Source organism: Astatotilapia calliptera, chromosome 13 (genome assembly GCF_964374335.1).
Source record: "Astatotilapia calliptera chromosome 13, fAstCal68.1, whole genome shotgun sequence".
Taxonomy (NCBI): domain Eukaryota; kingdom Metazoa; phylum Chordata; class Actinopteri; order Cichliformes; family Cichlidae; genus Astatotilapia; species Astatotilapia calliptera.
This window is the reverse complement of record NC_137434.1, coordinates 13,154,009-13,298,187: the sequence shown is the minus strand read 5'-3', so window position 1 is coordinate 13,298,187 and position 144,179 is coordinate 13,154,009. Positions and strand designations below refer to the sequence as shown.

The 144,179-nt window shown below is 40.1% G+C and overlaps 5 protein-coding genes across 10 annotated transcripts; 2 read left to right on the top strand and 3 right to left on the bottom strand.

The window, feature by feature from the left end:
* Nucleotides 1–15,946: 15,946 nt before the first annotated feature.
* thbs2a (thrombospondin 2a) lies at nt 15,947–34,211 on the bottom strand. 3 transcript variants are annotated; one of them, XM_026190180.2, is made up of 23 exons: nt 33,840–34,211; nt 33,349–33,417; nt 32,608–33,161; nt 32,136–32,220; nt 29,861–30,060; nt 28,429–28,569; nt 28,250–28,343; nt 27,754–27,924; nt 26,708–26,884; nt 26,206–26,379; nt 24,995–25,122; nt 24,751–24,903; nt 23,463–23,681; nt 23,272–23,379; nt 21,613–21,772; nt 21,408–21,526; nt 21,084–21,318; nt 19,847–20,074; nt 19,473–19,744; nt 19,295–19,392; nt 19,016–19,155; nt 18,004–18,034; nt 17,224–17,668 (listed from the first exon to the last, which is right to left on the bottom strand). In XM_026190180.2, the coding sequence occupies exons 2-23, from the start codon at nt 33,413–33,415 to the stop codon at nt 17,665–17,667; spliced, it is 3,558 nt and encodes a 1,185-aa protein (XP_026045965.1). In that variant the 5' UTR covers nt 33,416–33,417; nt 33,840–34,211; the 3' UTR covers nt 17,224–17,664. The 3 variants fall into 3 exon arrangements, with proteins under 3 accessions (XP_080143934.1, XP_026045965.1, XP_026045962.1); XM_026190177.2 differs by having other exon boundaries at nt 33,349–33,420; nt 33,840–34,096; XM_080287808.1 differs by lacking the exon at nt 18,004–18,034 and having other exon boundaries at nt 15,947–17,668.
* A 9,481-nt stretch (nt 34,212–43,692) lies between these two features.
* On the bottom strand, nt 43,693–96,834 carry wdr27 (WD repeat domain 27). Its single transcript, XM_026191025.2, has 24 exons — nt 96,373–96,834; nt 95,410–95,551; nt 95,053–95,177; nt 94,514–94,627; nt 94,348–94,399; nt 93,944–94,014; nt 93,749–93,863; nt 93,557–93,659; nt 91,584–91,675; nt 91,357–91,421; nt 90,538–90,650; nt 89,551–89,624; nt 85,792–85,861; nt 85,511–85,582; nt 85,333–85,433; nt 84,829–84,918; nt 83,976–84,097; nt 82,699–82,832; nt 82,393–82,490; nt 80,478–80,599; nt 76,101–76,198; nt 68,140–68,242; nt 64,881–64,979; nt 43,693–46,442 (listed from the first exon to the last, which is right to left on the bottom strand). Exons 1-24 carry the CDS (start codon nt 96,517–96,519, stop codon nt 46,329–46,331), a joined length of 2,436 nt encoding a protein of 811 aa, XP_026046810.2. The 5' UTR covers nt 96,520–96,834; the 3' UTR covers nt 43,693–46,328.
* A 1,408-nt stretch (nt 96,835–98,242) lies between these two features.
* Nucleotides 98,243–125,837, top strand: psme4a (proteasome activator subunit 4a). The gene is made up of 47 exons (XM_026189313.2): nt 98,243–98,913; nt 100,039–100,179; nt 100,368–100,484; nt 103,055–103,099; nt 106,290–106,439; nt 108,789–108,852; nt 108,951–109,025; nt 109,316–109,438; nt 109,562–109,654; nt 111,142–111,407; nt 111,542–111,728; nt 111,806–111,895; nt 112,001–112,065; nt 112,377–112,527; nt 113,635–113,733; nt 113,809–113,878; nt 114,007–114,074; nt 114,185–114,400; nt 115,398–115,555; nt 115,671–115,766; nt 115,923–115,978; nt 116,096–116,152; nt 116,266–116,321; nt 116,495–116,593; nt 116,718–116,780; nt 116,861–116,956; nt 117,093–117,224; nt 117,312–117,521; nt 119,305–119,441; nt 119,644–119,697; nt 119,785–119,914; nt 120,034–120,115; nt 120,211–120,364; nt 120,512–120,581; nt 120,681–120,806; nt 120,890–121,042; nt 121,269–121,373; nt 121,460–121,551; nt 121,642–121,773; nt 121,886–122,094; nt 122,194–122,279; nt 122,395–122,523; nt 122,821–122,976; nt 124,005–124,167; nt 124,269–124,402; nt 124,484–124,624; nt 124,735–125,837. Exons 1-46 carry the CDS (start codon nt 98,717–98,719, stop codon nt 124,616–124,618), a joined length of 5,487 nt encoding a protein of 1,828 aa, XP_026045098.2. The 5' UTR covers nt 98,243–98,716; the 3' UTR covers nt 124,619–124,624; nt 124,735–125,837.
* Nucleotides 125,838–126,505: 668 nt separating this feature from the next.
* On the top strand, nt 126,506–129,155 carry gpr75 (G protein-coupled receptor 75). Of its 3 annotated transcripts, none has more exons than XM_026190574.2 (2): nt 126,506–126,702; nt 127,167–129,155. In XM_026190574.2, the coding sequence occupies exon 2, from the start codon at nt 127,260–127,262 to the stop codon at nt 128,901–128,903; it is 1,644 nt and encodes a 547-aa protein (XP_026046359.1). In that variant the 5' UTR covers nt 126,506–126,702; nt 127,167–127,259; the 3' UTR covers nt 128,904–129,155. The 3 variants fall into 3 exon arrangements, with proteins under 3 accessions (XP_026046359.1, XP_026046353.1, XP_026046355.1); XM_026190568.2 differs by having other exon boundaries at nt 126,506–126,827; nt 126,948–129,155; XM_026190570.2 differs by having other exon boundaries at nt 126,506–127,066.
* Nucleotides 129,156–129,930: 775 nt separating this feature from the next.
* On the bottom strand, nt 129,931–135,527 carry erlec1 (endoplasmic reticulum lectin 1). 2 transcript variants are annotated; one of them, XM_026190577.2, is made up of 14 exons: nt 135,220–135,527; nt 134,968–135,072; nt 133,872–133,952; nt 133,645–133,722; nt 133,509–133,569; nt 133,356–133,399; nt 133,038–133,261; nt 132,319–132,460; nt 132,081–132,242; nt 131,936–131,995; nt 131,672–131,796; nt 131,500–131,577; nt 131,292–131,367; nt 129,931–130,854 (listed from the first exon to the last, which is right to left on the bottom strand). In XM_026190577.2, exons 1-14 carry the CDS (start codon nt 135,358–135,360, stop codon nt 130,783–130,785), a joined length of 1,449 nt encoding a protein of 482 aa, XP_026046362.1. In that variant the 5' UTR covers nt 135,361–135,527; the 3' UTR covers nt 129,931–130,782. The 2 variants fall into 2 exon arrangements, with proteins under 2 accessions (XP_026046362.1, XP_026046361.1); XM_026190576.2 differs by having other exon boundaries at nt 133,509–133,572; nt 135,220–135,523.
* Between the last annotated feature and the right edge of the window lie 8,652 nt (nt 135,528–144,179).

The window sequence follows — 144,179 nt, the reverse complement described above, 5'->3', positions numbered from 1 at the left end:
AAAATATATATTTTTATGAACAAAACAAAACAACTGTTTAGAATGTATGTCAACAATGATGACAACATAATAAATACATTTTAATGACTTTAATTAAATATTATATTTTAGTAAATTTATTATCGTAAAGTAGCACATGTGGTTCTGGGTTTGCATTCAACTTTAACAGTTATTAAACTATATTGCAATTTATCTCCTTTTTTAAACTGCAAGTTATATCTGCAAAGTTAGACTTTGTCAGTGTCTGTTTTATCCAGTAAGATAAAGTTATCTCACTTTATTTTTCTGTTGCAAAATGAGACTGTCAGGCATACCAACATTGTACTTAAAACCTGCCATAAATTTTTCCTATCAGACGAAGTAAGTCTGCGATCAATCTGATATACATAGGCAGTTTAAGCTCAGGTTGGCTGCGACGGATTGGAGACCTGTCCATGGTGAACCTTGCCCTGTCACCTGTGGCAGCAGGGCTCCAGCCCCCTTCACTCTGCTTCTATTAGTTCTCCAAACTCTGGACTCTCTGCTCAGTTCACCTACAGTTCCCCTGTTGCTCTGCACAGCACATAAATTTTTAGATTAAACTCAAAGCACTATTTGAGAATAAAGTCAAAATGTAGCAATTAAAGTTGTCGTTTTAAGTGAAACAACTGCCTCCAACAACTGCCACAGCTCCTGCACCCTCTACAAAATCCTTTGTGTAGATGAGTTAGTGAAACATCTTGTGATACAGTGTACATCCTCCTTAAATGGGTGTAACCATCAGTATCCTTGCATCTGTTGATTAGCTGGAATGTGGAAACGGCAAAAAGAATATGTCATACACGTACATACGTAATACCACTTGCTGACACCAGAGGGTAATAAAGATTCACTAAACACGACTCCATTAGAAAAGAAAAGTGTCTCAGGATAGATAGTCCTGTCATTCCCTATGGTATAAATACCAAATCTGTGTTCTATTTAATCTGCAAAAGTGTGATATGCCATCCTTAATGGACCCATCAAGCCAACAAACATATATTTCTTTTTTCTACTTTTTCTTTTGTAACCCAAAGCTTTGGTAAGAAGACTGATGGTGTTTTATGACAGTCCAATCTAGTGGGTTGATGAGGTGTTTCTGGCTCTCATTTTAAGGTCGTATAAGTTTAAACAAATATTAAAGTGGCTCAGGTAGTCCCTTATCGTCAAATGCTAAACACAAGCAGAGCAAAGGGGCTGTAGGGAAGTCTAGGATACGCAGGCCACTTTGTAACCACAGAAATTACGAGGCAAAGCATCTCAGAATCTTTGTCTGCACTACTACATATTTAAAATACTCCTAGGCAACAATTTTGAGAGATTTTTCCCACTTTCTTGAAATGCTTTTCTCAGGTTTCAACATAAGCAGCACATTGGACTAATTTCCAGTCATTTTGTGTTTCCATAAAAATCCTTCTTCCATATGTGTGTTAAACTCGGGTTTAAGCTCTGCAGAGAGAGTTTGAGAAAAAATCATTATGTTCGGTGAAGGTGAAACATGGCAGCGAAGTAAAAATAAACAAAACATATTTCTGAGTTTATGGGGACTTAATAACAGCACACTTCAACTAGTTATTTCACAGTGACAGACATTTTGGATGCCTCGGTCGAATCAAAATAAACTAAAATAACGGTTCACCCGTCTTAGCAGAAACACTGCAGGATAAAGCCAAATCAGCTTGCAAGAGGTGAATACATGAGAATCACTCTGCATTGGGGTGAAAACGTGCCTTGAAATTTGCTGCTAAACCAAAAAACGCTATCTATCAGAGTGCATCTCATCCAAAGTAGGCAGCCAGGAAGTGTGTATCTGTGTGAGAGTGTTGGTGTGTGTGTCTTCCCATTTCTCAGAAGTGAACTGATATGTGGTTACTGGTTTTGAAGAAGTGATGCGGGGCTACCGAACCACAACAAGTTTGCCCATTCCAAGAGATGTCAGCTTTCATTCACTGAGTTATATGTTGCTGTAAAACGTTGCCCTCCTTTGGCCCCTTCTTGGTACATCAGGCAACTGGAGACCATACAAGAGCAATGTTGTGAGTTTGAGTGCAGCTCTTGACGTTTTTTGCATGACATCTCCTTTCTCTTATTTATTGCCCACTGTTAAATCAAGCAGAGAGGCTATAAAAATAATTTTTTAGGGGGAAAAAAAGCTTCCCTACAAGATTAAACCAAAGAGCAGATGTAATGAAGCTGGACTACATGCGTCTTTGACATGTGAGAAAGCTGGCCAACTTACCACAACACATCAACTTTAATCTTGAAAATCTCTGTTGTCACCCTATTAGGAATGCGGAATAATTTTTAAATAGCCTGCAACTTTATTTCCCCTTTTTATGTTTATTTGGGGAAACTAATTGATTACTCTCGAAAAAATCAGACGCAGCTGAAATATTTCAGTCAAGAGTGAATCAGGTTGATGCAGCTGGCCAAAGCCAAAAGTTTGTAGCCAGGACGATCTTTGCTTTTGGCAGCGTGGGGCGATTTGGATGCTGTATGCTGTATGAAGAATGCAGCGAGGATTAGGTGAAATCGCTGCGATTGTGTGATTTATGAACCGTTTTGCGTCAACAGGCTGTGACTGGCTTCGACAAATTGACGCTCATTCAACCACTTTGCGTAACTCTTTAAGGTAATAGTTCTATCAGCATATGTTTCTCATTCGTCCAGGGGTGTTGGGTCTTGGTATGAGAAACCGCTTCCTCCTTTTAATGCAGTGAATTTATTTATGATTGTGCGATGCGTGGCTTGGTAACTTGATGTGCACGTGATGGTACAAACTGCTTTGAAAGTCGAAGGAAAACAGTGTAGCGCTTTTCCGAGCACAGTAAACAGCTGCGTGACGAGTCAAAAGAGTTGCCCCGGCAAAACAATCATGAAAAACCTTGACTTGGAAAAAGCTGCGGACATTTAGTAAATAAGGTGCTAAATTTGATGAGCAGCTGTGGATGTCTACATGTTGGAATCTCATGAAAAAAGATAATGGGATCAGGTTTTCTAAATGAATGTTTTAAGCTCTTGAATATATAGAGGGGAAAGAATACAGTTCAGATAAAGTGACAACATAGCCTGATGTCTAAGCCCTATTTGACACAGCGTATATGCACAGTAAGCCAGTAATGAGATCCTGATGGATGCAGTGTCAGTTTCTCAAGGGGCTTGGCTTCTAGCATGGGTCAAAGTAACTGTGGGCCCCACCTGACACATCCACACATCTGACTGTCAGTGAAACACTGGGAGGTTTTCTGGAGTAGGGCTGAACGATATATCGCATTTGCGATAATATCGCGACATGATCAAGTGCAATTTTCTAACCGCAAAGGCTGCGATTATACTCTGGACATGTCCAAATTCATGGGTTGCATCCTCCTGAGGCCGCATTTGTAGACCGATTACGTCACAGCGACGCGCCGAAGGCTGTCCAAATTACTACCATATCCCAGAATTCATAGCGCGGCCCAGCCAAACTCCAGTTTCCAACAATGGCGGCCGCTACTAAGTTTTAAAATTACTCATACTAATCTTTCTGGGTCACAAAATAAACTTTTAAAATATTTTCAGGCGAGAAAGTAGTTGTGTAAACATCAAATATCTGCTCGGTTTATCAAGATATCCCATATTTGCAAAAGTGCTTCGACGTTTTCAGAGGCGTCTGCTACCCACCAGCTCGACAGCTAGCCGGGAGCTCGAGGGTTACTGATGCGGCCGAGAACGGCACAACTCCCGGCACATCATTTTCAGATCACCGCGGAGTTTCGCTGCTCGGGTTAAACGTAATATATAAGTCACTTAGACAACCTAAAAATGTTATTGTTGGGCTTTTTTCAGTGTTTTGTTTGTTCGTGAGTAAATCGGTTTGGCTGAGATTAAAGTTATTAGATTAGATAAAATAAAACTTTATTAATCCCCCGGGTGGGTTCCTCCTTGGTTTTCACACAGCTGACTAAACGTCAAACAGAAAACTTATTAAACAGAAGTATGAGACAGTCAAGAATTTACGCCAGTGTCTGGTTATATTTTAGATAGCAAGAAGCAGACGGCCGAGTTTATTAAGCTCCACCGAGACAGCGGTGACGCTAATCAGAACTAGCCTTCTGATTCAGAAGGCTAGACCGTCCAATTTCACGCCTTTAAATTTTAAAGGCGTGTTTGTGTGTGTGTTTATACAATTGCTATTATGTTTGCACTTTATGTGTAATGTTACTGACTGCAGAGATCAGTAAGATGTGTGTATTTTTTATTTATTAGTTTTATTTATTTAATATTATTTTTTAATTGAATGACTGTCTAGTAGTTCACAGATGTCGAAAAACTGAGTGTGGTAAAGCCACTGATTTTGTTTATGTATATTTCTGCAATCTGCACATTGTACTGACTTTCATTTTAATGTTTACACCAGGGTTCCTTGTCAGCACTTTATGCTCAGATGTTTGTAAGCTAAAAATAAACTATTGTGTATGTTCAAATATACTGTTGTGATTGAAGAAGTTAAATAAAAATGTCAGTCATCAATTCATGCATCACCTCATGTCATCATAACAGAGGTCTGTCTTCCAGGAAAGAACAGTTTAAAATTAATGTAATATAGTATTGGCCATACTATATGATGTATTGCTTGTCTTTGTTTAATAATACAGAAGACAAAGACCTTAAAAAATAATCGCATATCGCATCGCAATCGCAATATTGGGGCAAAAAAAAATCGCAATTAGATTATTTTCCATAATCGTTCAGCCCTATTCTGGAGACACCTGTTCTGGTTCTCTCAGGGGTCCTGAAAAGAGTGCCAAAAAGATCGGTCGGAGGGAAGTTATTTGATGTAACGCCACTGAAGAGGGCTAAAATGCTGCGTAGTTATACAATTACATATCCTCTTTTTCAACTTCTACTCTTGCTTCCTCTGGCAGATTTGGGATTTGAATGTGCAGGAATGAGAAAGTGATTGAACACAAAATCACACGTGCAGAACTCTGGATGCTGGTTGGAGCACATGTGCGAGAGCAACAGTAATGCGCCCAAATGGAAATATGTGTTTCTGCTTCAGTAAGCAGTCAAGGATTTCTCTTTGTTGAAGGGATCAATATTGTGCAGGAAAAAAAAGAGACAACATGGAGATGCAGTATGTGCTTGTGGAATAAAATGGATGTTTCCAGGATTTTCCTGTCTCCAGCTTCCGATGGGTTTGAAACTAGTTTGCTCCAGTTACATTCAGTGGAAAGAGAAGTGTAGAGCTCGTGCTGCACTTTCTAAATATCATCTGCCTTTAAAGTGACACGAGGTGCTGTTTCATTTTTCTTTACTAAATTGTGTATCCACTGTTAATGCTTACTTTGCAGAATCAACATTTATACAGCATTTTATCCATCTTACTTGCAAATATGAATTTTTATAGATGAAACTAAAACGGAGCATTACACTGCTGCCTACGTATGGATAATTTTATAAACAGATATAAGAATACAGACTGTATTTAAAAGCCAATTTGGCCACCATGAAGCTAAGTGAAGTCTTATCTGGAACCCCAAGCTGACCATACCCATCTTTATTGTTCTTTTGTTTACTGTAAAGGGAGCATAACTTAAAAATGAACATGGTCTACTCAGTAAGACATGAAAATATTGATTTATGCCATGAATTTAGTAAGAAAGTGCTAAATGAAGTCATAGATCAGGGCATCTGCAAGGTTGTTCACCTATAGACCTTTATACAGTCACACTGCTTTTTGCAACCAGAGGAGTTCACCTTTGCAACATAAAAGCTATGCTCACAGTTTGATGATATGAAAATGGGATGGGACCGTGGTGCAGTGATTAGTGCTTATTAGAGGGCTCTGGGTTTGACTCCACCATCTGGGACCTTTCTTTCTGTAGTGCACATGTTCTACCTGTGCTTGCATGTATGCATGTTAGATTAAATGGGAATTCTAAACTGGCCATAGTTGTGATTTGTGAACTTCTCTGTTGGCTCCATGACAGGCTTGTGTACCCTACCTCTTGGTTCTATGATGATATGACAGCTGGGATAGGCTCCAGCCTCCTCCCAGTAGGACATGCCCATAACATCTCACCTGGGAGGAGATACCCAGGAGCCACCCTAATTAAATGCCCCAACAATTTCAGTTTACTTCTTGGTGGAGGAGCTGCGGCAGTCCCTCCAAAATTGAGCTTCTCACCGAGTTTCTAAAGCTGAGTCCAGACACCTTTGTTTCTTTTTGGATATAGGGGTTTATCCAAAATCTAATTCGTTTGGTCATTACCCAAAGCTTGTGACTTTAGATGTTTTTATTCTCAGCTCTCTTTTCACCACATCAGAGTGGTAGAGTGTCAACATCAGATGCTGCACCAGTCTGTTGATCTAATCTCCCGCTCCCCTATACCCTCACTTGTGAACAAGTCCCCAAGGTACCTAAACTGCTCCACTTGACTCAAAGTGGGCATTCCACCCTTTTACTGCGGAGAACTTTGCCCTCTGACTTGAAGGCGCTAATACTCATTCTCACCAATTCTCACTTGGCTGCAAAACCCTGCAGTGCTGGAGGCCACCAGCTGATGAAGCCAATAGAACCACATTATCTGTAAAAGGCAGATATGAGATTCTGAGGCCACCAAAGTGGAAGCCTGGCAACAGAGGGCATTGCTGTCAAACATTGCTGTCAAACACAGAAACCGGGTATGAGTCCGACTTATTGCCAGCAATGCAGACAAAGCTGTTGTTGTGGTTGTACAGAGACCCAATGGCACATGACAACAACACACCCTGAAAGGCCAAATGCTTTTTTTAGTCCACAAAACATAAAAAAAAAAACAAACCATCTATTGTCCTCTCATATTATTAAAGTATTTTTTCACTTTATTCTTTGATGCCTTGTTATTGCAAAAATATCAGGATACACTATAAAGGGCACACTTCATAAAGGGCCTTTTCAAATAAGGGAACTACACTCAACAAAAATATAAATGCAACACCGTTGTTACTGCTCCCATTCCCCATGGGATGGACGTAGAAACCTAAAATTCATTCCAGATACACAATATAACCATCCCTCCCAAACAGTGGTCACAAATCAGTCCAAATGTGTGGTAGTGGGCACATCTGCTATATTGAGATAATCCATCCCACCTCACAGGTGTGCCACATCAGGATGCTGATCTGACATCATGAGTAGTGCACAGGTGTACATCAGACTGCCCACAACAAAAGGCCACCCTGGAATGTGCAGTTTTTTGCGCTATTGGGGGTCTGGGGACCCAGAACCGGTCAGTATCTGGTGTGACCACCATTTGCCTCATGCAGTGCAACACATCGTCGCATGGAGTCTATCAGATTGTCAATTGTGGCCTGTGGAATGTTGGTCCACTCCACTTCAATGGCTGTGCGAGGTTGTTGGATATTCGTGGGAACTGGTACACGCTGTCGTATACGCCGGTCAAGCACATCCCGAACATGCTCAATGGGTGACATGTCCGGTGAGTATGCTGGCCATGCAAGAACTGGGACATTCTCAGCTGCCATCTGCCCTGAACAATGTGAACCATGATTCATCCGTGAAGCGCACACCTCTCCAACGTGCCAGACGCCATCGAATGTGAGCATTTGCCCACACAAGTCTGTTACGGCGACGAGCTGGAGTCAGGTCAAGACCCCGATGAGGACGACGGGCATGCAGTTGAGCGTCCCTGAGACGGTTTCTGACAGTTTGTGCAGAAATTGTTTGGTTGTGCAAACCAATTGTTCCAGCAGCTATCTGGGTGGCTGGTCTCAGACGATCTTGGAGGTGAACCTGCTGGATGTGGAGGTCCTGGGCTGGTGTGGTTACACGAGGTCTGCGGTTGTGAGGCCGGTTGGATGTGCTGCCATATTCTCTGAAACGCCTGTGGAGACGGCTTATGGTTGAGAAATGAACATTCAATGCACGGGCGACAGATCTGGTTGACATTCCTGCTGTCAGCATGCCAATTGCACGCTCCCTCATTGCTTGTGGCATCTGTGGCATTTTGCTGTGAGACAAAACTGCACATTCCAGGGTGGCCTTTTGTTGTGGGCAGTCTGAGGTACACCTGTGCACTACTCATGATGTCAGATCAGCATCCTGATGTGGCACACCTGTGAGGTGGGATGGATTATCTCAATATAGCAGATGTGCCCACTACCACACATTTGGACTGATTTGTGACCACTGTTTGGGAGGGATGGTTATATTGTGTATCTGGAATGAATTTTAGGTCTCTACGTCCATCCCATGGGGAATGGGAGCAGTAACAACGGTGTTGCGTTTATATTTTTGTTGAGTGTATTTGGCAAAATCCACACATGCCAACAGTGTGAAGAAGTAAATATTTGTGAAGCACATAATTTTCCCCCTTCGAAATGCCTATAATATGATAAGAATTTATAATCCATCCATCAATTTTCTTAACAGCTTATCCAATTCAGGGTTGCAAAGGGGCTGGAGCCAGCTGTCAATTTGTATTCCATCTTGTGTATTTAATTGACACAATGCACTTTAAAAACTGAATTGTTTGCCGAGACAATAATAAGATGTGCCACTTGCATAATTAAACATTCCACACATGTTAGCATAATCGCTACGTGTGAGCTCATGTCTAGAAGTGAAACACAGAAGAAGAAATCTAACGAAGCAAAAGTTATCATACCTAAATAAACATGATGTGCGTTACAATGATGATAAGTTTACGAGGCAAAATCAAATAAAATAAAAAAATTAATAATAATAAATTTTACGTCTGCAGACACATGGGTGAGTTCACATATTTGTGTGTCAGCATTCTTACAAATGACTGAAGTTATCAGGAACATTTTTACTGCTCCAACAAGCATGAAAAGGCCATCATTTTTTCCAAACAGCTCGTGGATACTTTTCCAACTCTTCGGGAGAGAAAGGATAGCCTAGAAAGATTTTCATCTTACACACTCGCAGACGTTCTGACACCGCTTTCAGACAATGTCAGCAAAATCTGCTTCTCAATGTGTGGAGCCAGCCGGAAGGCAGTTAACATATAAAAACTTGACTCTGCTTTCCAGCCGCTCTACTCAGACTACATAGCAGAACCAGCTAAATCAGGAGCAACGGAGGTTGGACTTTTCCTAAGTATAGTTTTTTTTAAAAAAGTTTGTTATAGTAGGTAATTAAAACACATGGAACATGTTATTAATACAAATTAAATCTGTCTGTGTGTCAGAATTAATATCTCAGTATAAGCTGTTTTCTTTAAAGGGGTTGCAAAATAAGGGTTTGGCAAATCTTTTTAGTTTAAAAGTCCCCAGTTTGGTGAAAATGTGTCATACCTTCAAATATTATTAAAGTTGTTTGGTGTCGAGAGTGGAAAACTGACACTTTCAAGCAGTTGTGCAACAAGAACGTGACTTAACAAAAGAAAAAAAAGAAGATAGGAAGGAGAGAAGCGAGAACGGCTGATATCTTTAAACAGCTCGCCATGTGTATTTTCGCGAGTGGATGTTCCATTACAGCAGCACACAACATGGCTGAAAAAGCCATCAGAGATGTAAGAGGATATGGTGTGATCGCTTGTTTCCACTGCTGAAAAAGGGAGGGGAACTTGCGGCATTGTAGTGCTGTTAATAAAGAGCAGGCGAGGAATTGCTGTCGTCTCCTTCTGTGTTGAAGCATCGGTCTATGGGGCCTCTTCTCTCTGCGCACTTAACAGACAGCACAGTTGCCTCCGCACACGCAAAAAGGAAATGCAACTTTTTTTTTTAACTCTTGAAGCGTTAATGAGTTTTCCTTGTATTTTATTATTGTGTGAATTTTTCAGAGACAGAAAAACTCAAATTTGCAAGAAATATGATAAAATAAATACTAAGCATCCATAACTGGGGTAGGAACAGATAACCCTTGCGTGTCTAAACGATTATGGTTGTGCTTGAAACTTTGAGCAGTAAAAAAAGTCTCCGGACAAACAGACTTATTTGGCCTCACTGTTATTTCCTGTGCAGTGTGAGCGTAACATAATGTCTGGACTGGGTACACATGAACAATGTGTACTAAAATCTTTGACACCCCACTTCCACATGTCTCAAATGGACAGAGCTCTAATCATTCATATTTCCAGCTCAGGGTTTAAGCAGCGCTAGGACTACTCTAAAAAGTTATAGTTCATGTCATTCATCCGAGAGTGAAGTTCCTCTGGTGACAATGGCCACGATGGTGTGGATCTAGCATCGCCATACGCAGCCAACAGAGCTTTCTGATTATTTAAAGAATTTCACGGATATTTGCGCTTTTGGATAGTACCAATTGCAGAAAGATGATTTCTCTCAAAGCAAAGGAAGGGGATATCCAGACTGCCTGTTTTCCAAAAGATATGAGGCCTGTGTTTGATCAGAGTTTATTTGTGTAAGTCAGATAAATCAGACTTCAGAGGGCCTCCAGCTATCAGCACTGTCTGGTTTTGTTGTGCGTGAGATTACAGGCAGGCCAAGACTTCACAACGTGATTAAATTAGACCCAGTGCATCTGCTTCTGGTTTCACACCAGTGCCATCAAGAAACGAGTTAAAGGACATCTTGTTTGTCATCTTGGATGCTTGTTTGTTGATTTTGGGGCTCATCCATACTTTTTTTCAGCCTGGATTTGAGCAAATGTCCAAATATGTACTTAGACTTAAATGGAAAAAAGATCATTAATTTACCCATTTAAAAAAAAGATGGTGTCTATCATTTCAAATACCTATAGTGAAGCATCCTAGACCCACCACATGTATCAAAGAGCAGGGTTCAGGCAGACAGCTCGGAGCCCTTTGCTGCAGGACTTCAGCTTGCAGCCCAACACGTCTGGCACCTCTGTTTTCTGGGAGCAATGAGTGTGCGCCCCCATGCTTGGCAAAGAAAAGGAGTATGGATATTTTCCCAATGACGAGAGGAACTCGTGCCCTGAAATAAATGACTTACTTTATTTCAAGTGACAGACCCACTTCTTTGCTAGAACACTTGCCCTTGGCAAACCCTTAGTCACTTTGCTCAGCAACAACATAGGTTCACTCTTTAGACGAGCCAGTGGGAAAACTAAATGCTGACTTAACTTGGATTCTGGGGAATGGAAACAAATGCATGCTTCCCAGGAGTTAAATCGATTATTGCCCTTTGATGTTAAATGTGTTTTTATGGAGCACTGGACCGGAGGGTTGGGGTTAAAGTATAAGATGAGGTGAAAGGTTGAGGTGGGGTTTTTTTCCCTGATGAGAAAGTGACATATCAAAGTTAATTTATTTGTCTCAAGTAGTACTACGCTTGTAAAAGCAGTTGCAGCTGATATTATAGTGAAGATTCTTAGAAATGTTTCTACCTTCTTTAAAAGAATGCAAATCCGGAATAAATTCTCTGCTCTCTCAGTGAAGGTCTTAGGAAAGATATTACTAAGTTGCTATTAAGTATTTCAGGAAGTTCCACATTTGCTTCCTTGCTTAGATCAAAGCTAATGGGATAACCCTCCCATATCGGCTAAAGATTAGCATTTAGATTAAGGCAAGGTTTTTCCAAAGAGGTAAATAGCCCTGATAATTTTATTGCCATTGGATCTGTCCAGTGCTGACAAAATCTGCCTAGACATCTTGGTATCGTGTTTTGCACGTCATTTAACGCCACAATCTGACACGCTAACAGCATGAAGTACGTATGAATGACACTGAAGTGATGTGCTATTCATACCCAGTCTTATGACATGTTGTTGTACCCACTGTTTTTATTCGGTTTGTCAACTTTGAGCTATAACAGAGTGCAAAAAATAAATATGTAATGGTAATAAAATAAATTATGATGATGCTTTTCGGTGCTATATAGTGGAGTTAGCTTTGGACAAAGCAAAAGTCTCGCTGTACTAAGCTTTCCAATTTCTGTCTCTAGCTTCTTAGAGACATGAGTTACTCTTCTCATCTAATCATTAATTTAATACAGTGACTGTTTTCCATCCATCCATCCATTTTCTTTCCACTTATCCAATTCAGGTCGCTGAGGGGCTGGATCCTGTCCCAGCTGTCATGGGGCAAAAAGCAGGCTGCACCCCGGACAGGTCACCAGTGTACAGCATGGCTAACACATAACGACAGACAATCATTCACGCACATGTTCACACCTACAGCCAATTTAACATCACCAATTAACTTAACATGTATGTCTTTGGAGTGTGGGAGGAAGCCAGATTACCTGGAGAGAACTCACGCAAAGACAGGGAGAACAAGCAAACTCTACACAGAAAGAATAAACAATCTAACAAACAATAAATCTGCAGAAAAAGACATCTGTTTGCAATACAGATTTGCACAAGAAAACAGACAAAACTAGGACACTTGGAAAGTTCATCCTCTGCTAGTGCCAATGCTCACACAGACATTAGTGCCCTATTTTGAAATGTTAAAGAAAGGGATCCAGACGTGTGCCAGAAAAGTAATGCTCCTTTTCTCTGCCATGGTTCATGATATTTTTGTGTAATCTTACTAACAGACTGAGACAGGTCTTTGAAGAAAAGAAAAAAGAGAATATTTCTATCTGTCAGCAGTGAATGTTATCTATGAGTTCTCTGTTTGACTTAGACATGATTGTGTTCTAATTTCTTAAATTGCCGTAAGTTTCCAGGCCGGTCTCACTGAGAGTGGGAGGCAAGTAGAGCCAGCAGATTATGGAAAAATTCACTGAGATGAATGTTGTCTATATTTGCAGTAGCCAAGCATCAGACAGGGTGGTATTTAACACCAAAGTGACTGAAGTGGAGCATCACACGCAGAGAAGAGTTCTTCTTTTCATCCTGTGTTTGAATAAGAGGCTTCTCTCCCTCTTACTGTTAAAACTGGTAATCTGGTGATGAGCTGCACACCAACGCATCGATTATAAATACACATCAACACCAAACTGTCCAATGTCTAAATCACTCAGCAGTGACGGGATTACAAGCTCAGCATTTGAGACTCCTAATGGCCAGTGAAAGTGAACTTTCCTTGATGTTCTTTCAGTTAATTGCTAGCATTTATTCATCCTTTTAAAATGCCTGCTGGTTGCTAACTACTTGCCTCTGCAGAAACTGCTGGTTTACTGTGTCACACATTGACATCCTCTGGCAAAACTTTAAGAACCACCCTGGAACGTGCTCTGGACTTGAAACCAGCCACCAGTGCCAGACCCATATAGCAGTCTTTGGTGTGTGCCACGTGGACTATTCCAAGAACCTCAACCCAAATACCTCTGACACAGAGCTACAAGAGCAAGGTTTTGACTTCCCTATTTTCCCTAATAGCGCATTTCTTTCCTGGCCTCGCCATCATTTACTTAACCCCTTCCCTTCCTGGTTTCTGCACTGATAGACAGAGTTTTGGTACAAAACCACATAAAAAAAAAACCCTTCAATCGTGCTAACCAAAGGATTTTGCAAAGTCTGTGACTTTGCCTTTTCATTTTAAAGCACTATTAAACATTTGAAGCAGTGACAGTTAGGGATGGGTATCGTTTAGGTTTTATCCGATACCGGTGCCAAATCGGTACTTTTGAAACGGTGCCGGTGCTCAAACGGTGCTCAAACCGGTGCTTAAAGAATGGAGAACACAAAATTGGTCCAAAAACCTCTCATGTTCAGCTGGTTTTTGTAAAAAGATAACAATGTTAGCCTTTTCTGCAGCTATGGGGCATATATGGTATCACTCTTGGCTGGAAGCAGTGCTTAATCAATGGAAAAAAAACACAAACTTTGTCCTAAACCTCTCATGTTTAACTGTTTTCCACTTTTTCTTTGGTCATTTTAGCCTTTTTAGCCAGGGTGAAGGGAGTATCTGCCATCAAACAAGAGGACAGCCGCATGTAGCTATGATGATGTTTGCTAGTTCACCTTACATGCATTAATGTAATAACGTGGTTAGCCTACTCAACGTAAATTAGCTACTCACGCAGAGAAGAACGGCTGCTGCCACCATCATCCGTCATCATTTCTGCTACACTGGCAGGGCTAGGGGCCAGGACTCTCCTCTTCGTGTTTTTGGGGGATGTTGCATAACAGGCAACCCACCCGCAGTAGATGTGCTCGGTGTGAGGTCTCGCGGCAAGCTATCAAATACTGCGCATTTCTCGGCTTTTAAAAAAAACGCTATGCGTCGCCAGGTGTTTCATCGGATTTGAGGTGTTACCTCCTTTGACAGTATCACAGTATCAGCTTAAAGCACTTGTTGCAGGCTGCTGAGTTTGCATATTTTGCTATGAAGTACAGCCAGACTTTTGACCGCTTCGCCTTGGACATTTTTAATCTGTAGCTCTGCTCTAACAGAACGTACGTACCTGGCCCCGCCTACTATCCTCGGAAACGTAAAATGATTGGCTAGAATCTAAAGTGTATCACAGCTCAGGAAAAAAAAGCACCGAAATAAAGCACCGAAATGTGCGCTGCTTTTCGGTCTGGTTACTACCGTTTATGTCAGAACCGGTGCCATCATGGCACCGGACACCGGTACCCATCCCTAGTGACAGTAGACCATACTTTGTAACTGACACTCTAAATAGCACATGAATGTTGGAAACAGTGCCCATCCCACACACGTAACATACAGTTCTGGTATCTGTGATGGGCCCTTTTATATAACATACTAACAGAAGGCCTGTTTTTTTTCTTACAAATAATTTAGCGCTAAGATGAACAAAACAATGGACTTCAAAATTATGTCTTATGTGAGTTAATAAATCTGGTGATGTGTTTTATTTTTCCTGTTGTCAATAAGTTACATGAAAACACTAAAACTAGCCATGAATTCACTGTATTTACACCGTTTTACGCCTATCCAAGGATTGATATATTTTGGGGCAAAACTGGACAGGTAGCCAGGCTCGAGCTGATACCATCGTGTTGATGTTGTTACTGGATGAACAAAACTAATTTTTGTCCAGGTAAAGGCCTTAACCCTAACTATAGCCCCATAACCCTAACCCTGACCATAATCACATCCTAACCTCCAATCCTAACCGCCCACTTTTTTCCAGAGTGGACATTGACAGGTTTTTTTTTCCAAGTTACCAAGCTATGACATCATAACAACGTGATTGGTCAAATGCAATGTTGATCCGAGAACAACACCAATACAAGGATATTAGATAGACCAGGTACCAGGTTTTCCCATAAACAAATCCCATGTTTAAGAGCAAAAAAGGAGACAGGTAAAAATTTGAATTGACAATAATTCAAATGGATGTTTCTTTCTTTCTATTTTTATTTAGAAATATTATTCTTTATTTTTATTTAATTAGAAATAAAAATACAGTTCTGGAGAAAAAAACTCAACAGATCTCTCCCACAGGGTCTTCTTGTGGTCCTGGTATTCTGTTGGTTTTGTTGTGTCACTTTGACTTTTAGTTTCTTTATGTTTAGTGTTAGTTCTCATGTTTCAGTTTTACTTTGACGGTTTGTTTTTCTGGATTCCTGTTTGGTTTTTCCTTTTGGAAGAGCAAGGCTCACTTTTCATTATTTCATCTGCCTCCATTTACTACATTGGGGTCGTCCTCTCCCCACGACCCTAATACAGCTTTATAAACTGTTTTTTGCTTAGACTTCTTCTTGCAATAGGAAGAAAAAGTTCTTTCCTAACTACACTTATAGATACATGGTCAAAACGAGTTGGCATGACAACCGTGCCCTGCTCGGCCAGCTTCCAGATGTATTTCTTTCTGATTCTGATATTTTTCTTTGGTATGATTCAAAACCACATGAATAAACCACACTGTTGTACTGGGTAATATGTTTCTTCATTAACACACACACAGGCATCGGCAATGTCACAAACACCTGCTGCCATGAATTTCCACTAGAGCAACAAACGTCTTATTCTGTTGCACAAAAATAATTCCCAAGAAATGACCAATTCCTCACAACAATGCCCAGCTATGACAGTATTTCTAATCCTGTCAATTGTCATGATAAACAACATGGTGTAAAAGTGTTTTATTAAGAAACAGAACAATCTTACACTATTGTTTGTAGAAAACGTATATCTAACAACACAAGTATACAAAAAAAAAAACACATTTACAGTTTGTGCATTGCAAATAAAAAAAATGAACAGGATGGAAACCAAACATGGAGAACATGAATGCTGTTCAGACTGACGACAGCGAAGTTGTATGCAAACACATCCTTAATCCACACAATCACGCAGTCACACTTTTAGAGACCTTCATCTGGATTCCTTTTCAATCAACACTATGATGTTTCACAAGATCCATAAGCGATATTTATGACTAATGTAGAAATGAAAATGTAGTTTGTACAAAATGCTTTCACTGTAGTTGATCTTCACGAATCAACCGTTCAAAGTGGCTTATTTCCAGATCTCCAACTCTCAAATGTTAATGTTACACATTTGATTTAATATCAGTCATTTCATTACAATATTTTTGAGCAATGTCACTATTTCAGTCTACTTTCTTTGCTTTGTGTTGCGCATAAAAGTTTCCAAATTGAGTCAGAAAGGCGTTTCTGCGATGGTGCCAGTAGCCTAATTAGCAGCTGCTTAGTTAGTGTATTGTCTGTCGTGTCTTAATGTTGGTTTAAAATGGAGCACTGTAACAAAAAATAATTTCCCTCAGGGATCAATAAAGTATTCTGATTCTGATTCTGATGATTCTGATTTTTGGTGAGAGACTATTTAAAAGATAAAAAATTTGCAGTAATGTGTTAAATCCATTTGAGGACAGCGAGGCTGTCTGGACAGCTAAGTAAATAAACTACCAGAATTAACTCTCTTTGGCAGCTACCGTGACCTACATAAACATCTGCTTCGTGTTTATTTTCGTGATTATTGAAAAGCAGCTGGTGTTTATCTTTATGCTACAGTTACTTAACTGGCACACTTGAAAAAAAAAAAAATCAATGACTGACAAATTTGAAAAACTAACAAGTACAGGAAGTGCATGAAGACACTAAAAAAATCTGGCAACGCTAATATGTTTTATCTTGACGTCTGTGGTATTCAATTATACGTTTTGTCAGTGTAAACAAATAAATAATTATTTACAAAACTAGGAAAAAAAATGCCAACGAACAAAACAAGCAGAGCATAAATAATTTACAAAAGGAATTATAGTACAGACTTAGTATAAACATCTTTGGCACTTACTCGTCGTTCACTCAAGTTGTACATGAAAAGCACATTTAGGATGAAAAGAATAAGGAGAAGCTATAATGGAGTTAAGGCGGGTAAATGATTATGATTTGATTACAGTTTATGTTTGTCAAACACTGTATGATCAGTTCAGCAAAAAAAAAAGAAGAATAAAGGCAGAGAACAGCCGAGTCACTCACATCAAGCTGTAGGAAATCACAAACAGCATCTAAGAGGTTGTACAATGAATTTAAAGATGTAGAATAGGTACAATAGTTTTAATTAGATATTCGGTAGAGGCTTTTTTAAAAACAAATAAACAAAAAAAACACATGTTGATCAGTTTTTTTTCCTTTCTCAGCTTCGGCAAAACTGAAATGTGCCACTGTTTCTCCTCCAGTGGATGAATCAAGGCGAAAACATGGAAGTATGCGAAGTCTGATTTACATTGACATGGATTCAGCGATGACGTGATGTTTACTCGGAGAGATTCTTGTCTTTTGCCATCAGATGTTTTCTTTTTTTCTGTTTCTACTTGATTCAGTTATCTGTAGAAAGATGGAAAAATATCTTCCATTACTGCCACATTTACAATTAAAACTCAATGAGCCCCTGAGTCAAAGTGCCAGAGTGCAGCAACAACATTAGCATTGTGTGCGTCAAAAAAGCGTGCCTCCAGTAAATGTGGCTGTGATTGTGAGAAGAAGAAAAAAAGCTGCAGACTCATTTTCCACAGTTTAGCGCTAAGTAGAAGATCTGAAGTCCTTGGATGAACACACAAGGATTTTCACAATGCTTCTGGGGCATTGTTCATGGGCAGGGTGGCAAGCAGAAATATAGCGTGACAGCAAACAACACAGCACAGAAACCCTCTCACCATTACCTTGTGAGCACGGTTGGCAACTCCGGCTTATCTGAGGTTTGAAACAAGATGTGGTTGGTTGAAAGAGTTCTACATTTTTAACTCTTCAGTTGCATTTATGTTATTCAAATGACCACACTGCTATAATAAACTATGTAATTTTTATGTAGGCGTTTGGTGTTTAACACCTAAGCCAATGTTATTAATACAAAATTTCTACAATTGAGCATGATCTGTTAAATACGTTTTAGGGACAGAACACATTAAAGCTTAAAATCAGTGGCATCCTAGGACTGTCAAATAACACATTGTCATTGGCAATGGAGCACAAATTTCAAAATTTGTAAAAAACTCTTTTAGAAATTAAAATGATATTGTTTTTCATTAGGTAAATAACAAACTCATGTTTTTAGACCCAAATTGGACTTAAATCAGCCACCAAATAACAGTCATATTTGTAATCTTAATCAAAAAATGATAAAGTGCTTTACTATTTTTTTCTTTTTTGTAAAAAAAAAAAGAAAAAAAAAGGAAATGTAAAACTTCACGAACAAAAAACAATAATTATATTTTGGCTTTAAAAATATAATTTCGATTAAAGAGCTTGTACGTACTGGTGGATTACCAATATATTGAAAAAGTGATTTGGGTAATAACCAGTATTGTTAATTTAGGGCAGCTGTGGCATAAACTTTAGATAGAGTTGTGAGCTAATAAATAAATCTAATAAACAGATTCAGTTAGCTTAGCTTATTTTGTTTAAAACAAACTTAAAATATTACAAATTTTCTCCATTTAATGTTTGCTTACTTTAGTTTATGTAATTATTTACAGTGAAATGGGGAAGGGCCCCACTTCTGGCACCCTTGCTTTCCACTCTTAATATCAATATAGCTGCTATTTTCACTCAACTAGCATTCTTGATGAACTGATTTCAGCTTTATGCAACACTTGAGTTGCTCACACATATCCATGGGTAATTTATAACAAAACAGAAACATTTGTGGTTATAATTTTAAGTAATTGTGCTTACCTCTGCATTCATACTTGAGGTCAGAGAAGAACACCAGCTCTTGTGAGAAGACAAACAAGCCTAATCTTCCTCCGGCAAAGGTCTTATCATAAATCGGTCCCGAGTCAGCCATAATCTGTTTGCCTTCATAGACCACTACCCTGGAAAACACAAGAAAAACTTCCATGTTTTAATGTCTTGAGACTAAAAAGCTGCATGTCATCAAGTGACTTAAAGGAGGCCTGTAATCAGAGACAGAAAAACATGGGCTTTCCTGTTGTGATCAGCTGTACTTCATACCTTATAAACCCGGTCTTTGGTCTGTGGATGAGATGCCACCTGTAAGCTGTGTAATCCTTCCAACCAATGTTTTTGGGGTCATGCCACAGGGTCCGCACCTTAAAATAGTTAACAACACTAAAATCAATACTGATACAGGCATTGTAACACACCACTTTGCATTTAGATCGCAGCCCACCTGTCCTGGAGTGTTGCCCGTGTGCCACAAAGCATTCCTGAGGTATTCTCCAGTGCCAGTGGTCGAGTTCACAACTTTGAGTGAAACCCCAGAGATGCCAAACGCCTTGGATGGTTTGTCCTCCCAATAGGTCTGTGTGATCTGCTTCCACATCACAACGTAAAAGCGCCCACTCGACTGGTAACCAAAAACAAAGCCTGCATAGTCGTCATCTCTGTCGGTGTTCACGTACATCGTTCCACTGAAATCCACAGCGCTGAACTCATCAAAACCTGTGATGAGGTGAGCAAGTGTTACACTCACAGAGCTCTGCACACTTAAATGGAGTTTCAAATATTTTAAAAAGCAAAGGGAAACATATGTGCACTGCTCACCTACTGCAATGCCTGGGTCAGAGTTAGCAGTCTGAACTAACTCCTTGCCCTGATGTCTGACCACCCAGTTGGGATCAATTTGTGTGGTTCCTTTAGGATCCAGATGCACCATCTGGAATTTCCTGAAGTCTGTCACACTGATGGCATTGTTCTCAGGACACACATCGAGGATATCTGGGATACTGTCGTTGTCAAAGTCATCTTTGCATGCATCCCCTCTTCCATCACCTAATAAAGGAGAAGAATATAAAATTATATTAAAATCATTTTAAAATGTTTCACCTAATTTAAATCATATCTGAAACAAACTATTGAATAGGTTGGAAAAATATCTACGGCAGCTAATGCGAGGATCATAACACTCCCACTGCAGTGACTGTTGAGGAGGTCCTCCAACTAAATATTAAAAATGAATGGAAGTATAGCAGTTCTTCCCAGAAAACTGTCCCAAGTACCACTGCCAAGTCTGATGAAGCAAATCAGCCATCTTCTCATGCTGTGACAACTTCCACTGAAACTTCTTAGTATCTGAAGCCTGAAGTCTATTAGAGCCAGGCTGCAGGCTGGGAACTCATGAGGGAAAGGATGCCAGTGGCTAATGAGGGCCACTGCATGGAAGTAGCTTGCCGTCTTCTGTCATCATCTTTGCTATTGAGCAAGAAGCTCAAACGATTCTATCAAATAAACACTATTTGACAAACGGCAAAGGGTGTGAAAGCATCAGGGGCTTTCTCCTCTGCAGTCTGTTTTCAGTTACAGACAGCTGCACAAACTCCAGGTAACCCTGCTTAAATTGGGCACTGTGGACTAATCACAGGCTAAGGCTAAATGGAATAAAAACTTCACAGCCTGATGGTGCCCTCCAAGGCAGCTCACTGAAGTCATGGAGAATGACATCATCCGTGCCAAGCCGGTCACTGACTCTTTCCACAACCACCAAATTTCACACCTGCTGCAGTGAAAGTAACCGCTAACTCTAAAAGCAGCTGGTAGAGGGCATAGGGAAGAAGAAATGTGAAATAAGTCTGAGCGCATAGAGATACTATTTAAGCAAGTAGTCTCAAAATTTTAACAGACTTTTGTTAATATAAATCTTAAGAATGCTACTAAAAGAAGTACACCATTGAATATTTATGCTATAAATCCATGCTAAAAATAGTTGATATCACTCATGTTTCAACTTCTTGTATGGATGTGACACTGCTGCCTTTAAGACTAATACATGCACCATCCTCACCATCAGAGTCCTCCTGGTCTTCGTTGGGTGTTAGCCTGCAGTTGTCTCTGTCGTCAGGTATACCGTCGTTATCGTCATCGTAGTCGCATGCGTCTCCTTTGCCGTCCTTATCGTGGTCAGCCTGGTTTGAGTTGGCCACATAAGGACAGTTGTCTAGATTGTTCTGATGCCCGTCTTCGTCAATGTCCTGGCTGTTGTCGCACTGATCTCCAACCAGGTCATTGTCTAGGTCTGTCTGTTGGATGAATACAAGGATCAGAATGTTAATGCAACATCTATTGACTGTATTGGAAAAAGCCATAATTTACAGTGTGTATAGTTTACCTGGTCAGGATTGTGTAGCAAAGGGCAATTGTCACACTGGTCGCCGACACCATCCATATCAGTGTCCTTCTGGTCAGTGTTGTACACATAGGGGCAGTTATCATTCTCATTAAGAATTCCTGAGAAAAAAAACAAATTTAAAGTTGCTATAGTTAATTATAGTAGACTGAATACAACATGTCGTCTACATTTTTAGCTATTTTACCATCTCCATCGATGTCCACTGCACAGGCATCCCCTTCTCCATTGTGGTCGGTGTCAATTTGAGCAGGGTTGTGTTCATAGGGGCAGTTGTCACAGCGGTCACCAACTTCGTCCTTGTCAAAGTCAAACTGGCGAGGATTGTAAAGCAGGGGACAGTTGTCCTGTCGAAGAAAGCACATGCTAGCTAAGTAATGTTTTGACAGTCATGAGCCGAATCATAATGAGTGCACTGATGAGAACGTATTTGGATTTGCATAAAGTTCGTTTCTGATTTGGTCAGTAACATTAGTTCTCATCTCACTGCATCTCTGCTGGGTTGAGATGTCATAACATATGAATCACATCATTTTCACTTATTCATCAAGCCAGTAAGTAACCCTTTTTGGCTTATAGAAAATATTTCATCATGAGATAATGCTGACCACTCAAAAGGTTGCAGTGACAAACCCTTATGTTAGCAAAGTGGCTGAACTTTCAGGTGCTCCTTACTTCCACAGCAGATGGTTCTACATACTTTGGCACAGTTTTTTTTTTTTTACACCAAATGTCCTTCATGACACAAACCCCACACTTATCCAGCCTTGTGACCAGCAAAAGGAGCAGACAAGCTGCTCAAACTGGGTGTGTGTCTCCTCCTGGTCTCAAAGCCAGTTAACTATGCTACTAGCAAACTATGCTAGCAAAAGTCCCCTTGCTATAGGATTTGGTGGTTTGTAGCTTTTCTTTATGTTTTCAAATTTATCCGTAGAATATGTTTCCTATAATGTTTATGGATTTCTACAAAGGCTGTATATGTTGTTTGCGCAATGGAAATGGCGTAACACATTAATTAACTAGCAAACTGCACATTTATTAGGTAGAACTTGGCCATATTTTTATTTTCAGACTTTAATGAGACGTGTTGCCTTATGTCAAGGCCAACCAGACACTCACTATAAATCTGATTCATATTAAGTCTCATTTTTATTTGGAGAGGAAACAAAAAAGTGGTTTGACAATACTCTAATTAGTATTTGAGTTCAACTCAATATTGTATGTAACCTAGAGTTATTTAGTATTGCCCAAGGTTATTGGGTATTCTGACTGTTGCACTAATAGTATTTCAAAGTTTATTATTTTTAAATATTAAATTTTTTTATGTTTAGAATAGACGACTGTCTTTATATTGTTCTAGCCTCTAAAAGTATGCCTTAAAGATTTGCTTTGAAGAAATTTGTTACTTTAAAAATAGTGATATAAAACCTCTAGACTTTTCCTTTTTAATGCACTGATGAAAAAAATAACATTATAGGCTCTTCACTTATGTCCAGTTTAATTAGTCCAATAATTTCACTAAGGTTTACTTTGCTATTAAGCATCAAATCTCCAGTCTGTCCTGTAAGTTATATGCTTATTACTGAATTGTGTTCATCCTTATGTTTGAACATGATGTCCGTTGTGGGCTGCAGTTGGCACAAAGGTTCAATAACAGGATATCACTCGAGTGGTACGACATTCCCCCCAATCATGCTCTCCGTGGGTGGATGGATGGATTGGGTTTACCATGTCGAAAAAAATTTGTTTGTTTTAGACAAATCATATCCAATTATTGATTTTTTAAAGTCTCTCCACTTTTTTAGGATGCTGCTCACCAGTTTGTAAAAATGAAAAGATCTCATACCCTTTCATCCAGAATTCCATCATTATCATCATCCTTGTCACAAGCATCTCCTTGACCGTCTCTGTCAAAGTCTTCTTGTCCAGAGTTGGGGAGGCTAGGGCAGTTATCCTGAAATAGTGGCAGTAAACGGTTGACTTTTGCAGTTCAGTTTGGCATCACTGGATTGAATGTGGCAATATTCAGTGAAATACCTTCTTGCAATGGTAAGTGGCATTAGCACCACACACAAGGTTCTGATTGGGCCAGCCATCCAAATCAGAGTCTTCACCACAAATGAAGCCATCTCCAGCGTAACCCGTCCTACACTCACACTTGTACATTGGATCACTGAAGTGGCTGATGTAGATGCATTCGGCATATTTGTGACAGTTGTGCGTCCTGTCCTTACATGGGTTCTCAGGCTCACATACCTAGATTAAGAAAAACAGAGAAGTTAGATGGAATTTCTTACAAGACACAGTTTTCTTACATATTTTCCATTTTGCTGTTTTTTAAATGTGAAGAGTATTTATTTTACCACTATTCCTGGCAGCTTGTTTTGGGGACTAGCCCTCCAAACAGGGACACCTCAAACTGAGGTGACTGGTTAAAGAAAAACATTTTTCAAAAAAGTGTGGAGCACTTGTGATTTTATGACATGGGTACAGCATATATTCCAAAACAACCTACTGTTCTCCATTTTTTCTTCACAAACTATTCACAGCTGCCACTTATTACCAGATGATGAACCTAAAGTTTGAATGCCATTGCATGAGCTCATAGAGCCAAAAGAGACAGGGAGGCCTTTGATCAGAACTGTGAAATGGAGCCTCTTAATGCCAGCAATGAGACAATTCCCCTTTTCCCAAATCAATTACTGTCAATTGGGGCATCAAATCAAAGACAGGCAGCTACAGAGGCCAAGAAGTGACAAACTGCCCCATGAGGGATGTTATGCAAGTAGTGGTCAAAGTGACACGTTTTTCAGTTTTCCAGGGACTCATTGATCAGAAAAGAGATGAAAACCGTTGTGTTCCAATAAAGTAGTTAATGTGGCATATTTGACAAGTCATATTAAAACTTTTAGTAGTTTTGACAGGGTTGGAAAGAGAGAGATGTGGGCCACAGAGACAAAAGAAAAACATAGCTTTATGACAGTGAACTGATACAGTACAAGGAAGGAAAAATAACCATTCATATCCACCTCTCATTTTAAAAGTTTAAAGCTACTCACGCTGTCATTTTACTTACAAATAGTGGGTCAAGGTCAACCCCATTCATTCATTCCTATATACACAAACTCTCTCTAAAAATAAGGCTTTTAAATCCCCTGAAGTGCTGCTCCAGTCATTTATAAATGTGACATCCAGAAATCCACACATATGCTTATCCAAATCTCCCTGGAGCTAAATCCACATTATATGCTTTATTGTTGTTTGAGTGGTTTCATACCAGTGGTCTATTAAGAGCACTGAAAAAAAAAAGCTAACATCAACTCACTTGTTTGTTCTTCTTGGCAGCCTCCACACCCATACCAAAAGGCTGGGTGCCCTTGTAGCGCTTTGGACAGGGCAAGCAATGGAAACCTGGATCAGTGTTGACACAACGCTGCATTCCATTCACTTTGTAGCAAACATCAGACACCATGTCACACTAGAGGAGAGAAAAAAAATCATCAGCAAAATACAAGCAGGTCTTTTTATGAATAAAGTGCAGCTAGCTTATGAAAAATAGTAACTTTTACCTCATTAATGTCTTCACAGTGGGTACCATTTCCACGAAATCCAGCAGGGCACGGGCCACACTCCCACGAGCCATCGGCAGAGCTGCTGCAGTCCACTCCCGCAAAACATGGGTTGGACAGACAGCCATCTGCAAGAGGTTTAGATGATGAGAATGGATACATACAAGGGAAAACTTTAAATTTTTACTTTTAATTTGTAATGCTTATCTTAAGTTAATGCTTAATCACCTTTCCAAAATCTACAGTAGCAACACAGACAGTATAAAAATTGGAAGTAGCAACCGTGACATCATCCATTGGTTTCTGAAGGCATGGGCGTGTCTAACTATGATATAATAAGCCATTAACTAATCATCTATGGTTAATCATCATATTTGAACTATAATAATATCACGATTTACAAAATAAGAGTCAATTTTTTTTAATATGACCCAAAGTGAGACCATAAACTCACCAGGAAAGTTTTCACTGAGGTCAATCTTCCCATATACGTCTATTGGATCAGAAGTTTCTTTTGCAACCACAGCTACTGCCATCTGGTGGCTTAGAATGGAGGTTCAAAGCGCTTCCACATTGGCTTCATTTTTCTGAACTGGAAACTATATTCTGGTTTTATGCAGGTTTTGAAACCAACTCACAAAAACTTTCCTTTTATATTAAAATAAGGGAAAGGTTTTTGAGGTTTTTTTGCCAGATTTTTCACTTTAATGCAGCCGAGGTAATCAGCGTGGTGCTGGTTATTGTTAACACAGAATTATTACTAGTAAGGTAATCTTTTTTTTCCCCAGTGTAGCTGGCAGAACCCAGATTTCCTCTTCCATCTGCCAGTCATTGTTTACAGGTGAAGTCACATCGTTAAACAAGCTCAGAAAAAAAATCTATCTAATTATAAAGACACATATGGCAGCACAAGAAAATGGCTGTGCAAAACAGATGTTTGGATGTTTTTTCCATCATAAAGACTAAAACAATCAAGCTGATCATTACAGTCAACAGCTGACAGCAACTTGCACAGTACACATTAGTACACATTCCAAGTACCTCAGCTGACTGTTTGCATTACAGGAGAAATCCTAAAATCACTACAAATGCCAGAACATATGTCAGTGCAATCCCTCTGCTACATAAAAATGTTTCAGCGTGGGCCAGTGGATCTGTGAACCCAGTCACCTAAGTAGCTAAAACCATAATGCAGAGTGACTAATGCTCACCAATAGGGCAGTCATTCTTGTTACAGCTGTCTCTGTCGACCGCTTCTCCAAAACATTTCTTGCCGCCGTATTGAGGTTCAGGGCTGTTGCACTCACGGGAACGACTTTTGTGCCCCCCTCCGCAGGTCGCTGAACAGGTTGCCCATGGAGACCACGGTCCCCAGCCACCATCAACTAAAAAAACAGGGGAGACAGATGCATAGCAGCAAGTCACTTTGACATAAAGTGTTTTATTCATGCCACATTTTTATTCTGTTGTTTCTAAACAAGAAATAAAAAGTTCAGAAGCCTGGAACTTAATACTGCATGAGCGAACATACTGAACCGATCTGGACCAACGTTTGCACCAAGACTGACATGATGACAGTCTGAAACACATGGGGAATGTTGCCTTAGGGGAACCACAAGGCACGAGGGAAGTCCGGCTGCTGGGCACATATGCTAGCCACTGTAACGGAGATGCTGCTTTTGAGTGTTTCCCTTCACAAGATGAAATACTCACTGGGACATGGCTTGGCAGTGCAGCCCTGGGTCTCTCTTCCACTGCCCTCACAGTCTCTGCCTCCCAGCTGCGGCACAGGAGCATTGCAGTGTCGTATTCTCGTGATCTGCCCCTCGCCACAGGTCACCGAGCACGACGACCACGGGGACCACAAACTCCACCCTCCGTCCTGGCGAACTGGGCATCAACAATCAGACATGTCACGCAGCAGTCAAACACATATGTGTTGCGTTATCCTCCAGATTTCCATTATAGTACTTACAGACATGTATAATTTGCCAGAGTTAGGAAAAAAGGAGAGAAAAGAGCACCATATTTTCTACAAGTAAACATTATGCGATGCTGGCGATGATGGCTCACTTTCAAAGATGTTCTAAGACGCTTGAGCCAGTATTTTTGTCATTGTGGGTAAACTATCTTCCAGTGGTTAGGCTGATTCAGTCACTCACACAGATGGAGTGTACTGCTAGCTTCAAGCAATGACACATGCTGATTCTATAACTTCTCAAAAAAAAAACCCACAACACAAAAAAACCCATTCAGCAGTTTTTGTTTCCAGCACAAATCTACCAAAATCACCACACCTCACTTAATAGGACATTAATTATCAGATTCATTAATATTTTATAATATTGCATGGAAAGCTGCGGTGAGTCACTGCACTGTGGAACACCCTTTTAGCCAGTGATTTATTTGGAGTTAACTGTGACTGGGCACACCCTGCAGCCCAACCGTGAGATCCAGCTCTTCACTTAGATTCATCCACTCAAAGACGGATCCAGATTTATGAAGGAGAAAACTTTTGCAATTCTGAGGCTCTCATCTCATATTTAACTCACTGCTCGGTTTTTCCACAGTTTCATCATCTCCCCCCCCCCCACTCCTCCCACTTATCATAACGCTATTTGTTTTAGATTACTGCCAGTGGTGCATACTGTGGTTGAGATAATATCGGTGCAACAGTTACTACTGGATGCCACAGTTCAAATAAAAACTGAGTGAGTCAAGACAAAGCGTTGAAAAAAGAAGAAAGAGCAAATCCTCACCACGGCTGTCGCATTTGCCCAGACTGCACTTGCGGGTCTGGATAGAAGGTCCCGTGCAAGGATTGCTGGTTGCGTCGCAAGAACGGCCCCTCTGTTGAGTTCCTATCCCACAGGTCACTGTGCACTCTGTCCACTCTGACCACGGGGACCATCCATCGTCACTGTCCATAGCTGGAACATGTAAATGCAACATTTTTATGCTCCATCTTTTTGCACAGAACAGTAGAAAAGACTGTGAAAAGTTCATAACTGTAGCTTTTATTCTTTATATCAACTCGTTTATCACATGACATCATCTGAAGAACCCACACTAGACATTTTGAGTGTCTGCTAATAAATATGTGGTTCGCCTCCAAAGACATACTGGCTGCAATAGTCCTGTAGTATTAAACTTTAATATGCATGAAATGCTGTGTTTATAGCACATTGCACCATTAATTTAGAATAGCGTGTATAAAATTGCGTGTTTATGTTGTGAAAGGTCCTGCCTACTTACGCAAACAGGCGGGGCAACACTCGCCATCGATAAAGGACGGGCTGGCACAGGCCACCGGAGGACAGGTGATTTGGTGGCACACGATCTTGGATTCCTGCCACAATTGAACATTAATGATATGTCAGGCTCTTAAACATCCGCAGTAAATCTGCATATAATTCCAGATGACTTGGCACTACCTGACAGGTGCATTTGGTGCAGCTGTCTACAACCCAGTCTTCCTTATCGTCAAACAGGCGGCCATCCTGCCAGCACATGTTTTTCTCTGAGGAGTTCTTCATCCTCCCAAGGGCCTCTTTCATCACTGAGTTTTCTTCTGTCTGAACATACAACAAGTGAGAAAAGAACAGTCAGAAATCTTTAAGGCACACTCAAGATCAAAGGTGCAAAGCCACTGACTGGGGGAAAGATAGTCCTGCTGATGAGCTGATTCATTGAAAATAGCGTGTTTGAGGTTAGTTTCACCAGGTGGGAAGAAGAAACGCGTGTGTTGCTTTTGCAAATGTTATTCTAATAAAAAAAGACGACATTTGTTTAAAATCAAGCTTGATCAGAACCATTTCTTTTTGAGATAAAACAACACTGCGCTAATAAAAACTAAATCAGCACCAAATGTAGCAACCTTGTAACTTTTCTTGGAATCCTTTGTACCAAGCTATTTCCCCGTCCAGCTCAGCTCATGCTTAGATGCTTTACTTTACTTCAACTAGTCATTGAAAAAAAATCTGATAACTTAAATGGATGAGAAACAACAGAAAAAGACTAAAAAGTTACACCCACTTAAAGAATCTACTCAATTTTTCCCTTGTTGCTGCAGATTATAAAACTCTGAACTTCTTTACATGCTCACTACTTCTTTGAAAACAGCTTACTGAAAAGTGCTGCTTAGTTACGCACATTACCTCCTATCCAATTGGAGACCAGGCTGAGCTCCTCAACACTTGGGAACTATCAGTGGATAAAGTACTGCCAAAGATTTTCGGGGGGATATGAGTGCGTATGTGTGTGTTCATCCTCCTCTTGGAAAAGGGGAGTAAGCAGTGTGTAGCACTAGAATCTAAGACACCACTCGGTCTGGAAGAGCCTCGGGGACCCTTCTCATACCAGCCGTTTCTTTTTTCCCCCTCAAGGTTCATGCCCAGACTCTCTTATTGCTGGGAGGCTCCCAGAGGAAACACATGAGCTGTTTAAACAAAGCCAGACATTAGACCGGACCCCATCACTGCCAGGGGAACACTTCCTATATCCACATGTAACATGTCATAAAATCTGTCTGACTCACGCTGCCTCAGATAGGAGGAGTCATATGGGTTCAGCTGTCACAGGCGACTCTATAAACACTCCTGTGGCTACTCACTGTTTACTTTAAAACCAATGTGGGTTACCTAGTAACCTAATTCAGGCCTCTTTACCTTCAGGCTAACACGCGGAGGGCTGAGTCATCTGTTTTCCTAAAATGTTGTTTTTTTTAAAGAGTTAAATATTTCTTCCATCACACCAGAGCCACCAATTTTACATTTACTGGCCTGTAAAGTTCAACAAAACAGACAGTAACCCTCTCTAAGACAAATGAAAGTGTTGGCTAGGGTTGATTTATGTGATTTAACTCACCACTTTTTGCAATCCGTCAATAAGGTTGCTGACGACAATGCGCAGGCCTTTGAGCTCCTGGAACATGGTGCTGAGCTCCTCACAGGAGCGTTCACACATTTCTGCGCCCACATCATCCGTCTTCTGACCTATAACGTTTGTAGTGATGGAAGGACTCACGTCCACAATTTCCCCGCTCTCACTCACAATATTGGCATCATCTGGAAGAGCAAATAGCAGATACCAGGGCAAATGGAGGAAAAATAACGCAGGCTGTTGATGGAAAACATGTTTGAGAGATATCACGGTTGAAACGCAAGGACTCAAACGATTTCCTGTTTTTCTGTAGCTGGCCAAAAGATCACAACAATGGCGTAATTGAAATGTTTATTATGTTCCTAAAACCAGATGTCCAGTCAGTGTCGTTCAATTTGGAAAACAAAAAAAATAAAGTGTGTCTGTTTGAAATGGTGATGGTAAATCTGTCAGCCCGAGATGACGGCAGAGCTGGCTGTGGGAGAGCAGGACAGGATGGCACTGCAGAGCAGAAATCTCTGGAGTTCCCCGTGTGATGCAAAAACCATATTGTGGACCATAAACCTCGCTAACCTTTCAAATATGTAACCACTTGTGATATGTACTTAAGAGGCTGGGGGTGGCCACACAGATTTATACTTGTTATACTCTTGTCTTGATATCAGCACAAAAGAATTATGTGAAGAAGTATGTGGGCTGCAGCATTTATCAGTCATTATTAAGGCTGAGGACTTTGTAATAAAACCAAGTGTATGTTGAGATATTGAGAAAGGGACCTAACTTTAAACTGCAGTGCTATTAGAAGAACATAATGAGGCCAAATGTGAAGTTCTTTTGCAGTCTACATCTGACTGCTGTGATCTCGGTAGTCAGAAAACCCTACTGAACTTTAATCACATCACAGCTAGCTATACGAATATTCGATGCCCAAAACAAACACACGAGAGACAAATGGAAGTTCCACAGAACGCCTGTCCTTCAGCCAAGGCACAACGCGTATCTGCAACTGGTTTGGATCACGCTATGTAAATTGGCGAAGATTAATAGCAGAGCGGGGACTCTAAATCAAGAAGTCATCCAAATTACCCGGTGGTGTCCTACTGTAGCCAACGCAATGTTTTCTTTCCTCTTCAGTCTGCTGGATTCATTCAAATCTCAGGAGGGCTTCACACTGTGTGCGCGTGAGAATGCGTGAAAGCTCGTCTGTGAAAGCAGTTACACATTCTTCTCTCCCCGATGGACGCTCTCGATTTTGTCAGAGTAGAAAGAGGAAATCGGTTTAAAAAAAAACAAAAAACGAAGAGCAAAAACTGGGACAATTTTAATACTGTCCAAGTTATAGGGTTGCCTGGATTTATGGGTGACTTTCGGCATGAATTTTCCTAATGGTGCCGAACCCTCTCTGGTACCAGCCAACCAGCGGAAAACTTCCAGGCGCTGGTGACATTTGTTAAACAAATAAACTCATTCAGCTGGAATTCAACAGTGCATGTGGTGACAGAAAAGCATCAACTGCATACCGCATGGTGATTTTCTCTGTCACAGCAAAACCAAAAGGCTCAGTTTCCAGATCTAGTGGTTCTTCGGGATCTCTATCTTTTGAGCTGAAGCCAGTCTTTTGTGTGAGCCCCGCTGAGGATTGCGAGGTCCTTCAGCTGAGAAAAGCAACCCAATCAGCCAATTCGTGACTTCATCCTGTATGTTTGTGTGTACGTCTGTGTGTGTGCAGCTGGAGGTGGAAGCTCCCCACTTTGCAGTATAACATTCACTTTGTCTTTTCTGTTTTCTTTCCCAGGGTATTATCCCAAATCCACTGCCAATGGAAACAAATGTAAGCATCTGTATCTCCTTTTGTTCACCCTGCACGCTGCTCAACCTCAAGCCACTGCAGTGAAAAGCCTGTTGCTGTAAACATGAAGTAATACTGGGATATCTTGCCACATTTCGGATCTGTAAGCTTTTTGATCCATTAAAAAGGAGATGAATTCATGCAAATGGAGTTGACAGAGAATGCTAAACTGTTTGCCGTGGTCGAAGCTTAACAAAATACAGATACTGGGTGCAGGAGAGTTGCATGTGAAAGAGCTTTTAGATCACATCTGCTAGGTATCAGGCATCAAACACTTTGCAAATATAATTATTTTGACTCATCTGTTGGGTTATGAAAAAAAAAAATCACACAAAAGAGAAAGGGTTTGTCATTCATCCTGGATAGCAGGGCCTTTATAGACCTTAAAAACTAAAACAGACACATTCTTACCTTGCTTGGTAATCTCACAGTCTCTACTCAGCAGGATGTCTTCTATTGAGGTGTCAAAGATGAAGCGCACACTCTGGAGAAGGCCCTGTTTGGTGAGAAAATATGTGTCTCAATCACTTTGACATATTTCAGGCAGGACATTTTCTATACCTAGTGCAAGCATGAGATGGGAATTGGAGCAAACATTTCATGGAAACTCGCTTTTTACCTAATAACATACGTTCCCCCTCATTTCTACACACAAGGGGTAAATTTAAAGTCTAAATTTAGAGTCCTTTCCACACAGAGAAACCAGGGCAACACAGGGAATATGTCAGTCTGTATTTTTGGAAACAGTTGTTTAAACTTTTATTGCAGGGTTAGTGAAGACCACAATTTTGTTTCTTGGACACTGCGAGGGTTGACAAATGCTGGACAAGTAAGGAGTTCCTAGATCTTGGGAAATCGTTCGAATCCACATCCGCTGTCTTACCCTAAAGTGGTTCTCTCGAATGGATCCCTTTGCCACATACATGCGGCTCCCCTCGGCCTTCAGGTGCTCGTAAAATGGCTCATCCAGGATGAAGCTGTCTATGAGGCTGCAGCCGACAAACAGGTTGGCGTTCTCCCCATGAACGTGAAGGGTGATGTTCTTCCACTGCGAGTCGGACAGGTCCACGTCCTCGAATGAAACCACGTTCTGCGAGCCGTCTGCCCAGTAGACCAGGTCCAGAGTGTTGGCGCGTCCGTTGGACACGATCTCAAACTGGCGCCGGCCATCGGGACCCTCCAAACCAATCAGGGTGCCTCGTGAGGAACGGTCCTGGCGTATGCTGGCCACAAACACAAAGCCCTCATTGTTTTGGATCTGATGCAGCATTTGCTTCAGTATGGGTGGGCTAACTGGGGGCAGGTGGTCGAAGCGGATGAAGCGGTAGGCAGGGGCATCTAAGTTCTGGCCCCTGAACTGTTTGGCCCCCAGTGTCCTGCGTGTGATGTCGCTGATTTCAAACAAGTCGAATGATGTCTCATCCTCCTGCTCGCCATCTATACATCAGACAAGAGGAAATGTAACTGGAAAGCTAGAAGAAGAGTTCATGAACTTAAAAGCAGAATGGGAGCAACTGGCAGAGTTTTCGCTAAAACAAAAAACAAAACACTGGAATTGGTGACTCAAATGGAATAATAATAATTATTAGACAGCAATACCACAATCAATCCATTTACAACTCACCTTCAGTTAAAGCTTGAAGGTAATTAAATGACAACAGCAACAAGAAGAGACTTCTCCTGAGTATCATATCTGCTTCAAAAACAAAGACATAGTTTTTGTTAGATTTGTGCCTCTTTTGTCTTTTTTCCCCATCCTTGGTCTCAAATGCTGCACTCAAGTCTCTCAGTCACAGAATGACTGGAAAAAAAGAAGAGAAAAAGCCACATGCAAATACAGGAATAAAATGATAATAACAATAACTCCGGCCAACGAGTTGTTACACAGTTTACAGCTTATTAAACTTTGCAACATTGCACATCAAATTTTATACCCTGTTATGCAGGAAAGAGTCTTTCAGCAGTCCAGCAAGTTTTTCACATTTATTTATCTGTTTGCACTCTGCAGGTAATGAATCACTTACAGCAGCCCTGGTAAATTTGCCCTGTACTGATTTCTCCTCACATAACATTTCAACGATAAGCAGTATATGCATTCCTAACCTACTTACTTACCTGACGAATTCAGTATCTTAAAAAAAAGAAATCCGTCAGAGATCCAGCGACAAGAGTAAAAACAAAAAGAGCCGAGGGTAAAAATGAATGAGCAGTGGTATCTCCTGTAAATGCCCGTAAAGAAAAAAAAGAAAAAAAAGAAAACAAAAGTGTACAGTCCACTTTGGTTCACTACATCCACAGTCTGGAGGACCTGAGGCACAACAGTGACCGAGGCGCCCTCCTCCCTCCTCTTATATAGGGGCTCGCACAAAGTCTGTCAATCAAGTGTTTCGGGTCTGAGCAAGTTTGAGGTCGGCTGTTTAAGAGACACAATTACATAATTATCTTCCGATTGCGTAATTTTCTTAGCCGCGATCACACGCGGAGGCTGCTAGGGGGATTCGTGACCCCTCCCCTCCCGTTTTTCGCCGAGATGCCCGCGAGCCCCTCCCTCCCTAACAAACCCACCTTCCCACTGTGTCCGGTGCGGGCTTTCTCAGGGTAACACACGCAGGGATGTGGGCTGTTTTCCTCTAGAGGGACGAGACACCAAAGCTTCATTAAATGGCTGCACTAACAGCAGGTGGACTTGATAAGTGTATTAATGTGCAGTTAAGGAGAGCAGAATTGGAATTCAGTCGTGAGGTGGAAAGCCGTTGCGCACTTTCCTCAATAATACTGATCTGTGGTAGATTTTAAAACACCTTTTCATCCACACTCATAAACTTAAAGGTATGCCTCATTTCTGCCTTTCAAGTGTGAAAACCTCAACGCTTGCCAAATGTCAATAATTCAAATTGAGAATCCCAGCTATGTCTGCAATGTGAGACAAAAAGAAAATGAAAATGACCCTTTAATACAACAGATTCCCTGGAAGCTTCAATTTTAGCTGGCGAGCAATGGCTTGCGTCTGGAAATTATCTGGTATTGCCAAAGCTTCCCCCTCTGTGTCCGGGAGAGAAACGCTGATACAACGGCTCATTCCTGGAGGCTTTAGAGGGGTCTTGTGGGTAGACCTTTGTGTACCAAAAAGACACAACTGGGGCATTTGGTTTTGGAGTTGGAGACGCGCATTCCGTTCAGGGCTGAAGAACACAAAGTTTCATACCACATGGAATCACTGCCTTTCAACAACATGGATTCACTTGACCTGAAAGATATTAGAAACTGCAGCTCCGAGTCAGACACTCAAGAGCATGGTAAGGATGGTGGATGAAGTGACCAGAAGAAACCTCTTAGGAGCAGAAAATACACCACAGACTTATTAATTGTGGTTCAAAAAATGTTTTAGTGTCTTCTGTGGAGAAATATATAGTTAGTTCTACTGAAGCTGTATCTAAATTGCTAAACATTTTATTCCATTTACTTTTCTAAGTGATACCACCTTTAATTTCTAAAACCTGGATTCCCTCTTTTATTGGTAGTAGGCTTAAAAGTAATGAGGTTTTACTAGGGTGGTGGGAAATGGCACAAAAACAGTTTACTGGCATTCTAGGCATCTCTTTAATAAGTACGGAGCTACTGCAGGGCAGATTTAAACAGCGGAAATTAAATTTCAAAATTCTGTATTCACAAGGGAGAAGAGAAGAATAGGTAGCGTGTCTGTATCCATGCCATATTTGTTTGGACGAAATTGGCATGAAGAAAGAAACGAAGAAAAAGAAGGGTGAGAGGTTTTTCATCAGTGGTTCTTTTTTCAACATTTTTGCATCATTTTCTGGGTCAGTTGGACCGCATTAACATCCAGTGCTTACCTAGTAAACAACAGAGATCAAACGTTAATGCAGATTCGTCTATTAAGGCTATAAACACCAAAGATCTGGAAGGAAAGAAGAAATGAAGGTGATGGATGTCAGTTAGGCTGATAAACAACAATAGTTTCCAGTTCTCTTCTCCAAGCTGTGACTTCACCGTGGAGGTTTTAAAAAAAGAAAGAAAGAAAGAAAAAAGTTCAGTGTGACTCAGGATCGTAGTCTTAAAAGGAAATCTGGCACCCAAAATGTTTAAAGTACTGAGAACTGGAGAGAGTGACACATGTAACATGCAAATCTCAAAATTTCTGTAAAATACAACAGTTTTAGGAATGCTGAAGGTAGATTGCGCCCTTTTATTCTTCATAAGATTTACTTTAAATATCCCCTTTAGCACAATCGCGCCAAAAAGCTGAGTAATCCCAATGAAACACATTTGGCCGGAATGACTGGCATTGTAAAATAAGGTTGCATAATCTCCCAAATGCAATGAGGGCTCTGTTTGCATGACAGTTGCACTATAATGTATAGTGTGTCTTTCAATATCTGAGAGATGGGGGGGGGGGGGGGGTGAGATGCTACTATCATTATTATGCATTTAATGTGCACTTCACAGATTTCTATAGTTGGGGCTGCTCACATCTCCAGTAAGGTATGCCTGATCTAGAGCTGCATTTCAGCTGCAGACTCTTGAATGAAACTTTATACTTAAATATAGAATCAAACAGATTTAGTGCAGGACAGATAGCACACGCCCTTCTTAGTGAAACAAGCTGGAAAACCACATTTACCTTAAAATGAAGCGAGTTCAGGCAGAGCTTGGAAGTTGCGCTTTTATAGGCTAATTAGCTTTATCTGGCTCAGTCACAACTGAGTGGCAAGCATGATCCAGTCATAAATATGCAGGTGTACACAATTATACTGTCTGACTGCACTGTCTGACTACACTGTCTGCTGACTGCACTTCAGGAAGAGGCTGTAGTTTAAGATCAGGATATAAGTGGTGTGACTGGGAGGATGTTAGTATTTAGCCAAAAGCGCTAATATCGCTGCTCAAAGCAATTCAGCGGCACAGCGTAAATGTGCAGTTGCATTTGTTGTCTTCAAGTGTTCACACAATAGCAGTTTCCAGTCTTGCTTTCTGTGCCAAACACGGTTCAGTGACTGTCACTGACTTCATTTGTTTTTTGCTCGTATAAACATTTGTGAGCTCTGCTTTATTTTCTTTCCTTACACTTTAGACAAAACGTGTCTTCCTACTTGACCTGATGAAAAGCTTTACGGTTTACACCGTTGGCGACGTATAGGGCCACAACACAGCAACCCACCAATCAAACATCTGGGCAACAGAAAAGCTATGGAAAATGCAGGTCTTGTACAGAAATAGATCCTAACTCTTAAAAATGATAAACTTTTGGGTTTCTAAAAATGTCCTCGCTTCAGATCTCATCCCTAAAGGAAAAGAAAAAAGTTTTTTCTCACACTGAGATGAATTTTAACATGTAGTAATTTACAACGTTTGAGTTGCCCAACAGGGATTTGGGCAACAAAACAGAGCTCTATGAATTGTTCTCATAGGTTTTGTGAAGCAATTGAGAAGTCAACAGGAGAGTAAGAAGACTGTGGAAAACACTCAAAGACGTGTGTGCACACCATTAATCACTGTATTATAACGTCACAAGACTTCCAGTTTTGACTTTTGGGCTTTGAGGGAAATTCGAACTGTGCAGTGACATGCTAATGCTGCCTGCTGGTCACCCTGTATCTCTGAGCAAACAGGGACTGATACTATAACGAGCATGGCTTATGCAGTCATCGCTTGAAAGACCAGCAGCTGCAAAGAATCCAACATGACAAGACAAAAACAGAGTTGGTTTCATTACGTGACACTACAAGTTTGCTTTCAAAGCATTTTAATAGCCAGTTTTCAAGTAAGAATGGCTCACATACCTTGGCTTAGAGCAGACATTGCATCAAAGTGAGATAGCCAGTGTTTGACTTGTTCTCCTCCCAAAGGTTTACGTGTGACCTGTGTGGGTGGGATTTGTTGACACACGATTTGTAAATCCTGCACAACAGAATGTTTCCTGCATGATATTATGCTTGGGATCATAAGTGGATCCGGGCAACTTTTAAATTGTATTGAAACAATAAGAGCAAAATCAGATGGTTCTGGCCTTTGTTTGTGTGCTCAGCCAACATCCTAAGCAGAAGGATGAACAGAGGGAATCTTGTTTACTTCCTTTGTTGCCTGCAGGACCGTTGAAGGATGGCAGGCTGTGACGGCCCCATTAATCGCCCGTTGGTTGCTCATGTTTAGCGAGCGCCCAGCGCTGCCAGCTTTATGCAGCGTTGCTTGTCGCAGTGATGTAACCCGGCCTCGGTCAACTCAGCGGGTTAAGACTTATTCCCAGATGTGTATTTGAACCATTGGACTCGAACGCAGGCAAAACGTCCCCAAATTGCAGGTCTCAAATACAAGTTTGGCATTGAGTACTGAACTTCAAATAAACATGACATCCTTTCAAAGAATGAAAGAAAAAAGGGGGGGAAAAGAGAAAGTAATAGCAGTGTTTCCCTAAATTTACTTTGACTCACACTTCCCTACATTTAGGTTAATAATCGAGTGATTACAAGAACAATCCCCATTTTGCTTTCACTCTCTTTTCTCACAAATGCATTTTCATTACTTAGATGCAATCATTTGGTAATGACTTCCAGATTCCCATTTTCCTCTTTGAGCTGATGGGATGTGTGGAGTTATAGCAGAACAGTAAGATCTCTTACTGGAAATTTATGAGAGCCTAAGAACTGTGAGAATTATGAGTTCTTTTTACAGAAGACTTGTGCAAGAGTGACTAAGAAATCTACAGGGAGCAGCAATGTAAAACCTACAACAACAAAAAAGATTGTAGGTATGGACAGCTAATGCAAGAACTAAGAGGAGTTTTGTGTGAGAGAGTGAACAAAGTGAGAGTGAGATCTCTTCAGCGGAGAGGAAAGGAGGAGGAGCTTTGGCCTTGGGTCCCTGGGCACAGAAGGTGCTGCAGCATAGCTGAAGCTTCAGTGCCGATACAAACTCATCCTGCATTTTAGTTGCTCAGGGACGTAAAATGTAAGTAAAGGTTTGAGTTTTTGAGTACTGTAAAGTACATACATCACAACAAGGCATCCTGTAGAAGTGTTGGAGAGTAGATAGCACAATATTTCATGGCTTCCATTTTTCATTTATATCGCTCCATGGTTTTACTTCCTTACAGTTTAAAAGTTTCATATTATACTTTTCATTTTGATGCTTTGACAGTTACAGTTTCATGACACAAAAAAGAAACCTGCTTTTATGTACCCACGGAACATTTAATAACTACAATTTAAAAAAAATCCACCCCTTGACCAGTAATTTAAAAGTTTGAGTAATCAAAAACTGGACTACACGATATTTTTGCAAAGGAGGATGGTAAACATGCCACACAGAAAAACAGGAACATGAGCACCACGCAGGGTTTTATTGTCTTTTTTGGTTGTTACAGTACAGGTCACTGCTCACCACTGTTCTTCTTTCAGTAGCCATTTTCACACATGCACAGCAGCCTTGAACCTCTCTAGACTTCAGGCTATATCCAAAAAGATGCGTTCATCTTCCAGATCTGACAATTGAAGCCAACCGGAGACATTATAACCAGAATTCTGAATGTAAATCTACAGAAAAAAATCCCCAAATGCTAAAAACTGACGATTGTCACACTCCTGTCACCAAGGAGCAAATAAACTGCTGGAACAGGAAACTTATTAGTCGACCATGTTGTTTGCACTAATACGTGCATGCAGCAGAGATTTGCAGAGACTTCAGAAGTTGTAACTGTACTTCATACCTTCTCTTGGCATACCATATACATAGGGTGAATTAGGATGGCAGTCTTTAAGTGCTCTGCTGGAATGAGCCAAACATATTGATTGTGGTTGCACTCCTAACTGGCCTGTGTGTACCTTTGCGCATGTGTAGTAGAAGTAGTGTACTTGTGGAGGAAATATGAGCCTTTTAAAGCTTACTTTGGCCCACGTTGCCAAACTTGATGGATTTGAGAAGCAGTTCATGCAGTTTCTATCCATTTATTTAGATAGTGGTTTTATAATACAGACAACAAAGTGGTTCACAGGAGGCCTCCTTGTGACAGTCTTATGAGCATTAATTGTCCTTGGTTTTTCATCAAGAGGGCAGCACTGAAAATGCTCCAGTCAAGTCATCTTTTACAAACAGTCAGTTTTTTCGGACATTACGGGAACATGCTTTATGTGACCGGGCAAAATGTAGGAACATCAACAGCGCTGTGAGTCCTGACTCCTGCACGCTGTGATGAGGCAGCATCCTCACCTAAACCAGAGGGACTACTTCCAGGAATGAAACTGTATCTCATGCTATTACCTGTTGTGTGCTGCGTGTAAAAATGAGGAATTGCGAGCAATGTCAAGGCCCGAGTTCACCAACAAAGATGTTTGAAAGGTATGGAAAACTTGCATATATTGTGAATTGCTTTATGAGCCACAGGTAATAAATCTATTTGGTATTTGAGCGAAGAAACACGGAGATAAATTCGATTTATGAAAAAGGCAACAAACGTATGTGGTTTTAAACAATAACTTCATTGTTTTAACACCTAATTTGAAAGCAACAAATCCGTCAAGTGGAGGGGAGAATGTGCTGCATGCTGGTTTTTGATATAACAGAAAAAAAATAAATCACTGAATCATACACCGAGGGTCGGTGCAGCTAGAAGGAATGTTCCAGAAGAGAATTTCCTGCTCATTATTGACTCCAGGTTTCATCGCTGGCAACCTGACTCTGTCTGTACACCGAAAGCTTTAAACATTTGAGGTGAGTTAGTGTGACGCAGCTACAGTTTCCTTCAAAAACCATCTAAAATTCAGTTCTGAGATGTTTTCACTTCTGCTGAACCAGAGTTCATTCGAGGGTATGAAAACTTGCACCTTATGAAATGGAAATTCTGCCATATACTTACTTTCTTCCACAGATTTAAGTTACCCGGACAGGTGAAAGCCACGGCTAGTTGGCAACCACATAAGCTTAAAACTAGGCTCGCAAGGATGACACATGATGTATGTATGTATGTTTTTTAATATCTCTTACTTTGATGTGTTTTCAAACACTGCCGGCACATTAAATTGGAGCAGAAATATTGATCACATCTTCCTCTTCAAAGCTTTCCCATTGTTTGTTTTATGGCAAGAGTAAAACTCTAAGAACCAGAGCATAATGTTATGTAACAATAGTAATATTAAAAAAAATGACAGATTAACAGGCTACATAGAGACACATGCACTGAAATGGAGCTCAAGCACATGTGCTGGTAATTTCCCAGCTTACTTAAACATGATTAAAGAGGAAAACATAAAATTGCCTCTTTAAGGAAATAAATTCAGCCATAAAAACAAAGGAATTCACTAATGGTAGAGGTTAATGTTCAAATGCTATCTTTGTTCAGCGAAAGGTTAGAGTTTAGTTTGATGAACCTGAGAAATGGGCAGAGACTTGATGGTTTATACTTACTTGCCAAACTATCATCTTATCTCACCCTTGCGCCTCGGCTTAATGGAGCTGACGAAGTGCCTTAACCTTATAAATACTGTGCGCTCAGCGAGGAGGTTCTTGTTTTAAGGCCATTATGACACCTCTGGATTTCATGTTATGTTTACCTTTTTGAACGATCAACAGTATTTGAATGCATTTTACCTCAACAGGGTTTGTTCACGGATCTGGAATCCTGTGTTACGTGCTCCTGTTTTTCCCATTTATCCCGCTAACTCCGCAAGGGTCTCGTGTTGATTTATCAGAGTGTTAAGGGTTTCAATGTTTATGCCTCGCACCTTGGATGACACCATCTGGTAATAATCTGTATTTCCGTTGTTGTCTGCACAACGCAGCCCAGAGCTGCTCAGGACAGAGTCAAGTACAGTAAAGACGCTAATTGCTTGTCTGTCTTCCTGTGTGGCTCCATCGGGATATTTCACCAATATTTATTAGTGACTTTAAACCTTATCTTTCATGGTCGTTATTTACAGTTACCTTGAATGTTGCAGTCAGAAGGGGTTAGGCTGGGACATGCGCTGCACCGTTCAAAATAGAATCTGTAATTTGTGGACCACAAAAGAAGAAGCAGAGCGCAGCGACTACACAGCATGTTATATCTGATGCATGAACTAATGTATGTACTCAGGGCCTCATACTAGATGGTTTTCAGGAAGGGTGTTGTCAAAGTCAAAAATGTTCTTGACTTGGCTGAGTGACAGATTTAATGTGAACTGGACTCCGAACAGCCATAGCTTGTTGTTTTACACAAACGACGTAAAGTACCGTACACGGGTGATCAAAAACAAGCCTTCTAGCATTGACACCATTAGCAATAATCTTCCCTCTTTTCCCTCCCCCATGTTAATGAGCATTGATTGGTTCACTTTGATAAGACTTCAGAGTTTGTCAATGTGGTGGGGTGACTCACAAATAGGTTACGCCGTGCTAGTCTGAGGTCTCCCTTAGAGGAAGGATGAGAAGTTTGGCCATTTTGGAGAGTGTCAGATCAGAGCTGCAACTCCTCCACAAGGAAAGGAGCCAGTTGAGATGGTTTGGGCATCTGTCAGATGACTCCTGGGCACCTTGTGTTTCAAGTGTTTCAATTATGTCCTAGCAGAAGGAGACCAAGGACACGCTGGTGAAGTTACGACTGTTGACTAGCTTGGGAACACCTTGGTGTTCTGGGTGTCCCACCAGAACTGCTGGTGAGATAGCCGGGAGGAGTGAGGTCTAGGCATTTCTGCTTAGGCTGTTGCCATGGTGATCTGGACCCACATAAGTAGGAAAAATGGATGTATGGATGTTGTCCCCACAGGCTAAAAAGCAATGGAAGTAACATGCTGGTCCAAGTATAGTCAATCCATAAGTGTCACGAACCTGCTTGTCCTTATAATGGTCAACAGCAGATGAAAAAGAGGTCTACTTGAAAAGAATTGTATGAGAAACTGACCCTACTTCTTGCTTGATTTATCTCCTCAGTAAATATTTTCCCAGTGAGTTGTTGATCTAAATTGCGAGTTTGCGCGTCTTATTTAATAGAGAATTATGTTCATTTTGTAAATTATAATCACACAGAGTAAACTACAAGATAAATTGGGTTATGTTTCCAGACGTAGCTATTTGTGATTCCCAAATTGCTTCCGTATGAGAATCCTCTGTTGCTGGCTTCTCAGTCTGAGCCACCTCTGGTTTCAAGAAGATGCCAAAATGCCATTATCAGGTGGAACAAACTAAGATGGAAGTAGCTAACATAATGCATAAAGGTCACGTTAGCTACTTCCATCTTTTATGTACAGCTTATGGTTGTATCGTTGCTTCCACTGTAGCACACTGATGCTCGATGACTGATACCATCATTAGTGTCTGAACATTTGAAGACTCTCATTAAATAGATTGCGTATGAGCTGAATCTCAGTTATTTTTCCTGTAATTTACGTATAGAATATAAATCATTACAGATATCATCAGTTTGGATTTCTTTGGCACAATTTATAGAACATTATACGTTGTTCCGTTAGCTTTGCTTATACTGGAATGAACTGAGAGAGCAGAACAGCAGTTTTTGACACGTGTCCACTCCCTTAGCTTTGAACTCTTGAGAACAAAAGAGCAGAAATCCTCACGAGTCTGTAGATCATCAGTAAAGTTCACGTGCCTCATTATGACCCAAGGGAAATGTGTTCAGAGTGCTGATGAGACTGTGACCAGCGAGCCAAAAGACCACCAAACCACATAGCGGGGAACGACACCTACACATTTGTATATTATGCTGAGGGCTCTGCATATCTTCCTCCAGCGTTACACCATGTTCAGTGCTGTCATATCCAGCATCTAATAATTCCAAAGCTGGAGACAAAGTTCTTCTTTCTGTCAGTTTCAATGACAAAAGACTGTGAGAGATTGAATGTTGGACACTCATAATGTTTGGGTGTGGATATTATTGAAGTCCTTTTTATTTTCAAGTGTACTTCATTCTTTAGTGGTGAGCTCGATGAAGGGAGTGGACCCAAAATGACCTCACACAGACAAAGGATTTGCACATATGGCAATATATTACTTTGTTTTGAGAGCACATGCTCACTGAATTCAGGTTAATTAATTCAAGGAAAGACACTGAATACACACATTCCAGGACGAAAATAGAGAAAGAACATGGCTGCGTAAATTTACCCCAAAGACAATTTATCGTTCTGCTCCGATAAAAAGTGTCTCCTACTTGCAGGAACACTAAAGCTCACCGTGACAGGGAAAATGCAGCGTTGCCAGTACATACCTATCTTTGTGGCATAAACACACGCACCTACACACACACACACACACACACACAGTACATACATAATGTAATGCATGACAAAGCAAGAGGTACCACCCTATAAATCCTATCCATATCTGGCAGCTGATACTGTGCAACTTCAAAGCTATACTTCATGATCTAGCTGAGGATCGCACTGCACATCCTCACAGACAGCCTGCCTTGGTATCAATTAAAGTAAGCAGTCCAAAAAGGGCAGAGTAAATCAAATACAGAATACTGGACAGGGGACAAGACACAGATGAGCAGTTTTTGGAAAACAGTCTGAGGAAGTTAAGACTGAGCATACTATCAGTGGATTTAGCGCCATCACATAATGCGTCAACTCTGATATCTTTTCCTAATGGACAGGGGATGAGTGATGCTTGAAATTATGTCCCCCTGCAGATGGGGGATGAGCATTCCTCCTTTCTGTCTGAAGACTGAGTTAAGGCTTATAATATGGTGGAGGTGACAGGAGCAGCAGAGCAGGAGACTGTTTTTCCAAAGAAAATTAAACATCACCAGGAAACGTTACTTAGCAATAAACTGTGGTATTAAACTTGAGATAGAAAGAATATCTTAATGTTGAACCTAAGAGGACATGCGATATAGGATTGATGACTTTGTGACTTCAAAAATTCTTTTTGATTTTATTTCCAAATCAATGTAAGAGAAAACATATTAATCTGTCACCTTGTTTGGAGATATAAGAATGACACAAAAGAATAGAGACTTAGTGGGGTCTGGCTGGGCCATTTAAGGACATTCACAGAGTGGTCCTGAAGCCACTACTTTGTTATATTGACTGTGTGCTTAGGTTTGTTGTCCTGTTTGGAGCTGAACCTTCAGCCAAGTCTGAGGTCCAGAGCGCTCTGGAGCAGGTTATCATCAAGGATGTCTCTGTACATTGCTGCATTCATCGTTCCCTTGATCTTGACTGGTCTCCCAGTTCCTGCTGCTGAAAAACATCCCCACAGCATGATGCTGCCACCACCATGCTCTGCTGTAGGGATGATATTGGCCAAGGGATCAGTAGTGGCTGGTTTCCTCCCGACATGATGTTTGGCATTCAAGCCGAAGGGTTTAATCTTTGTTTCAGAGAATTTTGTTTCTCTGATCTGAGAGTCCTTAGGGTGCTTTTGGGCAGACTTTTTGGCTGTCATGTGCCTTTTACCGAGGTGGGGCTTTTGTTTGGCTGTTCTGCCACACAGGTCTGATTACTGGAGTGCTGCAGAAATGGTTGTCCTTCTGGACCTTCTCCTCTGTCTACAGAAAATTCCTTAAACGTCATGGCTTGGTTAGTGCTCTGACATGCACTGTCAACTATGGGACCTTATGTAGACAGGTGCGCACCTTCATGTTGAATCAAATTAATTTACCACAGGTGGACTCCAATCAAGCTGATCAGCAGAAACAGGATGCCCCTGAGTTCAGTTCAGAGTGTCATGGCAAAGGCTCAGAATATACATGTTATATTTTAATATATTTTTAATAGATTTAAATTGTTTTGTAGAATTTTGAGGTGAAGAATGAATTGAATCTATTTTGGCACAAGACTGTAACATCACAAATGTGTTTTTAAAAAGCTCACAGAAAATAAACTGGAATCTTGCATCAAATGGGAAACCTTAGAAATTTAAGCTTGCCAGCTTTTTTGTAAATAGTGTTGTTGCAAACCAATTTTTCAACAAATTCAACAATTTTTGAACAAATTTCACATTGAGCCTTTATATCCTCTACTATGTATTAGAGTACCTGATAGTTTGTTGTGACTAAGGTAGAAAGGACTAAACATCCAGCACAAACAATGGAGATGGGTGCATCAGTATGAACAGTAGGAGCATCTGTGTGTCTGGCAGCCAAAGTGGTTGCACCCAGTTGATGTCATAGCTCTACGTGCTGATCTGCTAAGTGGAGGTCACAGCCAGCGATATAAGAAGTACATCTGTTCCACATACTGAACAAACTAAACGTTATGCTTGACCATTCAGAATGTGCAACAGATGTGAAAAACTGCTAATAATAATTGTTTTTGGCAAATTTAGCGATATTATGTTTAATTGACTAAATCGTGCATCACAAAAATGCAGCTAAATGAGTTCAAAGAAAGCAGCGTGCCTTCTTTAAATAAGAAATGCGCTGGAAGCATGGGCAGGAAGTTTAACAAAGACGAATGATCTGAAATGGCTGGTTTCTACTGACAATTTTAAGCACCGAGGAAGAACACACAAGAGCACATTTTTATATAACTCTACCTGTTTTTCATTAAACCAAGAGCAAAAAAAGAAAACGTTTAAATTCTTCTTTCCCAATGAAAATCCCACTTGGAACTGCATTAATAAAACCTGCATGGGCTCTGCAGGGGCCAGCTGTAATTACACAGTCTTGTTGAGGACACTGTGCACGGCAGCGCTGGTGTCACAGGACAAAGAAGAGCCACTGCTAGACTTAAACAGCCTGAGCTTCCCATCCAGGGTCCCAGTTAGCAGCTGTGAAGAAAAGAGAAAAAGCATGACATCATATTACGCTTTTATTTTTGCACACTTTTTTTCTAAAACCGTGTCAGACATCACTCTTCTTTTTACCACCTCTCTATTTAGAATACAGAGTTTCATAACGGCACACCTAGATCCCCGAAGAAGAAGAGCACCATTGAGGTCAAGACCATTCTGTGTTCCCCACCAAAATTCTTGATTTTCCATACTTGCCATTTACCCCCCCCCCCCCCCCCCAAAAAAAAAACAAAACAAAACATCATGTTGCCAGGCCTTAACTCTGTTATATAACTTTGTTTATTCAAACAAGGAGATTGAGGTTCCTGCCAGCAATACTCTCAGTGAGTCAAACATTTGGAGATTAATAAGGCACCCACACAACGACACAACAATAAACTAGCATTAATCCACACCCTGTAGGCAAACACACACGCACACACTACACACTTAATGACATGTGCAGGCTGCACACAGACAAGCACAAATACAGACGATCAATGCTTGACTACAATTTTTAGTGAGACGTACACAGTGAATCATATGTCTCTATCAGCCAAGAGAGCAGATGAGGCTGAGGAAGCATTACCTCAGCACTCTGACAGTCCGTCAGAAGCAGTGGGAAACCTTCTATGTGGGCTTTGCAGTGAGACCTATAGCACATTTTTACATGTGCAATTGTTCAGAATTTAAAAGTATACCATATTATGGAAAAATAACTCAAGATAACTCACAAACAGCTGTTATAACCTCTATTTCATGCCACTTCAACCCAAGTTTATTTTTACCACCCAGTCTTAAAGGACAAGTGAGCATAGTCTTTATATAAAGTCACGGCCTCCGGGGCCTGAAAAGTGAAAGTGAATGCTACGGTGCCTGACGCCTCTGACTTGACAAAAAGAAAAGAAAAGAAAGAGATCTTGTTGTATAGAAGTCAGGGGTAAAACAAACCTTAGGCTCACATTGACCTTTCACCCTCAGTAAACATCTACATGATGAGTTGATGTTCTTAATTGTTCAGTTCTCTTTCATTTTTTAGTTCAGTTCTTTCTGACCTTGGTGTTAATTTAGTAAATTATGGTGTCCTCTAGAGTCTTAAAGGGCAACAAGATAATAATGACTCCAGTAAGATCCACCAGTTACTTTCCATGTTTCAAAAACCTCAATGATGACACTAAAAACATTGGTTAGGTCCATCCCTAACCAATGGATGATGTCACAGTATGTCCATCTTCTATATGACACCTTTGTAGGTAAGTGGAGAAAAACAAAGAACCAATCAAAAAAACCCAACATTTTACAAAATGGGAATACTCCATCAGGGAGTTTTACCTATGGTGAATATCTAGACCTGAGGTGGCTGTAAAGACAGCATCTTTTTTAAAAGCATGATAACATCAGGAATCTTGGCAAACAATGATTTGCCAAGTTGTGATAAAAAACACATTTGGTACAACAATGGTCCAACATTTTTTCCCTTGTACTAAAAAGGTTTTATGCAGGAGAAATAATCCTTTACCAGCAAGCAGATGCCTGTGCTGGGAAAGGGAGTCACAATAGCTGAGGTCTGAGGATGACTCAAACACACTAAACTGGGCTGGATGCATTCTTCCTTTGAAGGGTGAAAGTTGCAGTTTCTCTTCTATAGACACATTAAAGAATTCCTGGCGAGTGTGAATCCCAGAGACAAGTTAACTTCCTCATAAAGGAAACCCAGTGAGCACAAACATATTAGATCTAAATATGCATAGTATGTGATCGTGAGTCTTTGTACACCATGACGTCCACCTCAGTGACCTTAATCAACAACAGCCAGGCTGTCTGGTTCTTGCTCCCAGGCAGCTGAAAAGCCTAAAACAGGGATGTCAAACATAAGTCCCGGGGGCCAGAATCAGCCCAGGAAAGACTCCAATCTGGCCCACTGGAAGGCTTTGGAAAATGTGAACTGTATTTTTATAGGTTTTATAGCTTTTCCTAAAAAAAAAAAAAAACCTCCACCATGGCCATTCATATTGCACCAAAGTAAAGCAAAAAAAAGAAAGAAGAATTCCTGATTTTCATTTTTTGTTCACAACTGTAGACATTTCCAACTTTTCCAGTTGGGTCACAGTTAACAGTTAAAGTTAAAAAAGTCAGTTAACAACTTTCTACTTTATTATTACAGGACTTAACTGAGGAATGAACAACTAGAACATTTACTGCCATTTTACACATTTATTTCTGACATATTTCTTTAATATGGCAGATTTGTGGCACAATTAGGCAAGATTTTGTAATTATATAGAAAAACTGAGACTTATTGTTAAAATTGCACTTCATTTTAATTTTCTTAGGGATTAAATGTGTAGTTAGGTTTTTTTACACTAACAGAAAGGGGAGTTATATTGTTCCAGCCCACTTAAGAGCTAAGTGGGCTGTATACAGTCCACAATGTAAAATGAGTTTGACATCCTTGACCTAAAACTTATGAGAGTTAGACGACAGCTACAGTAGCAACCATGGTTTTGGATCAACTCTGATCCAAAACCACTGTTACTGTGATAATACACCAATGTAAGCATGTAGTGTTAAGAGATAAACACAGAAAAGTCCAAAGGAATCCAACACATTACATCTTTGCAACCTTAAACTTTTATTTTGCCCCAAACAAGCCCACATAATGAGGGTAGCTGAAGGTTTTATGTGACCTTTGGTATCAGATGTTTTTGTTAAAAATACTGACTTACTATAGAAACACAGAAAGGAGTCATTGTGGGTCATGACAGATTTGGCTGATATTACAGCTTCATTTTCAAGACAGACATAGTTTTCATCAAGTTTGATTTCTGTGGAATTTTAGATAACCTTACGCACATAACCTGAGGCTCCATTTGAGAGTTTTGTTCATTTGTTTTGAGGTTTGGTTGAACAAAGTCCAAGTCCAAACTTTTTAGGAATTCTGAGTAAGATCAGAAAATCCATTGCATGGTTTGTCACGCATGTTGCATAATTTATTGTTAGCAACTGGCTCAACACCACGGAAAAGAAACCACAAATCAACAGTTCAAAGCCAGAATAAAAATGCCGATTGAGAAAGCAATGTGGATTAGATTTTCAATGGTGAGTCAAATTTTGGCACTCTGGATGACAGAAAGTATATGTCTATGAACAAATGCTAAGGATTTGATAATATGGCGAACAATGTGTTTTCCCCTCCCAGAGGATGCCATTCATCAGCTGTGGAGCACAAATTTCACAAACGCCAACATAGCAAGATGTTCTGTAGTGACCATGCTGAGAGTTGAAGGAGGATCCAGATGACAGATGGAAAAAGGGGCAGATGGTCACCACGGTTATCTCAGTCTTGACTTTACATAGACATGGGATCAATAAAAGAAATGTATAGCCTGTTGCTCGTGGTGATAAATAGTTGGTAACTTATGGATATATTCACACTCAGAACCTTTTAGACATTAGACAACAGACAATACCATCTGGGTGAATATAAGAAAGTAGTTATATAAAATATAATGTTTTATATCCTCCGCTTACCCTTATATTTTTTTAAATGTAAATCTTTATATCTGTGTATCTTTAAAACATTAAAATTGCATAAAATGAGAAAATAGAAAAAATTGAGAAATCCGATTGTACTCACAGATCTGAACTTAACATTTTGAGTACTGGGACAAAGGAAGTTCACCATTATTACCTAAGACCACAGCCAACTGAAGAAGTTCTGTCTAATGCATGTGAAAGGTTTCGATACTTAAAAATGTCTCTTGTGACTTTGAAACTTCCTGTTCATTGCAGTTCCAGCTGTGCTGAACACAGGCCAGGCTGTCTCAGCTCAGTCTGTGTCTCACTGTAATGTGACATTCTGGAGTAGACAGCAGTCCACCTCTGTATTTATTCTCTGGCTGCGACAGTACGAAGGGGGTAATGTCTGAGGTCAAGAGGAAACATATCCATCCATCCATCCATCCATCCATCCATCCATCCATCCATCCATCCATAATCAGCCAATCAAATGGGCAGCTCAATGGGCAAGTAGAAACAACACAACCTTAAAGTTGACTTGAACATGTCTACTTGAATGAGGCATGGTTGTTGGTGCCAGATGCTTTGGTCTGAGTATTTGAGAAACTGCTGAATACCACACCCAGACCGCACTTGTGTCAGCTAACAATAGGAAGCTGAGGCGACACACAGGCTCACAAAAACTGGGGAGACTGTAAAAATGTTGCTTCCTCAATTTATGCTGCAAGGTTTGAATGGTTGGGTCAAAATTTGAAGTAAACAACATGAAAGGAAGGCTCCATTCCACCTGTGTCATCTCTTTTATGATCTCAGTGTACTCATCTTATGATGGTTGCTTCCAGCAGAATTATGCACCATATCACGAAGCTTCAAACAAACTTCATCCAACAGAGTACCTTTGGAATGTGACAGAACGGGAGATTTGCATATGGATATGCAGCTGGCAAATCTACAGCAACTGTGCTATCGTGTCAATCTCCCAGGAAAGTTTCCAGCATCTTGTTTAATCTGCCTGCAGTAGTTCTAACAGCAAAATAATGGTCAACCCACTGCTAGAAGAGTGTGCCTAATAAAGTGGCTGTGAGTGTACAATGTACATGAATCAAAGTGTTGCGCTGACATCATTGGTATTTGTGATACACCAAAATTACTCATATATTGGTTTGTGTGGTGCTGTTAGGTAAAATAGGTAGTAACAACCAATGATTCTTACTGTTAAATAACCTAAAAACCATTGTAAACTAATAAAATAATAATGTAACAGCATCAGAAAGTGCATCTTATTTCACTGGAGTCCTCAAATGTGCTACTTTTTCCAACCAGCAGTTGCAACCACGAAGATATAAAATTGAATTGCTATTCATTACAGCTGTAATTGTGCTGATCGTACTGTGCTGCATCTCAGGGAAAAACTCCAGGGATCCTTTTATATCCTAGTCCATCCCTGCTGTGTGAGTAACAGCCGCCAAATGGCCACAAATTAAAAATGATACAGTAAAAATGTCTACTGGGACAACAGCTGGGGTTTTTTTGCCCGGCTGCAAAAAGTAAAGATGATAAAAGCTGACATAGAGAGACAAGAAAAGCACTTAGCATGAAAAGTCACAGATATGACTCACTCTTTGTTCATCTTAGTTTGGATGATCGTACGTGTTAAAGTTTTGCAGACAACTGATTGTGTCAGCAAGTGGTCATGGTTCTGCGCTACCTCCAACACACTAAGTGCAAATGAGAACCAAGTACCTCAGAGTTCAAAAACATTCACTTAGTCCAAAGACTCTAAAAGAAGACAGTAGATTATAACAAAAAACAAAACAAAAACAGATGTATGACTCAGAAACTGACCAGACGTGTAGCGAGGAGGTCCAGTAACTTACAGTAAGATACAGTGGTGTGAAAAAGTATTTGAGCCATTAGTGATTTTTTAGTTTTTTTGCACATTTGTTACACTTAGATGTTTCAGATCATCAAACAAAGTGTAAAATTAGATACATTTTAAATTTTAAATTATGGTTTTATTTACTAAAGAAAAAAGCTATCCAAATCTACCTGGCTATATGTGGAAAAGTAATCGACCCCTAAATCTAATAACTGAATTGCACTGAATAAAAACAATTTGGCAAAGAAGAGTGGGCCAAAATTCCTCCACAGTGATGTGAAAGACTCATTGCCAGCTATTGCAAATGCTTGATTACAGTTTTTGCTGCCAAAGTGGTTAACCAGTTATTATGTTTAGGGGGCAGGGCTGGACTGGTAATCTAGCATACTACGCATTTGCCTGGTGGGCCAACGTACTTGTGGGCTGATGGGTCAATATTTCTTTTTTCTTTGTTGATAATTATACAGGCTACAGGCCGGCTTGTGGGGCTGCTGCACCCCGGCCATGCAAGCACTAACAGAAGCACATTTGTTCATTAGTGACACTGGATTGCCCAATCAAATCTGGCCCCTATTGCACTCATGCACCTTGTAGAGTTTATTGTTGAAGACGCTGATAATGATGGACAAACAAAAGTGAAATGGTGCAATATATGTCAAATTAAGTAAATTGAATTAATCATATAAGCAGCAATAGTACCAGCAACAACCCCCTCGTAGTCACAAGAGGCGCTAAACAGAGAAGTGCAGGAGAAGGGATAGCAGTCTCAACAACAGAGTGAGAAAGAGATGGAGGAAGTTCTAAATAACATGATAAGAAAATGGTTGGAAAGTAGAGATTCAAATTTTAAAGTAAAATTAATGACTTCTAGTGATGTGTGAAACCACAATTTTCAGTACGATTCCAAGTAAATACAGGATCACTTTTGCCAATACTAATACTGATATAAATACTTAACCTATGAAGACAGCCTATGTAGAGGAGTGCAATATGTCATGAATTATGAGATGAATCATCATGAAATGCATATTCTGAACACATATTAATGACCACAAAATCACTGTGATTTTTACCTTTCACAATAGTTACCTAACAGAACAAAAGAGATCCAATCCCAGTGCGAGCATCAATACTATCAATATTTTGATCGATCTGTCTCCCGCTAATAACCGCTTTGACTAACGGTTAAAGAGTAGTTTTTTATTGTCACATGCATGCACTGCTACTAAGATGTCCGAATCCAACAACAGCTTTACAACCTGATAGAAAAGAAAAACTTTCAATATCAATAATCCAACAAATTGAAATTGAAACAAAATACAGTATGCGTATGATTATTATATATACATACAGTTGCACTAAAAGCTACACTTTTTATTTAACTAGTATCAGCTAAGATGTGCTAATCCAACGACTGTACCAACCAGATAAAAAAAACCTGATACACATAATGATAGTTTCAAATATTTTTATGTGCATATATTTAACTGGACCATTTGCGACCAATCATGGTGGCCTGCTTGGACCAAAGATGCTAGGGCTGATTTTTTTGTCTCAGTCCATACCTGTAAAGGGCCACTTATTATTTTACATACGACGAGACAGGTTGGTGGCTGATTTTTCCCTTGATAAATGAAATCATCATTTAAAAACGTTTGTATTTTCGTCTAATATTAAGCTGGAGCCAGGCCCGGGGAGGGAGCCAGAGGGGGAGCATCCAATGACTGAGCTGTAGGAGCCTTGGGGTCTGGCCGGGTGCAGCCCGAAGGAGCAAATTGGGCCCACCCTCCTGTAGGCCCAGCACCTGCAGGAGGCTCCATATGGGTCGGGTGCAATGTGTGCCGAGCAGCAGTCAGGGGCAGAGGCCCGTGACGATCTGATCCCCAACTGTCAAGGCTGGCTATTGAGAAATAGAACGTCACCTCACTGGTGGGGAAAGACCCTAAGATGGTGTGTGTGGTTGAGTTATAGTTGGGTTCACCTCAATGCAAGCATTTGGAATTGCCTTCATTGAGAATTGGCGGCAGAGGAGGGTATTCTTATATCCCCTCAGCTTACTCAGTATATTGCCCTAACTTTTTGGGGTCACTGGGTGAGGTTCTTGAGGGTCCGCCTTCACACCGTCATTCTTCTGGGAGACTTCAATGCTCATGTGGGCAATGACAGTGATACCTGAAGGGGTGTAAGGGAGGAATGGCCTTTCTGATCTGAACCCAGGTGGTGTTTTACTATTAGACTTCTGTGGAACTCATAGTTTGTCCAAAATAAACACCATGTTTGCACATAAATATGTCCTTAAGTGCATGTGGCATCAAGCCAGTGATTGATTATGTAATGGCATCATACATAGCCATATGTTCTGGACACTTGGGTGAAGGGAGGAGCTGAGCTGTCAACTGATGATCACCTATCGAGGGTTAGGGGTGGATGCTGGAAAGACCTGGCACACCTAAATATATACTAACAGTGAGCTGGAAACGTCTGGGAAAGGCCTTGGTCTGGGAGATCTTTAACTCCCATCTCTGGCAGAACTTCGACAGCATTCCGAGGGAGGCTGGGGACATTCAGTCCAAATGGATCATGTTCTGCGCCTCCATTGCCGAGGCAGCTGCAAGGAGTTTTGGTCGCAAGGTGTCATGGTGAAAATCCCTGAACCTGATGGTGGACACAGTAATCAAGCTGAAGACGGAGTCCTATCGGGCTTGGTTAGCCTGTGGGACTTTGGAGGCAGCTGATGGGTACTGGCAGCCGAAGCTCCCCTCACAGGGTGTACAGTGTAAGTGTGGTGCTGCTGAATTCAACTGAGGATATAGTCAGGCAGTCAGGGAATACTTTTAGGACCTCCCTAAACCCACTGACATGCCTTCTGAAGGGGGGACTGGGGACTAGGGGAACTTTAATTTTCGTAATTAAAATGAAAATTTTATGTCTACAGAAACAAAATTATCTACAACTGATACTAGGTTCTAGGTTCTAGGTTCTTTATTATTTGTCACATGCATAGTTATACAAGTATAACACACAGTGAAATGTAGCCTGACACGCTCCTCGACATGTGCAAAAATTGGGGGGGGGGGGGGGGGGGTGTAGAGGAAGAACATTATATAAAAAAAAAAAAAAAACACCCAGCGCGCCCCTGCGGGCGGTTTATCCTTCAAGCTCGGGTCCTCTACCAGAGGCCTGGGAGCTTGAGGGTCCTGCGCAGTATCTTAGCTGTTCCCAGGACTGCGCTCTTTTTCTTTCTCTTTTATCTTCTCCAGAAGATATATATATATATATATATATATATATATATATATATATATATATATATATATATATATATATATATATATATATATATATATACATACACATATAGTATATACACTGGGTGAATGTGCAGTAGTAGCAGCAAGCAGGTGAATTCTGTACATTAATATGAATAGATATCTGACTATTTTACAGGATAGACAATATAAACATATTTAAAATTAAAGGAATTGAAATGTACATTGTGCCTTGGTTTAGTGTCTGGAAGAGTCTTGTCTCAGTCAATTATAGATGATGTGAGAGGGCGGGTGTGTGTGTTTAGGGCACGGATGGCTTGGGGATAGAAGCTCCTCTTGAGTCTCTCTGTCCTTGCCCGGAAGATGCGGAACCTTCTACCAGATTGCAGAAGTTGGAACAGTTTGTTGCCAGGATGGGACGGGTCCTTCAGTATCTGCGCTGCTCTAGTCCGGCATCTCCTGGTGTAGGTGTCCTGAAGCGGGGGGAGAGCAATCCTGCAGCAGCGTTCTGCTGTACGGATCACTCTCTGGAGAGCTTTTTGGTCCTTCACACAGCTGTTCCTGAACCACGATGTCATGTTCTGTGTGAGGATGCTCTCCACAGCACCTGTATAGAAAATCCTGAGGATCTTTGGAGAGACCCTGAACTTCCTCAGTTGTCGTAGGTGATACAGGCGCTGCCTAGCCTTTTTGGTCTGGACCTGAATGTGGGCAGCCCATGTCAGGTCTGAGGAGATGTGGACACCAAGATACTTGAAGGACTGCACCCTCTCCACTGGAGCTCCATTGATGATAATGGGCTTGTAGTCTCTGTGCTGACCCCTTCTGAAGTCCACCACCAGCTCCTTGGTCTTGCTGACGTTCAGCTGGAGGTGGTTGTCCTGGCACCACGATGCCAGATTCTTCACTTCATCCATGTAGGCCGCCTCATCGTTGTTGGAGATGGCACCCAACACCACTGTGTCGTCAGCAAACTTCACAATGGTGTTGGAGCCATGGGTGGCCACACAGTCTGAAGTGTAGAGGGAGTAGAGCAGTGGCGAGAGGACACATCCCTGAGGTGCTCCTGTGTTGATGGTGATGCTGTTGGAGAAGCACCTGCCCACCCTCACCACCTGAGTTCTGCCAGTGAGGAAGTCCAACACCCATGCACACAGACGGCTGTTAAGTCCCAGATCCCTCAGCTTTGTGAACAGTCTGCAGGGCACTATTGTGTTAAACGCTGAACTGTAATCAACAAACAGCATTCGCACATAGTTACCCTGTTTCTTGTCCACGTGGCTGAGAGTGGTGTGTAGGACGTGGGCGATGGCATCCTCTGTGGATCTGTTGGATCTATAGGCGAACTGCAGCGGATCTGTGGTGTCTGGGATGGAGGAGGAGATGATGTTCTTCAGCAGCCTCTCAAACACCTTCATTACTACCGAGGTCAGTGCAACTGGCCGGTAATCGTTCAGGGATGAGGGTTTGCTGTTCTTGGGCACAGGGATGATGGTGGATCTTTTGAAGCATGTGGGGACCACAGACTTCGCCAGGGACTCGTTGAAGATGTAAGTGAACACACCTGCTAGCTGGTCAGCACAGCAGCGCAGCAGATGGCCGGTGATACCGTCTGGCCCCGCCGCTTTACTAACAACTTTTATAGGAAAAAAATTCCAATGTGCTAAACCAAATTACTGATAAGGCATCAGTAGGCAAAAAAGCAACACAAACAAAAACACTTTAAGCATCAGCTGGCTTCAGTTTGTTTGCTAAATTACTCACTGAGGTTTAGATGAACAAGGTCCTTAACTTAAAGATCAAGTGTCAGAAAGAAGAGGGACATGTCTGTAAAGGTTCTCAGTCATCCAGGTCATCGTGGTCTAAAGAGCTTGGAACGAAAAGCGTCTGGACTTCTTTAAGTTTCTTGAAGATGTTTCACCTCTCATCCGAGAAGCTTCTTCAGTTCTAAAAACTGAAGAAGATGAACCATTTTCTTTCCAAGCTCTTTAGACAAAGAAGAGGGATATTTTCACAAAGAGAGTAACAACTGGTTCAACAGATGCTCAGAAGAGCTCATCTAGGCAAGGCAAGGCAAGGCAAATTTATTTGTATAGCACAATTCAACAACAAGGTGATTCAAAGTGCTTTACAGAGACATTAGAAACAAAAACAAATAAAAAGCATGATTTAAAATTAATTAAAACAAGCAAACAAACAAACTAACTAAACACACACATTTCACACCTGTTCGCGCGAGCTGAACCCTTATCGTAAGGGGAGCTACCAGTCCTTCTGTGGACGAGCTACTTTCTATTTTAAATTCCCTGAATTTAAAATCTCTAGACCCAGTCTAGACCCAGTTGGGGAGCTACCCAGAGCTCTAATCCCACACCTGTTCGCGCGATCTGAACCCTTATCGTAAGGGGAGCTACCAGTCCTTCTGTGGACGAGCTACTTTCTATTTTAAATTCCCTGAATTTAAAATACTCTCTAGACCCAGTCTAGACCCAGTTGGGGAGCTACCCAGAGCTCTAAACCCACTTAACAAACAAACAAACAAAACAGTATATAAAATCAAAACAGATAAAATCAGAACAGTAGATAAAATCAGTAGTTAATGTAAGTTTTGAAATTTAAGCTTAACAAACAAACAAAACAGTATATAAAACCAAAAAAGATAAAATCAGAAATAGATAAGATCAGTAGTTAGTGTAAGTTTTGAAATTTAAGCTTAAAAGTGTGGATTTGGTGCTTTATTCAAATGCAGCTGAGAATAGGTGAGTCTTCAACCTGGATTTAAATAAACTGAGTGTTTCAGCTGATCTGAGGCTTTCTGGGAGTTTGTTCCAGATATAAGGAGCATAAAAGCTGAATGCAGCTTCTCCGTGTCTGGTTCTGACTCTGGGAACTGATAAAAGACCGGATCCAGATGACCTGAGGGATCTGGAAGGTTCATACTGGGTCAGCAGGTCACTGATGTATTTTGGTCCTAAACCATTCAGAGCTTTATAGGCCAGCATCAGAACTTTAAAGTCTATCCTCTGACGGACAGGTAGCCAGTGTAAAGACCTCAGAGCTGGACTGATGTGGTCCACTTTTTTGGTCTTAGTGAGGACTCGAGCAGCAGAGTTCTGAATGAGCTGTAGTTGTCTGACTGATTTTTTAGGTAGACCTGTAAAGATGCTGTTACAGTAATCAAGCCTACTAAAAATGAATGCATGGACTAGTTTTTCCAGGTCCTGTTGAGACATCAGATCTTTTATCCTTGAAATATTCTTGAGGTGATAGTAAGCTGATTTTGTTATTGTCTTAATGTGTTTTTCTAAGTTTAGGTCTGCATCCATCACTACACCCAAATTTCTCGCCTGGTTTGTGGTTTTTAGATGTATAGATTGAAGTTCTCTGGTGACCTGTAATCGTTTTTCTTTGGCGCCAAAGACTATTACTTCAGTTTTGTTTTTGTTTAGTTGGAGAAAATTGTGGCACAACCAGTCATTGATTTCCTCAATGCATTTACCAAGAGCCTGTACAGGGCCTCGGTCTCCTGGTGACATTGTGATATATATTTGTGTGTCATCTGCATAGCTGTGGTAGTTTATTTTGTTGTTCTTTATAATCTGTGCCAGTGGGAGCATGTAAATGTTAAACAGAGGGGGTCCCAAGATGGAACCTTGGGGAACTCCACATGTGATACTTGTCTGCTCAGATGTGAAGTTACCTATTGATACAAAGTATTTCCTGTTTTCTAAGTATGTTTTGAACCAGTTTAGTACAGTTCCTGAAAGACCTGCCCAGTTCTCCAGTCGTTTGAGTAATATGTTGTGGTCAACTGTATCAAATGCTGCACTGAGATCTAGGACTGACATTTTTCCACTGTCTATATTCAGACATATGTCATTAAACACTTTTGTCAGAGCGGTTTCAGTGCTGTGGTTCTGTCTAAAACCTGACTGGAAGGCATCGTAGCAGTTATTCTGTGTTAAGAAGTAATTGAGCTGTTGAGAAACTGCTTTTTCAATGATCTTACTTAAAAATGGGAGATTTGAGATCGGCCTGTAGTTGTTCATTTGTGTCTTGTCAAGATTGTCCTTTTTCAGTATAGATTTGATTACAGCATTTTTTAGTGGTTCTGGAAACACACCTGACATTAAGGAAAAGTTGACGATCTGTAACAGGTCTGACTCTAAAGTCTTTGAGACCTTTTTGAAAAAACTTGTTGGCAGGACATCTAAACAGCAGGAGGAGGAGTTCAGTTGACCTAAGATGTCCTCCAGGTCTTTGCTGTTAATAGGGTGAAACTGTTTGATGGTGTTTAAACAGCTTTTCGGTGGACACAGTACATATCCTGGATCTGCTGTTGATGTTCCAACTGCTTGTCTAATCTTTTGGATTTTGTCTGTGAAGAATTTGGCAAAGTCATTGCAGGCCATGGTTGAATGAAGTTCAGCTGCCACTGGCACAGGAGGGTTTGTTAGCCTGTCAACTGTAGAAAATAAGACCCGAGCATTATGGCTGTTTTTAGTGATGATGTCAGAGAAGTAGGACCTTCTTGCACTCCTCAGTTGTAAATTATAATTGTGAAGTTTCTCTTTATAGATGTCATAATGAACCTGGAGGTTTGTTTTTCTCCATCTGCGCTCAGCTTTCCTACACTCTCTTTTTTCATTTTTCACTAGTGTGGAGTTTCTCCATGGAGACTTTTTCCTTCCAGAGATAACCTTCACCTTAATGGGGGCAATAGTGTCCATTACATTTAACATTTTTGCATTAAAGCTATTGACGAGCTCATTGACTGAACCTTTGGACAGGTCAGGTGTTAATGGGAAGACCTGGTTAAAGATCTCACTACTGTCTTCAGTTATACACCGTTTTGTGATCACTGCTGTTGATATATTTGTGTGGGCTGAGATTTTACTTTCAAAGAAAACACAGTAAAGATCAGATAAGCCCACATCAGACACAGTAATGTTTGAAATGCTCAGGCTCTTGGAGATCAGTAGGTCGAGAGTGTGTCCTCTATTATGTGTGGCCTCTGTTACATGCTGAGTCAGCCCAAAGTTGCCCAGAGTGTTACTCAGGTCTTTAGTCCCTTTGTCCTGAGGGTTGTCCACATGGATGTTAAAATCCCCAACAATAATTACACAGATCACAGACAGCAGTTCACTGAGGTCATTAAAAAAGTCTGTGCAGTATTTGGGAGGCCTGTAAACATTAAGAAACACAACTTTGGATGGGGCCTTCAGCTGTAAAGCCACATATTCAAAAGACTGAAAACTTCCAGGAGATAGCTGCTTACATTGAAATGATTCATTAAATAAGACAGCGACCCCTCCTCCTCTCCTGCTCACCCTGGCCTCACTGATAAAACTGTAGTTAGGAGGGGTCGTCTCGATGAGAACAGCTCCACACCAATAATGAACCCTCTTTTGAAGTGAACTGCTGATAGTCAAGCTATCAGCAGTCCTGACCTGCTGATAGTCAAGCTATCAGCAGGTCAGGATGACACAGAACAGAAATATGAGTAATCCAAACAGTGTGCAGCGCCATGAAATCTGTGCCCCTCATCTGACCCAGTAACCCGTTTCTTCACTTCTGGCTAAAACATTTTTCTTTACACATGAATCCAAAATTCCAAATTCAATGGAAAAAGTACCTGTGGATACAGTAGCATGACTGCCTTGTTTAAAGGCACTACTAAATTGTAATCTCAAAAAAGAAAAAAAGAACATCCTATTTTGTATTATATGCAAGGAATGACAAGAACACCCCTGTTGCATGTGAAAATCCTTCTGCTCTAATTAACACAGTAGCACATTAAGGTTCAACACGAGAAAGCAAACAAATTGCAAACAAATTTACAGCTGCATACAATGCAACTCCCACACGATTTTACAAGACAGCATTGTGAAGTGACAATAAAAGCTAAAATCCCTAATTACAGACTAAAGTACAGGAATAAACCTAAGGGAATAAACCCTGAGGTGGATCTGTCTGCTTGATTCTCTTTTAAGTATTCAGGTGGAAAACATGAGTGATAAATGAGTGGAAAATATGCATTGCCTTATCTGTCTGTGTCTCCCATCAGAGGTTTCTCACAGCTGTAAATATGGAGAACATCTGGCCCTCAAATGTAGATAGATCAACAGCAAGATGAACACAGGTTAGGGACATTTTTTGCCAGCACTTTGTCTTAGGAGAAAGCATGAGCATAGCATATTTCCAATATATCACATGGTTAACTTTAGAACTAACCGGCCATTTCTCAGGACTTCTTGAACTTAAAATGACTTTTGACTTATTGCTTTTGGCTCACAAAAATTAAACCACAGATAGGTAATCTGAGCAAAGTATAAGTTAGCACCAGGTGAACAGGCACTTCTGCAGGGTTAAAAGAAACTATCTGCTTCACAAGTAAGCAAACAAGATTTGCTAATGATCACATCTGGCAAAATTATGGACAAAGGGAGTTACTGAACTTTTGGAGAAACTGAGGAAAAATTAGAGAACCAGTAAATAAAGTCATACCAGTGCTATGGATGGAATCATAACATTTACTGAGCTTTTATGTCATCAGACCCATCTCCAATGACAACTGAGCAAAACTGCCTCCCTAAACGGGTTTTGTCAAACCACCCTGAAATCATTTTGGGAACAGCGATCTGTGGTGGATGCATGCAACTGTGCCCAGCTGTGTACTAACCGCAATCAGATAATTGGTTGACAAAATGCAGAGGACAATTTACCAGTAAGCTAAACTTGTGACGTCCACTAAAATTCAACAAAACAGGCAAAAATGACTTGACTAATCCACAAGACTCAGATAAATTACCTAACTAAACATTTAGATGCCTGTACGTCTTAACATCAACATAATTCTTATATCAACTTTCAGCCTAGTTTGACCTAGTTTGTGGCAAGGCTGTACTGGTTTTTACAGCAAAACCCTCATTTTTTATAATGTATTCTGTATGCAAAGGCCTGTTACATGAATGTGAGAATGTAAATACTACTAGAGTATATGTTCATCATTATTACATTATATATATTTACTTTCTGATAAGATATATATCACTATTTCAATCTACAACCCGACACGTGTGGTGGAAAGTAAGATAAAGTCTATTGATTCAACATGTCTTGTTTCTGAATTTCTGATTTGTCCCATCAAGTAAAACACAATGTACAGAAGTACTAATGTTGAGCAAGCACGCCCTGACTGATGAAGTGTGTCTTCAAACTCTGCAGATCACTGTACTTCAGCCAGATAATGGCTATGAACCAAGCTTTCCACTTTCAAGCTGGGAAATCTGAATGTATCATTGTGCTCCAAAGTTTCGCTGAATTGAGTTACAAAAATGGACATGCAGATTTAAAACATGTGCCTTGAGTTGACAACACAGTCAACAAATCTTAAAAGATGTTCAGCAAAGGCTGTGATATTATAACATAGAATCTATATTTTAGATTTTATTTTTTATAAGTATTCTTGCATTGGATATTTTCAAAGGAATGCGTTGCTTTATTAAAAAGGCACTATATATGTTGTTAGTCACTAAAAGCATGTTGGTATAAAGCAGCACTGTAATGGCAATTCAAAGTAAACACATATCTTTTCTGTTTTCTTTGGTGCAACTCCCCACATTCCATGAATTGTTTTCTTCTAGATTGATGGCAGGCCAGGCAAAGATAAACAGTTTTAAATCCTTGTGGATAACTTTTAATAATTCATAGATCACAGAACAACCCCTGCAACAGATTGGCAACCTGGGTAGGGTGTACTCTGCATCTCGATTCGTGATAGCTTTGATAAGCTCCAGCCTAACCATTAGCAAAAGAAGATGGATGGATGACAGCACAAACTAAACCCTTTCAATAATTTTTTTTAATTGAAAGCAGCTTTGAGTCACAGGTGAGTAAAGATATCACAGGTCACATGATTTTTCATTACTGAGGCATTTTGACCGTGGGTGATGTAACTTAGCATTAAACGATTCACGCTATTGAGTACAGAGCTCACAGTGTCTATGATCTGAAGATTCCTGCATGCATATGCACCTATGCCCTGGCTCTAAGGATTGGATTCTGTAAGGTTTTATCCTAGTCAAACAAGTGCAGGATCAGGAAGTTCTAGTTTCAGAGTTTTGCTGACTTATGATCGCTTCAATGGGAGAAGCCCCAATAATAAAACTGGCTGAAGTGCCATTATAGTAATTCCAGTCTCCGGTGTGGTACTAGAATCCAGACTGAACACTTAGATGTATCAGACATGAAAATGTGGCTACCGGAAGCAAAGATAAAAAAAACGAATGACAAAAGATCCTGTAGCAATCTGTCTTGATGTGTTACATTGTGTACAGCAATCAACCAGCTCGGAAACCAGCTTGTTTGCTTTTGCTTATTTAGGTCTGATGGCTGCAGTGTTTTGGTTCCCTGCTGTGTGTAGTCTTTCGTTGGCTCATTTTCATTCATCTTCAGTCCTGAAAGCCCTTGAACCTAACCACCAGAGGAATGTTTTTTCTTTGTTTGTTAAGCAACTTAACACAGGCCTATGAATCATTTAAGCAAAGAAATACCAAACTCAAGGGATGAACCAGTGCTGTATCTATGCATCACAGACAATTTAACTGGAACCAGTTTTAAACTTTGCTACCAGTCACAGAGAATCAGGGAGAAAAGGATGAGTTATGCCAACTTACAAAAGAACTGGACTAAAAATCAGTGCCAACAGGTCTTGTGGAATGATAAATCCAATATTTTTATGGGGGCTTTTTAGCCTTTATTGTGATAGGAAAGTGCAGAAAAGACAGGAAAGCTGAGTGAAAGACTAGGGGAAGAATGCATAAAATGGCCTTGGGGCAAATTTGAAACCAGACCTCTGCATTAGCCTTATAATATATGGGAGGCTTGCTGAACTTACTGAGCTAAACTGGCACCCCAATGATTTGTTGTTCTATGTATGAAGGAGGTAAAGAGAGAGGTACAGCCATCTGTAAGACACAGAAGGCTCTGTCATGGCTCGGTGCTGGATTTCAGCCAGTAGCATTAGGGATATTGTCAAAACTGATGGAATTATGGATGTAGAGAATTACCATCAATTGAACACTTTCAGTCATGAATAGGCTTTCCCAGAGCTTGGACCTCCACATTATTGAAGCAGTTTGCGTCCATCTTTACGGAATCAAAGGAAGCCAACATCCAAAGAAGAAGAGCTTTGGATGTTTTTAAGAAGCCTGGAGAACTATTCCTGAAGACTACATAAAGAGGAGTTCAAGATGTGTTGAAGAATAATGATTGTCATACCAAAAATTGACTTTCATCACTGGAATTATAGAATCTGTACTTTTGGCTTGCATGAATTCACATGTTTCAAAAAAGAAAATGCTGCACCTATTTCTTATTTTCATAGCATAATGTAAAGAAATGAACAGTACCTCAAGATTTTTGTATAGTATTGTAGATATCGCACTATAGACTGCATAGTTACATAGGCTACCTTGCTCACTAACCTAGCTAGGGTTAGCTCCCTACAAAAAAAAGGTGAATATTGCTAAAATGTTAAACTCAGTTCAATCCACAAACTGATAGGTGGCATCAAGTAAATCATTTGTCACATTTAAAGTATTGTGTTGACTATACTACGCAGTGAGTACAGACAAAGACACCTTAATAAGTCGTCCCAGAGGAGATCATTCAGTTTTCATTGGAATATGAAGCAAAGATATTTTTTTGAGGCACATCATTGCATATTTATCTATACACAAAAACAAACAGTAATCAGAGTCTTACCTGTGGTGTAGCAGGGTTGAAGGCCACATTAAGCACAGTGTCTGAGTGGTTTTGTAATCTGTGGAGATAGTTGCTGCTACGGATGTCATACACATAGGCCTGCAATTAAGGACACAATGAATCACAGAAGCTTAGTGTGTACCATTGTACTTACAACACACAATTATGTTCTGACGAGCATGATGATAATGCAGATCAACTTGAGTATCATTTCAGCTTCAAGGGTAAATGTTTATCTTTTTTTGTACTTCCAGACACAAATGACATTTAATATACAGTGCATGTATATAGTAAAATGTCCAGCCAAGATTGATTGCTAGGGGTAAATGTCCAAAGCCCAAATTTCTTGTAAACAGGAGTATTAAAGCGATTAAAGCTTGTCCAGAAATCAGACATGTAGCAGACACTAAAAGTCACGCCAAAGTCAATCATCCTTTGTGCTGGACTAATCTCAAAATAACTGAAGTTCAATAGAGTAAATAAACAGGGTATTTTAGCAGTTTTTCAGTAATTAACAAAATCTGTAATTTATCAAAACACGGTTTGCATTCTTTTTGTGTCCTATGCTTCTTCTTATATTTACTGAGTAGTTTCCTGATTCCTGAGTGCTCGGATAACCTGTGATATAAATAATGGTAAACAGTGATGAAGAAGGTCAATTTAAACACCTGAGTGTTGGATGCTGATTTTCAGCTTTAAAAACTGTGTAAGTGTAAATTTTAATGTTAAAGCATAAATACTCATACTGAAGTTTGTTGCACAGACAGATGTCAAAATAGTGAACATCTCAAAATCAAGCTGCCATTACCAGTTATAACAAAGCCTTGCAGATACTGCGTGTTACTAGTGTATTTTGCTTTGAGGTAGTTAGGAATTGTTAATCACCCCTGTGGGAGTTGTGGATTTTATACTTCCTCTCGTTGATTTAAAAAAGAAAAACCCCAAAAATCGTTAGTGTACTGAATGTCTCCATCTGTTTCATTTGAGACCTTAGAACAGAAAGTTTGTTATTGGATGCTTTTTCTAAATATAATCAGTAAGTTTTTAGAAAAATGCATTAACCTCAGTGCCATAAGGACAGATAAAAACAGATGTGGGGATGTCTGCTACAAGATGAAGACTCATCAAATTCCTGCAGCTGTTTTGTATCATGTTTCCCCGAAAAAAAGAAAAAAAAAAACCCTGCTTCAATTGAATCCTGTCAAAAGAGTGACTCCTGTCTAAGGCTTATGAAGTGTGTGATGCCTGAAAGGGATTTAGGTATATGGAAGAAAAAAGTTATCTTAGGAATGTTTTAATATCACATGGATCACATGATGTATTAGTTTATGTCAATAGTAACTGAAACGGAGCAGAGCCCAGGGTCAGGAGGGTTTGCAATATATCACTGAGCATATATTCTGATTAATAAATTGATAATTAAGTCACAGTTTCATGATAAGAAATAATACATATTTCATCTGTATATAGAAAAGCTAAATATCAGCCATGCTAAAATGATATTCCACTTCGGTTACTTTTGGGCTAAGTTTTTTGGAAAATGTGTAATATGATCTAGGGAGTCTTTTTTAGACTATTCAGGTTCCTTTTTTTTCCATGATTGCTTTTTGATATATTAAGACAAGTACAAATGTGTCTGGCTCATATAAGTCTCAAGGCAGCTACAAATAAATACGATGTAGCTCACTACCGTATACTCTCCCGGTTTCCAAGAAACGCTGGAAATGACCGATCTCAACAGAGATGCAAAAGTCTGTGCTGTGCTGAGTCCCCATAATTAATAAGAATCAGCAGCATGCATATATTATTCCACTGCTTTCAACAAGCACGTATACGAGAAGAACAGAGAGATGGATAAGGAAAAGGGAGGCTGTCTTCTGGAAACGTCTTGAAAGTCAGGCAAGCTCTGGAAAAGCAATTAAACAGTTGTGCTTCAACATGAATGTTGACTTCTTTGGAAAAAGGGTTGAATCCAAATAAAAATCTCTGAGTCAAGCACAAACAGTCCTTTCCTTAAATGGAGGTAAAACTGATAAAGATATTAATCATTTTTGCTGCTATTTTTACCTTCCTAAGGTCAGTTATGTTGTAGTTTTAACTTGGGTGACAACATTTATTAGCCAAACATTAGCAGGTAGAGAACTCTAAAACTAGGGTGCCACATGTGAGACAGCTCTGGCATCCATGCGAGCAAGTCTGAGACTGAAAGTGAATCTATAGGAAGGAGGATCGGGGGAGCAGGCGGTGAGGAGATACGGCATCTTGGGAGATATGAAAAGGTTAGGGTTTGGGAATTAATTTTTAAAGTTAATCTTGTAGGTCTCAGTGATTTTGCGATGAGTAGAGGTATTATATAATTAGTGGATTTAGAATCAGTCTTGTTGAAGCCATCACATTTTGCCAAACCAAGGCCATAGCTTTTTTTCTTTGTCCCGAACTGAACCACTTGGTTCTACAGTGCACAAGTCACGTGTTTGGTTTGCTTTCCTTCTTAACACCAGTTTGAGTGATCTTACCTGTAGTGTCCTGTAATGGTACAATTTAAATTTCCATTTCTACCAACTCCTCCAAAAGCCATTCTGAATACCTGTGCCATGGGCATTTCGCCAAGCAGGATCATGTAACATAAATGTTTTACAACCAGGACATGTATATCTATTTTATGTCTATATTATGTCTAAAATACTTGGCCATCTCTCAGGTGCTGTGTCAGGTCTTTGCTGGATTATTCCTGTTTCTTAAGGACATGAGATGCACTTGATCAGTGTGTCCGATGACATCAGAAAGCCAACTCTGCTTTTAAGTGCTTTTTACGTTAGTTCTGCATAACCTATGTAGACTTTATCAATCAATAAATAAATCAAACAAACCGTCTGATACTTTGACCTCACTCTCAACCAGGCTGCCCATCCCTGAGCCTGGTTCTGCCAGACATTTCTTCCTGTTAAAAGGGAGCTTTTCCTTCCCACTGTTGCCAAATGGATGCTTGTAGTGGGTTGTTTGACTTGTGGGGTTTTCAGTTATTGTACAATCTTTACCTTACATTATAAAGCACCTTGAGGCAACTGTTGTTGGTGCAATATAAATAAACCTGAATTGAACTTTTATAGGAAAAAACAAGATGAAGAACAGCCTAGATATTGCAAAAGGTCAAAACTTTTCTGTTTCACTTTATAATGTTTTAATCCCTATGATGATTTTTTTTTATCTGTTTGCAATGTATACAGGTGGCTTTGATGGACCCAGTGAGACTGCTTACACAGTTATCCTCAGAGCCTGTGGCAATGAAGCGTCCACATGGCGAAACGGCTGAAGAGCAGGGCTGGCAGCGATTTACATGGTTCTCATAACGCCGTACACACCTGGTGAGAAGAAGCACACAGTGGTAAGAAATCACTGATGTTAATAAATTCAAACAACTTTATGTGACGGACAGACTTGATGCGTGACCAGTGATCCTTTATATTAGTTTGTATGTTATAAGGCTATCTAAAAGGTTTTACTGGGTCTAGTAAACTTAAAATAAATGTTTGGGAACTGGGATATCTTTGCTATGCATGCTATTTCACAGTGCACACATTACGATGCTGAAGCGTTGAGCTGAAGGTGCAAAATATATGGAACAGAAGGAGAACGGCACTCCATGGACTGCTTTACAAACAACTGAACCAGCTGAGCACAGGGAGTTGAGCATGACTCAAGGAAAACACAGGAAAGAGACTTCGTTTATGAAAAATGTTTCCCTCATGCAACTTCTGTGCTGTTTCATTTGGTTTGCAAAGGCATGTAATGTCTTTGCAATGCCACTAACAGGTAACTAAGCTAGTGCCTCTATATGGGCTGGCATACTGGCAGGCCAGTCCTTTGACAGCATCTGGTGAGAGCATGTCTTTGACATTCACATGCTAATGTCATTAAGTTGGGCTAAAAGTAGGGCATATTCACCGACCATAAAGAAATCTGATATACCCAGTACCAGAACTTTATGGAACTTATAATGTTGAGTTGGTGCTAAGACTGTGCCAGAAAACTGTTGATTCAGTTTAATGGCATGCTTACTTTCATTGCTCTTCTCTCATATTCAATGGGATTACTTAATTATCTCTTTTTTTCAGGATGACGACATTGTCAGCTGACTATGACATTTGCTCATGTAGCCCTCAATAAAAAGGCCATATGACAGAACAGAGGCAACAAGATGGGACAGTCCATAGGTTTTGCTCTTCAGATTTTGGAAAGATTTCGAAGAGTTATTTCTTAAATATTGAACTTTTTCGTCACAAAAAAACGTCTTTTCTTTTATAATACACAAACTTTCTGTCTGTGTTTGCTTCATTTTTCATCAACTCCTACAAGATCAGGAGTTTAGCAGCCAAACTTGACATGCAGGTACATTTTAGGCCCATGAAGGTTCTTATCTATATCAGCAATGGTTACAGGTGCATCTTCACCATATAAAAGTGTTTTATCAATTTAAATTTATGACAATAAAGTCTTATTTATATCCACAAAAGCTATTTTTAAAATCATACACTAAAACTATATAGTGTTGCCTATAGCAGCAACCTAGCAACAAAACCAATTTTTGTATTTATGCACTGAAAATTATTAAAGAGGATTAGGGCCACTGGGAAAAAAAAGTGGTCACGTTTTTATTTTCTTCTTTTCCAGACTGACTTTTTTCTCGGAATTCTGACTTTTTCCTCTGAATGATTTTTTCTCAGAATTCTGACTTTTTTCTCAGAATCCTGACTTTTTTCCCCAGAATTTTGAGATTAAAGTCAGAATTCTGACTTTTTTCTCCTAATTCTGACTTTTTTCTCAGAATTCTGTAAAAGAAGAAAAAAAAAAGACTTGCCCACTTTTTTTTTCGGTGGCCCTAATCCTCTTTCGTAGAAAATACCTCATAGAAACATAATTTGAATTTCAACAGCACAAACAGGCCAAACAATACTGTAGCACATACAAGTTATTTAGATGAACAGCGAGATAACTGGGAATTACCTGTTCTGATTTCTAGGGCAACATTTCTACATCTTAACATTTCTGCGCTGCAACAGTGCTTACACAAATTGTCACTACTGCACTTTAAAAAACACTTTAGCAGTTCACAGTAAGCACTCATCTGGTTTTCTAGGCCAGAGCGTGAAAGCGAATGTTTTGACTGAAGAAGGGAAGATGAGTTACACACATACACACTCTATGTTGTGTAAGTGATAACTATCTGGCATTTTGCAGATCACTACACCAGAGGGTATGATCCTCTTGAGTGAGAGCCAATACAGTTATTGAATCCACTTGGGTATTCGGTGTAATCATCAAGGTAATCAGCAGGGTAATCCTAGCTCATTATATTCTGCCAATGAATTTCAGAATATTTAACTGCCCCAGAGCATATCAGATAAGAGCTGGCTTTTTCTTAATATTACTTCATGTAAATACATTGTTTATGTATTTCTTCACATATATTCAGACGGATTAAATTATGGAAAGAGAAGCAGATCACCATCTGTTCTCTATTTTTAGAATTGGCATGTCATCGATTTTGAATCATGCTTAATGCTGGTGTGTACACCCTTCAACTGGAACATTGCATACATATCAAAATACAAGTGGTGACTGAAAGGTTATGGCTTTAAAAGTACTTTAACCAATATAGTGGATCTATACAGTATACTAAACTAATTGTTTGGCAAAGTGGCCATGGTCATCACGTGCTGATGGACAACAGCTGTCCTGGCAATCCTGCAGCTGTCAAACGAAACATGACCACTTATTTAATCAGCACCTTCTAAGAAAATGCCTGGTCTGATTGAGTTCCTGAGTAATCTTATTCTCTGCTTGTCAGCACAAATTCAGTGCATCATTGCATAAAATTTTTCGATGAAAAGACATTTCCATTTTAACTATTGTGCATTTCTATTGAAATAATTTAACGCCATTACAATTATCATGGGATAGAGACAACATTTGCGTCACATATCTGAAATGTCCCGGTACATATAAGGGTCAGTTCATCAAACTTACACAAACACGCACACAGTCGTGTTTTCATATCCTTGTGCGGACATCTAAGTGACAAAAATGCTTTCCCTAGCCACTTGCATTAAACCTAACCTTTAAAAGTGAATGCAAAGCCCTAACCCTTACCCTATTCCGAACGCATAACCTAATTGTATCCCTGACACTAAAACCACATTTTGAGTCTCAAAAATGCCTTTAAACTTATGGGGCGATAGATTTTGTCCCCATAAGGGACTTGTTGGTCCCCGCAAGTTTAGTAAACTTCGAATTTTGGGTCCCTGCAAAGATATTTGATAAACAATTTTTAACACTGATTTGATTACTTTGATTAGCAGTAAACAAGACTGAAATATTTATTTAGTGGCCTGGTGCCATGTTTTGTGGTTAATAGTCGTTAATTGTTTTCATCCATGCGTATGTTTCACCTCCAAAGAACTCTGCGTACTGAGGGATGTTTGATAAAACCTCTTAAAATGAGGGGTTGACCTAGAAACGAGCCACAAATATTTATCAGATAGCATTAAGATTTGATGGAGGGACGGAAGAGGAGTTACACATGGAAGCAGCTTCAGACATGAAAGAATGAAATAATTAATAATGCCGTTCAACTCGGCCCAAAAAAAAAAGAAGAAAGGAAAAAAAAAATCCAAATCACTGAGGAATGTTTGTGTAAGAAAATGTTGAAGTTAGTCGAATGTAAGGTCATCTTTAAAGTCTCAACAAAAGAAGTGTAATAAAAATGATTTCTTCCCTAACGTTCTTGGACTTATGAGAATCTGGAGGATTTGGTGAAATAACACTAGACTCAGAAGCCAACCTTCATCCAGGTTTGTCAACAGGTGATAAAGGTTGAATAGGAATGTTACAAATTTTGGCAAAATAATTTCATAATGAAAAAGACATTTTCAGAATTTCCAAGCATATTGATCACTATCACTTCCTTCAATGTATAGTATTAGGAGAACATCTTGAGCTAGCCCTCAATTCCTTATATTTCAGAATCAGAATCAGAATCAGAATACTTTATTGATCCCTGGGGGAAATTATTTTTTGTTACAGTGCTCCATTTTAAACCAACATTAAGACAAGACAGACAATACGCTAACTAAGAATAGTACAATATATACATATATATACATACATACATACATAAGTCACTTATAAATAAATAGTTGGAAAAGAAACATGTGTAGTTGTAGCAGCAAACAGTGTGTTAAGTGGATGCGTTGTACAGGGAGATGGCCACAGGCAGGAATGATTTCCTGTGTCGTTCAGTGGTGCTTTTCGGTAATCTCAGTCTCTCACTGAACGAGCTCCTGTGACTGACCAGCATGTCATGGAGTGGGTGGGAGGTGTTATCCAACATTGTCTTTATCTTGGACAGCATCCGCCTCTCCGACACCACCTTGAGGGAGTCCAGCTCCATCCCCACAACATTGCTGGCCTTACGGATCAGTTTATTAAGTCTGTTGGCATCTGCGACCCTCAGCCTGCTCGCCCAGCATGCAACAGCATAGAGGATCGCACTGGCCACAACAGACTCATAGAAAATCCTCAGCATTTTCTGGCAGATGTTGAAGGACCTCAGTCGCCTCAAAAAATAGAGACGACTCTGGCCCTTCCTGTAAAGTGCTGTGGTGTTTTTAGCCCAGTCCAGTTTATTGTCAATGTGTACTCCAAGGTATTTATAGTCCTCCACAATGTCAACACTGACCCCCTGAATTGAAACAGGGGTCAAGTGTTTCCTGGTCTTCCTGAAGTCCACGATCAGTTCCTTGGTCTTTGCCACGTTGAGCTGCAGATGATTCTGCTCACACCACGTGACAAAGGAGTCGACCACAGCCCGGTACTCTGTCTCATCATCCCTGCTGATGCATCCAACCACCGCAGAGTCATCAGAAAACTTCTGAAGATGGCAGGTCTCTGTGCAGTGGCTGAAGTCTGTGGTGTAGAGGGTGAAGAGGAAGGGGGAGAGGACAGTCCCCTGTGGTGCCCCTGTGTTGCTAATCACCTTGTCAGACACACACTGTGGGAGATGTACATATTGTGGTCTTCCTGTCAGGTAATCAACAATCCAGGACACCAGAGAAGCATCCACCTGCATCGCTGCTAACTTATCACCCAGGAGGGTCGGCCTGATGGTGTTGAAAGCACTGGAAAAGTCAAAAAACATGACCCTCACAGTGCTCGCCGGCTGGTCCAGATGGGTGTAGACACGATTGAGCAGGTAGATGATGGCGTCCTCTGTTCCGAGACGAGGCTGATAAGCGAACTGAAGGGGATCCAGATGTGGTCTTACTATGGGTCGCAGCTGGTCCAGGATGAGCCTTTCCAGGGTCTTCATGATGTGGGAGGTCAGTGCCACGGGCCTGTAATCCTGGGGGCCACTGGGACGAGGCGTCTTTGGTACAGGGACGAGGCATGATGTCTTCCACATCACCGGGACCCTCTGCAGACTCAGACTCAGCATAAACAGTTTATGAAAGACTCCACACAGCTGGGGGGCACAGGTCTTGAGGACAAGGGGACTCACTCCGTCTGGTCCAGCAGACTTGCCTGAGTGAAGTCTCCTCATTTGCATCTCAACCTGGTATTGAGTGAAGGTGATGGGTGGGGGAGGGGTGTCAGGAATCTCACAGGAGGCAACATGTGAAGAGAGAGGCTGGCACAGTGGTGTGGCTCTGGATTCCAGGCTGACTGCAGGTGAGGTTGTGGGGGTGGGAGCAGACACTGTGGTGTCGAATCTATTGAAAAACAGATTCAACTCGTCGGCTCTATTCTCACCTCCCTCAGTTCCCCTGCTGTTGGTTGGCCTGAATCCAGTGATGGTCTTCATGCCCCTCCACACCTCTCTCATGCTGTTCTGCTGGAGTTTCCACTCCAGCTTCCTCCTGTAATTGTCCTTAGCCTCTCTGATCTTGTCCTTTAGTAACACCTGGACCTTCCTCACCTCCTCTTTGTTGCCCCCTCTGAAAGCCCTCTTCTTGTTGTTGAGGAGGGCTTTGATGTCCTTACTCACCCACGACTTGTTATTTGGGTAACAATGAACAGTCTGAGCTGGAACAATGGAGTCGGTGCAGAAAGTTATGTAGTCTGTGATACACTCAGTAAGCCCATTGATGTCCTCGGCGTGAGGCTCACAGAGTGTTTCCCAGTCGGTCACCTCGAAACAGCCCTGTAGTTCCGCTATTGCCTCCTCTGACCACCTCCTAACAGTCCTGGTGGTCACAGGTTCCCTCCTCACAATTGGCACATAGCGGGGGGTGAGGTGAATCAGGTTATGATCTGACCTACCAAGTGGGGGGAGGGAGGAGGAGCTGTATGCATCCTTGACGTTAGCATACAGTAAGTCTAAAGTTTTCTCTCCCCTGGTGGGACAGTCCACATATTGTTTGAATGTTGGTAGTGTATTGTCCAGTGATACATGGTTGAAGTCACCCGAGATCACAATAAAGGCACTCGGGTGCTGAGTCTGTAGCCGAGCTATGGCAGAGTGGATAGTGTCACATGCAGCTGTGGGGTTAGCAGAGGGGGGAACATAGACAGCCACCAAGATGACGTGAGAGAATTCCCTGGGTAAATAATACGGCCTGAGTCCAACAGCACACAGTTCAGTGTCCGAGCAACAAATCCTTTCTTTGATTGTTATGTTGGCAGGGTTACACCACCGGTTGTTAACTAAAACAGCAAGCCCACCTCCTTTACGCTTACCGCTAGCGATGCTGTCACTGTCCGCCCGAACAGTGTGGAAGCCTTCCACGGAAGCATTCTCATCGGGAATGTCCTGGTGCAGCCATGATTCGGTGAAACACATCAGGCTACACTCTCGGTATTCCCTCTGACTCCGTACCAGTGCTGAGAGCTCGTCGATTTTAATTGCCAACGATCGCACATTTCCCATCACGATAGACGGCAGACACGGTTTAAACCTCCTCCTCGCTTCGAGCCTCCGCTGTCTCACCGTCACCTTTTTTCTTCTCTTCTGTCCTTGACCTCTGCATCCCCGATGTGTTTTCCTCCAAATTTCAGCTGGTACTTCTGCGGGCCTGGCCAGCGAGCCGGCCGGCATCAGGGCGATCAGCTGATCTCTGGAGTAAACAGTCCGTGCGTGTAGGAGATGTGCCGCGGTCCCGTTCCATGATAAAAAAATATTTTGCTAACAAGGAGACATTCTAATCCTTTCTTAAAGTAGTCTTGTGCAAGAGTTATCCAGGCTTCAGGCCAATGCTTGTACCTGACTGTCTTCAGAGGAATGTTTTTGTTTTTGTTTGTTTGTTAAACCACTTAACTTTTACCTATGAATCATTTAAGCATAAAAAAGCCACTAAATCAAGGGATGACCAGGAGTGTCTTCATCTTTATCTTTTGGCACTTTGTTACTAGCAGCCAGTTGCAAAGACACACATTTTCTTCCCATTTCTTTATCTGGCTTTATCAAAATGCTAAAGATAAAAGAATTTTACAGATCTAAAATAGTATTTTTGTACTAACAATGTAATTCCAACAAAGCTATTAGCTGAAAACTTGGCATGTCTGTACATGTTGTGCAGTATGCCCTTAAAAAACATCAGTGGAAACTAGACAAGTGCAGCACAAAAGATGAAGAGGCATCTGAAAAGAATTCTTTCATACTGATGACTCCAAATTTGACATTTTTAGTTTAAATTGTTGTCAATGTGTACAGATGAGGTACAACAATGAGAACATTAGCTACTGATACAACAGTGCTCATGGTGTTGAAAATATGAACGCCGAAAAGTACAATCAGATTGTGATCCACCCGTGAAATACCATCTAGAAAGTCGGCTATGCTTACCTATTTAAAAAACTAAAATGTTAAAAAAAAAACAAAAAAAAAAACAAAACAACAGTTGACAAACTGATCTGTGACATCAGGGTTACTTGATCTTTTATATACTTTGCTCAAAACTTTTGCAAAAAGAAATCTTATGTAGTAAATCATTTACTACATAAGATTGTTGTAGTAGCATTTACAGCATTTGCAGCAATTGCTAATGCATTTACTGCAAATGCATTAGCTACTGATACAATAGGTTTTGAACATGATTTCCCTTTAAGAAGCAAGAGACTACAGTAGACTACAGTAGATTATAAAGCACCATTTTCCTTGTCTTATGATCATATTACAAGTACATTCAATACAAATTGCACAGAATATGTTACAATAATACAGACCTAAGTGTTCGAAGGTCCCAAATCTTCATACCATCAGTGACAGCACTGGTCAGGAAGAGGTTGTATGAATCTGGAGCCTGTGAGCTAAACGCTGATCCCTTTAATGATACACAATGAACAAAACAGCTTAGTCAGCACAAGCTTTACCTGAAAATGGATATAAATCTTCTTTTTTTCCCTAAATTTTTTATTATTATACTATTAGTATAATGTATACTACTTCAAAACAGAAGGTGATGTTTAAAAAAAAAAATCACGCTGGGCTGTAAAAACAAAAACGGAAGCAAAAGTGAGGTTAGGTGGGAGTGTCTTAGCGTCATCACTGTTTTTTAGTTAAATAGAAAAGCAAAGAACTTCCACTACAAATCTATCCATCTATTCCACACAGCTCTTTCAGACCCACTTATTGAATGCTATAGGTAAATGTGTAAGAGAGAAAAGCTTAGGGAGAGCCGGAGAGAAAAAGAGTTAGAGAGAGAAAGAAGCGGTGGGGGGGATTGTTTAGATTTCCACTGAAAGTGTGAGAACGGCAGCCTGAGAGGGCATTTCCAGTTCTTTTTTTCCGAGAAGTCCTGCGCTGTGATGAGTTCCAGGTGAATTTTGTCAAAAAGGCGATGGAAATTTCAAGTAAGAAAAGCTGCTTCTCAAAATGCAGTTCCTGATGTTTGGTGAGCCTCAGGAGGAAAACCAATAGTGAAGGGAAAAAATGTGCGTAGACTCCAAGCAGGAGCAATGCTACTAATCCTACGGCACCCAAAGGCCCCTCAGGCCCCCAGGCGGAGAATCCCACAGTGACATCAATAGCCAAGCTAAAAACAACACACCACAGGCTTTCCGCAATGTAATGCACACAATAGCTAGCGTGACAAAGAACAAGCACCTCTGGGCTGAAGGAATAAAGTCAGCTGTGAGCAAGAGTGAATTGCAGTTGAATGCTTTAATGCACTTCATCCATACCACAAGGTGCAGTGTATCCAGCTAATCCAGGCTGGCCCGAGTCTAAAGCAAGTTAGATACTGACCAAAGTCAGTATCTAAGGGTCAGTGGGTACAAGCCTCCTTCACACCAAAACATATACTTTTCTGCATCTACTAAGTTACATGAGCATCTGTACAATAGGTAATTATTTTTATATATGTTTTATAATAAAAGTTAATGGGTTTGTTGCTGTTACAAAGCTGGCAAGCATTCTTATGACTCTTGTATGTAGAGATACCAGTCCCTCCATGTCACTGTAACATGTGAGGCAATAAAAATGCTAACTATAAGCTGAATAAATAAATGAGACTTGAATAAATGAATTTTATAGTTTCACTGTGAGCAATATTCTTCATAGCACTATAATAGATGTGGACGCCAGCCCAAGCTGTCTACTTATTAGACACCAACAAATTGAGTCCAGATTGGTTCAAGACACTGATGTGGAAGTAAGGCCACATAAACCCAGACTGCATCATGGAACAGCTTTACTCCAAGGCCATCATCCAGCATCATCCTCCTGCCATCCCCTATGGCAGTCTTAATCCTCCTGCGCTACGGAGTAACATTCAAGATGAATGATACTGATGATGGCATGTCCTGTCTGTCTGTCACGGAAATGTTTGTATAACCATGATTTTTGTTTTTAACCATGACCTTTTTCATTCACACCACAAACGTAACACTTTTATTGCCTCAAAAACGATCCGTGTCTTGTGCCTTACGTAACTTGCAAAACACTCATAGATGCCTTATGTAAGACTATTACATCTGCCAAATAGTAGCCCCTTCAAGGGTAAAATGGAAGATGAGGCTCACACCAGTAATCGGTTCCAAGTCAAGCAAATTCTTCGCTTTGTGGGTTAGATCTCAACGTCATCCAATCTGCGTATGGACTGAGGAGATGTCTCTGCCTCTATCAAAGATTGGAGGTTAAGGCTAGGTTTAGTCAGACTATGAATGAGAAAAGACGTGAAAAAGATTTGACAACGCTCAGCAACATCAAAACTTAAATATGTGCCTTCAAAAAAAAATTGCATTTGTATTAAAGAACACTATCATTATCAGGATAAGTGCAATGTTTATGGTTTAGGGTGAAAAATCTTTTTTAGTAAAGCGTTCTGTCCCTTTATGCCAAGCAATGATTGAATTCAATTATATAGTGCCAAATCACCACAACAGTCATCTCAAGGTGCTTTATATTGTAAGCTAAAGACCCTGCAATGCAAGAGAGAAAACCCTCAACATCAAACAACCACCTGTGAGCAAAAAGTTTGCGACTGTGGAAAGAAGAAAACTCCGTCAGAACCAAGTTCAAGCAGGGGGAACCATATGCTGCGACAGGTTGGGGGTGATGGGAGGAAGACGGGATAAAAGACATAGTGTGGAAGAGAGCCAGAAATGAATAACTAAAGATTAAATGCAGAGAGGTGTGTAAGCACACAGAGAGCAGCCTAGGCCTATTGCACTAAGGGAGAATTTAGGGTCACCTGATCCAGCCCTAACTATATGCTTTATCAAAAAAGAAAGTTTTAAGTCTAATCTTAAAAGTAGAGATGGTGTCTGTTTTACAAATCCAAATTAGGAGCTGTTTCCACAGAAAAGGAGCCTGAAAGTAAGCCTGCTCTATTGGGGTGATACAGTACTATGAGGTCTTTAAGATAAGCTGGGGACTGATTATTCAACATCCCGTATGTGAGGAGAAGGAACTGAAATTTGATTCTAAGAAAAGCCAGGGTGGAAGAAAAATGCTGTCTCTTTCTAATCTCTGTCAGTACCCTTGCTGCAGAATTTTGGATCAACTGAAGGCTTTTCTCAGGGGGTTTTAAGGACACCCTGATAACAATGAAGTAATAAATGCATCGACTATTTTTCAGCATCACTCTAAGACAGGATGTTTCTAATTTTAGATAATATTGTGTGAATGTAGTCGTACATATTTATTTAACATACACACTGAAGGACAAAAATGGTCAAAAATGACTCCAGAATTCCTCACAGCGTTACTGGGGGCCAAGGTAATGCCATCAAGAATAAGTATCTGGTTCAACCCAGTAACATGACAAAACGTGTAATTAACACGCCAGTCCACCGTGTCCATTTCACGCTTTGGCTAGGCAAAGCGTGAAATGGACACACATGCAGAAGTTGCATTACCAGCAGGGGGAGACGCTCCCCCGTGAATATTTTCATGTTTGCTTGGAATAAAATATCTCCCTCGGCTGTCACTGCACGTGACGGCAACTTACTGCAACGTCGGCATGCGTTCATGTGTGAAATGGAGATGGTGGACTATCTGTTACTATCCGTGATATCATGCTCAATTATCTAAGGTGAGGACATCCCAAAAAGAACGCTGGTTTGAGCGGGGAGTCAAGGAGGCCATTTATGTGACCAATGGTCATGACAATTTGCAGTCAGCCCATTATTAGTCAGTTGTGCTAGAGTCAATGATTATGCAAATGTACTGTTTATAAAGTTGGGGAAACCTCAACTGACACTGTGGAAGTCACTTGGATGAGTGACGAAATAGCTAGCTACGTCCACATGAGCAGAATGAACCTTTTTTTGGATTGGGTTGTCTGGTTAGACATTTTTAAACACTTAAACTTACACAACACTTACACCTAAAGCTGTTTGTCTTAAATTATCTTACATTATCTGCTAAAATGAGAAGCAATTGGAAATAAATTGTTCAAGCACTTGATTTAGAGCCTGGAGCGTTTCCCAGGTGTCACAGGGCGAGAGTTGGGGTACACCCTTGACGACGTACCAGTACACCACAAGGAGACAAACATTGGAGGAAGCTGGAGTTCCTGGACAGGGTCCATGCATTAACAGGGACAACATACAAACTCCACACTTTCATACTGTAAGTCGCTTATATATACTGTGATGACTGACATTACAACGTAACCAATTACAAACGATCATGCATAAAGGCTGAAATAATCATACAGGAAGTTATAAAGCTGGGTTCACATCTACTTCTTTAAATTGAATTTTCAAATATACCGCATACCCAAATGGAAATATTTTAACAGAATTCCAAATACATATAAGAGATTTGATTTAAAAAGCAACATCTTCCAGTTTTTGAAACAATTCTGGTTTAGCATGTGGACAAAATATTACTTTACCGCTAAGTGGTTCACTGGTGAGCTGGTGGGTATTAAGTGATTAACTGCATTTCGTTGCCCTGTACCTGTGCATGTGCAATGACAATAAAGTTGAATTCTATTCTATTCTATTCTATTCTATTCTATTCTATTAACAAGATGATATATAATAGTATTAGACAAAGATACAATCGAAGGGAATTACTATTACACAAGACAAATACATGCATATACATCAAGGGTAGTTTTTTTTTTCACATGAACAGTCGAATCGCCTCACCTTGTTCTGTGTGATGCAATGGATGGCTCTGCTGTGGGCATCAGGCACCTCTGAGGCAACTGTGCCTTTGTTCATGTCAAATACTTGAATAGACCGATCTGACCCACACACCAAAACAATGTCTGAAACAGCTTGTTAAGTAATGTTTTAACATTTTTCTCAGAGGACCAGCACCTCAAACAAAAATAACATATATTTAATCAACTATTTTCTATCATTTACAACCTTGGTAGCTTTTTAGGGCCGTGTGATGTATTCAGTCAGAAACTGAATACAATGGTTTGCCTTCCTGTAGACACCTTAATTCATTCCATGCTGTTTTATGTAAGTAGACAGAAATGAAAAGAAGGCCTTGTAGGCCTTATTATGGTGTACACGGACACTCCTACTAAAGAACAGTGTTAAAATCTCATGAGATATTGTAACAGTTTTAAAAATCCAAAATATTTCATACACACTTTGACCTAAGAAGGCTGCCATTATTTTATATGACCAATCAATTTTATGATTTAAACCTGTTGCATCCCACAGCTATCATTACAAAGTCGCTATTTCTGACAGACTGGTCAGTTTCCACAAGAACTTAACATTACTCTGTCTATGCAACTGATCCATTTCACTAAGAAAAAGAGCTCACAAATGCTGTTGGTTATACGTGACAATTTTCACTTATGAGTCTAAATGCTCTCAGATAGCAAATGAAACTTCAGTTTTCTGTTTTCTTACCCTTCCCAATTCAAGTGCATAATCCTTGCTAAAGTGGCCACTTCGGGACAAATAGCAGTGGCTACCATTCATCTGCAATGAGTGTTGGCTGTCAGTTCACGGTTTACCTCAGCTGTCAATATGTGTCCATGTCTATTTACTATGGAGGAAGCAGTAAAACTCTGTGAAAAGTGTCTGATAAGAGGATATCCTGACCTTTTCTGTTAATAAATGCTGCTGTTAGTGAAACTTTCTTAAAAATAGATCAAACACTTTTAGACACTAAGTGAATAAACTCTTACACGAATGTAAGCAAACTGTTCAGAGGGAAAGTGTGATTTTTAGGACACTCAAGTCTAATGTTTGCTGGCATAATGCTGTAACAACCAGCTGTTATTGTTGTTTAGCCGGCTTGTCAGCTGTGCTGAGACGGGAAGGTCGCATGTCTTATCTGCTGACAATAACTAATTGCACAAATACTGGGAATAAAAAAAGCACGTTTATGCATCTTTGCATGTGTTAGATCCCTGACTTCGGTTCAAGAGATAAGGTGAGGTGAGGAGGAAGAGGATGAGGTGAAAATGAGGGAGAAGAGAGAACAATGGTGGAGAAGAAGGAAGACATAATTAGAAAGAGACAATGCAAATGCACATGTACAAATGTGAAATGGTCGTATGTAGTTTGAAAAAACCTACTGTATCTTACTTTTTTCGTATTATTAATAGACTGATTCTAAGTTTATGAGAAGGAATACATATAGTGTAAGCCATACATTATCAATGCAAATTTATGAGTACAATATTTTTTTGCTTTTTTTAAATTAACTAAAATAAATAAACTAAACATTTTGATTGAATTCCAATTATATGTATATCTGCATATTTACATATGTCATCACCCTATATGCATATTCTTTTTGTTCTGTACATGGTAGGGCAAAGTGAACTAAAGTGGAGCAGAACTGCTCCTGAGAGGACCTCTTATTAGTGGATTTATTGGAAAATAAATGCATTGTAAACCCTCAAATTCCTCACATTCCTAAATAAACTACAGAAAACCTCATTCATTCACAGGTAGAATCCACAATGGAAGCCCTGGGGCAACATCTAAAGACACCATAGACAAACTGCTGTGGATGACATGGGAAATGTGTGCAGTCTGAACTGAAACACCTCTGCTGTACGAACAGTAACAACAGGAAGAAGGATACGGGAGAAAAAATCATTGATCGCAGACAAGGCAGTGATGTCTGTTGCTGATGTTGTCGCAAAGCATCCAGCCAATTTGCTGACACTCCGTTGATGATATCTAAGGAGAAAAAAGCTTGAATTTGTCTCACTTTCTTCACAATACATCCATGTGTATACAGCTTCATGACAAAAAAGATTATATAGGAATTCAGCTGAAGACCAATGAAGAAAATACATACATAAACCAATAGTTTACGTAGCATTTATAAGGTTCACATGGTAAACTGTTGTGTATCTATTTACATGTATGAATCACTTGCAATTACCTTTTTATGTCATCGCGTGTGATGTCCAGGTTATACAGGTACAGGTACAGAGAAGGTCCGGATGCCAGAAGTACAAATTTGTCGAGATAATAAAACTGAGCACCTCTAATGGGTTTGGAGAACATTTTGTCACCCTAGCAGAGACAAAAATCAGCCTTAATAGTATTTTTTTTATTTAATTATTAAAACATTTGCAAGACTTCAGTTTTACTTCAGTTTTTACTTCAGTCTTACTTATACTTACTTATACTAGTATACCAGACCACATCTCATCAACACAAACTTAACAAACTTTTTCTCACAACTGCAACTCTCAGAAGCCGTTTGTGATCCTGGCTCACCCAGACATAGCCCTTGTCCCTGAAACGACTTGTATTCATTGCCAAGCTGTTTCACAAAAATACCAAGCAGTCAAAGGCTGTAGACCCAGCCAAACTGTCTAACTGAGTGAAACAAAGCAGGGATGATAAGCATCAGATATGGGGAGACCTTGGAGCTTAAGGAAAGACCCTTGTTTTTACTTGGCATGACAAAGCAACTGAGTGTCCCATTAAATATGATACCCAGTGAGGTAAGGAGGGTCTGCATACGATCAGAGTTTTGGATGCTCCAACTTCAGTTGAGGCTTCGATAGCAAAAGTGCCATCACTGCGCCAAGAAACACATTATTTCATAATTGCATTAATTTGGCTTTCTGTGTTGGCCTCCTTGTTTTTAAATTCCATTAGTTTTCTAATTAGCAGTGGAAACATTGAATTGAGCAAGTTCTGTACAAACATGTCCAAGATACAATCTGATCATTACACAGAAATTGTCCTATTATAAAGGTGTGCTATGACTGAATTTTATGAACCACAGATGGAAATGGAAAAAGTTTGAACATTTTACCTAACCATTAACACATCGGAATGACAGAAGGAGATCTGTAGGGGACTAAAATCCTTCCAACAATCACACTGATCTTTGAAAACACAAGACAAATGTGTGGAGCTATCTATTAGTTATCTGTAGTCATTTTATTGAACTTCTACATCTATTTTAATTTTTTTTAGACCTTCGGAGAGAGGACATTTTTGCAATATGAGGTCACTCTGGCTGGTCTTTATTACACTGGTTTTTATGGTTAGAACTTGGACTTCCAAGGAATGAGGGAAATTTCATAAAGGCTTAAAGTAGGCCATGTAGCTGTGATGGGAGATTAAGGTGACAGGGAGTGAAAGCAAGAAAAAAAAAATAAGACACTGGTATAAGTGTATGCACATTCACTGGGGATTTACCATGATAATGGCAGGCTCTGAGTTACAGTGAGTCCAGATTTGGAGTGACAGGTCTTCTGACGCACTCAGCCACCACCGTCTGCTAAGGCTCCAGCTCAAACTGCTTATTGGCTTGTCATGCCCTAGATAAAAGAAGGCACGACTTTAGTAACCTGGTAATACAAAGTGTGGCTACAACATCTACTTTTATGGTACTGCTAAGAGAGCCAGGCAGACAGAAGAGAATATGCTTGTGGTGACCTACGTGTCACCTCAGCTTCTCTCCTTTTATCTCTGCTGCCCCCTTCTGGAGACCTGTGATCCAGCTGCACTTCAGCCATCGAGTGATGCCTGACATGCAGGGGTATTCTTTCTTTCTCTGTCAGTGTTGATTTTACTGCCCGGGACCACTCGTCTCAGAAATGCTTTAATCTTTCACACTGTATATAATAGCGACATATGCTTAGTTTAAACCTAAAAGGTCTCAGGAGAGAATGTGAGCCTTTCAACAATTATTGCTCTGGAACATAAGCAAACCACACTATTCTGGTAACAGAGAGCTCGGTGTTTAGTTTTTGACAGTGATAGCTTAGTGAGTTAACTAGAATTTTCTTTAAAACTCTCATGTCAAGCCATGCATCCATTTCAGAGTAGGTTCAGGTTATTCAGAAGAGCCCAAATGAGTTATCCAAGCCAAGAGCAGACTTATAATTATTAACATACTTCTTATCTCTGTGAGGTGCCAACTCTTAAACCTTAGCATCATTTGAATCAGTTAAGAAGTTGTATGTCGAACATAAAAAAAACCCCTCTTTTGATGAGAAACACAAAAATATCAAACAAAAGTACAGGTACTCATCTCTGCATCGCACACCTATGTAGACAGCTGGAGCGCCAGTAAGGCAGGACTTGTACAGTAACAGTGTGCTGTCTCCAAGACCACACAGGATTTGTTTTCCATCACCTTGGGAGAGACAAGGAAACACGGGATTGTTTTATTAGGATTTTTCAGTCCGCAGCTGATTTATTACAGCCAAAAATAGTAAAGCAGCCTTTAAGACACAACTGTGAAATGTTGTGTTTGAAAGAGGAACATTCATCTTGAGAAAACAGCAACAGTGAAACTGTTTCTAATATACTGCCAGCTATTTTTCATAAATTATTGTTACCTTACTTCACCCTTACAGCACAGGATGGACAATACTCCATGCAGTCGACAGTTATTAGATCTACTAACGGTTCGACATTGGCAGGTGTTTCTAATACAATCCCAAATCTGACTTATAGCCTCAACCTTTAGCATTTCAACTGTTTAAATAATAGTTAAAAACACATAATAATAATAGACAAAAAGACAAAATTACTCATATTAACCTACCTGAATACTGAAGACATGAGACATGCTTCTTCACGCTCACATCAGCACACGGGATAGCCGGTGCCACACCGTCTGCTGGGTAATCTTTAAGGAGGGAACCTCTAAATGGCAAAAGTATGTTCACTATTCACATTTTATTAACACTGTCTTTTAAATGAAATTAGCTTAGGTCGCTTACGTATTTCCATCAGCCTTTTTCCTAGAGGAAGAATTTTTTTGAACATTTGTTTTGGGTGAAAACATGATCCTCCTGAAAAGAAGATAAACTAAATTTAAAAAAAAAAAACATATACAAACAACCAAATAAAATATATATACATATAGCAACTATATTTTACCTAACAAAAAGGAAATATGAGATTAAAAAATAATTAAGCGAATAAGTGCTTTAAACTTTGGACAGACCAATAAACTGTAATCTGATTATCTATATGGCAAAAAGTTATTCTGTGATCATACCTCGGGGCACTAGTATATCCAGATGACTTCACTTTACAGTGGAAAACCAGAGGCTGGTCCTTTACACCTCCTTCATTGAAAGATAAGATGCTCATTAGGACACCAGCGAAGAAGTGTGTATTATAACGAGTACATATGTCTGCATTTCTAAAACACGAATCAATAGATGGTGCAGTGGCAGGATGAGGTAAGATTCTTTAATATTGCTAAAATGACAATATATCTACCAGTATCGTGAAGCAGTTTCATATTTTAAAAGGAGGATTCAAGATTTCTGGGTGACCACTCCATGCTGTAAGCATTAAGTGTATCCATAAAGCCATGAAGGGTGATGGTTCACTATGAGCTCACTTTTTCCACAGCCATTAAAATTTGTAAGCACTTCCAAAAACTGTTCTTCTGTCAAACAAAGGGGAAGTAGGAAAAGGTCATATAGTCTCCAGGGCCAGGCGTATATATACGTACGCACTCTCTGGTCACGTTAGGTACACCTTGCTGATACTGGACCTAACCCTCTTTTGCCTTCAGAGCTGCCTTAATTTGTGACTATATAGATTCAACAAGGTTATGGAAAACTTCTTTAGAGATTTTGGTTCATGCTGACATGACAGTATCACACAGTTGCTGCAGATTTTTGCACTGCACATCAATAAAGCAAATCTCCCATCCCACCACATCCCAGAGGTGCTCTATTCGATTGAGATCTGTTGGCTGTGGAGTTGATTTGAGTACAGTGAACTCCAAGCTTATCCTGCTGGAAGCATCCATCCAATGTGCAAACTGTAGCATTTAAATGATGCTCAGTTGGTACAAAGGTGCCCAAAGTGTGCCAGTGATGATAGGATGGAAACTTCTGACCATAACTGTATGTTTAAACATGTTTAAGTGTACAAAACCTGAATTGCATAATTCACCTGGTATCACAACAGTTATGTAGTATTTAAATGTTAGGTAAAGCATTAGTCCTTTTAAGTTCTGTGAGACTGGTGGCTTACATGCAAAACCACCTTCCACTTCTCCAATGTGTTGTGAGACGGCATACTAAGTAGCTTTTGCTGCTCCAGAACAGATTACATGTTGAAAAGTAAGCATTTTAGGCCAATTAAATGGAGACGCAATCACTTGGCGTTGCTTAATGGCCCTATTGATCTCCTGCTGATATATAATGGTGCTTTAGTTTTACGGGGCAGTAAAAATCCCATAATTTACGCTGACTTTACAGTAGACAGTTATTTGAAGCAAAGTGAGAGTTTCAGACAAATTTCCAAGGAAAGTCATATGTGCGTAAAATCACAGCAGTTTGCTGTGCGCTTGTTTTACGGCATTCATTATGAATTAGCCTAATGACAAAAATTATTCAAAGATGTTTCTTAATATTCAAATCCTTTAGTCTGGTTCAGCACATCAGGATGTTCATTGTCTGATGGAACAGCTACAACACCCCAAAACTTTCTGCTCACAAAGTGAGACAGCTGTATGCTCTCCTCAGGTGTTTACCTGTTTACCTCCTGAGTTACTAAATAGGACATTATTCAAATATTCAAACACTGAGGTCAGCATATGTGTATGTAAGGAATCCCTATGATCCAGGTTTCAGGCTGTAAACACTCAGAATCTAATAGTTGTTCCACGTTCGTCTCTGTTTATCCCTAATATGGTCATTTGTAGCACAGATCTCTGGATCTGAGCACAGAAGCCCACCCACCAACCTGTTGTTAATGAAGGGAAGCCAAATAAAAACAAAATTACATAAAGGGAGCCAAAATGGCTTGCTACAGATAAAGGCTATTCTAGCTGAACTTAAAAAAAGCACATACAAGAGCCCCTTTGAAACATCCGATACTCTTTTGTTTGTTTATTTGTTTTATAAGAATTAGCCAACCAAGTCATGTTCTCAATCAGTCAACCTCATTTTACATTAGCTGTGTCACAGCTGTACTGACCTGTGATGAGAAGAGCAGACAGTAGCAGACAGCAATGTGAGTAGAACTAAAAGTATCAGAGGCACCTTAGTAAGCTGTCACAGAACTACATTACAAACATGAAGCTAAAGTAAGGCCACAGTGTGTGGTCTGTATCAAGGTAACTGTTCTTTTGCATTTATACCTTGTAAAACTACATGCCCACATATTTAGGTATAGACCAAGGTGACGTTGAGAACCTCAGTTTCTCTATCTCTCTTTAATCACAGAATTTTTTTTTCTCTGCCATCCAAGATTTTACATCTTCAAAACAGTGGAGGCAATTAATATAGCTTGGATCACAATGTTTTATGGGGAAATACAACTCATACAGTGGGTCCAATCATTTTCAGTTCATTATTTGCACTATTTTCTGTTCATTCTGTGAGAGAAGATCCTGTAGATCACTGCAGTTTAGTGGGAATTTTAGGGTCCAATGGCTTCTAGTGCTTCAAGGAGGGAACTCTATTGTGCTCCATGTCATCTGCCTTTCTTTGTTTCTTTATTTCATTTTATTCTTAATAATTTGTGACACCTCAGGTCAAACAGTAAAGCTGTCTATTCTCCCTGACAGAGAAATCTAAATGAATCAGATTCACATCTGCAGTATTTTCATACTGATCTGATCACTCTATGGAAAATGTGTGTTGTGCATTGCTCGCAATTTATTCAGTCCTTCTGTTTTACTAGTTCCCTGAAATCCTTTCTATAAAATGACTTAATTCAAGCAACAGCACTCAGGGGTTATAGTACACATCATGCAAAAAGTAACAGCAGCTGATTATAATCATCTCAAAAAGCCAGGAGTCTTCAGTGCATGTGTAAGAAACCTTCAGTGGTCTTGCACACATGCAATGGAAGAACAATTCTATTTCCAAGGATCTTGGAGGTTTATTGCATAATTTGTATACAATTGTGTAGATAACTTTACGAATACAGAATGCATGGAGAGCAGCATGCTGGGTTAGTGTGTAAACGTTTGTGGTTTTTGGTCTGACAGTGCAGCCGCACGGCACTTCTAGACTCTTCAGTACACCCCCTGCACAGTCTGGCACTGGCAAATTCCTCAACTCCAGCTGTGAGGAGACAGCTAATACTGCCTCTCAGCACTACCTCTCTGTATGATGTATGTATGTAAATGTCAGTATTTAGTAGGTCGCTCCAGGAAAACAGTTCTAAGTCGCCAGATCCCAATCATAAACTTTATCTGTGATCCTAATGGTCCACCAGAGAAACACAAACAGGCTCACTTTACCTATGAATCCACAACAGGAAGAAGCAGCCAGTCAAAAAAATGGGTTGATGTAAAAGAAACCATCAGTCTGCATGTGCTGCTCTAACTGAAGTACCTGTTTATGAAAACAGACAGTCGTATAAAACCCCAACAAAATGAGGGGAAGGAATCTTTAAATTGTGAATGTTTGCAGATAATGAAGACGTTCTCAGTAACTCCTGAAATTGCCCAGCAGACTTTTATTAACCCAATAGTAAAATTTAAGAGGAACAAATCCCTCGAGATTGCATCAGGAAAGACCTGTTAAATAAAATCAACTAAAAAATTGACAAATCAAATATGCGGTGCTACCTGCTGTGGCAAGCCCTTGTGAATAAGGGAGCTGTTGAAAGTGGCTTTTATATGTGGTCAAGCAAAAAACAAAAAACAGATAATGAGCCAGTCATGAAATAAACCACAAAAAGGGTCACATTTTTAAAGCTCAAAGTCCTCAGATAGTAGTAGCTTTCTTTTTATTCTGTGTGTATGAGTATAAGTGAGAGGTGAGTGTTCGGGGATGCTGACCTTTCTTTTTAGGATGGCTGGGCTCCTTCCTCTTTAGCTCAGTATTGAGGGGAGAATTGGGCAGCGGAGGAGAACTGAAAACAAGAGAGGGGGGAAATGGAGGGGAGGGCTGGGGGAGTTACTGGAAATGGAGGAGCACAGCATTTTCCACTCTTATGGATTATTAGCCCCTCTGATTTCCAATGCCATGATATTGTTGACTCATGAAAAACCAGATGGCATGAATGTTTGTAATAGAGGAAGTTAATATGGAAATGTCAGAGTCAGAGGGCATTAGAGGCAGGAGGCCAACTTTAAAAAACAGCCCACAATCATATATAAGCTCAAATGACCAGACTAACAAAACTGTATAAAGGCATTGTTTTTGCAAGTTGTAACTATCCCAAATGATTATGCTTTGGCTCACAAATAGCAAATTTGTTAAAGCAGACAAAAAGCACATTACGTTGATGAAATTATCCTTATTGGTGCTGCTGGACTTTGCTAGGTAATCATTTATGGAGTTACGGGTAATGGCTGAATGAATGTTCCTTCTTTCTCAGAGGACAATTTAAAACGTTTGGCATTTAAAAAGTAATCTTATTGTGACTGTTAGCTTACGTATGCAAATTTAAAAGTTTAGAATCGTATAAAGTGCAATCACTCACTAGCCAGAGCAGTTTTGTGCTTATTTCAAATAGTTAAAAAATACTTATTTTGTCTGTCGTTTGTAGACTTTTTTTTAATCTTTTTTTATTTTATTTTTCACAAAACAAGTAGCTGAAATGCTTGCTATTATACTACCCATAAAAAATAAAAAGCAAAACAAAGTTTTAGACCTCAAGTAGCTACACTACAAGGCCACAGTGTCCCTCATCAAGTTCTATTAAACTTGAATTTTGGTTTTGATCAGTAAGATGAAGTGAGTAGGAAAAAAAGGTTTTGTCACTGTAGCTCATTAAAATATTGTATTGCTACCTAATATTTTTCAGTTAACTCCAGCTTTACCTTGGGAACACTGAAAATCCTTTGCCACAAGCCAAGGGCCTTCCTAGGTCATATAGACGCACCTCCAACATGACCACACATGGGGTAAACAAAGAGCTCACTAACATCAGCATCTGTGTGGGAAATAAATTCAATCAATTAAAAATTTAATAAAATAAAAAACACTATTCTTGTAGTAATAATATATACATAAACATGTGTTTTAAGCTGTTAGACTGAGAGAACATTAAATAATTGCTACTGTTTTACATAAAAGTTAGCCATTGGTGAACCATAAACTTGGTTATTTAGCAGAAGTTTTAAGAAAAGAACAGAGCAAAGCTGTTTAGGGATCGGTTTTAATGCTGCAGCCATTTTCAAAAATATTGTATGTTTACATACCAGATATAGTGCCAGACATGGGGAGAGGTGGTGGGTGCATTTACACTCCAACAATCATAAAAGTTAATTTGTTAATATTCTCCTGCTGAGAATACGTGTAACTGTTTACATTTATTTCCTACAGAGTTTATTATATTTGGCAATTATCCAAAAGCCTATGGAAATCTACTTTTTTCTATGATGTTGTTCTGGCCTGTCTACAAATAGACTGCTGCACTTTATTTTAATTTCTACTTAGAACCTTCAAAAGTTCAGTGACTGCATGTTACATGGTTGTGACACCAATGAAATCAGTTTGCAGACAAACACACATTAAAAACATTATATCGCACTATCCTAACTAGTAAATCCTATCTCTTTATACTAAAAACAATACCAGCAACACTGTATTAATGATAGAAGTCAAGCTGAAAAGGCAATTTTAATGGAAATACTCACAGAGTTATCACACCCTGGAGAGATGGTCCATGAGCCAGCCATGGTGATGCTCAGCTTAGGGTAATCTACAAGAACAAAAATCATATTCATCATCATGTGCTATCACATTCAAAAAAGAAATGACCAGTGGAATCTCTCAGGGGAAACCACATGTTTTATTGGAGGCATACCAGAGTTTCTTAAAGAAAGACAGAAAGATGGGAGAAGGCATGTCCCCAGCAGCCTACCTTTGAAATATAGCGCTGTTACCAGTTCAGACGTAGCCAGATCAACCACATACAGACCATCAGAGCTTCCAATACAAAACCAGCTGTTGTCACTGCAGGGCCCCCAAACAGAAACATATGGAAAAACCATGTTAAGGGGTTTTCTCGCAAAAAGAATTTTTCATTTGGGGTCAGACAAACGACACAAAAGATCAACATATTGATGTGATGAAGTGGCAAGACATGTACACCATAAAAGTATAGGCCTTGATTCAAGTTACCTTTGACTTCATGCAGTCTAAACTATATACATTCAGCACACTGGAAACTAATACCACAGAGAAGAAAGGAGCTAATAATAATGGATTGGATTTATATAGCGCTTTTCAAGGCACCCAAAGCGCTTTACAATACCACTATTCATTCACTCTCACATTCATACACTGGTGGAGGCAGCTACGGTTGTAGCCACAGCTGCCCTGGGGCAGACTGACAGAAGCGAGGCTGCCATATCGCGCCATCGGCCCCTCTGGCCAACACCAGTAGGCAAGTAGGGTAAAGCGTCTTGCCCAAGGACACAACGACCAAGGACAGAGAGCCCAGGGATCGAACCGGCGACCTTCCGGTTACAGATGCGATTCCCAACCCCCTGAGCCACAGTCGCTCTGCTCTTTTATCCACTTCCTGCTCTGGGCTGCATGTTGAGGTTTTGAGTTTGTGGGCAATTTATGTTTGGAAGGTTTTACATTTTTGTGCATCATTATTTTCATACTACTATGTGGAATCTTACTTGAGCAAAGCCCGTGAGCTACTTTAGTTTGGCACATCAAGCTGCACTGTGAGAAACATACATAACATGCTTTAGTTCCCTAGTGTCCCAATTTATTTATATATTTAAGCTTTGCTTTTCACTCTGACACGTCAGCATCACTGCTCCTTCAACCCCTCCACCAACACAACATCCACAAGTCTCCAGAGCAAGATTTATTTATCAGTACCCAAATTTATAGAAACATACTCGCAGGGAATGATGAGCTGGAAGTCCAGATGCCAAACTCTGTTGTGCCAAACTGTACTGCTGTAGTAAATCAATTATTTCAAATGTGTGCTGTCTGAATAGTGTCTAAACACTGATGCTAACAGTGACTAGAAATGATTACTTTGTCTTATACAATGAATATGTGGCTTGCAAAGAAACTTCAACGACTTCAAATGATCACACACTGACTCTGCTTCCACTTGTTCTGTATTTCACTCTAACAGTAAAGTGTGAAGTCAGTAAGTCGCTGAGCTCTGCACTGAGATCACAAGCTTTCCTTACAGCAATTAGGAATCATACAAATCTAGTCATGTCTGCGTGTTTTTCAAGTGCCTGCCTCCTGTCACAGCAACAATATGTTTCAACGGTCTGAAACTTTATGCTTCGAGACAGCAGTTTCCCGCGCCGTGTGAAGTTTCCTTCAGGTTTCCTGTGAGTGTGTGAACACGTGCAGCAATTAGTCCATACGGATGTGGCATGTCATAAGGACTTTTTTTCCAGGAGCTTGTGACACTGTGTTAATGGCAAAAATGTGCAGCTTTTTTTTTTGCTTTTTTTTTTTAATTTGACATATGTGTTTTAAATCATTTTGCTAATATTCTCCTGGATGACATACCATTTGCACTTTGTGGAATAATAAACAAAATAGAGCCCTTGAGAATACATATAGCTGACAGTCGTGCTTTATTAAGATTCCCTGTCAAAAATGAAGAGAACCAGATCTTCCTTGTGCTAAAATCAAACAATATGATCCACTGAGAGGGAGGAAACGAGTAAATGAAAGGCTTAGATCTAGTTTTTTCTTGTGACTAATGATTGAAAACTAATTGTAAACTACATCTACAACTCTGTGAACGAATCCATTCATCCACACTGTTTAGTTTATGTAGTTTTACCAGTTTAAAGGAAGTTATAATAAGGGTCAAGGCACCTATTCCAGCTAAGCTGTACTTACTTTTCTTGGTCACCATTGATGTCTGATAGAGGCCTACATAAAGCCATTTTGAGAACAGGTTTTGAAGTCTCCACTTTATCAGCAGACGATTTTAAAACACACCCTGGAAGAAAACATCCAAAAGTAGCATAAAAGTAACTGAGTGAACTTTTCCAACTAGTTTAAAGAACTATCTGTTTCATGTCGCGTCACCTGCTTGATGGCTCACAGTCTCTCGGTGCATTTGATGTCTTTTTTCCATCTTCTCAAGGTCCATTTTGGTCACTAGGTGACACTTGTGGTCGTCACTGAGAGAAAAGCACCACACCTAAAACAGACAGTTGTCTTTCAGCTCGTGGAATTTCAGTGTCTGAGCCTTTTGAGCTGCCGCGTACCTCAGTCACTAACCTGTCCATCAGTTGAACCGGTGATAAGATGCCTGTCCTCTTCCAAGAAGTATGTAGTGAGCAGTGGAGAGGCTAAAGGATTAAGGAAGTTCAATATTTTCAAACCTTCAAATTTTAGAAAATTGAAAACTATGGTTGAATAATCATAACTAATTTACTTTATGCTAATGGAGTGGCTTCTATCACAGGAACCCTGGGTACAGAAGGGAGAAAACCCCAGAAAGAGATACCAATCCTTAACCAACAGCCTAATCTGACATCCCAGTTTTTATAGTCCTGTTTTAAAATAGAGTTATCATTTCTACTGTACAAAGTGAATAAGAGTATTGCAGGCTAAAGGGGCGAAGCTCAAAAGAATGAATGTTTACCGCTTCACCAACATGATTTAAAATATTTACGTCATACCTGAAAGCACAAACGACTGGAAGAAAACAGCTTCAGTTTTTAAATCCCACACCTGACGAGACAAAAGTAAAAAGCTAAAAGTCCAAGTAAGGTGTGCACAATTTGTTTTTCTAAACCATTACACATCACTGTGGCTAAATAAAAAGTGTAAAATTTAAAGTAATACCCTAAAGGTGCGGTCTTCTGATGTGGTGACGAGGATATCGTTATTCCAGGGGCAGAACTCTGCTGATGTTACAGGTCCCAGGTGGCCCGTCAAGGTATGGATAGTTTCTGGTCTCTGATGTGGAAAAAACAACCGTAAAACTTGAGTAAGAACAAGTGGTGATTACTGTCTTGTAGTAAATATTTTTTTAAAAGTCAATGAGGTGACTGTAGCTCAGCAGGCAGAGCAGGTCATCTACTAATCTTAAAATCAGGTTTAATCCCTGGCTGCTCCAGCTTGCATGCAAAATATCCTTGCGCAAGATCTTAACCTCAAGTTGCTCTCTGCATCCATCAGAGTGTAAATGTGTATGAATGTTAGACAGAGCATAGAAAAAAGTGGTTGTATGAATGTGAATGTGAATTGTTGAATGAGGCACATGTTTTAAAAGTGCTGTGAGTGATCAGGTAGAGTAGAAAGTATAAAAACCAGTCCATTTACAACCCTTTAGCTTAAATACATTGACCAAGTGGAAGACGTGCAGCATGATCATCTGGTACCTTTGAGCTGAGAATACATGCAGTTGCTCCCGTGCATGCAGCCACTCGTGCATCAGAGAAACAAAATGAAAGATGAACAACCTCCCCCAGCAAAGTCCCGATAACTGTTCCAGCTGCAACTTTACCTGCAAACCAAAATGTTTGTCTGCTTACATTTAAACTTAACAGGAAAATGATCATTTTCACTACATCACGTGATATGAAGCGTGTGCTAAAGTGGCTCCGCAACATTGCAAAACAGAGCTCTATAATGGGGAAAAATGTGTGTGATTTGGGATGGAGAAACGCTTTACTGCAGAGCACTGCTCACAGCATGCAACAATTCAGGGTCAAACACACAGAACTATGTATCTTTACCCTCCTGTGTTCTCTTCTGGCACAATTCAATATCCCAGACAATGACGTAATCAGCAGAGGCGGAGCAGAGGATAACAGGACTGCTTCTTTTTCCAAAAGTAAGGGCACTGATGTCACCATGGTGACCAGTTAGTATGAGGGGCTATGAAAAAAAAATACTTTAGTAAAGCATGAATGGTCAATGGTCAAGAAGGTCAATGACATAGCAGCTCATGTATCTCACAATCCATTACAATTCACAGCTAATCGCCTGTAAAGTGACAAACATGACCTTGACTCTAGCACAATTTTAAACAAAGATCTATTTAGTAGGTTCCCTACTGTCTGACAAAAACACCAGGCCATTTGTGATTGTGACTAAATGCAACATTAAAATATATAAAAGATGAGTGGATAATGTATAAAAGTTTGTTTGCCTGTCTGTGCATAAAGGTTTCACCGGTTTTGCCATTTTTAAATGTACTATGCTGGAATCCACATAATCTGGCCCAGGGCTAGTAAATGTGTAAGAAAGAGAGGTTAAACAGCCACCTGCTGGCCTTTTTAGGTTAGTGACACTGTTTCTTCCAGATTAGTTCACCTTGAAACAAACTGGCTGGCAAAATGACAATAAAGTCCGTCATGTAAGAGGAAGAGCAATCTGTCCACGCGTGGCTTGTTTCGCGGTCATGGCACGAGTGAATTAAGAAACGAAAAAGAAAGTTGTCTGAATGCAGATGAACTGTTTGTTTAGTTTGCCATGATATGCTAAATCTAACGTGCAAATCTGGTATTTATTGTAAACTTCGCTGCAGCATTTCAGTAGGAATCCATGTCTGTGGGTCAAACATTCAAGCAAATACTTTTTAATGACATTTTTGTATATATATGATTTTTTCAGATGTATTAAATTGTTCTGACGCTCTGTAGCCAGAGTGCGGACCATGGTGCAGACACGAACAAATTACTTAAAAACTAACAAACCTTCTGCTGTCCGTCCCTTGTGCTGTAAACGAGCACTTCCTTGCCGTGCTGTGGTATGCTAAAATAAGAGCAACAGCATGTGAGCTGCCGGTGTGACAGGAGTCTGTCACAAGTCAAACTGAGCTTTTCAGTCAGCATCTTTGCCATCTGTCACAGGCTAACACCGTGACACGACCCTCCGCCTGCTGTGTTACGATCGTAACGCTAATTATCTCCTGGAAGAAGTACGTGGAGCGTCATTAGTAACTGTGTGTGCGTACTCATACAGTTCCTGTCGTTATTATTAACTGTCCGTGCTCGTCGACACTTAGAAATGTTGATCGTTGCTATGACACCGAACAAATTTCCGCCACGACAGATCGTCTATGTGGCAGCGCTTCACTCAAGTCGTAATACTAATGCTAGGCACGCAAACACGCACTGTTCTCTCACGTGCTTTAATCACGTTTGTTGTTTTAAAAATGTCTTCACGCAACATTTCGATCATCAAAACTGTACGCTTTGCCCAGTTTATGTAGCTTTTGCATCCAACTCCAGAAGTATTTGGAATTAGGGTTAGAGTGGAGCTTCTACAATAAACCATCCGTACTTGTACTTCACCATTTGACCGCAAGATGGTAGTCCCCGTTAGATTGTGTGCTTCTTTCTGTTTAAAAAAATAGAGAGTGATTTGAGTCACAATCTAACATATATTTATACAACAGAGTTACTTAATTAAATTTAAATATGAAAACTTAGGTGGCATTATTGATTACAAGGTTATTTTGAGCTTGTGTTTATATTGTTAATGTTGCTCATCATCATTAAGCTATAAATAATTTTATATTAAATATTTTTATATTATTGTTAGTTGTAGTATTAGTAGTAGTATGCGCAGGATTTTATTTTATTATAAGTTTTTACAAGGATTTCAAGTTGCTGGGGACCCACAGAAAAAATGATTCCATCAGAGAGAAAAAAAAGATGTTCAAGCTAATTGCATAAAAAAATACAATAAAAACACAGTCCGATTACACCTGTAAATAAGCTCGTTACAAATTCAACTTTGCAAAGAAAGCAAGTTAGCCAATGATAAACTGATAAACAGTGACACTATGCTCAGTGGCATATTCAGTCTGCTTAAGTAAGTTCACTTTAAGCATTTTTAAAGCAAAATAAAAGCATACATAATAATAATAATAATAATAATAATAATAATAATAATAATAATAATAATAATAATAATAATAATAATAATAATAATAATAATAATCGTGGCTTAAGAGTTGGGAGTTCGCCTTGTAATCGGAAGGTTGCCGGTTCGAGCCCCGGCTTGGACAGTCTCGGTCGTTGTGTCCTTGGGCAAGACACTTCACCCGTTGCCTACTGGTGGTGGTCAGAGGGCCCGGTGGCGCCAGTGTCCGGCAGCCTCGCCTCTGTCAGTGCGCCCCAGGGTGGCTGTGGCTACAATGTAGCTTGCCATCACCAGTGTGTGAATGTGTGTGTGAATGGGTGGGTGACTGGATATGTAAAGCGCTTTGGGGTCCTTAGGGACTAGTAAAGCGCTATATAAATACAGGCCATTTACCATTTAATAATAATAATAATAATAATAATAATAATAATAATAATAATAATAATAATAATAATATCACTTTTATTAATGCTTTTGTTGGACTTCACATTGCAGCCTTGTGCCTAAAGTGTTCTGTAAAAAGAAAGTTCTTCATGGCGAAACGAAGAACCAATAGAAGACATCAGAGGACAAGAAGTCTTAAGTGGATTTCGAGTCATCCTGTTTGCTAACAGTTTATAAAAATAACTAACGGAAATGGGGGTTGCTGGGAATCGTAGTTCTCCCTTTGAGGTAGCGGATATGACGCATGTGTTGTGCAGCGGGTAGCTGGGTGTCGTCCGCAGTCTCCTTTGCTGTAGTTGGATGAATCAGTCGACGTTGACAGTCAATGGGATATGACAGTGCTTTTGTAGTACGCCGCTAACTTTAGCTAGACCGTTAGCTGGCTGTCAGGTCTTTAGGAGTGCGTTAGCCGAAAGAGAGGATTTCCAGTGCCAAGGCATTTTTGAACAAAGTTGTACAATTCGTCCGCCTTAATATCTTTATAAGATGACGCTGATGATGTTTTCGGCTAAAGGAAGCTAATTTAACTTAAGCTAGATGGCTAGCTACCGTGTCATCAACTTGTGAATGTTATAACTTAGTCACTGTGCGGGCCATAATAACCTTATTCATTGGAGAGTGTAGCTAACTAGCCGTTGTATTAGCCGGGTAGCATTACAGCGTGAAGTGAAAATCGAAACGAAGTTAAAGTAGTGCTAGTGAAGCTAGCTAGTTTTAACCCGTAGAATGAAAAAGACACAGCCTGACACATTGGATTTTATTCCTCAAAAAGACATCGTATACAACAAACTTCTGCCGTACGCGGACAGGCTAGACGCTGAATCCAATGATATTTTGAGTAAGATAAAAGGAAACTTGGGCCGAGCTGTTCAGCTTCGAGAGATATGGCCCGGTGTCCTGTTTTGGACGAGGAAACTTTCCACGTAAGTAACACTAATCTCTAATGTCCTAATGTAACAGTTGTTGCTCACTTGGTAATGTTTGCAACATTGAGCCTATTGAGAAGTAACGCAAACAACATATATTTTACCACTGTAACTCGTAAAGTGTAAAATGCGGTGTGTTTATTATATAATACGCCGAATTGTTTTGTAGGAACTGTGCGCACACTGATCAGTCAAACCGAAAACTTAGATTTGTTTTGCGTGTTTTACGAAACACGGTCGTTTCCTCACGGCCTGCTGTGCTTAATTACTTATAAAACGCTACACAGCTTTGAATGCCCGGTAGCTACAGTCTGTCGGGCATCTGATTAGGGACGCTACGGGTTTCATAATCAGGCCAGTGTCAAATACACAACCTGACCCAGACAGAGCGGCACAGTAGTGGGTCATTTAATTGCTGTTCTGCAGCTGACATTTTTATTTTGAAGCAGCGAGTCAGATGACGGCTCACCAGATATCGCAAAATTTAAATTTTATGGTTTCCTGTCAAGCTGCCTCAAAGGCGGCCCTTGTGCATAACCACCTTTTGATATGCATTATAATAGTTTCAGATCATGTTTCAGTGGTCCACGTGGCTTTCTGTTGAATGTTTGTGCCAAGCTCTTCAGGTGAGGACATATATGGTCTTGCTTAACTCAGTACAGTGCATAAATATGACATTTAACATTTAACCCCCAGATTTCACCAGCAAAAAAATATTGTCGGTATGGATAGTTGATTACATTATGCTGTTTGATGTTGTTGTACGTGGTTGCAGGCCTGCTTTAATCCATTTCAGTCCCAAAAGCTGGCTCATTGCACTTTTCAGGAGTGACTCACTGCCGGATCAGGCAAACGGAAAGTTGACTGTTATGCTGACCCAGATTCGGTTTACCAGTATTTTTGCACTTAAAGATTGATTAAAAAAAACATTTTCATTTTAAATTGTCTACAAGCTTTATTCAAGTGTAGTATTTATTTTAAATATGACTTTTCTTAAATTATATTGATTATATTGATTACCAAGTTCATTACATTCTTGTGTCTTATGCATGTAAACACTTTTGACCTCTTATTATCTGTCCTGAAACTGGAGTCATTTTCCCACATTCTCTTCTCCTTAAGGTACATGAGACTGTATGGGCGCAAATTCAGCAAAGAAGACCATGTGCTGTTTATCAAGTTGCTCTACGAGCTAGTGATGATACCCAAACTGGAGATCAGCATGATGCAGGGCCTTGCTCGGCTTCTTATTAACCTCCTCAAGTAAGATTGGTTCCTGTCTGGTTTACTCAACAACTTGTACAGATGTGTTTTTGGTTTCTCCAAGAGTGAAGTTACATTTAAACATGCCGTATGCTCACCAGTGATGATTTGTCTGGTGAAGACTGCATGATCAGGTAGCTTTTGCGTGTTTCTCAATTTCTATACATATGTCATCTTCATCTTAACAGGAAACGAGAACTCCTGTCAAGGGAGGACCTTGAGTTGCCATGGAGACCGCTGTATGAGCTATACGACAGGATTCTTTTCTCAAAGACGGAGCATCTCGGCCTCAACTGGTTTCCCAAGTATGCCTGTGGTTTTAAGTGAAGCCTGCAAATGTTGTTATTAAAAAAACAAAGAAATGAAAACTGTGCTTAAACTTAGAAATGAGGTATACTTTTTGGTTTAGCTGTTGAGTCAGATTTCACAAATTAGGTGGGATGTTTTTTTTTAAAAGCAGCAGAAAATGTGCTTTAGGCAACATTTATTTCACGGTTAGTCTGAACTGCACATATGATAGTCAAATTGCACTGAACAGCTCCTTCACCTCTACATTGTTTTAAAATATGTGATGCAATCATCTTTATTAATCCTTCTTTGTAAAAAAAGCAACTATTTCCTATTCACAACCTCTTTAACACAGCACTTGACCAGCTATGTGGAGATTGGAGGAAGTCTGATTCCCTCCAACTCTCCTGCTATTTGTTAGCCAACTTTTTGTTGCAGTTTTTGTGTGCGCAGCAACGCTGTCTCAGAAAAAGAATGTCCTGAAATGTGCATTATCATATTTATTGTTTTAAAATGACTCATTTCTCATCTTTCTCTAAGTTGGCCAACTCTTCACTCTGCCTGCCAGTGACATTGTCAAATGGAAGGATGTCTTAAAAAGAAAAAAGCTTGCTCCGCGACATCACAAACTGGCCGTTAGAAGTCAAATTTTTACTTTTTTCATTTCATAACTTCAGTAGACTGTTTCCCTGGTGTTGACATCCATTTATTTATTTTTCTCAATTCAAATTAAAAGGGATCCCTTGTGATAGTTGCTGTTTAATTCAAATTATGGCCTGGTTATTTTCAAACAGACTCGGTTTGTTATACCTCAGGTGACAAGCTTGTCATGTTTTATACCACGTAATGTTTGTTTTTACCAGGAACTATAGCCGCTATGATTTTTACAGTTCAGCATGACTTTAGAGATTTTACAATGTTGGTCTGTCCTGTGCAAGACGTTCCTTGTGAAGTTCTTAGCAAGCAGTGCGAGGTGCTCTTTTAGGGTGCTATGGGAACATTGCTACTTTGCTAGCAAAATGCTTTCATATTGAGCCAATGTAAGCAAGCTGCTTTGGTTGGTCAGCTAATCCTTGTCCAGCCCATATTAATGCACACAAAAGATAATATGTTGTATAAGTTGCTGCACAAGTAATAGGCACTCTTGTGTGCTGAATGTTTTTTTTTATGCCTTTGTCTCCTTTTACATTCAGTTATCTACGGCCTCGTTCATCCTCTAAACACGTAATGATAAAATTGGTTCAGAGGTGGTAAGGATAAACATTTCTCTTTGTGTTTTTTGTTTTGTTTTGTTTTTACTTTGAATTCATCCTTTGAGACACCATGTTGCATGTGAAAGTAAAAACTGGACACCCCATATGCAGCTTGTGAGAGAAGGAAAAAAAAAAATCAGGAGTTAATCAATGTTAACATTTCACCCATATTGGAGACTGTCGCACTGCAGCTAACAAATTTTTGTATCATTCTACTCTTCCCGATAGCAACCATTAGCTCATATTAATAGATGATTCTTTTATTTAACATGTTTTCTTAAATGCTTCTAATCTTTCATGTTATGTTATGATGGCATCAGACTTTGATGACCATATTAAGATGTAGTACAGTTTACAGTATTTATGACACATTGTGAAGCATTCATTATGTTTTATGCTTGACTTTAGTTTCATTAACTCATAAGCTGTCTAGCTTTTTGTTGTTTTTCTTGTTACACATCCCCACTCTAACCTGTTTTGAAGTCCTTGGTTTACTGAGCAGCATTTTCAAGAGTCTAGACGTTTAGGAGCCCAAGTTCTTATAATTTTGTTTTTAAAACTATAAACATTTTTTCTAGTATTTGTAGGTTATATAGCGTGGTCCTTACCACAGAGTGCGCTCACTCACATTTTTCTGCTGTTGGATTTGCATATTTTGGGGTTTTTAGCTGGTGTGTTGTGGGCTTACAGTGTAAACAGTAGATCAGTAGGTTGCAGTTTGGCTTGCACAGCATCACTCATAAATGCGGCTATCGATTAAGAATTAAATCTGTCAGCTACAGCTATCTAAAGACTCGAGTGATGCAAAGACGGATAACAAGCTGTTGAGTGGTATTTTTCAACCAGGCATGGTTTGACTTTGCATGTCAGTAAATAGATGGGATTGTAGAAAGGAGCCTAAGAACTCTGGTTATATCACTCTCTGTCATTCAGTCTTTATGTAAAGGTAATCAAGTCAGGAGTTTTTAATTATTATTTTTTAAACTAGTGGAAAATTCGTAAACGACGCTAATGTATCATATTTGTAACTCTGTTATGTAAGAGTTATGGTGGTGTCAGTTAGAAACAGATTAACATGTACATCTTTATTTTGGCTTGAACCCAGTTAGTAAGCTCAGACAGTACAGGTAACATTTACTCTGCTTGTATTGTCACTATACACCGACCTGTAAACTTTCCTTTTTCACAGCACGTTAGTCAGATGTGTCAAGAAGTTTCTGTGTGCATGCAATTAAACTGAGATTGCACTGATGTGAAAGCTGATTAACTGTAACCAACATCAGTCTTTTACTGACAGCCTAATAAAAAACTTTTCACTCCTTTTTTCATTACAGCTCTGTGGAAAGCGTGTTGAAAACACTTGTGAAAAGCTGCAGACCGTAAGTACACCTTAATATATCAATTCATGAATGTCCTCATTTTACCTTGTCTTTGGATTCAGGAGTTTAATAGTACTGCAGATGTTTGGTTTAATAACTGCGTGTCAGTCAGAGAATCTCTTGTTTATATGCATATTGCGTTTCTTAACCCTTTATTTAAAAGTTGGGCAAAGAAGCTCTATGTTGTGTCATTTTATTATTGCAAAGCTTCAGGTTCACCAAAATAGTACACTTGCAGGTATCTTAGGTGAGCACTAGGATTCGTCCTTAAGTTTGCACTTAGGCAGATAATCCTATTATCTTATCTAATTCTGTCTTGTGTGAGAGTTTCCTCTTAGTGTGAGAAGCGAGAATGATTTGTGGTTTGCTGCTGAGACGCTGTGGATCAGCACTGAGGGAGAGGGAAGGACACTTGGTTTTGTTTTATTAATTTATTTTCCCCCAGGATCACCAGTGAATACAAAATCACAGAGATGGCTAGGTGACCTGAAATAACCTGCAGAGTTTAAATAAACGCAAAACAGACCATGAAAATCCTCTCGGGTCTTTGACCCCTGTGGAACCGTAGGATTTATCCTAATAGCTAAAAATGTGCCAGGTGTATGACTTGTAATCTCCCATCTGTGGGACATTGTGCTCTAACACTGGAATTTCAGTAGCTGCTGCTTGTGTGTACTTGAGTCACTTGTCTGTAATGTGAGCACAAACATGGCAGATGATGTCAACGAATAGATACCCAAATGAAGATAATGGTTCACAGTTGAATGCTTTTGCTCTGAAGCCATATAAAGTCTTATTCGGTACTCTAATGGTATTCTGAATAGTTAGAATAATGAGGAAATAAAATTTATATTGATTTATTTTTCACATGTAAGCATATTGCTCTCATGTAAAGAAAAAAAAATATTGAATGCAGGATTTTTTTTCCCTGGCAGTATTTTTACAACGTGATATTTTCTGTTTTAATGAAGAAAAGTACTTTGTGTGCTTCTACAAATGGCAGTATTGCTACAGAAAACCCCCAGAAAACAAAACAAAGAGTTTGCCTGGATTTCCCAAATTACCAGTTCGGCCCCTGTACTCTTAAATTTGATTTTCTGATCGATAATTCAGAGAATACTTTGACCATTTCAGGCAGAACTTGTGATAAATGGTCACCCTTACATGCAAAAATGACTCCTTAAAGTTGCTGTAATGTGCATTGTCAGTATCAAATCGTGTGACTTGACCACACCTATGAATGTTTAATTCTCTTCTCCGCTGTTCCCAAGAGTAGCCTGTGTATCTGTGTTTGTGTGGTTATCATCAATCTGCTCCTGTCCTGTCTGGATTTGTATTAGCAAAAATGAATGAGAGGCAAATGTCTGAACCTTACTACAGATTAGAATTCTTTTCTTACATTACAACGTAATAAAATGTATTCAGCAATTAGAAATAAGAAATCATATTCAGCATCAGGCAAACTGTTATTTATAATGTTGATAATTTCATAATAGATGCATCTGAATTCGCTTAAGTAGAATCAGCAGTGTTGAAGGTTATTATTATCAATCAATCAATCAATCAAAATTTATTTATATAGCACATATTAAAACAACAGTGTTGACCATAGTGCTTCACAGTCAATAAAAACATGAGACAGTTAAAACAAACAATAAAAGAGGACAACAAACAATAGGTAACAACGCAACAAGCTAAAACAGCCAACTACACAGAATCAAAAGCCAAAGTAAAAAAATAAGTTTTAAGACGTAATTTAAAAGACTGGATAGACTCGGCAGTGCGAATATGAACGGGGAGGTTATTCCAGAGTCTGGGTGCCACGGATGCAAAGGCCCGGTCGCCTCTCGACTTCATTCGAGTCCTAGGTTGTGCTAGGAGCCTGTGGTTGGACGATCTAAGTGCTCTGTTGGGATTGTATGAATGGAGTAAATCAGAAAGATAACTGGGCGCTAAATTATTCAAAATATTAAAAGTGAACAAAGGAATTTTAAAATCTATACGATATTTAACAGGGAGCCAATGTAATTTGGCTAAAATTGGAGTTATGTGTTCATGAATTCTCGTACCTGTTAAAAGACGCGCAGCTGCATTTTGAATTAACTGGAGCCGGCAAAGAGAGGAGTGTTGGAGGCCCGAGTAGAGGGAGTTACAGTAGTCCAATCTGGATGTAATAAATGCGTGGATAAGCTTTTCAAGGTCCTTTAAAGGAAGGAACGGCTTTCTTTGGAAATCTGACGCAACTGGTAAAAGCTGTTTTTTACCACAGTGGACACCTGTTTCTCGAGTTTAAAAGAGCCATCCAGGAACACTCCGAGGTTTCTTACAGTGGACGAAAGATGGCTAGCGAGAGGGCCTAGGGCATCAGCTAACTGGTCTAGTGGAGTGTGACTACCAAAGACTATGATTTCGGTCTTATTCTCGTTCAATGTAAGAAAATTATGTGATAACCAAATTTTAACTTCATGCAAACAGTTGAACAGAGGTTGCAAAGAAGCAGTCTCATTGGATTTCAAAGGTAAATAAATCTGGATATCATCGGCATAACAGTGAAAGGAGATGTTGTATTTACTAAAAAATTATCCCAAGGGCAACATGTACAAAGAGAAAAGAGCAGGACCGAGCACGGACCCTTGAGGCACACCACAATAAATAGGGGCAGAAGCCGAGGAGTGTTGCCCAATAGCAACAGAGAACGACCTCTCTGAGAGATAGGATTTAAACCAAGATAAAACCGTACCTTTGAGACCAACAACATGTTCCTACTTAGTCTAGTCTTAAGTAATTCTGACCCAGGCTTTGTTTCATTGCTGGTTTTAAGTACTCCTTAGAAGTTGTCAGTCTCCAAACCTGATGTACACGTTCAGGCTGTCCATCTTTGAACCACACTTTAAGCTCCTTTGAAGGTTGAGATGTTTCATCTGTTCATATACAGTGACTGGCCATTTTATTAGGTACAACTGTGACTGGCCGAAAACTGAAAATGTAAAAGTTTGTTGGTTCTAGTTGAACTTGTTGTGTTTTTGGATTGCATATTAAACATTTCTCCAATAAAGTGGATGGTAGTGTATTTTTATGAGCAATCATGTAAATGTTGGTGGTATTGTCACCATGTGTATATAATAATAATAAAATAAAAAAATAAAAAAAGCAAAACTCTGATTTTGTTTCTCTCTCTACCTTTGTGCAGGTACTTTTCAGAGGCGGCTACTCAGGAGATGCTGGATGAGTGGAGACCACTCCTTTGTCCCTTTGATGTCACCATGCAACGAGCAATCAGCTACTTTGAGCTCTTTCTACCAACAACTCTGCCTCCAGATCTGCATCACAGGGGCTTCAAGTATGAAACCTCTTTTATTCTCTTACATGTACACTGCTATTCAAAGTTTGATGCGACATCAAAGAGAAAGTAATCAAAAATGAGCTATGATATTTAGCAGTATGTCTACACAGGCCTACACAGTCATGTGTTCCAGTGGCAGATTGTGTTACGTAATTCAATTTATTAAAAAACGTCACCAGTTACGCTGGCAGTCCTTGTGTTGATAAGGAAAGATTTGCACTCTTCTTTCAACTTTAGCTGCTTGACTTTATGAAGAATCAGCCTTTGTATGTGAGGGGAGGAAAAAAGCTTTTCTTCTGAATAAAGAAGAGATGAATGGAAAGACAGAGTCAGCCTTCTGCAAAAGTAGAGGGTCCCGATACAGATGTCATGACTGCCACTCAGAACTGGCAGGCATAATGGAATAAGTGACTGTGATATGCAAGGGGCGTTTCCCATAGTGAGACATAGAAACAAGTGCTATAAAAGAGAACAGAGGCACAGTTTTTTTTCTATCCTAACCAACTGCAGTGAGACATATCGACTCTTTTTTTAATACTCTGTATTTTTAATGCTTGTTTAAAAAGGATTTTTTTTCAGTTCATTACTATATTAGCCATGTCCTGTCCTTGCACATTATTTTTATTATTATTATAATAAATGATAAATCTCATTGAGATTTAGAACTTTTTTTTAAGCAGATGTGTACAAAAACAAAAATTAATACGATAAAAGCGCACATTATAGATGCAAATGAAGAAAAACATGTTAAAGAGTAGTTTCAGTTAGGCAAACCTTTAAAATGTTTCAGTGAAATCAGAATCCAGTTTAATTAAAGAAGTGTAAAGATTTTTCACCAGCAGTAACCATTACTGACTATTATCCTGACTTTTAATTAACAATGTTTAAGAGTGCTGAGGAGATGCCATCTGTTCGTCTAAAGCGTGCTGCACTTCTACCAGGGCAATAAAAAATCCATTGAACATACTATTAAATTAATGTTTTAATTTATATTAGGAAAATTTATCATTCATGCACAGCATAAGTTTGGGCAGCCTGAAGCAAGATAATAACGCTAATGAGCTTTACTAAAGCTTTAGCTTTAGCAAAGAAGTAAAACTTTGTTTTTGCATACACCAGCTATAACACCATCAAGATGTCAACCTTCTGTTTCATGGGTACTGAGTAGCTTTTACCGCATTATTGCCCCTTATACACAGCATTAAACGCTGTTTGGTTCGGCAGTATTCTTTAGTGCCCTTTTACTTGTAAAGCCTTGTTTTGTCTTAATTAAAACAGTGGACTCCTTTAAATGAAGAAATGTTGGTTAACATAAACTATGTAAGTCAAAAGAAGACCTGGAAAACTGAGGATTAAATTGCTCATTTGCTAATCAGAGAGACAAAGTAGGACTGCAAATAGATCAGCAGAAAGTGACTGTAATATTGTAACTAGTGGTGGGAGTGATCTCCTGAGGTTTGTGTGACAGCCACAGATAAAAGGATGATGATCCACATGTTTAATTTGGCAAAGATTTTACACCAGACGCCCTTCCTGGTGCAATCCTCATCATTTATCCGGGCTTGGGAGCACTAGGAGTACTCCAGCACTAGGAGTACACAGATTTGTGGTGCTGGGTTTCATAAAAGGAAAAACGGAGTCCACTTAAGTTAGCTCCCTCTGAATTCAGATGTCAGTTGGTCAAGAGCTGAAAAACTGTCTGATACAACAGGGACAATGATCTAAAGAAGGCCTAAAAATCCACCAGGAACTCTTGTCAGAGCCACATATTAAAGCTTTTGGCCTTCACAGCCTCTTGACTTAAAAATATTTGAAACGGTGGGGTAGATCTCAAACTTGCTGTGTGCTTAAACTCTGACATCTTCAAAGAGGAGCAGTTACTAAGTGCAAACTCATGGGTGCTTCTAACTGCTACAATAATATTTTCGAACCAGTGGATTGAGAAATGGTTAATTCATTCTGTCTTTGCCATGGGGAGTTATGTTACTTTTGCTGTTTCCAACATTTGTGAATTGACATAAATGTATATTTTTAAACCTGTAATCAAATTTAATTTGAACAGCTGTGCAGTAGATTGACTGACCCAAACATGGAAATGAGTTTTAAATTATTAATGCTCACCAAATTACAAAGCTCTTTGTAGGACAGTTATAAATAATTCAAGATTATAGAGTTAGAAGATAAAACACTACCCTACATTGTTTTCTGCTTATAGTAAGGGATTCACATCATGTTTAACCAGTGCTCCTCTCCCTCTGCCTGAAGCATACTTTCATTGGTCGGTTAAATGTCACACGTGTGTTATGAACTTGAAAGATTTATTTCCTGATTTTGCTTTTCTGACAGGTTGTGGTTCGACGAGTTGGTCAGCTTATGGGTATCTGTGCAAAATCTTCCGAGCTGGGAAGTTGTAAGTGGATGAATGTATAATTTTTTTTTTCCATATGTACAACATTTTTTTTTTTTTTTAACCTTTCTTATTTAACATGTCGTCATACGTCTTTGCAGCATCTGGTTAATCTCTTTGCCCGCTTGGCCAATGACAACATTGGCTACATTGACTGGGACCCTTATATTCCTAAGGTTTGTTGCTCCTTCCCACTGCACATTACACAACTTAGCACTTGCTTGTTTTTGAGGATTTTGGCACATGCTCCTATGTTCTCTGGGTTTGTATGTCATGTCTATTGCTGGTTATCAAGCAAACAAACTATCAGGTTTCTTTGTTGAGCTTGCTTTCCTTCTTGCATCATGTTTGCGTATTTCCCCGAAGTGATACCAGTATCTGTCACAGATAAACATTCAAAGAACTTGTCAATATCCAGGTAAACACACAAACAATATCCCTGCTAATTTTGTTTGTCACATTGCAGATTTTCACAAGAATTTTGAGGAGCTTGAATCTTCCTGTTGGGACCAGTCAGATGATTGTACCACGATACGTCACCAATGCCTACGACATCAGCCATGTGGTGCTTTGGGTGTCAGCCCTCCTGGTTAGTTTGTAGACCATAAATCATATTATGTTACAATATACCATATAATTTACTGCATTTACTGTACAGTTTGCAATTAGGCATATGTGATATTCTCAGTGATATTCACTGTACCAATTTCAGGGAGGACCCAGCAAGCAAGCTCAAGCTCAGCTCAGTGGCCTTTTCAACAGTATTACATCCTTCTTTCACCCGTCAAATCATGGCCGGTGGTTGGTGAGTCATTTCTTCGTACTTTTGGATGACTGGAACTAAACAAACCATAAATGTAGACTAGCTCATTATATCAACGGCTCAAACTAGCTTGTAAATGGAGAATATAAAAATATATAATATATTTTATATATAATATATATAAATAAACTACTGCTACAGTTAAAAACCTTTTAGTAATGAAATATTAAGAGTTGTGCTCTCAAATTGAGAAACTCTCCTTCGTTAGAACTTAGTTCAGCTTAGTTTAGTATAAATAGCAACAAAAAATAACCCCACAACATTTTGCTCGGCTCAGATTGGTACATGCAAATACACGACACCATGTTTTTATAACTGAAACCTTGTTACTACAAACTACCTGGTGGCACACATGGACCACTAAATACAGAAATCTGTCCCAGTAAACGACCTAAGCTTGCAGAACTTTTGTGTTTACATTCTGCCACACACTAACTTAAATTACTAGTTCAATTCAGAGTCTGCAAACTCCATACTTTTTGTATTATTTTACCATTGATGGTAATGCAGGATAAGAAAAAATCCACGTTTTCAATACAGACAGTCTGAAAGTGTGTTGAACTGTTGATGGTTAAAAACAAATTAAGACATTCTTTAACTTCTTGTCTTAATAAGTGAGTTAAAGCTGTTGTATAACATCTATCATACTAAATCAAAAGAAATCTTGAGTCATGTTGTTTTGATTTCCTTCAGTGAGTGTGATTACATCACTCATCCAGCTTGGTCCAACTATAATTCCAGCGTCAAATTAACAGGGACAGGGGGAATAGTTGCATATCTTTTTCCAGGAAGCCCCCTGAATCTTTTTATGGATTATGTCAGACTCTAGTTCAGAAATAACAGCAGGACACGTGAATGAGATAGCTGTGATACTATTAAAGGTCACTGGCACCCGGGTCACATGCCTTTCTGTTTTGAGGATCCTGTCTTTAATCACGGCAGGTAGCAACATGTCCTGGTACACAAACCTTTGTTTTGTTTAGGGCATGAGTATGTGTATTTAAGGGTGCTGATTGCATAGATGTGAGATGTTGTTTTATTACACGTAAACACTGTTTTGCAATCAACTAAAAAAAGAGTAGCAGCGTGAATCAGCTGACGATCTGGTGGGATGGGAGACCGAGAGTTGAAAAGTTTGACAATCACATGACTGTACTTTGTTGTTGTTGTTGTTTTTGTGAAATTTCACTTATACTCTTCTGATTTTTATGGACCTGAGCTCATGTACAAACATATAAAAGTGTTTTAGTATTATATTGTATATAACATATAAGATGGAAAAATCATAATGGCAGCATTGCTGTGAGCCAAAAAGCTATCATGATCAATAAATCCTCAGCTGGTATGTTCATGATGTCATCTTCTAACAGCACCTTCTACCTTTCAATTTGTCCAGAGTACATGGAAGCCCCCCAGTGTCATCTCTTTGTCATGCATCTATCTTTCTCCCCCTCTGTTTGCATGCGCAGATGAAGCTCATGAAACTGCTCCAACGTCTCCCAGCCAGCGTGGTTCGGCGGCTTCACCGAGAGCGCTATAAAAAGCCCACATGGCTTACACCAATACCAGACAGTCACAAGCTGACAGAGGAGGATATCACAGACTTTGTGGAGAGTATGATGCAGCCAGTTCTGCTGGCCATGTTTAGCAAGACGGGCAGTCTCGATGCAGCCCAGGCCCTGCAGAACTTAGCGTTAATGAGGCCCGAGTTGGTCATCCCCCCTGTGCTAGAGAAGTAAGTTTGTACTGAAGTAGAGAATCCAAAACGAAAATTTGGCCCTGATTGTGCTTCAGAGTAATCTATTAAAAAAAATAGACTACATTTTGTGATGAAAACAAAAGACTGATTGTTCCCTCGCTTTGCCACAGAACATACCCTGCTTTAGAGACTCTAACAGAGCCCCACCAGCTGACTGCTACTCTGAGCTGCATGATTGGTGTGGCACGGAGCCTAGTGTCAGGTGGGCAGCGCTTTCCTGAGGGGCCCACTCACATGCTACCCCTGCTCATGAGGGCTCTGCCTGGCGTCGACCCAAATGACTTCAGCAAGTGCATGGTGGGCACCACTGATGTTCATCTCTGTTATTGCTGAACTTCCTAAAACTGACACAAACTTCATTCGTGTTCCTACAGATCACATTCCAGTTTATTGCTACGTTTGTGACTCTTGTGCCTTTGGTGGACTGTTCGTCTGCCCTGCATGAACGAACAGACTTGACAGAGGTGAATTTCTGTTTTGTTTTTTTTCTCCATCTTTCTGCATTTAAATCAAAAGTGTTACATCATCCTTACGTATGACTTCTGTTCCTTTTTTTTGGCACCTTTAAGGTGGAGAGAGAGTTGTGCTCAGCCTCAGCTGAATTCGAAGACTTTGTGCTTCAGTTCATGGACCGGTATGTGCAACATTAATACAAAACTGTCTACATTAAAGGAGAGAAACTGTTCAGCAGCAGTACAATTCTCCATTGTTGGGTCATAGTTCCCATTCGGTATTCTTGTAGTCAAAATTTAGTTTCATATCATGGCAGAGGAAGTTAAAATGAGTGTGGTAACAAATTAGAAAAATTATTTTCCTCTTTTCTTAACAAATAACTAGATATACTTGCTCTTTATAACTGATTTATCTATATACACCAGGAGTATTTTCTATATTCGGTATCTATTTAAACATTTTTTTTCTTTTTTCTCATTTTCCCCTGCATAGATGCTTTGCCCTGATAGACAGCAGCACTCTGGAACAGACCCGAGAGGAAACAGAAACTGAGAAAATGACTCATCTGGAGAGCCTGGTAGAGCTCGGACTGTCTTCAACCTTTAGCACCATCCTCACACAGTGCTCCCTGGACATCTTCAAGGTTAAGACTCAGTCTCGTCTTTTCATGCTGTTACTTGTACATAAACAGTACTATAGAAAAGTCTAATATTGAACAAAATGCTTTCTAAATAATGACGTGAGTGTGAGATGTCTGAGAGCATGTTTTGGGTCATTGTCAAGTTGGATAATGGATTTTGGGGCATTGTTTGGTGAATAAGAATTCAGTCATTTATAGTGAATTGAGGTTTGCGTTTACCTCAACTGCAAGAAGGCAACAAGTATTTGTTTTAAAAGCATATTTATATTTGATTTAAAACTATGATTGATCAAATTTCTGGAAGAAAGATGCCCCTATATCTCCTATTAAAGTTGATGCATTATACTCAGCCCATCCTATAATTATTTCAAATTAAATACCTTCTCTGATTTGAGTTCAGAGGCATCCTTTGTTTGTTTTGTTTTTCTTAGTTTTTAATTGAGCTTTTATTGTGAAGCATTTACAAGCTTACCACGTACAACAACATCTGGATGGGAAGGATGACATAGTGACGAGGATCTGAATGAATGAATTAAGCAGCCTTATTTTGTCAGTTTGGCCCACTTAAATGTACCTGGCATGTTATTTGGAAATATCTAAGTATATAACAAAATATAGCAATGCAAGTTTGTCTTGCTTTAAACCAACACATTTTTATCCAGGGGCTTCTTTTTATGCTCCTTAGCTGGCCCTCAGCTTACCATCTGTCATATGTTATAGTTAACTACACCCTAGACATCATCTGAGAGGTGGCTGATATCTGACTTATTAACTGATTCTTGCTATTAAACAATGACAGTGACTGATGTTAGTGGGCAATAGCAAATCTTTGAAGCTTTGCTCAGGGCTGAATCTTCAAAGACGGTTTAATTATGGCTTTAAGTTTCGTTACTTTCATTTTCCTCAAAGGTGAGGGGAAGAAAAAAAAATCATCATTCAGCTAATGGAGGCATTGTTGTTTAGAACATTGATATCTGCCCCAGAAATTCACTATTGGTGCATCTCTGCTTCTAATTGACTGTTTTGGTATCTTTTATTATTAATGAAAATATGTTACGTGTTTTTACAGTATTTATACATATGAACACATTTGTCACTTTGTTTTAATAGGTGGCTCTAGAAAAGGTGTTCAACTTTGCAACCACGAACATCTTTGAGACTCGTGTAGCCGGCAGAATGGTTGCTGACATGTGTAGAGCTGCAGCTAAGGTAAATATCATTCACTCAAACTCCTCGTGGAGCTCCTTAATTTATGTTTCATTTTCATTCTGCTTCTGTTTTCAGTGTCACCCTGCAGAGTCACTCAAGGTGTTTGTACCACACTGCTGCAATGCAATAAATCAAATTGCTGTCAGTAAGTAATGCTCACACAGGAATAGCCATATGTAGTTGATATTTCCAAATACCTGAATCTGGTTTTCCCTCCCTGAATTGATATTATTTACCTGATGCACCCCCCTTTTTTTTTTTTTTTTTGAACAGATGAGGAAGTGTTGAATGAAGAGGAGCTTGACAAGGAATTTCTGTGGAATCTCCAGCTGCTCTCTGAGGTGAATTGACTTCTTTATAATTCCAGTTAACTTATCTGTTTGCCAATTCCTTACTTAAATAATTCTTTGCCTTAACATTTATTTTACCTTCTTGCTGTTTGCACCTGCAGGTGTCTCGTGTGGATGGCGATAAGATCCTGCCCTATCGCTCTGAGCTGGTTCAGATTTTGCAGTTGACACTCCACCTCAAGTGTAAACAGGGCTACACTCTGGCTTGCAACCTCCTGCACCACATTCTTCGCTCAACAGCCCTCATCTACCCCACAGAGTACTGCAGTGTGCCAGGAGGTTTCCATCAACCAACTGGTGACTACCTACCCATTAAGGTACAAATACCAAATATGCTTTATATATAATACACATTAGTCTTTTTGTCAAGTGCATTTACTGTCAGAAACTGGCTTCAAAGACTACTACTATACTCAACCATTGAGTCAAGGTCAAAATCAGGCACTAGCAATTAGAGACATTTGTCCTTTAACCAGATAAGTCTTAGTGAAGCAATGACCTGGTTTGATTAATTGTCTACTACTTTGTTTAGTCCTTTGATCCTATTAAGTCTCTTCCTCTGTAGAGGCAGGGGTAGTAGATCGTTTGGCTGGATTAGTGTCTTGGACCATAGAGGAAATAAAATGACTCTTATGTGGTTACCAAGTTAAGAGCAGTTGTCAAGTGAAATGTGCTGTGTGCATCTGTTTTAACCAGTAATAAAGAAATCGCATACTGATGTCAGCTTTTCTGTTTATCCACTAAACACACAATTAGAGATATCAGTTTTTGGGTCAGTCAGTCTTCTAAAGAATGATTAGATGTTGTTTTTTTTTTTTGTTTTTTTTTTTTAACTATTAGTAGTGAACATCCAAGAAATAAAAGAAGATTTAATGTATGTAAATTAAAGTTTTTTTTTTCTTGAAAAATTAATTTTTTTTGTCTTTAGACCAAAGTTGCATTTGCAAATAGCACCTTAAGTTGTTGTAGCTACACATGGCCCAAACCAGAATAGAAAATATGAAATTCCTGTGATTTATCTTTCTTAATATAATGATGGTAGTGTATGTATATATGTCTCTATGTACCTTATGTCCTCCTTTACAGGTGTACCAATCTCACATGACCATCATCACATATAGAGCAAATATTAAATTCGATATTTTGACTTTTTCATGTTCATCATTCCCCCGCTGATGCATGTTAACCTTACGTAACTTAAATGTCATCAATATTTGTATCTGCAGCAGAATTTTCTTGATAAAGCACCGCAGGGCCATAGGGTGGGTTTTTGTTAGATTAAATAATAACTTGTTTGATGTTAATGTCGTGCAGGACTGGGGTCGACCTGGGGACTTGTGGAATTTGGAAATCCAGTGGCATGTACCCAGTGTTGAGGAGATCTCGTTAGCGTTTTATTTACTGGACCTTATTCTTCAGCCTGAACTTCAGCGCCTTAAGAGATTTGCAGAAGGCGAACAGGACATGAGCAGGTAAGGAACTGCTCTGCTGCCAGAGGTCACTAGCTGTAAACTGCATTTTTTTTTTTTGTTTATTTTGGTGGATTCTGTTTGTGATAGATTTGTGTTTGTTAATTTGTACTTTCAGAGATGATGTCCTACAGAGCCTCACCATTGTTCAGCACTGTCTCCTAGGAGCCGGGGGTCTGATGCCTCCACTGAAAGGAGAGCCTATCCCTGAGCTGTAATTGCTTTGATATGATCAAGAAAACCAGATAAACACATCAGTGATAGTCAATAAAATACAGGGGATACAGGGATCAGAGAAATCCTCACTTTATCTGCTTAATTTTAAATGTTAAACAGTTCTGTTTTTTTGTTTTTGTTTTTTTTCTCCCAGGGTTCATAGCATGGTGAATCTAGATGAGACCACCCTCTATACAGGAATGGAGTATGGTGTGTTAATCTCTTCTTAAGACCTATCGGAAGAAGTTTTTTTCTTCTCACATTAGATATAAATTAAAGGGTTTGTTGAAATATAAACTTACACTGTATTATTATCTCGACCCACAGATAAGTCCAGAGAGAACTACAGAGATGCTATCTGTAGTGTGATGAAACAGCTGCTACGTACGTTTTCACCCACTTATACCCCCTCGTAGGCTTGTGGTCCCTCTTTATTCTACAGCGACATCCATAACTTCACTGTTCCACCATCTGACTTCTGTTTTGTCTTCCTGCAGAATATATCCTGGAGCACTCAGAGGATGACACAAAGTCTCTTTTCTCCATCATCAAGGTGGGCAGCCAGTAAAGTAACAGCCAAAATAGAAAATACTTGCATTATATCTGTTTGGAAAGCCACAGTGCAGCATGTCTGAGTTGTTAGGTGTGGGATAATGTGTGGGCATCGACTATCATGGTTCCTGTCTCGCCGAACACAAATCAGTATTTTTGTCTGTGACGTTTTAGATTATCAGCGACCTTTTACACTTCAAAGGTTCTCACAAGCACGAGTTTGACTCCCGCTGGAAGAGTTTCAACCTTGTGAAGAAATCAATGGAGAACAGAGTAAGACTGCTCTTGTATATTTGTACTGCTGTTATCCTGGAAGAAGTCATAAAAAAAAGCACATTTTCAAAAGTTACAGAAGATGCACTAGTGACTGTAGTGACCTCACCCTTTGCATTTACAGCTTCATGGCAGAAAGCAACACATCAGAGCTCTTTTAATAGACAGGGTCATGCTTCAGCATGAAGTAAGTCATTCATAGAGTAACGGCATTGTAGGTTAGCTTTGGCGTTTTTGCATTTCTGACTTTGATTTTGTCCTTATCAGCTGCGAAAGCTGACGGTGGAAGGATGTCAGTACAGGAGCATTCACCAGGAACTGATGAGAGATCTGTTGAGGCTTTCCACAAGCACCTACAGTCAAGTGAGTTCTGCACGGCACCCTTCAGGAAAAGCATAGTTTACATTTTGTTAATACATTGCCAGTGTGATTTACTAGCTTACTAAGATTTGAGTAGTGTTTTGTAAATGATTAATAATTGAGACTTGTTGCCTTCCAGGTACGCAGCAAAGCTCAGAATGTGTTGTTCACTGCATTGGGAACCTACAATTTCTGCTGCAGAGACCTCATCCCCCATGTCCTCGAGTTTCTCAACCCAGACAACAGCGCTGTTACTCAGCAGCAATTCAAAGTATGGCAGTCAGCTTTGCACTAAAAATTCTTGAACAGTTATTTATATTTGTAGATTTATTTTAATACTGTATCTGTATTTCTCCAGGGTGCCTTGTACTGTCTTCTGGGGAATCACAGCGGCGTGTGCCTGGCCAATCTGCATGATTGGGAGTGTATTGCTCTGACGTGGCCTGCCATCGTACGGTCTGGCCTCAGCTCAGCCATGTCTCTGGAGAAGCCCTCAATTGTGCGGCTCTTTGACGATCTTGCAGACAAAATCCATCGGCAGTATGAGACCATCGGCATTGACTTCTCTGTGAGTTGAGTGTTAAGAATGCTTTCAAAAGTGAATCATGAAATGAGGTATTTGCCTTCATATAGTGGTAAAAGCACAATAGCTCAAAAGTTCCCATCTTGAACACAGATCAGATCTTTTACAAAAATGTGTTATATTTATGTTTGGGAAAAAATGCAAAAGGTTAGAGTTATATGATTAACATAGGCTTAAAGTGCTGACTCTTAGCTTTTAGTTGGAAAACTGACCAAACCATTGAGGAATTCCATCCATTTTAAACACACTTTCATATTTTCAGAGCTCAAACTTAATTGGGCAAATTAACATACTGATGACATTTTTACATTTTTGTCAAGAATCTTCGTGGGCAGTGACTTCCTGATATGTGACACAAGGGCCCCACTAAAAAAAGAGGCTCTTCTTCCTTTTTATGCTTTGCCAGGCCTTTCACTTCATTTTCAGTGCAGCATGTGAAATGCACTTCAGTTGCGCTGAGATCAGGTGACTGACTCGAATGTTACAGAACATGCCACGTCCTTACCTTTAAAAGTCCTAAGTTGCTTTTGCAGCATGCTTTGGATCTATTTGCACTGTAAGGCACTGTCCAATCAACTTTGCTCCATTTGGCTGAATCTAAGCACAATGTATATATCTCAGTCTGTTTCTGTCTTTTTTCACATAATTATTAATTGGAAGTTATACATATCGTGCCCTTCCCATGATGAGCTATTCCAAGTCTTCTCAATACAGTCTTGTTATTATAGTTCCGGTTGAGCTTAGGTTTCTCTTTTCAAAGAATGCTGTTCCAGAGCTGGTCTAGCCTTTTTAAGCTGTTTCTAATCTATCTAATCTGCCCTTTGTGTTCTTGAGACTGATTGCTCCATGTAAGAAGAAAGAACCTTTCAATTTGCTCTAATGAAGTCTGGATTCTTGGACTGTATATCCTGACAAGAATTTTCTTTATCATGGGAATAATCTGGCAGACATCAAAAACAATGATGATCTGTGGTCATCTGAGTCTTTTTACGTGTACTGGTTCCCACTTATGTATCTGGTGGATTTGTTTTGTATTTAATGTAGCATGGTGCACTTGAATTTGGCTATACGTTTTGGGTTCACAGCAACAATTTTCCAATGCAGATGCCAGTCATAGCCTCAGAACTTTTCATAAAACTTTTAACTGAATTGTTCAATCCCATGTAATTCCTCAACAGTTACTGGTTCAACCCCATCAGAAGCTGCACTTTAAGCCCTTTTTAATGACACAATAACTTTAACATGGTTTGGTAGTCGAAGGAATTAGAAGTTTTAATTTAACAAACAGTAAAAGACACTGAAAGTTTCATGATGAGGTCTAATTGAACTAGATCAGAATGTCTCCAAAAGTTGATTCTGTTCATCTGGACGTAGCGTTTTGCGGGAGAATCGTTTCGTCACTCATCCAAGATCAGATCAGAAGGCAAAACTCTGAAATAAACGCACATGTTGAATTTGTCCATGCATTGGAGGAGTTTTGAACTACACTGACCTTACAAAGGTCTCACTTAAATTTAAAAGCTTGTCTGGTAAAACAATTGTGATAATAATTAATTACTTACTGTTTGTCGTCATTATGAGGCTGACTCCAACACAGTCATTATGCATACCAAAGACAAGAGCTTTTATCTGCTGTTAGTCTGAGTTTACGGATTACTCCCTCCTTATGGGGAGTAATCCGTAAACGTGTCCTTTACACGTTCGGACAAAATATTTTTATAATTATAATTATATATAAATTGTGTTTTATCCTTTTCCATGCTGTTAGATCCCCGGTGAGTGCTGTGATGTGGCTAAACAGATTATGACTACTGGGAATCCTTTACCTAAGGAAGATGTTCCCTCTGAGGAAGAAGTAGCACAAGGTCTAAAGAGACAGGAGCTCAAGAACTCCGAGTCTGTCGGGTAAGTTTTACATCAACAAAAAGATGAAGATGACCATACCAACATCCTTGCAGTTGGAGCACGTGAGCAGCAACATAAACTTCTGAACACTGGTGTAACCTTTCTATTAAAATGCTGTTTTAATCTGCATTCACCCTTACTGTAAGCATCATAGGTTCGACAACAAAATGCATGTAAATAATTACATTCTACATTTTTGTAGGAGATACAAGCAGCTCATTGGCGATCTTCTGGACTCTCTCAGCAACGGGAACTCGTGGGTTTTTTTTAATGCACATACCATATATTTGTGCCAGTGTTTACTTATGACAGCCTCTCACTGTAGTTTTGTTTCTCATTCCAGACCTTGGAAGTTTGAACACATTGCAATAGGCTTCCTTTCTTTGCTACTGAGAGATGACCACCAACTCCCTCCAGCTGCTGTTTTGTTCTTTGTGAAAAGCCTCAACCATGAATCTCTCTATGTCCGTAAGGTGCGGCATACACGCGTAGGAACAGAGCTGTGATTTCTTTTCTTTTCCCAGCAGCATATAGATGTAGTACAGCCATTGCTATAAGGAGTTTGCTTGAAGTGTCACATTTTGTCCTTTAGGTGGCGATATCAGCTGTGGCTGGCATCATGAAACAAATAAAGAGGGCGCATAAGAAAGTCCCTGTGAGCCCCTTGGAGCTCTGTAAGCATATGTTTTTGTTTATCCCCCACTACTGTTTTTGTGTATTCTTACTGTTTCTAAAGGTCATCTCAAAATCTGGATTTTATCTTTGATAGGTGGCTTGAAACAGCTTAGTGGCACTGTAGCAGGGGATCGCACAGACAACCAGTGGCTTCAGTATAACAGCAGTACCCTTCCACGCACACAGGTGGACTGGGATCAGTGTGTGTTTGTAGAGAAAACCCATTGGGGATACTACTGCTGGCCAAGGTTATGATTTTATAATGCCTGCATTTCTTTGTGTTTTCCTTATGTGACTCTTTAGCTTTCATTCATTCATTTCTTTTGCTATCTGCTGCTTTAGCAAGAGATTCTCTTCCACACTTCTTCTTTTCTAACTTTGTAATTGTTCTCCAGAAACCTGATGATGTATGCGCCACAGGAGGAGCAGCCCACGCAAAACCTGGCCAGAGAGGAAATGACAGAGGTGCATACAAACAAGCCTGGGAAAAATATAACACACACAGTGGTGTGAAATCATGGTAACTGCAAGTGCAAAACTTTTATTTTCCGCTCTTCTTGACAGTGGGAACAGATCATCTTTGACCATTTCTCAGACCCAGTGTTCATTAACCAGTTCATTGAGTTTCTCTCACTTGAAGACCGTAAGGGCAAAGACAAGTTCAGCCCACGCAGATTCTGCTTGTTTAAGGTGAGGTAGTAGATTCAAAACCAAGGGGAAAAAACAGCTGAAGTGAATAAATGCAACTAATTTGCCTTCTCTTTTTCGCCTAGGGATTGTTCCGTAATTTTTCCGATGACTTTTTGCCTCTGTTTCGGCCACATATGGAACGTCTAGTGGCAGACTCCCACGAGAGCAAGCAGCGTTGTGTTGCGGAGATCATCTCTGGACTGATCAGAGGCAGCAAGCACTGGAGCTTCTCAAAGGTACAGCTCCAAAACAAGATGATCCTCATCATTCAGGTCTACAGACTTTCTGTATTTATCAAGCTATAACTTTGGGGAAATCCACATGTGGAGATTTTTTTGTTATTGGCATTAAACTACGTGTGGAGGCCATTTAAGTGATCGCACCACCACCACTCTTATTGTGGTTGTTTAGGTTAGTTATACTGTGTTAACATTGTCCTTGGTCATTCCATTTCTTCAACAGGTCGAGAGCCTTTGGGAGCTGTTGTGCCCATTGCTCCGCACTGCCCTGTCAAACATCACAGTAGAAACGTATGCAGACTGGGGTACATGCATCGCTACAGCCTGTGTAAGCCTTGTGTTCATTATTTTCTATCCTTCCACCTCCGTCAGTCATCGTACCATCCAAGTGATTGTTGTTTCTCACGCTGACAGGAGAGCAGAGATCCACGCAAGCTTCACTGGTTGTTTGAGATGCTAATGGAGTCCCCAGTCAATGGAGAGGGAGGCTCTTTTGTCGATGCCTGGTGAGTAAAAAGTTACATCTTTGAGGAGATGCTGATGCCGTTGTCGGTGGGACTTAACAATCTGACACTTGTAATGGTTTTTCTTTTCAGTCGTCTATACGTGCTCCAGGGTGGTCTAGCTCAGCAGGAGTGGAGGGTACCTGAGCTACTCCACAGGTTGCTGCAATACCTGGAGCCCAAGCTCACCCAGGTTTACAAGAATGTACGCGAGCGCATTGGCAGGTGAGACGCTTTTCGCACCCAGATTAAGCTTAAATGTGTCATCAAGTTATTATAAATTCGTTTGTATATCGTTTTTCTTTCATCCTCCCTCTCTACTTTTCTATCCTTCCAGCGTGCTCACGTATATCTTCATGATTGATGTCAACTTGCCATACACTCAGCCCACCACCTCCCCACGCATCTCGGACTTCACGGAGAGAATTCTGTTGCAGCTGAAACCTTTAAATGAGGGCGATGAGGAAATCCAGAACCACGTGATTGAGGAGAATGAGGTGGGAGTGCAGGATGAGAGGACTCAAGCAATCAAGTTACTCAAAACAGGTGGGTGGTTGATCTGTTGTCACTAACCAAATCAGTTTCTTTGTGAGACACACTCGACTGTGGCATTTATGAAATGATTCGTCCTGTGAATTTCTGCAGTGCTAAAGTGGCTGATTGCGAGTGCTGGTCGCTCCTTCTCCACTGCTGTTTCAGAACAACTGCAGCTGCTTCCCCTGCTCTTCAAGGTGAAATACTCACATTCAGTCTTAGCTTAGCTACCTTCGTCACTACCACCTTCAAGTTTTCTTTTTGTTGTGTTGTATACACTATAACATTTAACCCGTTGCTGTCGTGTTTCAGATTGCGCCGGTTGAAAATGATGACAGTTATGATGAATTAAAGAGGGATGCAAAGACCTGCCTGTCTCTGATGTCTCAGGGACTCCTCTACACAGAGCAAATCCCCATGGTCCTCAGTGTCCTACAGGAGGTAGGTCACCTGGCCGATGTGGCTGTCGCTCAGCTTTTTACCTGCATCACATAACACTGGGGTTTTCACTGATTATCACTGATCATAAAAGAAAGGTTCAGTGGGAAAGACAAAAGAATCAAAGGCATCTGATTATACTTAAATTTCTTTGACATTATGTAATCCTTTATCTGTCCATGCCTGGTATACTGTATTCATCATTGTTCCAATAAAAGGATTGCAAAGACAAACATGCTTATTGTGTACACCTGAAGTATGTTGCTGATGTGAGGCTGGCTCTGTTGCTGTGTGTTACAGATTGCTGGCAGCAGCTCCTGGCACGCTCGCTACACGGTGCTCACATACCTCCAGATAATGGTTTTTTACAACCTGTTCACATTCATGAGTGACCAGAAGGCAGTGAATGATGTGCGGGCGCTGGTGATAAAGCTGCTGGAGGACGAGCAGCTTGAGGTAACTTGAAATGTAAAGATGAATGCAGAAACATGTACCTGGAGTGGCATGAGCAGGAGCTGGAACCTAGCTTGAAGATAAAGAAACATGTGACTCTCGATTATGTAACACTCGCCAAGCAACTGGCCACTATGTGCTTGTTTATGCTAGCAGGCACTCGCACTGTCTTTCAGCTTCACTGTAGTGATTCAGCGCGCTCCTCGTGGCTCTCTACTCTCTTCCCCCTTCCAGTCCTTTAGCTGTTGCCATGGAAACCACAGGCTGCAGTAATCTGTTGCTATGGAGATAACGTTTCGGATTGAACGAGAGTGAAAGGGAGAAGGATGGAGTAGAGACAAAGAAGAAGTGGGGGATGGAATTTTTGTTTGGCCACTTAAAGTCCCCTGAGCCTAATTTATCGGCCTTAGTGATGCAATACGTTTGTCTTGTTGTATTTAAAGATGCCTGTCCACTGAAAAACACCGGTCTAAGACTGAGAACTCCATTGAGAATAGAGCTAAAACAACATGTTACGAAGCATTTGGCTCCCATTATAGAAAAGCACTGAGTCCCCAGCTGGCTGTTTAAGTCCAGGTAGCCGGTGTATTTCCTAATGGGCCACCCTGCTTCTGACCCCGATACTGCAGCTATGGCATGCCTGGTACCGTACAGTAGTCATCGAGGTGCCAGAGCTCATGTGTCAGTACATAAATGTACTTATGCTGTGCCAACATCGTTTTGGGTGGAAATATGAATTTGAACCAGTGTTGTTTGAATATGAAATTCTTAAAAAGCATTCATTCTTTGATGGAGTCACATGCCTCTGGGAGCACCAGTAATGATTAACACACAGGGGTCCAGGCATTATCATAATTGGATGATGAGTCTTAAGCCTTTTAAATGCATCAGTCGGTGGCCAGTTACCAGATGCAATCCTAACCCATTACCTATGAGCAAACGTCAGCTTTTTAATCTGTTACCTCAGTTGGATTGTTTTGTGTCTTGTAATTGGTGTTATGTCAATCTCATTTTCGGCCTTTGTTTTCTAGGTAAGAGAAATGGCCGCCACTACACTCAGTGGCTTCCTTCAGTGCAATTTCCTGTCCATGGATGCCCCAATGCAGGCACATTTTGAGGCTCTCTGCAAGACTCGCTTGCCTAAGAAGAGGAAGAGAGATCTTGGCTCTATAGTGGACACCATCCCATCGGCTGGTAAGGAACTTGCTAAGAGTTACCTACCAACCAAAGATTGTGTGGGTTTTTTCCAGTGTCATTTGAATTTGAATGGAATCGCTACTCTTGTGTGTTTGCAGACCTGGTGCGCCGCCATGCTGGTGTTCTCGGGTTGAGCGCTTGCATTCTTTCTAGCCCATATGACGTCCCCACCTGGATGCCCCAGCTGCTGATGGACCTGAGTGCTCACCTCAATGACACACAACCCATTGAAGTATGTGTGGTCAGCGATTAATCGCCATTTATTATGGCATATCCAAAAGCTAACCATCACTTCTGTGGCGTCTCCTTTTAGATGACTGTAAAGAAAACCCTGTCAAACTTCCGACGGACACACCACGACAACTGGCAGCAGCATAAGCAGCAGTTCACAGATGACCAGCTGCTCGTCCTCACTGACCTGCTGGTCTCTCCCTGTTATTATGCCTAAAACCTGGTAAAGAATTATTTTACACTGTTGCCAAGTCATTACTGTCCCTGACTGTATTGTCTTCATTTTAACTAACTTTTTACATTTAATCTTTTTTTGTGTTTCATTGGAAACAGTTTGGAACAGCTCCAGTCTGTGCAGACATCAGCCTACATTGGGGAGAGGACCTGAGTGATTGACTGAGATAATACACAACATCCCAGCAGCATCAGATGAAGAGTGGCACTCAGAAGGATTAAAATGTTGTGTATTTATGTATTTAGCTCATTTGCATTTCTACTATACTTAATATTTAAGGATCCATCATAGCAGGGATGAATGGCCTGCAGTTTGTAACATTACTGTACAGATTTTTTGTTTTCTTTTTCTTTTGTGGTTTGCGTGCATGTCCACGTATGTGTGCGCGCGCGTGTGTGTGTGAAGGTTGATGGATGCTTGAAGACATCAGCCGGTGTCCCACACATTTCTCAGGATTATATCCCAAGTATCAGCTCTGAGCCAACACATTGTCCAGTGTAGGACATACTCTATCTTCCAGCAGTGAAGTGTTTGGTGCAAGCCAGAGAGAACTGAACAATGGTCTCTTTAGTTTAGACTTACAACTTGCAACACACAATGTTTGTGTGGTTGTTTGATCTATATGTGGTTATATGCATCGTGTATGTGTATATCATGGTATAGCAAATATGCACAAACATTTATTTATTTACCTTTTTTTTTTTTTTTTTTTGAAGTGCTAAGTTTTCATTATTGTATTTTTTCTTTTCATAGAGAGTATATCTGAAATTAAGTAGATGGCTGAGCTGTGGGCAGCGGAGCCTGTTGTCAACTACTCCTGCAAAGATAGGGAGAGCACAAACTCCCCGCTGCTGTGCTGTGTGGATTGGAGCACAGTGAGATCACTCTTTGACGTGTCTCTGTGCACGAAAAAGAAAAACTGCCTGTCTATAATTATAACCCTTTCCTTTTTATCACAGGTACTATTTACTTTTTAACATAAAGTAATGACTTTGGTTTGCAGTATGGTTTCCCCTGATGACTTAAAATCAGCATTGAAGCCTTTAGTACCTCACTAACTAGAGTAGTGCCAAAACTGCAGTGAGTTTTCTTTCCCTTCTGTTTTTTTTTCTTTTTTCTTCTTGCTTTTTTTTTTTTTTTTTATAGATATACTGTTTGCTTAATTAAAGACAATAAAATGAAAAAATGTTTTTAACAAAAATCTGCATATGAGCGTTTTCTTTTTTGTCACATTTTTATTGGGATATCAGATACTGGACCAAAATTAAAAAAAAAAAAAAAAAATCAAAGTGTGCAGCATTAGCTTCAGTGTTGATATTTTTAGAACTAGTTTGTTCCAACATGCAGAACACTTGATCCCTGCTCACAGTGTTTCAGCTCTTTACAGAGGGGTTTGTGGCCCTGCTTGAAGTATTGTCCGTGAAAAGCGGGAAAAATAATAATTAATCATATTTTTATTTGTCATATTGATCATGCTGAATGACACCTTTAAAAATTATATACATTTTTGTAATAAATTTTAAAAATTTAAACAGTTTTTGTTGAAATCAGTCTAAATAGATACAAGATAAATAGTAGTTAATAGTTATTTATATGTGTATAATTTTTTTGTTTTTTCACGTCCTTGGCAGAGACTGTTTAAATAGGGAGGCGCCATTTTTCGCATAAACTATAATACGTTACCATGGTGAAAGCAAAAAAAAATAAAATAAATTGCTGCGGTAATATATTTGACGTGTCGGATAATGGCGCTTCTGTCAAATTTCAAATGTTTGAAATAAATCCCGCAAATTCTCCTTTCTAACTCCGCCAGCTGATTCCCAGTGAGGGAAGCGTTTCTATGGACGGACTACTTGAATGCAGTGGTTATGCTCATGCCCGGATACGTAGACGGTGACTTCATACTCATTTTTCAGTGCACGTCCAGTGGCCGTCGCTTCTCTATTTGAATGGATTTATCGTAAAGAAAAGAAACAAGCTGCCATCTACGTGTTCGCGCTGATTTACACAGACATGTAAGGAAACGTGAAGATTATCGATTCTTTCCGACGGACTGTTGCGTTAAGGTGAGCTGCTAAAATACATTTTTCCTTCTTTGTTTCCGAAGCAGCGGTGCGTTCACTATCGCACTGCCTTAAAAATGATGAAGATGGGCTGTATGAAATAATGAGGATCGCACGATCTAGTACAGGTAGTGTGCTATATTTTCTAAGCAATAGTGAATCCTGGATTGTGCAGCCCGTTAAAGCCTTAAAACCAACATTCGTTTTGATATTCATAGATTTTTCTTTCTTTCTTTTTTATTAAGCAGACGCTGCTGTGTGTGTGAGAGAGAGAGAGTTAAAGGGGGATGATGGGGAGGTAAGGTAATTGGCCAAATGCAGTGGTGCATAGCCTATTATACCCGTGTCTAACGTTTCTGATCAAATTGTAAGTTATCCATCCATTTCTCCTCATTATCATTATAACTGTATTGAAGACCAGCCCATAGAGCTGATTGTATTTATATTCTTTGTCGTTTTCTACCAAGGTGGCAGCAATGGTGGAAGCATGTGCTCCTTCCTCTTAGAGGAATAATACTGAAATTGATGAATGTGGAGTCGCTCTAAATCATCAGAGTACAATGAACACCACTCTTACACCCTCGGACCTGGTGGATGTGCCAAGACTGCAGACCTTCAATGGCACCCTGGGTAACCAGACCCCCTCGGGCTGGGCCGTGATCCACACTGCTACCTTGACTTTTTGTTCCCTCCTCCTCATCTTTATCTTCTTCCTGGGCTCTTATGGGAATCTTGTGGTGTTCCTGTCTTTTTTCGACCCGGCGTTTCGCAAGTTCCGCACCAACTTTGACTTCATGATCCTCAACCTGTCCTTCTGTGACTTGTTCATTTGTTGCGTGACCGCTCCCATGTTTGCGCTGGTGCTCTTCCTGGATGCAGGCGGAGGGGATGGCGTGTCAAAGAGTTTCTGCTTCGCCTTCCACTTGACCAGTTCGGGTTTCATCATCATGTCCCTGGAGACGGTGGCTGTCATTGCTTTGCACAGACTCCGCATGGTTTTGGGACAGCAGCCCAACCGCACTGCTTCCTTCCCCTGCACGCTGGCCCTGACCGCCTTGCTGTGGACATCCAGCTTCACATTGGCTGCTCTCCTCACCATGCGTGCATATCCACGCAAAGATGGACCCTGCTTGCCCCACTTTGGCCTGGGGAGTGGGCAGGCCAGGGTTGTGTTGTACGTCTACCTGGCAGTTTTTGCCTTTTGTGTTGCTGTGGTGTCTGTGTCGTATCTGATGATTGCTCAGACCCTGAGGAAGAACGCACAAGTAAGGAAATGCCCAGTCATCACTGTAGATGCCACCTGCCCTCCACCCCCACCACCTCTCATTGCAGCAGGCTTTGAAAGCATGCAGTGTGCCGTTCAAGGCCCCTCTCTGTACCGTAACCAGACTTACAACAAACTGCAGAATGTACAAACGCACGCCTATACCAACAGGACAAACCAGCCGGTGGTTCCAGGGGCCGCCCAAGGAGCCACCTGCTGTCAGCTGGTCTCCACAGTCAACTTAGCCACAGCCAAAGACTCCAAGGCAGTTGTCACCTGTGTAGTTATAGTATTCTCTGTGTTACTCTGTTGTCTGCCGATGGGAGTTTCACTGGCACAGGATGTTTTGTCACCAGAAAGCAGCTTTGCACATTACCAGTTCGAACTGTGTGGCTTTGTGCTCATTTTTCTCAAATCAGGCATCAATCCATTTGTGTACTCGCGCAACAGTGCAGGCCTCCGCCGCCGCGTACTGTGCTGCATTCAGTGGGCCGCACTTGGATTTCTGTGCTGCAAGCAAAAGACACGCCTGCACGCAATGGGGAAGGGGAGCCTGGAAGTCAATCGCAATAAATCCTCCCATCACGAGACCAACTCGGCCTACGTGCTGTCACCTAAGCCACAGAAGAGGCTGGTAGACCAGGCTTGTGGACCCAGTCATTCCCGGGATTGCGCTGGCAGTCCCAGGGCGACAGGTACACGCAAACCTCGCCTCCCGAGCACCTCTACACCCATCAACACCCGGATTGAGCCGTACTACAGTATATACAACAGCAGTCCCTCAGCAGGGCCCAGCTCCCCCACCAGCCTACAGCCTATCAGCTCTCAGACATTTGCCTTTGCCAAGTCCTATGTAGCCATGCACTACCACACTCACCAAGATGCTCTGCAGGACTTTGAAAGCACCTCAGTGCACCAGATTCCCGTGCCCTCGGTATAGTCAAAGAACAGAAAGCTTTGGACAATCTCTCCATGACGTTAAATCCAATGTGAATCAAAGGAGGAACGTGTAAACAGGCTATTTTTATGTCTTTGGACTCAGTATTAACATTTTGTTCTCTCCTACAGTAGAAAGATGTTGCGATTTTTGTGACTGGAGAAATGACAAGAACCAGAATTACAGTATAAACTTTGCCTTTGAAACTGAAATGAGAAACAGATTTAGAATAAAAGTTTATGTTCCAGCAAGTTATTTATTGATATTGAATTGATTTATTGAGGTTTTCACTGAACCCAAAGTCACCAGTTGCTAGTTTCAATCCCAGTTCCTCTCTGGCTGGAGATAGGAGTGAAACCAGCTTCTTCAGCATCAGGCCACTATGAAACCCCATACGGCTGTCAGTGGTACGTGGTTGCACCTGGATAGACTCTCTTCTCAAGAGAAAAAAAAAGAGTCTGAGCCTCATACATTTAAAAAAAAAAAAAAAACCCCACAATAAATAACTGGCAAGTACAAATGTAATGTCTGTGAGATCTACACCTGTTACTGTGCTGTTACTACACATACACATAGCATCAGCGCCCTCTGGCGGCCGAATAAATAAAACACTAAATTCTACACTTAACTTACTTGATCAGGGGTGTCAAACCTCAGGCCCAGGGCCTGGAATCAGCGTGCTAAAGACTCCAATCCAGCCCCACTGGACAGATTTGAAAAAATGTAGAGAAAGGCACAAGTTTTGGGGCTTTTAGCTGTTTTTTCACAAGTTTAACAGCTTCATTTTTACTGATTTAAAAACCTCCCATATAACCACTCAAGCTACACCAAACAAATTCGGTTATTAAAAAATAAATGACAGAAAACTTCCTGCGGTTTTCATTATCTACTATAAAAATGTGTTATACACAGGATACATTGCGTATCAATTGGTCAGATGGATGCATTTCTTCTGTAGTTGAACACATTTATGCACAAGCCATTCAATTACTACAGTAGAATTTCTTTATCAAGTAGAAAAAACTGACACTTTCTGTTGAAGTTGCACTTTATTTTTATATTTAGATACCTTGAGGATTAAATGTGGTCTTGAAATGGTCCAACCCACTTAAAATCAAAGCGGGCAGTTTGAGTTAGATATCCCTGAACTACATATTTCCCTAATGTCTTAAATCTACTCTTTTCTGTGGTAATGGAAAACTAAAATAAGGTTTCATGTTTTGATTTTTTTAATTTTTTGCTGTAAATGCATTGGTTTTTATTCCAGAGATACAGCAGTAGTCAGATCCCAGTGTGCATCTTCATAAAACCACAAAACGAACCTTTTAAATGAACCTGCACACACTCTGTACATCCTACAACCTTACACTCACTTTTATTGTTATTCCACAGAAATCTCTAATGCATAAGTTACACTCACACAGTCTCCCTGCTGTGAAGCATTTTCAGATGTTTTTCATATCTACAAGTACAAAAGTGCCACAGTCAAGCAGCTAATCAATCCATATCTCTCACTCACACACTCACACACACACACACACCAAAACCACTTTGAATATTGTTAATTCCCCTGATGATTCGTCACTCCTTTTCTTGCAATCAATCATCACAAAGTGAAGCATAGATATGAAGTTCAAGCAATAACTCCACTGCCTGAATTTGATTTAAGTTAGAGTCGGGCTGATGTAGCGTCACCCATCGCACAGGTCATGGGAGTGTGGGCGGGGCCTGTTCTCCCTGGGCTACATGAGGTCCAGCCTCAGGATTGAGTTTATTCTCAGTTTTGGCTTGTAGCGCAGTCTTAAGGGCATCTTGCTTACTAAGTGTCCTCGTTCTTTATGTCCTCCGTGCACCGCTGCTGTTCCAGTAAAACTCCGCCAGTTTAACTGGAGAGTGACAGAAGCCCATAGTCATCAGCAGTGTCAAGAATCCTGCATATGACCGGTGACTCAACCTACAGAAAAAAAAAGCCATCTTCAATATGGTGCCTTTCATTTAGGATGATATGCCTGCACAATGCCAGTACAGTTAGATAATTAAATCAGTGTTTAGATCAGTGTCATTTCCTTTGTCAAATCTACAGGAAGTACTGCAAATATTTGCAAATATCTAGGCATGTTTATAATAATTCCTAATTAAACCAAAAGTTATATATTTTAACTTGTCACAGAGAAAAGGCATGAAGGGAACAAAATAACACCAAGATTGGCTCATGTATATCAAATTTATCCATGCAGTTAAACAATCTGCAGTTTCTTCTTTATATTTATCCCTAAAACTGATATAAATGTGTTTTACAAAGGACTAAACCTTCACATAAGATTCATAATGTTACTAAGCAAATTCTACTGTTTTCTTTTTTTGCCACTCAGGAGTGAAACATAAACTTACCCCAAGGACATACTGACAAGTCTGAGGCTCCAGCATATAGACAGTGACAGCATGGGGAGACTCAGACTCCTTACATCTGACAGCGAGAAGAGAAATGATATGAGTGAATCAAAATGGGAAACACTGACAACTTAGTCTTACTCATCCGTGGACTCAGGCTGATGTGCTCCACTCTTCATCCCCTAGTTCTAGGTAACTGTTCACTCACTTGAGCTTGACGATGACCTGTCTGGGCTTCCCTGTCAGGTCACACACATCACCGTGGCCATAGAAGTGGGAAACCAACCTATTGTGGAGTAAAGGGGAAAAGAAAAAGTAGTGGGTGGATATTTTTGTATCCCGTTTACAGCGATTAGTGTTCAAAAATCTGAAAGGCCTACTTGACTTTCTGCACTCCGTCCTCTCTGAGCTGGAGGGATCGGGCGACGTTCTTCTTGGCCCAGTCGAGGTGTTCATCTGCATTCCAGTTCCCCACCACTACAATGTTCTTCCCTTGCTCTTTATCCTACAACACAAAGAAAAGATAATCTGGCTGATACAGAAAATACTCTCGCTTACTGCTTTATAGCCAGCGTACAATCTAAAAAGGTACTAGAAGTGCATTTGATTATTTACTTTTTCCAAGTTTGAATTCACTCGCTTACCTCATGGTACTGATGGACGTGCCTTCCGTAACAGAATTCATATTTCCACCATCCTACACCCTGAAACGCACATGTTAAGATGATTAGTGTTCCCTGAGCAGGTTACGTATCAGTGCTCAGCTTCCAACACATAAATGCGCCTCACCCCGTGCAGACAGTACGAGCCACTCAGGAACTCCTTAATTAGCTGTTCGTCTGTCAAGCGAGAGATGTGCGTGGTACCAACAGTGACCTGAGACTGCCCTCCGACGGTCATGGGTTTGTGGGTGGAGGTGAAGGCTTCTTCTCTCACTGCTGACGTCTCCTCCTATGATATACCACAAATGTAAATAAGCCACGTTTCGTGTGCTCAGGTGATCACCGTTTATCTTTGCACGTCTTACCTCTCTGGGCTCAGATGTGGCACCGAAAGGTGGTTTAAGCTGCTCCTCTTGTTCTTTGTCCAACTGGGCGAGCCGCTGAGGCCGCAGAGGGGAGCCCGCCAGAGCCTGGCAGAAGATGGCGTTCACCGGGGAGGATTTGAACCTGCGAACAAGTGACGTGAGCAGGTGAATTTTATAGTATTTAATGGGAAATATATGAAAAATAAAAAGTCTCAGTTTGAGTTTTTCCTTTAAAATGTTGTCTTTATACAACTTTCAGTTAAATATAAGGTTAAAATGATCTGCAAATCATTGCAGTCTGCTTTAAAAGACAAGCGACACCTTACTGTTTTACAGCAGCCAAAAACAGGCTTTAACTAAACAGCTCAGTGCCCCCATAGTTAACACATTCACCTAAACTGCTAAACATCTGCAGTTAAAGACCGAGAGGAGAAACAAATCCCGGGGGACGTTGCATCAAAACAGCATCTGTTGCAAGAATTTTGCATGATATTTAAAACATGCGGATCCATCAGCAGCCAAATAAAAGGCTATAACAAAACAGCTCTTCTTTTGTTTTGTGTGCCATTAAAGCATTTTTCTATTTGCTGGTGCTTTCTTAATTTGCAGCGAGTTTGACCTCTCAGGGCCACCGTCTAAATATAATAAGACAAACTAACAAACAAACTAAATACAGGTGTCGCACTCTATTAAAGTGTAACCATCTTAACAGATCTTACCTGTATTTTGGGTGTGCACAAAGCAGAGGCGTCAACACCACCACCTCATATTCGCAGGTGGTGACCTCAGCGACAGACAAGATCTCGTGCTTGGCCTCCGGATGGCAGACGTACAGCACGGCTGTGGAACGAGGCTGGTCCTGTTTCAGCAAACACGGAGTCCCGTTTCCCATCGCCACTGAGTAGTAGGGAGTCAGCTGACCTTCAATGTTCTTAGTGGGCACCTGACGTTAGAAAAAGGGGAAGGCAACAGGAAAGATATGTGAGACTGAAAAACTAGACTGGCAGATTTGCTTGGTTACTCAGTAGAATACTTGCTTTGGTTTCGGACGGTTTGACGCCGTCTGTCTTCTCAGCTTGATCTGAAAAAAAAAGAAAAAAAAAGAAAGGCCAAATATGATTAACGTTCAATTTAAAAAAAAAAAAAAAAAAAAAAAGCAGTGTAAGATATACATATATATAGAAACTTACCTGTCTCTGTTGATTGGCTCTTTTGAGCCATATTTCCCAAGAAGTACTCTTGTACACTGATCTTCTGTGGAAACATGCAAGCTTAGCGAACCGTAACGAGTGTCTAAAAATATTTCAAATAACTCAAAGCACTGACCTGAGAAGTCTCCTTCTCTTCATGGTACTGCCTTACATGTTTTCCATGGCATACTTCGTACGTCCAGTACGACTCAATCTACATTGGTATAAATATATGCTCAGCAATACACTCAAACAACATGATTTTTGTCATGCTCTGCTACTATAGTGTGACTGTGACTTTAAACTGCATGCAGTTTCAGTCTCTGTGTGGAGGAATATGAGATGAAAAAGGAAAAGTCTCACCCTGTAGGAGCAGCTGCTTCGTTTGAATAGCGACTCGAGCAGTTCACCTGGACTGGGCCCGCCGTACTCCTTTTCATCATCCTGCAGCACCAAACAAATGCAACAAGAGTGATGAGAGACAAGAGATAACACATGCTTTTTTTTAACTCTAGGAAAGGAGGGAAACTGAAACCTTTATTAACGGCTTATTTAGCATTTTGTAACTGATGTTTTAGCATACCCTCCTATTAGGTTGTATTGGTCTTCATTCAAGGCAGAATTACAGACACAAATATTTCAGCAACCTTTTATCGCTTAACACAGCTCTATAGTGCTTCTTCTATGAGGGTTGCTGTGTCACGGCACAGTTACATAGTCTCTGGTTTCGAATATAAAAAGATAAAACAGTCAGTGCTTTCCACATAAACCCTTAGAATCAGATGGTTTTTTGGCACAATGCTTTTAGTATGTTTAATGAAACCACGCAAAATTTTGTCTTCACACCATGAAGATTTTCTGCGTCACAGGCTCTCAAGATACAAAGGGGTCGGTGGACAAGCTGCACTTTTTATTGCCTTTTTCCCCCCCTTCAAGATTTTTTGAGCCCTTATTATTGAGTAAGTACCACAGTGAGTTCTTTTCGTTCAGCACAAACTTTCCCAGAGGCAGCAGTGAGAATCGGTAACACAGGATATGTCACAGTTTTTGTCGTTTGCACCAACGTGACAACAATGACGCAGAGTAACAGGAGCAAGCTCTCGCACCTCGGATGTTTTGCCTGTTTTATGATAATTTACTACAGATAAATATAAAAAAAATCTACTAGCAAACAATGCTGTTCACATGTTGTATGTAACAGTTTGGACATATCACATTGATCAAACAACTTCAGGTCCTGAAGAATTCTGTGGAATGACTCACACTTTTTAACGCAACTGTATCACAATTTATCTTTTTTCCTCACATCTGCAGGCAGGTTATAATCACCTGTGCAGAAACAACACAAAATTGCTCCGTGCCTAGCTCTGCTAGTGCAAACTAGTTCAGTGGCAAGCTCTCATAACTCTTTAGATAAACAGCTGTGCCATTCCCAGAAAGTGTTATTAGGAGTGCTCACCTCCTCTCCAGCCGTCAGTGAAGGGAGGAGACATTTGTACTTCTCCTTCTCTGTTGTGGTCAAGATGACAAAGTCTTCCTCACTGTAAAGTGCACCTGAAGTTGGCTGCGGGCGGGAGATAAACATCTGTTACTTCAACTCAGGTCTTGTGTGACAGAAAGAGAAAGAAGTCTAAAACAAAGTGACATTTACGTCTCCCGATCCCGTTAGGGCAGATTCGTTTCTTTAGTGACACTAAAAGAGGAGACATACCAGCGTAAATTCAGCGCCAGGCCAGGTGATTTTGAAAGGGATTTCGTCTGTGAATGAGGGATAGCCTCCTCTGTTGGCTGAAACGCCGCTGCAGACCTCCAGCAGCCCCCCGACTAACGCCAACAGCAGCACAGCCATCATCTCTCCTTCCCCGGCTGCTGAGCTCCTACAGCCCGCTCTTCATGTACGGAGAAAATGGATTAAAAGCTGCTACAAAGGTTGAGGAAGTCTATTTAACAGACCTAAGATATAACACGACTGTGAAAGACGGATGTCAATACGGTTAAAAAAATACACAGGAAGTAAACTGCCACGTCGTGTTCCGGCTGCGCTTTGGGGTGAAAAAGAAGCAGCGCCACCTGGCTGCGATACTTGGCATGGGCACACAGCTAGATTCAAATGACAGCAGAGATGTTGATTTCTCTTTCTTATTCAACAGCGAGTAGCACTTTATAATATAGAGCAACAATCCAACAGTTTATTATTATTATTATTATTATTATTGATATTGATATTTTACAGGAAAGGAGACACAAATAATACTGTAATCAGCTTTAAATAGTTCACAAGTAAATGTAAATACTGCGTACTTACAGTAGGAAAACACTATTCTTTAGACTAAAATACCTGAAGTTTCACACTACTTCAAATTACACAGTTATGTACTGCTTATGTATTACTTAAGAGTACTTACAATATAATTTGTGTAACTTTGCATGTAAAATACCCAGAAACTATTCACTGCTTAAAATTACTTGGAATATAATTACTTTTTCACTCTTGCAAAAACCTTAACTGTTACTTCCATCTTCTAGCATTTCACCAGGGAAGCATTTGTAGGTAAACATAATTACAATGTAATTTTAGGTACATTGAAATTACATTCTTAGTCATGTGTCATATTATAAAATGCTACTCAACAGTTATATTAGGCTTTTGTTTTTTATGATCCCACTTTCTATCCCAAGACCATAACAAAACTTCAAATATAATTAAGCCCTGATAAAATATTTTCATATCCCAGTCTATTATGCACACTAAAATGAAAGTCAAGTCAAGTTTAATGCCAAACATTTGTAACCAGGCTATAACAATTGCAATAATGTCTCTAAACTCTTCTCATTAGTGAGGTAGTGTAAATTAATCTTCCACTTGACGTGAAACAAGGCTTATATAGTGACTACATAGTCATTGTAAAAGATAACGTTATGCGGCGTAGCATGAGCCCAAATACATTTTATTTGTAATTTTATTGAAGATGACAAATTATCACCAATACTTTGCAGTTTTGTAGTAATCACATGATTATTTTGCTGAACCTTAAATCAAAAATAATATAAATGGATGATAAGGCATTTATGAACAGTAAAACATATGATCTGAATCTGGTCTTTCACAAGAAGATGAAGTGGCTTCATGCAAGTATTTTTACTAACCATTAGCATGGATGATGTATACCTACGATGTGGTGAAAAAGTATTCGTGTTCTTCCTGATTTCTTTCTCTTTTTTGAGGAATATTTGTCACACTTACATGTTCCAGATCATCAAACTACTTTTGATATTGGGCAAAGATAATCAGAGTAAACACAAAATTCTGTTTTTAAATGTTGATTTTCATTTTTAAGGGAAAAAGCTATCCAAACCTGGCCCTGTGTAAACCTCTGGATGTTTCTTTAGATCGTGGGATGTTGTGTTACTTTTTGAGATCTTTTAGCCTGCTTTAGTTTGTCAGACAGGTTGTACTGAAGTGATTTTGTGGTCCATTAGGTCTGGCAGTAATCAGGCTTCAGCGTGGCAGGTGAAATCAGCTTTCTAAAAAAATGTGGTTACAGTTAATTCACGATGTAAGAAGGGGTCATCCACATAAGGCCAGTAGGTTTGTAGGTCATTACGTAAAAACTGCACTTTGTATTTACTTGGAATGTCTAATATTAAATTGATAGTTCGATATATGTAAGTATGGCAAATGCGCAAAAGAAGGGAGCAAATATACTTTTTTGCAGCACCGTAGATATATTTCCAAGGTTATGATGTGGACATGCCCAGTGCATCTCATTTACAAGCTGAGAATAAAAGCATCCGCATGTTGCGCAGTAATATTTTAAATATGTCACCCTGTCCTTCAAATTTGCCTGTGTTGTGAGAGATCACAGATCACCACAAGATAAACTCACTTTGTCTCACTGCTGCCTCCCGGTGGAAGATTTGGGAAATTTAATTTGCGTTTGTAAGGTCTCAATTATTTTTAATTGCGGCTCTATGCAGGACTGAAGATGAAAGCCAGTATGGAGATACCCACTGAAGAGTCAAATGTCGAGAAGCTCATTTACCGAGCCTTCCGCATATAGCATTTCAGTTCACTTATGGAAGCAATGACTGAAGCAGCTCTGTCCCAAAGTGCATTGTCCCATAATCCCCTGACGCTGTTGAGTCGGCATTGCTGCGTGTTGAACGACTATAAATAGTCTTCCTCCACTTGACCAGCCCCTAAAAAATGTCACAGTTCACAGGAAATTTAAAACATAGACCCTGAAAATGTGTGGCTGCTGCAATTCAGAGTCTGCCTGTAAATGCACATCGACTTGGACAGTGTTCATTTGAGACTGGCATGTTTTCACCTGTTGGTGGAGCTGTTGATGTGAGAATGCGCAGTGTGTGAGCCAGGAGAAAGGGACCAGATTATAACAGAGATTTCCAGACAAAGAGGGAGAGGATTAGGATATAGAGGAACAGGGAAGGATACACGCAAGAAAAACATGCCAGTGGATCATCCAGCTTCTGAAACCACTTTCCTCTGCTTGTATATATAGAGCTTATACTCTCAACTGTATATGAGTATAAGCCTCCTGTGTCCATACAGTATCCGTATGGAAATATTTATGAGCCTGCCTTCATAGATACATATAGAGAGTCTTCTTCACCATTTCTTCCTTGATAGTCAACACTAACAGACTTTGCAGGAGCCTGACTGATGGGAACTTAGCTGAACTCCCCACTTTGAAATGAGCATTTTCATTTATTTCACTGTCGTCTGTGGGGTGAACACGATTTGCATAGATCCCTTCCTTACACCCTCACCTTTTGCATAATTGATACAACTGTCATCTCTCGAACCATAATAACATCATTCCAAAGGGAGCAGAGAGAAATGAATCTTGGCATTTGAAGGTCTCGAGCAAAGATTAAGATATCTCCTGAGCTGTCACCTAAAAATATACATAGAATATGTCAGGAATCAAATCAATACTGGCACATTTGCTTGATTTTCCTAATGAAATTCAGTATTGATTTGCGTAAAGCGCACATGTTGAATTTCTTTGTAAGTTACTACTGCAGCGAGTGCTGCCATAGAAGCTTGAACAAAGGCATGTGTCGAAGTCTATGGAGTCTTTTTTTCTTAACTGAAATGGTGAAATTAAGTCACACACAATCATGTCCTCATCTGTAACACGATGTTTCCTAGCAACATGTGTCTACAGACCAGCGTGCACCTGTCCATGTTTAGATGATTTCTATCAACTGCTATCAACGTTACGAGAACGATTGAGGGAAATGCAGACACATCTTATGACCCGAGCGATAAATTCCACAAATCCCATCACGATAAAAATTTTTTCCATTTGGATCATAGAAGAAACTTCACATCCAATTTGGTCTCGGTGTAGCTGCGTTGCCCGACAGATACTCTTATAAAACAGTTATTACACCAAATATATTGAAATATGCCAATTCTGATGTGTTCACACTCAAAGCCTCAAGCCTTTAATATGAAAGTTGGGACAGTTTTTAGATCATAAGTCACGACGTATAGCTGTGGTATGTCTACTGCTACCTGTAAGTCTGCAACCAACATGATGACTTCTTTAAATTAGCTCTGACTTAGAAAGCACTAAATAAATATTAATGATAAACACTATACTGTTTTACAGAGAGTCTGGTCTTTCTTTACCAGAAACCATGGATTTATCCTGTGTTATTGGTAGTTATTGGTAGTGTAGTTTAGTGTTTTAATCCTTACTAAGTTAAGAATTGCTGTTGATAATTTGGTAGGATTTGACCAGACAGAGCTTACACCCCTGCTGTTTGGGCAGTTTTATTTTTCATGTGCTTTGCTCTCTGTTTCACCATGTTTTTATAAGCTCCTCCCCTAAAACAGAGGGGAGCAGAGTTGATTTATCAGCCAGCTTATGCAATATATTTAACGCTTTAAAAGCACTTCCCTTTCAGAGTCTGATTTCCTTACAGATACTGATAGCTGTGGTATGTTTAATATTGATTGTGGTATTCATTAATCAATATCATTTCTTTGGATTTTGTGGAGAATTTTTAAATGATGATAAACACTGTCAGTTCAAATTATCAGTTTGAAGACTCTTCAGTAAACTGGCAGGCCTGTTTACCAGTGTCAGGATTGTAGCGTCAGAACTCTTGATATTTACCCTAAAGCTGATGATTGAGGAAACTCTCCTAATTCTGTCAAATCTGCATGGACACACCTGTCACTCATTCACCTGTTGTGCTTCCATCAAACTAAAACACTGTGTAATAGGCTGAAGGAATCTTGTAAGGGGTTACTACTCAAATTCTGGAGAGGCAAAACAACAAGTCAGTGACACATGAAAGAGATGGATTTAAGCATGCCAGTGGATCAGAGTGCCGCTCTGCACCTCCCTGCAGAGAAGGTAATGAGAGAGTATTTTTGTTTGGATGGGTCTGGATGGGATCCAGATACTGACAGAGCTGGTCCTTGCTTATTTGTCTGAGACGGAGGATCAAATCCTACACGAGAAAAGGGAAAGAGCCCAGGATTGAAATGCATGCAGTATAAACCAATAATGACAGGATGCATATTTGTGTTACTGGACTGACCCAGTCCTTACGAGAATATAAACTTGGGCTTTGTTCTTTATTTTGACGTTCTATTTTGTATTTACGGGCTTTTCTTTCTCCCCGGCTGGCGGAAATCTCCAGAAGCGGCTCCATCATAACTAAAACACCCTATGCACCATGGCCATTCTCAAAAGGTGACCATGGATTTTTATGTTAATACCATTATAATACTTCATTGTCTGAGACTTTAAGCTGTTCGAAAGAGTCTCGCAATGCCACACTTGAATACAAAAGTCAGTGAAACCCCAGAAGTGTCCCTTTTGTCTACAAGCAAGAGCAGAAAGTGGGTTAGCTGCTTGAAAATGCATCCTAAGCAGTGCGCATAAGCTAGAAGAGCTTAGTGAAGCTAGGAAGACTTTGAGAGTGAAAGTCATTTGGTGTCTCTTCAGAGTTTGACAGGGAACAGCACAAAAACGGAGAGGTGTGGAACAGAGCTCTCGACTGACTGGATGGAGAGCAGAAACAGATTACATGGCTATTTGATCAATATCAGCACATCAGCTGCTAGGAATAATGTACAATGAGAGCAGTATTAGTAAGTGAGCATATGCTTAACAAGAGGAATCACAGCTATGACTTTAAACAGCATTTATTAAAATATTCTTAACACACATGCTGACAAAACTTTGTTGGCTCCAAGCAAATAACACTTGTGAAATACTGGATGGCAGATTCTGTATACTTTATTGATTCCTCTATATTAGCATATCTGGGAAAGATCACTTTAACAGTCCACAGCAACCCACATAAGCTATTTACAGAGCAAATAAATACATTGCTTTCCTAACACAGTTCTTTATCCCCCGCCGAAGTACAGTACGCGCTGCATTCACCAAGTCATTTATATTCACCCGGCTCTTGTGTAATTGATTCAAGCAAACGCCACATAATCCATCATCATTTGAATGCAGTCACAAGATTTCATTGGCACCAATTTGGACTGCAGATAGGTTTAATTGGCTGAGATATGTGAGAGATGATGGCTTCTTCCATATTATGTATGAGTTCACTACAGTCTACTGGCTTGGCTCAGGCAACTAAGTGAACTAAGCGAAAACAAGCAAAGGCAGCAATTTAATGCAAAGATTTGGAACGGTAGCTTTACACTTATATAAGATAACAAGGTCCTGAAAAAAGGCTCCAAAAGTAATAGATATTTATATTTCAGCAGCAAGTTTGCATACTTGGTCCTTGGTTAAAAAAACGTCCGTATGTAATATTGAGCACATGAGGCCACTCGCCTCTGTCAGTGCGCCCCAGGGTGGCTGTGGTTACAATGTAGCTTGCCATCACCAGTGTGTGAATGTGTGTGTGAATGGGTGGATGACTGGATATGTAAAGTGCTTTGGGGTCCTTAGGGACTAGTAAAGCGCTATATAAATACAGGCCATTTACCATTTACTTCAAGTAATACGCAGACATTCCTCTTTCTTACTCTTTAGTTAAGAGAACGCTAGCCACACTTAATGTTATGCATTTTCCAAATGATACAGGCATCAAGTCATTATTGCACTTAGTATGCAGAGCATTTTCCTCCACTACACTTAATGCTCATAGTCTTTCCATCTACTACCCCTGCAAATTAACTGGCTCACTATCTGATCCTAAACTGACATTTCTATTCTGCCAAATGAGAAGTGGAGAGTCAAGAATTTCCATAACGCATGTCATCATGTACAATTGTTATCCTATTAATTTTGGTGTATTCGCTGTTGCGAAAGGGCACTCTCGGAGTCTTGTAGTGTTTACAAGTTATTCATCGTCTTCTCCAAATGCTTTTAAATGTTTTGGCTTTCTTCTAAAGTTCCTGTCACTTGAATATGAAAACACAAAAACTATGTCTTCCAGGTTTTTTTCCCCCCCTGCTCTGTGTACACAACTGTCGGAGCCGCGGTGCTATTTTCAGTTCATTTTCATTCAAGAGCACGCGCCTTCCTTTTTCAGCCCCTTCAAAAGTTTTTCCCAACTTTATTCCAAACCTCAGTTTGCCAGCAGTCATGCAGCCACAGTAAACTATTCAGTAAACAATGTATGGTGTTAACGCTGAGATGAAAAAGACGTGCTGGAATTATATTGGCAGGTTGGTATCACACTGCCTCTTTTCTAAATGGCACAGAGAATCTGACCTTCTCACGATCTCAGCGCTGTCAAAAGATGACCTTTGTGCACAGCATCACGTAGTCAATGTCTTCGTCTTTAGACAAGGCAAGCTTTGCCTTTTAAAAAAATCACTTGTCAGTAGCAACACTGTAAGCAAAATAGAGGGGAAAACAGCAGTTTTATTTTGCATGTAGCCTGGTTTAGCTGACAATAATCTGATGTTTAAGGACTCTGGGTTAGAATAACAGTGCGAAAAAAAAGTGATTCAGAGGCTAATTTACTCACAGTCCAGTCTCTCCAGAGAATAAAAGAAAATTCACTTCAAACACCCACGTAAAATCTGTTAATGTTTTTTTTTCCCAGGACATTCTCACACCTCTTTTTTGGGGGACTTGTGAAACTTGGTAAATCAATAAACTTGTGTTATACTTCTCGGGCTGTGGGTGTAACCTGAGGGAATTACAGGAGGAGGAGGAGGAGGAGAACGGCCAGCTTGGCTTCCCTGGTGGGTCAAGGTGAGTCTGTTAGCCTGATGGCTTGTTCACTCTGCAGATGTCACCTGGTCATTATCCTGAGGCAGCCATCTGCCAGTTTGTCCTGCAGGGCCTGGCCACTCAGTCTTCTGGGCCCTTTGTGACTGGCAGGATCTATGCCGCTTTCTCTTCTTACTCTGACCTGCTACTCCACCTGCCTCCAGTGACCAAAAGGCCAAGCTGGTCAGGGCCAGAGGGAAGAGAAAAGACACATATAGGAGATCCAAAAAAAAAGAAAAAAAAGAAAAAAAAGAAAGAAGCAAGTTTTGAACTATCTGCCACAATGTAAACTGGGATAAATTAATGATGCAACCTCAGTTTTTACCTGGGCTAGCCTCACTGCCAACTGCTTGGCTTCTCACCCTCGGTGCCGGTGGGATGCACAGATATGCTGCCAAAATAAACTCCAGCCTCCCTCACCGTCTCACCGATTTCCCTCATTTCACTTGATTTTACTTAGAAAGTGCTTGACATGATTATTCCATTTCTTAAAAGTATCTATTGAGAAAATCCTCCGATACTAAAGCTAATGAAGACTGTGTTACATCACCAAAGTTAATTGCCAGGCCTTAAATCTTTCCGAAAGTGTCTCACAGCGGGTAATTTTGTAGGAAAATTAGAGCCTTACTTTTGGACATGCTTAATCATACCCTCCTTCAAGGTGCAGGATTTGGCTGTGGCTGTTACTTTTAAGATGTAATTTTGACTTTATGGGGTTTTAGCTTGGCTGGCTGACTACAATGAGATTTAATTCCTGAAGTGAGGAAAGGAATATTTTCTGGTATTGCTGCAAAACAGAATAGATTCTGCGGTGCACACATATCCACTTTAAGTAATTTTATTCGCTGCAAGCCCTGCTACACTGATGAATGTGCGTACATGTATTTATTGAATTTGAGTTAGCGTAGACACTTAGTTAATAGTTTAAAATTGCCCTCCAAGACTGATGTGAGGCATAATAGCAGCGTGAACAACAAAAGAGCTCGTAGATTAGCTTAGCATAAACAAAAGAAAGCCAAGCCAAATGCGGCAGGAAAAAGAAAACATATCAGTGTCAGTGATTTTTGTATCTCGTGCTTAGCAATCAGAGCTATAGAGGCTTTGCAGACACGTGACTGCTTACCACTTTTTGCCCATTTTGGACCCGTAATAATCCTGAAACAGAGAAAAACCTTCTAAACATTAAGGAGATGAGATAAACTATGGCAACTCTGAGTAAACAAACAAGTATATATACTATAAAACAGGGGTCGAAGGGTGTTTTTCACATCTTTTAACTTTACTTTTGAAAAAATGAGAATTTTTCATAATTTAGCTGTTATAAATACTGACACTGACATATCAGCAAATAGCCCTGTTGTCTCACACATGCTGACAGCAGGAAATAGTTAAGGGCAGAGCCACAGATAACCAATCAGACAAAACCCATAAACGC

Excerpts from the sequence above, each read along its gene's own strand:
- erlec1 (XM_026190576.2), bottom strand. The coding sequence starts at position 135,360 with ATGATGGCTGTGCTGCTGTTGGCGTTAGTCGGGGGGCTGCTGGAGGTC. Across the intron at positions 132,461-133,037 it reads TGTGCACACCCAAAATACAG|GTTCAAATCCTCCCCGGTGA; the intron begins GTAAGATCTGTT and ends ACTTGTTCGCAG. Across the intron at positions 131,578-131,671 it reads GACGGAGTGCAGAAAGTCAA|GTTGGTTTCCCACTTCTATG; the intron begins GTAGGCCTTTCA and ends ACTCCACAATAG.
- gpr75 (XM_026190574.2), top strand. The coding sequence starts at position 127,260 with ATGAACACCACTCTTACACCCTCGGACCTGGTGGATGTGCCAAGACTG.
- psme4a (XM_026189313.2), top strand. The coding sequence starts at position 98,717 with ATGAAAAAGACACAGCCTGACACATTGGATTTTATTCCTCAAAAAGAC. Across the intron at positions 109,655-111,141 it reads CAAATCATGGCCGGTGGTTG|ATGAAGCTCATGAAACTGCT; the intron begins GTGAGTCATTTC and ends TTGCATGCGCAG. Across the intron at positions 115,767-115,922 it reads GGAGAGCCTATCCCTGAGCT|GGTTCATAGCATGGTGAATC; the intron begins GTAATTGCTTTG and ends TTTTTCTCCCAG.
- wdr27 (XM_026191025.2), bottom strand. The coding sequence starts at position 96,519 with ATGGCAAAGATGCTGACTGAAAAGCTCAGTTTGACTTGTGACAGACTC. Across the intron at positions 90,651-91,356 it reads CTCCAGGGTGTGATAACTCT|ATGCTGATGTTAGTGAGCTC; the intron begins GTGAGTATTTCC and ends TTTCCCACACAG. Across the intron at positions 80,600-82,392 it reads GATCAATGATTTTTTCTCCC|ACATTGTTTTGGTGTGTGGG; the intron begins GTATCCTTCTTC and ends AAGCTGTTTCAG.
- thbs2a (XM_026190180.2), bottom strand. The coding sequence starts at position 33,415 with ATGATACTCAGGAGAAGTCTCTTCTTGTTGCTGTTGTCATTTAATTAC. Across the intron at positions 30,061-32,135 it reads CTGTGAGATTACCAAGCAAG|ATGATGCCAATATTGTGAGT; the intron begins GTAAGAATGTGT and ends TTGCTCTTCCAG. Across the intron at positions 28,570-29,860 it reads TTGACGGATTGCAAAAAGTG|ACAGAAGAAAACTCAGTGAT; the intron begins GTGAGTTAAATC and ends TTGTATGTTCAG.